Here is a 144,179-nt window from a genome sequence, read left to right as displayed (position 1 = left end):
TACAGCATTGTCAGGGTCACTCTTAAAATTCCATTTCTGCTGATCAGCAACAGCTTCTGTGACAAAGCCCAAAGCCCATATTCCCCAGCCAATGTAGTCACGAGGGCCCAATGGTTTATCTCTCTGCTCCGTGTTTAGTATCAGGGTGGGTAAAAGGGTGACAAACACCCAAACAGCTAAAACAAAAAATAAAACATACAGTGTATCACAAAAGTGAGTACACCCCTCACATTTCTGCAAATATTTTATTATATCTTTTCATGGGACAACACTATAGAAATAAAACTTGGTTGTGTTTGGGGTCGTTATCCTGTTGGAAAACTGCCATGAGTTTTCGAAGGGAGGGGATCATGCTCTGTTTCAGAATGTCACAGTACATGTTGGAATTCATGTTTCCCTCAATGAACTGCAGCTCCCCAGTGCCAGCAACACTCATGCAGCCCAAGACCATGATGCTACCACCACCATGCTTGACTAATATCAACTTCTTGATATTATTAAAGTTGGTGTTTTAGTGATACTAACTGTACAAGGAGGCTGTACCGAATAATCATAATAAAATTATCTTAAACTACAACCCCAAATCAGAAAAAGTTGGGACAGTATGGAAAATGCAAATAAAATAAAAATGCAGTGTTCTTTACATTTACTTTGACTGTTATTTGATTGCAGACAGTTTGAACCCAAAATATTTCATGTTTATCTGCTCAACTTCATTTCATTTGTTAATAAACCTCCACTCCTGCATTTCAGGCCTGCAACACATTCCAAAAAAAGTTGGAACGGGGGCAATTTAGGGCTAGGGTAATTAGGTGAAAAAACTAAATAATGATGTGATTCCAAACAGGTGATGTCAACAGGTGATTGTAATCATGGTTTGGTACAAAAGCAGCATCCAGGAAAGGCAGAGTCTTTGATGAGCAAAGATGATCAGAGGATCTCCAGTTTGTCAACAAATGTGTGAGAAAATTATTAAAATGTTTAAAAACAATGTACCTCAAAGAAAGATTGGAAGGAATTTGCATATTTCTCCCTCTACAGTGCATAATATAATTAAACGATTCAAGGAATTGGGAGGAATTTCGGTGCTAAAGGCCAAGGGTGCAAGCTTAAGCTGAACGCCCGTGATCTTCGATCCCTCAGACAACACTGCATCAAGAACCACCACTCAACAATAGCTGATATAACCACATGGGTGAGGGATTACTTTGGCAAACCTTTGTCAAGCACTATAATACAGAGTTACATGCACAAATGCTACTTATAACTTTACTGTGCAAGAAAGAAGTCTTATGTTAACCATGTCCAGAGACGGCATCACATTCTCTGGGCTCTGAGGCATCTAGGATGGACCATCACAGAGTGGAAACATGTACTGTGGTCAGATGAATCAGCATTCCAGGTCTTTTTTGGAAAAAATGGACACCGTGTGCTCCGTCCGGACCAAACACGAAAAGGACCATCCAGACTGTTATCAGTAACAAGTCCAAAAGCCAGGGTCTGTCATGGTATAGGGTTATGTCAGTGCCCTTGGCAAAGGTCATTTACACTTCTGTGATGGCAGCATTAATGCAAAAAAGTACATTGAGATCTTAGAGCAACATGTGCTGCCTTCAAGACGTCATCATTTCCAGGGACGTCCATGCATTTTTCAACAAGACAATGCAAAACCACATGCTGCACACATTACAAAGGCATGGCTGCGGAAGAAGAGGGTACGGGTACTGGACTGGCCTGCCTGCAGTCCTGACCTGTCCCCAATAGAGAATGTGTGGAGAATTTTAAAACGAAAAATGTGACAACGACGACCCCGTAAATGTCTTTTAAGTGTGGTGAAAAGGAATGGCAGCATTACAAAGTGGTAAATACTTAACTGTCCCAACTTTTTTGAAATGTGTTGCAGGTCTGAAATGCAGGAATGGATGTTTATTGATACATTCAATGAAGTTGAACAAATAAAACATGAAATATCTCAGGTTCATCCTGTCTGCAATGAAATAAAAGTCAAAGTAAATGTTTATTATTTCCATTTTCCATGTTGTCCCATATTGTATGTGTTAATAAACTAAACCATTTTCTAAAAGAATGGTTTAATGTCCCTCCACAAGCAAGACAGGACTCATGTGAAATTAAGTTTTAATGCTCTTAGGCCATTAATAATAACTGTTTGTCAAATACATTGTCCACTTTAAAATAAACAAAACACAAAGACACTTTTTGCTGACGAACTATTATTTTGTTAGCGAGATCTAATTAATTGTTGAATAATAAGCATTAAGCAATTTAGCAGTTAAATACCTTGCATGGTCCAGTACACAAAGAATACCCCTGGGCTATCTCTGACATTGTTGAACCTGCGGTCTTGTCCTTCCTTCATGATCCGGAGGAAAAGAAATATTCCAAGTCTATAAAACAAGGCCAAAACCTGTCACTCATTGACTTATTAACCATGAACTAATGGAATACATTACTGATCTAATGTGACCTTAGATTTACAATAGTGTGTATATTACAAAGGACAAAATGACTGACTACACAACTGATTTTGTGAATGTTTTTAAATAACTGAATGTATATTATGTCTTCATGAATCTCATAAAATGTTATAAAGGGAATCAGGACAAAATTCATACCTCAGTCCCCATGCAGTTACAAGACCAGTCTGTACTTTCTGCCTCAGGTGTCTTGTGCCATTCCACAAAGAACTGAGGTGGGCCAGCAATATAAATGTTCCCGTGCCTTCCACAGAAAAACAATGAATGTTAAATTGAGATGATTGTGATGACGTTTCCCATACTATATGACTTCACCAGCCATCCCATATCAGCTCGATGAGGCGTGTTCATTGAATATTTTACCTGAGAACCTACAGACAATTCGTTCCAAAGTTCAAGGGTTTTCAAGAGCACATATCTTAGAAGAGAGAACACGAAGACTTGGTTTTGAAAGACTGGACAGACTGGAGGACAGTTGTATGCCAGGCCATGCAAATTGAGCACTGACAGGTAAGCAACATCTAATTAAATGGTTATAAGGAACAAATTAGATATTTATTACAACATTTAGCAAGTTTAGTTAAATAAAGTAGTACTATTTTTTTAAATGAAGTTAAAGTTTAGCTTTTTTTAACTATGACACATTTGCTTGGAATGTTTTGAATCTGCATTACTGAAATCCTCTGTGTATGGAGCTCGGGAATGAATGTTAAACGTTGATGGAAATGTGAGATATTCTTTGGAATGGTGGAATAGTTTGATCTAAAGTGCGGAGCATGGATCTGGGAATACATTGCTATTTTTTAGTTTACGTTCAAAGATGTTTAGGAAACTAGCTATAATTTAAATTTAAATTCTGTTTGTAATTATGACAAAAAGAGATCATGAAAGTTAATATTTTCATTGGACGGTAGGCATAAACGAGCTTACAGCATTTTACATAACTACACTTTATAAAACGGATAGTTCCGGTCCTAAAATCTGATTGGCTGAGCCGCGTTCGAAGCCGTTGTAAAATCCTCGATAAACTCACACCTATGACCACCTCACATCATTCCATATTAATACGCCACTGAAAAGAAAAATTTAATGTTATTTTCGCCCTCATGTTGCCTAGCAACACTGTTAATCGAACTATTTTGCGTCGCGGAAGAATGCTTTATTGTAAGTTTATACACAATAAATACATTTATGAATTAAACATTGTTGTATTTATTATATTTTATGTTGACCGCCGTTTTATAAAAGCAATAAGCCACTCGAGACCGTGCATTACTGTTACGATTTTAGCACGGGGAAAGAAGTTTTAGGCACTCCGCTTCGCGTCGTGCCAAAACGTCATCCCCGTGCTAAAATCACAGTAATGCACGGCCTCTCGTGGCTTATTGCTTTAGTAAATCCTACCCTAAAACATTATGTAAAACTGTTTTAAAGCAGTATCAATACGTAAGCAATTCCAATTCCGATAACCGCTAAACACGCTGCATTGTCAACATTCAAGCACAATGTATGTATCACATCCGACACCGTGTTTTGTAATATTTACCTGCCAAATCGAAAAACTTTTCGGTTTTTAGAGCAGATGCAATGGCCCACCCGACCCACTGGACGCCCACATCAACAGCAGCACATTTTGCAAGTGTAGCCCCCATTGCCATTTATACTACAGTAAATTTACAACGCTGTTATTGCTGTTTGCAGATCCGCTCAAAGGTCGCTGCAATCATAACTAACTTATAAAATCAAGGCGTGACCTGTTGTCAACGTGCTAAGGCGTCTGGGAAATGTAGTTCTAACTACAAATACACTACAAATTTCTGTTCGTTTATTAGGATTTTAACGTCATGTTTTACACTGGTTACATTCATGACAGGAACGGTAGTTACTCATCACACAAGGTTCATCAGTTCACAAGGTTATATCGAACACAGTCATGGGCGATTTAGTATGTCCAATTTACCTCACTTGCATGTTTTTGGACTGTGGGAGGAAACCGGAGCACCCGGAGGAAACCCACGCGGACACACCCCACCTGAGGATCGGACCCAGAACCTTCTTGCTGTGAGGCGACAGTGCTACCCACTTAGCCACCGTGCCACCCTACAAATGTTTCTGTAAAGGATTGGAAAGGTTAATTTTTCCAGGTGGGGACAATTTTGCTTGTGAATTCTTATGCATGTATTTTTCTACTATGGAGTATTAGGGCCACTGTAAAAAAATATTTTTTAGTTTTGATTTTGAGAATAAAGTCAAAATATTATGAGAATAAAGTTGAAATTATTTCGAGATTAAAGTTGAAATGACGCTGAGGGCAGCGTTCAATGCGTGTTACTGTGGTTATCCAATAACCTTACTTTTGGGTCGTTGTTTGTACTGCACGCTTCCATCCACACGACATGACGACTAAACCCGTCAATGCAACCATTTATAGCGCTGCCATACAGCTTTAGTTTATCGTACGAGTCCATAAGGCTCTGTTGAAGTACTGGCGACGATGCAGACACCGAGCGTACCGGTGGTGCACGTTCTTCTAAATAAACACAGTTTATTGCAAAGCCAGTTCAGCGTCCTTATGCTAATAACAAACTAGTGCTGATGTGCCAGGAGATTGGGGATTTCTTTATTTGTGAAACCGATACAAAAGTATAACTTCCTGAACATCCCTCATTTTAACACGAGGAAGATGCTATGACCATATTATTTTGGCTTTAATCTTGAAATCATTTTGACTTTAATCTCTAATTCATTTCGACATTATTCTCGAAATCAAAACTTATACGACTTTATTCTCAAAATCATTTCGACTTTAATCTTAAAATCATTTCGACTTAAATCTCGACTTAATAATTTCAACTTTTTTCTCAAAATCGAAACTTACAGTATATGCCTTTATTTTCGAAATCAAAACTTTTACGACTTTATTCTCAAAATCAAAACATATACAACTTTATTCTCAGAATAATTTCGACTTTATTCTCGAAATCGAAACCTATTCGACTTTATTCTCAAAATCAAAACATATACGACTTTATTCTCAGAATTATTTCGACTTTATTCTCGAAATCAAAACTTATACGACTTTATTCTCGAAATGAAAAAATATACGACTTTATTCTCAAAATAATTTCGACTTTATTCTCGAAAGATTTTTCTTTAAAGTGGCCCTAATACACCGTCGTATTTTTCTGTAATTTGCTATGGAAGTTCTGTTATGTTTTACTACAACATTTGCTACAATCCTAAAAACAATGGAAATATTCCAGTTTTATCTGGATAGCCCCTTATGTTATAGTATGTTTTTAAATGTGTAATCCCAAATTTATTACCGAGTGACACGTACTGTACTTAAGTACCCATGCTAAGCTACCTGTCCTGACCTGGAAAGTATACCATTTACATTTTCATCATTTAGCAAGCGCCTTTATCCAAAGCAACTTACAATTGAGACTGTATACATTGCAAGCAATTGAGGGTTAGGGACCTTGCTCAAGGGCCCAACAGTGGCAACCTGGCAGATGTGGGGCTTGAACCAGTGACCTCCCAGTTACTAGTCCTGTACTTAAACCACTGTCCCAAAGCGGGGTGAATGTGAATCATTGGACAAAAGGCAGGAAACACCCAAAACAGGCATATGTTATATGCAACATATTGTTGTATGTTCGTATGAGTGTGTATATATGTGGGTAATTATGTGTCACAGTGTGTGTGTGTGTATGTATGTGTGCATTTAAGTATGTGAGTGTATATGTATGTGTGTGTAAGTTTGAGTTTGTTTATGTGTTTGTGCATACGTGTGTATGAGCATGTGTATACACCGATCAGCCATAACATTAAAACTAGGGCTGCACGATATTGGAAAAAACTGACATTGCGATTTTTTTTCTTCCTGTGATATATATTGCGATATTAAACAAATTATTAATAATATTAATAATGCATGTATCTTACTCTAAATAAGGGGCTCATCTGTGAAAAAGGGTGGTGCCTACAAGGGATACAAAAGATTATGACAAGCTACATCTTTGTACTCGGTTGAAACTGAGCATTAAACTAAGAAAGCTTCAATATCACATGAGGGAATTAACAGGATTGACAAAATGGGTCATTTAATATTTTATTTCACAAACAAAACCTCTTCAAGTAGTAAACATTATTTTAAAAAAAAACTATACAAACAAAAGAGCAGCTATACACCTGTTCGAAATCCGAGATGCCTTACTAAGCTCACTACTGAGGCATCTTAATATTTCAATGTTATTTTGACTCAAGAACGAGTGAGAATCGGAAGCGTCCTTAGTGATGAAGGCAATCCCAGAATTCATTGCGGCATCTCTTCTCTCACAGAAAAATAAACATGGCTGACGGTGCGGACAAAGTTATTTTAAAACGTAAATAAATCATTATTGATTTTTAACGAGTGTTTTATTTGCAAGTTTGGGCTTGTCAGCAAATGTACCAGTTTTCTGTACACGAATCGAGATGTTATATTGACATGTTAGCGCTGTCCCACCTCATTATATTGGTTTTAATGGCAAGATGCTAAATGCTAAACGCGAAACCCGATGGAATCGCTAAGTAGCGCGTTCGAATAACCTGCCTTATAAAAGTTAATGACTTATTAGAATCCTATCTACTGAGGCAGCTGCCTATGTAGGTAGTAAAACAGCGAGGCGGCTCCCTAGGTTTTCAAACACACTGGTGTAGATATGTCATGGAAAATGAGAACGGTGTGAATTTTTGTTTTGTGTCAAGTTGTAGCATGACGTATTTGATTTCATTTGCATTAAGTGACATCGCACGTCCTGCGATGTGACTATTGCGCATGCACACATCGCGATGACGATGCTGAACTGATATATCGTGCAGCCCTAATTAAAACCATCTCCTGGTTTCTACACACTGTCCATTTTATCAGCTCCACTTATCATATGGAAGCACTTTGTAGTTCTACGATTACTGACTGTAGTTCATCTATTTCTCTACATACTTTTTTAACCTGCTTTCACCCTGTTCTTCAATGGTCAGGACCACCACAGATCAGGTATTATTTAGGTGGTGGATCATTCTCAGCACTGCAGTGACAATGACATGGTGGTGGTGTGTTAGTGTGTGTTGTGCTGGTATGAGTGGATCAGACACAGCAGCGCTGCTGGAGTTTATAAATACCGTGTCCACTCACTGTCCACTCTATTAGACACTCCTACCTAGTTGGTCCACCTTGTAGATGTAAAGTCAGAGACGATCGCTCATCTATTGCCGCTGTTTGAGTTGGTTGTCTTCTAGACCTTCATCAGTGGTAACAGGACGCTGCCCATGGGGCGCTGTTGACAGGATATTTTTGGTTGGTGGACTATTCTCAGTCCAGCAGTGACAGTGAGTAAAAACTTCATCAGCATTGTTGTGTCTTATCCACTCATACCAGCACAACACACACTAACACAGCACCACCATGTGCTGAGAATGATCCACCACCTAAATAATACCTACTCTGTAGTGGTCCTGGGAAAGTCCTGACCATTAAAGAACAGCATGAAAGGGGGCTAACAAAGCATGCAGAGAAACAGATGGACTACAGTCAGTAATTGTAGAACTACAAAGTGCTTCTACTGTATATGGTAAGTGGAGCTGATAAAATGGACTGAGTGTAGAAACAAGGATGTGGTTTTAATGTTATGGCTGATGTATATATGTATGTGTGAGTGTAATTGTGTGTCAGTGTGTGTGTGTCCATGTCCATCAGTTCAGACTTGAGTTGAGCAGTCTGATGGCTACAAACAACTGAAAATTCCAAAGTTTTGTTGTTTGCTTGCAACACATTTGAAAAAGTTGGGACAGTGTCCTTTGCTATTGGGTACACTCTTTAATCAGCTCCACTTACCATATAGAAGCACTTTGTAGTTCTACAATTACTGACTGTAGTCCATCTGTTTCTCTGCATGCTTTTTTAAGCCTGCTTTCACCCTGTTCTTTAATGGTCAGTGTTGTTCTTCAATTGTCAGTGCTGGTGTGTTAGTGTGTTCTATTCTCAGTCCAGCAGTGACAGTGAGGTGTTTAAAAACTCCGTCAGCGCTGCTGTGTCTGATCCACTCATACCAGCACAACACACATTAACACACCACCACCATGTCAGTGTCTCTGCAGTGCTGAGAATGATCCACCACCTAAATAATACCTACTCTGTAATGGTATTGGGAGATCGAGTCGTGATGTCGGAACGCTCAATCTGGTCTGGTTTTTCCTAATGTAGGATGTCAGCTTTTTTTTTATTTTTGGGAACTTGCCCTGGTGTTGCAGATTGTTGAACTTTTCTTGGAACAGCACTTGGAGAGAAGATTGTCCCTGAGGCAGTGAGGGATTATGCCTCACGCTTTCTGTAGCTAGGCGCATCCAGCCCGTTACAGAAGGGGCTGTTTTTTCAGTTTTTATGTAGTATTAATTGGACCTTGTTTCCCTCTGCACTGCCTAGTTTGGTCATCAGATGGGGCATGGAGGCTTAGTTGTGTGTAATCTGTCAGTCTTTTTTGACTGACAATCACCTGTGCCTCAAAAGCATGAATTCGCTTCAGGTGGAAGGATTAATATTTATCATGGCTTTTCTTCATCTTCTTCGTTAGCTCAGTTGTCATTACCTGCTTTTCTCTGAAGGTGTGATACCTGATCTCTTGATCCATTTTTTCTGACATAAAATGTCAGCATTCTGTTTATTTCTGGGAACTTGCCCTGGCATCCTGGGAGAGAGGACTGCTCCATAGATGGCATAACGTCCCTGTTTCCTGAGTTGGATTAGCCTGTAAAACCACTAGTATGCACAGACAAGCAGGAGTTTGCATGGTAGGGGATCCACTTACGCATTGCCGGAACCAGCAGGTTTGGACAGTTCCTGTCTTTACTGTTTCTGAGGGCTGGCTTGTTGGAGATGACTGGAGTAGCCTTTTATATCGGGACATCCAGTTCTTATTTCTGCATAGGTTCTTGTGTAAGTGTGTTTTATTTATTACTTTGTTTCTAACTGAACTATAGCAGATGCAATAAACCCACACCTTCCAGAATGCCACAGGCTTGGTGGCTATCAAGTTTTGTCTTTCTGTAAATCCTGCAACCCTTCCATGGACAGCATGTTTGCCCAGTCCTTTTTAAAATAGTGGAACTATGTCGCTCAGGTGGCGTAGCGGTAAAATACGCTAGCACACCAGAGCTGGGACTTCGAATACATTGTATCGAGTCTCAGCTCTGCCATCCGGCTGGGCAGCCACATGTTGTGGTGGGATAAGCCAGACCAGGGTTCCTCATAACTGGTGCAATTATGACCTATGCTGGCTGATTAATGCTGTCTGCTGATCCACATATGAACTCGCCTCGTTAAGGTAAAAAGAGGGGGCGTGTGTCAGTTTCGAAGCTCCTCAGTCAGCAGTGGAGGGTTGTATCGGTAGAGGTGAAGCGTAACACAATCAGGGTAATTGGATACATCTACTGTAGATTAGGGGAGAAAATTGGGGGGGAAATTAGAGAAAAATAAAAAATAAATAGTGGAACTATGAAAGCTGACATTTTTTTTAGTCCAGCAAGGTTTGTAATTCCCTAGCTTTTTATCTTGGTTTTTGTGACCTCCTGAATAAGTTGGTGTCCTTTTGAAAGAACTTTGGAGGCCAAGCCATTTATGTTTTATTGTGGCATAGTGTGCTGCTTATAGAAACATTTTAGCCTATTTCACATGGGCTTGCAGTATTTAAGCCAGTATTAATGTAGTCTAATTGAACTCAACTATCAATTAAATGTAGATCATTGGTTGATTAATATATAAGGGGGCAAATGCTTTTAAAGGGTCAGAAGGTGTAATTTTTGTGAATATGTGTGTATGTGTGAGTTTGAGTGTTAGTTTATGTATGTGTGAGCATGTGTATGTATGTGCGTGTGTGTATATATGTGTAAGCTGTGTCAGAATCTAAGTGTGTGTGTATGTATGTGTGTGTGTTTGTAGTGTATGTATGATTTAGTGTTGGTGTGTGTGTATGTGTGAGTGTGTTTGAGTATATACACCGATCAGCCATAACATTAAAACCACCTCCTTGTTTCTACACACACTGTCCATTTTATCAGCTCCACTTACCATATAGAAGTAGATAGAAATATTAGACACTCCTACCTAGTTGGTCCACCTTGTAGATGTAAAGTCAGAGACGATCGCTCATCTATTGCTGCTGTTTGAGTTGGTCTTCTTCTAGACCTTCATCAGTGGTCACAGGACGCAGCCCACGAGGCACTGTTGGCTGGCAATTTTTGGTTGGTGGACTATTCTCAGTCCAGCAGTAACAGTGAGGTGTTTAAAAACTCCATCAGCGCTACTGTGTCTGATCCACTCATACCAGCACAACACACACTAACACACCACCACCATGTCAGTGTCACTGCAGTGCTGAGAATGATCCACCACCCAAATAATATGTGCTCTGTAGTGGTCCTGGGAGAGTCCTGACCATTGAAGAACAGCATGAAAGGGGGCTAACAAAGCATGCAGAGAAACAGATGGACTACAGTCAGTAATTGTAGAACTACAAAGTGCTTCTATATGGTAAGTGGAGCTGATAAAATGGACAGTGAGTGTAGAAACAAGGGGGTGGTTTTAATGTTATATGTGTGTGTGTGTGTGTGTGTGTGTGTGTGTGTGTGTGTGTCAGTGTAATTGTGTAATTGTGTGTCCATGTCCATCAGAAGTTTTGTTGTTTGTTTGCAACACATTTGAAAAAGTTGGGACAGAGGCATGTTTACCAATTTGTAATTCTAATAAAAATGCTGTATTTTGTGTTTAATTAGGTTGTCTTTTATTATACAACAATTTTTTAAAGATGTAAAACAATTGTGACAAATATGCAAATGCATAAAAGAACGTGAAGGAGGTACATGCTTTTTTACAGCACAGGCTAATATGCTTAAAAAGTAGACTTTACATAACAGCACCTATATGCAATCTTTAGTTGTGCAGATATGCTGTAATGTACAAAATACAGTTGATTTTGGACCTGCCAGAACAAGTTTGGATTTAGAGAAGGTAAAAGATTTTATTTGAAAGGTTGCTCAGGAGACAAACCAAGGACATTTCTAAGATGCTGACTGCAACATGTTCATATAAAAGCATATTTTTTATTGTTTGTACTACATTACTACCTTTCAAAAGTCTAATAATAAGAACATTATATTAAAACTTTATTGTAAGACCTAAACACTTTCTATGTAGTAAGTTAACCAAGGTTTGGTTTATCAGGTTTGGTTTGGTGTAGAAGGGAAAGTAATTTCAGATTCATAACATTCAGTTTTACAACAGTTCTCCTTCCTGTGCAATCAATAAAACACACCTACTGTAAGTTGTAATACCTTCTAGTTATGACTGGGAGTTTTATAGTTTATGGCTGTAACAGCAAGGGCAAAGCCACAAATGATTAGTCAAGGTGATAGAATCATTGGCAACTTTTTAAATGCAAATGCAAAAATCTTCTATAGGTACTGGCATAAATATCAACGTTTCAGGAAGAAAGAAAGAGGACATCATGGCCGAGAGAAAGAGCAGCATAAATCACAGCACACAATCAAAGGGCGGAGCTGGTGAGTTCGCCAAACAAGTCCAAAGAAAATTCAGCAGAGCGCAGGAGAAGGTATGTAATCAGATTCAGATAATGCATAAACAAGCAGTTTCTTCTGCTGATCAGAGCAGAATGCATTTAATTTAACTGTTTATTTTTAATCCAGTTGTAAAGTTCGATAAACTGTGAAACTCTGATCAGGTCAGGGTTTTGCAGAACACTAAAAGATACACACTATATTGCACCAGTGCACAAAGCAAGGTCCATAAAGACATGGATGAGCGAATTTGGTGTGGAAGAACTTGACTGGCCTGCACCTTAACCCGACAGAACACCTTTGGGGTGAATTAGAGCGGAGACTGCGAGCCAGGCCATCTCATCCAACATCAGTGTCTGACCTCACAAATGCGCTTCTGGTAGAATGGTCAATAATTCCCATAAACACACTCCTAAACCTTGTGGAAAGCCTTCCCAGAGGAGTTGAAGCTGTTATAGCTACAAAGGGTGGGACGACATCATATTAAACCCTATGGATTAAGAATGAGATGTCACTCAAGTTCATATGCGTGTGAAGGCAGACGAGCGAATACTTTTGGCAATATGATGTACATGGCTCAGTAGTAAATTCATTGGTCTAAATGTATTCAGCTGTCATGCAGGCAAAATGAGGATGCATAAAATACTAGTTTTATTCTCTATTTACTGTACTTAATAAAGGGTAGCTTTTTTATTTTAAATGGAATATTAAAATAAGGTAATAAAGTACTTAATAAAGTATTTTACAGTCCAGTGATTTTTAGGGTGCCAATATTTGTGAAATTATAATTTCATCAATAATTAATCATTTTAACAATAATTAATAATACTTTTTACTAGGGAGGTAACGATTCATCACCACACAGTTAAAATTGGTGCACATGTGCCACGATTCGAATCAATTTATTTATTTTAGATGAATCGATATTCACTTTAAACAGCAGAGGGCACTCGCCTGGTTGACGGCACTTCACAAAGTTGCCAGGTAGGGGGATTTTCCAGCCAAATTTATTTATGTGAGGATACTTTCTTTATTTGTATTATTCATTTATTTATATAATGTTGGATTTGTTTTAAAATCATTTCAGTTTTTAACACAATAAGCATTATTTAGCATTGTTTGTAAATCCTTATTTAGATAAATAAAAGATAAGCACAAATACAGTATTTTTTTTAATTTTTTTTTTAAAAGAAATAATAAAAGGAAACTTTGTCATAATGTGTCTTAAATTTCATTTTGTTTAAAAAATCGGGAAAAAAATCGTATCGTGAACCCAGCATCATGAATCGTATCGCATTGTGGGTAGAGTGTATCGTTACATCCCTACTTTTTACAGATTAATTCGGTGATTTTTTGTATTTTAGCTTTTATTTAAAAATAATAAATAATGTGTATTTTATTGGTTTGTGAAGCATGCATTTTTGTTTTAAAACTGACTGCTCAGGTGGCGCAGTGGTAAAAGTATTCTAGCGCACCAGAGTTGGGGTTTGAAATACATCGTATCGAATCTCTTCAGTCTTCCTACTGGGCTGAGCAGCTGCATTAACAACAATTGGCTGTTGTTCAGGGTAAAAAGTCGGATCATAGCTCATCATAACTGGTGCAACTGCGGCCCCTGCTGGTTGACTAACGGCACCTGCACAGGGCTGAGGAATAATGCTGATGGGGGTGTGGCCCTCCGTACACAGTGCCCGTCTGTGTATGAACTTGAAGGTGCAGGTGAAAAATGCAGTCTGTACTGACTGTACGTGCCGGAGGGGGCATCAGTGAAGGGTCGAATCAGTATAGAGGACGCAATCAGGGTAATTGCACATGACTACATTAGGGGAGAAAATTAGGGGAAAAAAGTGGGGAAAATAGAAAATAATAAAAAGAAAACTCTTTAAAATGTAAATTTTAATGTAACAATGTTAACATAATGAAACTGACATGAACATATACAAGATTTCTTCATACATGTAATTAAATTTCACAGAGCCATACACATGCAGGGTAAAAACATGTTTAAAACATTTTTTTTAATGAAATTTTATTTATTTAGTTATTATTTAGTGTTAATTGTTCCCTTGCTGATTCCCAGTTGTTGCATATTTGTTTTTAGACAATTTAACAAAACTTCCCTTACATAATTCCATGTGTGTCAATGTCACCCTGTAAAAAGTGTTGAACAGTACTTGCTTTCATTACTCAATAAGCCAGTTTAACAAAGTTAATTTGTAAACCAATTTTGCTAATTAAACTCAGCCAGGTATTATTTTAGCCATGCCTGTTAAACATAAATCATGTTTATGTTTAACCTTACAAGCCAAGGCAAGCATTTACCCTAAAGCCAGTTACAGGCAGACTGTGTCACAGTCTAAGAAATGTCAGTAGAGCTACAAAAATATATATTCTTAGTCTGGGAAAGCCATGTTTAAGGCTTTAGGGCTCCAGTAAGCCAAATAGAGAGAAAAATGAAACAATGGTGAATCTACAGATAAGTAAAGAACTGCAGGTAGCACTACACTCAGTCAAGGTAAGTATTAATCACTTTAAAGTATAAAAGAGACTTAAGCTAAACTTGGATCAATGTGATCTACTAACCAAAAAAAAAACTGGTGTTATTCTTATTTTTTATATACAGTGTATCACAAAAGTGAGTACACCCCTCACATTTCTGCAGATATTTAAGTATATCTTTTCATGGGACAACACTGACAAAATGACACTTTGACACAATGAAAAGTAGTCTGTGTGCAGCTTATATAACAGTGTAAATTTATTCTTCCCTCAAAATAACTCAATATACAGCCATTAATGTCTAAACCACCGGCAACAAAAGTGAGTACACCCCTTAGTGAAAGTTCCTGAAGTGTCAATATTTTGTGTGGCCACCATTATTTCCCAGAACTGCCTTAACTCTCCTGGGCATGGAGTTTACCAGAGCTTCACAGGTTGCCACTGGAATGCTTTTCCACTCCTCCATGACGACATCACTGAGCTGGCGGATATTCGAGACTTTGCGCTCCTCCACCTTCCACTTGAGGATGCCCCAAAGATGTTCTATTGGGTTTAGGTCTGGAGACATGCTTGGCCAGTCCATCACCTTTACCCTCAGCCTCTTCAATAAAGCAGTGGTCGTCTTAGAGGTGTGTTTGGGGTCATTATCATGCTGGAACACTGCCCTGCGACCCAGTTTCCGGAGGGAGGGGATCATGCTCTGCTTCAGTATTTCACAGTACATATTGGAGTTCATGTGTCCCTCAATGAAATGTAACTCCCCAACACCTGCTGCACTCATGCAGCCCCAGACCATGGCATTCCCACCACCATGCTTGACTGTAGGCATGACACACTTATCTTTGTACTCCTCACCTGATTGCCGCCACACATGCTTGAGACCATCTGAACCAAACAAATTAATCTTGGTCTCATCAGACCATAGGACATGGTTCCAGTAATCCATGTCCTTTGTTGACATGTCTTCAGCAAACTGTTTGCGGGCTTTCATGTGTAGAGACTTCAGAAGAGGCTTCCTTCTGGGGTGACAGCCATGCAGACCAATTTGATGTAGTGTGCGGCGTATGGTCTGAGCACTGACGGTGTTCTCCCATGAAAAGATATACTTAAATATCTGCAGAAATGTGAGGGGTGTACTCACTTTTGTGATACACTGTATATATATATATTTATTTATTTTTGTTTATGCATTTTCTCCCCTTTTTCTCCCTTTTAGCGCGTCCAGTTGCCCTATTGTGTCATGCTTCCTCCCCACCAATGCCGATCCCTGCTCTGATTGAGGAAAACGAAGCTTCCCCCACGCCCCCTCCGACACGTGGGCAGCATGTCGTATGCATCTTATCACCTACACTTTGACGAGTGCAGTGCAGCACAGCGTTGTGTATGGAGAGACACACCCTGAGAGCACTCTTTTCTCATCTCTGTGCAGGAGCCATCAATTTGCCAGCAGAGGTCGTAATTGCACCAGTCATGGAAGAAAGACCCCATCCGGCTTAGTTCTGCCCATATCTGAACAACAGGCCAATCGTTGTCCATGTGGCCGCTCAGCAGGCAGAGTTGAGATTTGATACAATGTATTTGAGATCCCAGCTCTGGTTCCAGCGTGTGTTTTTACCGCTGCCCACCTGAGCGGCTAACTGGTGTTATTCTAACATTTGCACCAGGACGGTTCCGATTCTGGGATATTATATAGACAGATGAATCAATATGCTAAATCTCTGTTCAACAATGTTCTCATTTACAATTCCTCCCCTGCGTTTCCCCTCACACCATATATTGCGTTCTCATTGGCTGTACGACATAGCACTCATTGCCAGTTGGGCGACTTATATCCAGATATTTGACATGCAGATATATTTCTTCAGTCTTTAGAGCCGCTCGGATCGAGTTGTTGATTAGTTCACACGTAGGGATTGAGAGCCGAGTTTTGATCGCCGAGCAAACGCCGAGTTGCTCCCGAGCCGGCAAATCTAGCGCCGACCAGTCAGCGAGCGAAAATCAGGGCAAAAGTCGTGTAGTGTGAACTAGGCATAAGTGTTACAAAATTAGAAGAATGATCCAAGTATACTTTTACGGAAGTAAAAAATATATGTATAAATACTGAAAGTTTTTCACAAGTAAAATTAAATGTTTGATCAAATGTTACAGGTTTTACAAAAGTTTGGTAAATCTGAAGAGACAAGAGATGAGCAGTTTGAAATATGTGCACAGAACTTCCAAGATCAGCAGGTAATCAAAATCAGTAAATCAGTAAAATCCATCACTAACTCAAGACTTAATTTACAATAAACAACTAGGAGAATCAAAAACTACAGGCAATTTTTTAATTACGCGATAACCAGGACAAAGAGAAGCTAGCGAAGTGCAACATACTGTACGTACATTTCCTGTTGGATAGTGCACTGCAAGCATGCACAGTGCAGCACTTGGCTTTTAGCTGAGTGGCTGCCATGAGGGTGGAAAAATTTGATCGCTGAGAGATTGCACTATCAAAATGCTGTAGTGCATTTTCTTTGGCCAGTTGAAATTTACCATCAGATGGTGGCTCAGAATGAACATAGCACAATAAATCACCAAAAGCTTTATGCGTGGGCAAAAAGGTTTAAAACAGGAAGAAAAGGTGTAACCAACAAAGATCATTCTGGTTGCCCATTAACATCACGCACACAAGAACACACCAACAGTGCGGATGCCTTGATTACAGAAGACCGACCGATAATGTTGTCTCAGTTGGCTGCACATTTGGATATCAGCTATGGATCCGCATTCACCATAACAAATGATGACTTGGGATACAGGAAAGTCTGTGCATGATGGGTTCCCAGATAGATTACTGATCTGCACAGGCAAGAAGGTTGCTACCCAGTTCCAGAGAAGGTATAAAGACGATTCGAGTAATTTGGAAAGAATGTGTGCATCACTACAGCTTGTTTTTGAACATCTTCCACATCCTTCTTACAGCCTGTGTTTGGCACCTGTATCACATCTTTGGTATCTTGAAGGAGGTGTGGCTCATCTGGCTTCGGGAGCTAAAAAACGTGTTCTCTGCAGGAATACAAAAGCTAGTTGCACGATTATTGCAACTTTGCCTTTACTTTTTGATTCTCCCTATATATACAGTATATACAGTATATATATTATTTAACCCTAAACCAGAATCACATTTACTTTGACTTTTATTTCATTGCAGACAGGATAATCCTGAGATATTTTATGTTTTACCTGGTCAACTTCATTTCATTTATTAATAAACATCCATTTCAGTCCTGAAACACATTCCAAAAAAGGTTGGGACAGTAAAGCATTTACCACTTTGTAATGTTGCCATTTTTTTTCACTACACTTAAAAGTCATTTTGGCACAAAGGATACCAAGTGTTTCAGCTTTTATTTTGTCTCATTCTTCCTGCAAACACGCCTTAAGATGTGCAGCAGTACGGGGTCGTCGTTGTCGCATTTTTCGTTCCAAAATTCTCTATTGGGGACAGGTCAGGACTGCAGGCAGGCCAGTCCAGTAACCGTACCCTCTTTTTCCACAGCCATACCTTTGTAATGTGTGCAGCATGTGGTTTTGCATTGTCTTGTTGAAAAATGCATGGACGTCCCTGGAAAAGATGACATCTTGAAGGCGACATATGTTGCTCTAAAATGTACTTTTCTGCATTAATGCTGCCATCACAGAAGTGTAAATGACCTTTGCCAAGGGCACTGACACGACCCCATACCATGACAGACCCTGGCTTTTGGACTTGTAAAATCCATTACACAGCATCCATTTTTTTCAAAAAAGACCTGGAATGCTGATTCATCTGACCACAATACACTATTCCACTGTGTGATGGTCCATCCTAGATGCCTCTGAGCCCAGAGGCGGCTTTTTTGCACAGTAAAGTTTTAAGTGGCATTTGTGCATGTAACTCTGTATTGTAGTGCCTGACAAAGGTTTGCCAAAGTAATCCCTCACCCATGTGGTTATATCAGCTATTGTTGAGTGGCGGTTCTTGATGCAGTGCCGTCTGAGGGATCGAAGATCACGAGCCTTCAGCTTATGCTTGCACCCTTGGCCTTCACATACTGAAATTCCTCCCGATTCCTTAAATGGTTTAATGATATTATGCACTGTAGAGGGAGAAATATGCAAATCCCTTCCAATCTTTCTTTGAGGTACATTGTTTTTAAACATTTCAATAATTTTCTCACACATTTGTTGACAAACTGGAGATCCTCTGATCATCTTTGCTCATCAAAGACTCAGCCTTTCCTGGATGCTGCTTTTGTACCAAACCATGATTACAATCACCTGTTAACATCACCTGTTTGGAATCACATCATTATTTGGTTTTTTCACCTCATTACTAGCCCTAAATTGCCCCCGTCTTTTTTTGGAATGTGTTGCAGGCCTGAATGGCTGTAATGGATGTTTATTAATAAATGAAATGAAGTTGAGCGGACAAAACCTGAAATATCTTGGGTTTAAACTGTCTGCAATCAAATAAAAGTCAAAGTAAATGTAAAGAACACTGCATTTGTATTTTATTAGCATTTTTGGGGTCGTATATATATATATATATATACAGTGGGGGAAATAAGTATTTGATCCCCTGCTGATTTTGTAAGTTTACCCCCTTACAAAGACTTGAACAGTCTATAATTTTATGGAATGTTTATTTTAACAGAGAGAGACAGAATATCAACAAAAAATCCAGAAAAAAAACATTAAATAAAAGTTATAAATTAATTTGTATTTAATTAAGGGAAATAAGTATTTGATCCCCTACCAACCAGCAAGAATTCTGACCCCCACAGACCGGTTATGTGCCCATGAGGCACACAAATTAGTCCTGTCCCTGTATAAAAGACTCCTGTCACAGAATCAGTTTCTTCCGTTCAAATCTCTCGACCACCATGGGCAAGACCAAAGAGCTATCAAAGGACGTCAGGGACAAGATTGTAGACCTGCACAAGGCTGGAATGGGCTACAAGACCATCAGCAAGAAGCTTGGTGAGAAAGAGACCACTGTTGGTGCGATAATTTCGAAAATGGAAGAAATACAAGATCACAGTCAATCACCCTCACTCTGGAGCTCCATGCAAGATCTCACCTGGTGGGGTAAGAATGATTCTGAGAAAGGTGAGGTCAGTCCAGAATTACACAGGAGGAGCTTGTCAATGATCTCAAGGGAGCTGGGAGCACAGTCGCAAGAAAACCATTAGTAACACACTTCGCCGTAATGGATTGAGATCCTGCAGTGCCCGCAAAGTCCCTTTGCTCAAGAGGGCTCATGTACAGGCCCGTCTGAAGTTTGCCAATGAACACCTGAATGATTCAGAGAAAGCTTGGGAGAATGTGATATGGTCAGATGAGACCAAAATTGAGCTCTTTGGCATCAACTCCACTCGCCGTGTTTGGAAGCAAAGAAATGCCCGGTGGGGATGGTGTTCTTGGGGTCATATCCAGCATTTCTCTGCTCCCAGCTCCCTTGAGATCATTGACAAGCTCCTCCCGTGTAATTCTGGACTGACCTCACCTTTCTCAGAATCATTCTTACCTCACCAGGTGAGATCTTGCATGCAGCTCCAGAGTGAGGGTGATTGACTGTGATCTTGTATTTCTTCCATTTTCGAATTATCGCACCAACAGTGGTCTCTTTCTCACCAAGCTTCTTGCTGATGGTCTTGTAGCCCATTCCAGCCTTGTGCAGGTCTACAATCTTGTCCCTGACGTCCTTTGATAGCTCTTTGGTCTTGCCCATGGTGGTCGAGAGATTTGAACGGAAGAAACTGATTCTGTGACAGGAGTCTTTTATACAGGGACAGGACTAATTTGTGTGCCTCATGGGCACATAACCGGTCTGTGGGGATCAGAATTCTTGCTGGTTGGTAGGGGATCAAATACTTATTTCCCTTAATTAAATACAAATTAATTTATAACTTTTATTTAATGTTTTTTTTCTGGATTTTTTGTTGATATTCTGTCTCTCTCTGTTAAAATAAACCTTCCATAAAAATTATAGACTGTTCAAGTCTTTGTAAGGGGGTAAACTTACAAAATCAGCAGGGGATCAAATACTTATTTCCCCCACTGTATATATATATATGTATATGTAAAGATACCTGTGTATTTCAGAGTGATGGACACAGAATATACAAGGACCTTAAGGCATACTTAAATGCTGTCAAAGGTTTGTCAGGCTCTTTTTCATTGTTCTTCATCATTTGTCAGGTAACAAATTTTTATCAAATGTGTAATTAATTATATACTGGATGTTGTACAGTGATGCGAGATGCCTCCAGTCGTCTATTTCAATCTCTGTTTGATGCTTATGCGCTTAACTGGGAAGGTGGAGAGGACCTTGGATCTGTGGTGGAGGTAAACCTTATGTCTTTGACACTGTATGTGCAACCTACTGTTACCCTTCCCTGCAAGTATTATGTGCACTAAAACATATTTGTCTCCATATAGGGAGAGGACCTACTGTGGAGTGATTATGATACAAAACTAAGAGATCAAGCATTCCTCACAATGAAATCTTACATGAGCCAGTTTCCAGATATGAGGGTAACAACTACCACACACAATACAATTAATGTACAACCCTAAATCAGAAAAAAAGTGGAGACAGTGTGAATGCAAACAATGCAAGTTTTTCTTACATTTACTTTGACTTTTTTTATTTTACTTTTCTCCCTTGTAGTGCGTCCAATTGCCCAATTGCATCACGCTTCCTCTCCACCAATGCCGATTTCCGCTCTGATTGAGGAGAACAAAACTAACCCACACCCCCTCCGACATGTGGGCAGCAGCCGTATGCATTTTGTCACCTACACTTTGACGAGTGCAGTGCGGATCAGCTCTGTGTACGGAGAGACACACCCTGACAACACTCTTTTCCCATCCTTGTGCAGGTGTCATAAATCAGTCAGCAAGGGTCACAATTGCATCAGTCATGAAAGAGTCCCTATCTGGCTTTAATATCCCACCCCTATCTGAACAACAGGCCAATCGTTGTTCATGTGGTTGCTCAGCCCAGCCGGCAGGTAGAGCTGAGACTCGATACAATGTATTCGAGATCCCAGCTCTGGTATTCCAGCGTGTGTTTTTACTGCTGCGCCACCTGAGCAGCTTTACTTTGACTTTTATTTCATTACAGACAGTATGGACCCAAAATATTTCATATTTTGTCTTGTCAACTTCATTTTATTCATTAATATACACCCATACCTGCAATTCAGTCCTGCAACACATTCCAAAAATTGGTACGATAAAGCACTTAACACTTTGGCACCGATGATACCAAGTGATGAAGTGTTCAAGGTGTTATTTTTTCCCATTTTGACTGCATGTCTTAAGACCTTAACATGTCTTAAGGTGTGCAACAGTATAAGATTGCCGTTTTTCATTAAAAAATTGTACACCTGGGCATTTGTTGACAAACTGGAGATCCTCTGCCCATCTTTGCTCCTCAAAGATTCAGCCTTTCGTAGATACTGTTTTTGTTTCAAATTATGATTACAATCACCCATTGACATCACTTGTTTAGAATCACATCATTATTTAGTTGCAGGCCTAAAATGCAGGAATGGATATACACCGATCAGTCATAAGATTAAAACCACCTCCTTGTTTCTACACTCACTGTCCATTTTATCAGCTCCACTTACCATATAGAAGCACTTTGTATTTCTACAATTACTGACTGTAGTCCATCTATTTCTCTACATACTTTATTATCCTCCTTTCACCCTGTTCTTCAATGGTCAGGACCCCCACAGGACTACCACAGAGCAGGTATTATTTGGGTGGTGGATCATTTTCAGCACTGCAGTGACTATGACATGGTGGTCGTGTGTTGTGCTGGTATAAGTGGATCAGACACCGTGTTCACTCACTGTCCACTCTATTAGACACTCCTACCTAGTTGGTTCACCTTGTAGATGTAAAGTCAGAGACAATCGCTCATCTATTGCTGCTGTTTGATTTGGTCATCTTCTAGACCTTCATCAGTGGTCACAGGACGCTACCCACGGGGCGTTGTTGACTGGCCTATTTTCAGTGACAGTGACGTGTTTAAAAACTCCATCAGCGCTGCTGTGTCTGATCCAGTCATACAAGTACAACACACACTAACTCACCACTACCATGTCAGTGTCACTGCAGTGCTGAGAATGATCTACCACCCAAATAATACCTACTCTGTGGCGGTCCTGGGAGAGTCCTGACCATTGAAGAACAGCATGAAAGGGGGCTAACAAAGCATGCAGATGGACTACAGTCAGTAATTGTAGAAATACAAAGTGCTTCTATATGGTAAGTGGAGCTGATGAAATAGACAGTGAGTGTAGAAACAAGGAGGTGGTTTTAATGTTATGGCTGATCAGTGTATATTGTATTAACTAATGAAAAAGTTAAGTTGACCAGACAAAATATGAAATATCTAGGGCTCATACTGTCTGCAATGAATTAAAAGTCAAAGTAAATATTAGAAACACTCAGTTTTTTAAAATGCATTTTTCATACTGTCCCAACTTTTTCTGATTTGGAGTTGAATTTTACACCAGTGTTCTACGAAATGTTTTAGCATTCATTTATATGTGCCCTAGGAAAGAGTGGCCAAGCGGAATAGAAAACTAGTGGACTATGATTCAACTTGTCACCACCTGGAGTCACTTCAAAATGCCAAAAAAAAAGATGACATCAAGATAGGAAAGGTTTGTTTAGATGCTTAATTATCATCACTGTTCATTTTTTACCAATTAGAATTATAATTAATAGGTACCCTTGTTGGGTGGCACGGTGTCTCGTTGGGTAGCACTGTCGCCTCACAGCAAGAAGGTCCTGGGTTCGATCCCCAGGCGGGGTGGGCCGGGTCCTTTCTGTGCGGAGTTTGCATGTTTTCCCCGTGTCTGTGTGGGTTTCCTCCGGGAGCTCCGGTTTTCTCCCACAGTCCAAAAACATGCAGTCAGGTTAATTGGAGACACTGAATTGCCCTATAGGTGAATGGGTGTGTGTATGTGTGTGTGTGTATATGTGTCTGCCCTGCGATGGTCCAGGGTGTTACAGGGATTGCCTATATAAGGTCCCACAGTTGACAGTGCATATCAGAGCAAACTCTAAGCCATGGGGTTAAAGGAATTATCTGCAGACCTCAGAAACAGGATTGTGTCAAGGCATAGATCTGGAGAAGGGTACAGAACAATTGCTGCAGATTTACAAGTCCCAAAGAGCACAGTGGCCACCATCATTCATAAATGGAACAAGTTTGGAACCACCAAAAATCTTCCTAGACCTGGCTGCCGGCCAAACTAAAGCGATCAGGGAAGACAGGCCTTGGCCAGGGAGGTGAGCAGGAACCCGAGGGTCACTCTGACAGAGCTCCAGTGTATCTTTGTGGAGATGGAAGAACCTATCAGAAGATTAACCATCCAGGCAGCACTCCACAAATCACGCCTTTATGGTAGGGTGGCCAGACGGAAGCCTCAGCCGGCTTGGAGTTTGCCGAAAGGCACCTAGAGGACTCTCAAACCACGAGAAACAAGATTCTCTGGTCTGATGAAACCAAAATTGAACTTTTTGGCCTGAATACCAAGCGTCACGTCAGGAGGAAACCAGGCACCGCTCATCACCTGGCTATATGCCATCCCTACAGTGAAGCATGGTGGTGGCAGCATCATGATGTGGGGATGTTTTTCAGCAGCGGAACCGGGGCGACTAGTCCTGATAGAGGGAAAGATAAATGCAGCTAAGTACACCGAGACCCTTGAAAAAAACCTGCTCCAGAGCGCTCTGGACCTCAGACTCAAGTGTGCAGACTTTCCAGCTTGACTGTATATACTTCTGTTTGGGGTCTTCGTCGAAAACTCATTGAATATGGCGGTCATCCTTATCAAAGAGCTGGACACTCTGCAAAACTGGAACTTTTGTTTCCGCAGGCTTATTTGATTCTTCGCAGACATTCTTTGATTTTCTTTCTGAAAAACTCAGCCGGTGCTGTGTCTTAACCATCACAATGTAACTGCCCTGGATGGTCGAGGTGCTTCCAATGGCAGTGAGACAGCATCTTTTTGAGCAGATCCACTCAGATGGATCTTTACTGGATACATCCTGCGTCAGTTGTGTTATCTAATATTTCCTACTTTCCTCTGTGGTCGTATGTGTCACTGGGGGCTTATCGCCAATGTCTCTGTGGAGAGAGTGCATGGCCATTTGCTGTGAACTGCATAGGCTTATTTCCATGCAAGGTGAAAGCCTTTTTGTTTTTGTAGTCAAGCCTGTGGAGTGAGATACCTCTTGTTTGTCTGGTTCTTTAGCCACAGTATTGTTCTGCCATGGTTAACCCTTGTGTGGTGTTTGGGTCTGTGGGACCCAATGATTACCAAAAGAAAAATGATGCTATTTATTATTATTTTAACCTCATGGCTCATTTTGTGTGAAGAACATATAAAATAACACTCATAATTAATGAGTTCACACTGTACACCCCACTACACACTTATATTACACATGTGGTGTTCTGGTCCACTGGACCTGCAGGTATAAAAGTGTGTCCTTTTACTCTGTTCTACTACAACCAGTCCTGCTGTGAATGTGTGTGTCTGTGTGTGTGTGAGAGAGAGACAGACAGAGTGCCAGACAGAGAGAGAGGCAGACAGACAGAAAGACAGGCAGAGACACAGAGAGAGAGACAGGCAGAGAGACAGAGAAACAGACAAACAGGCAGAGACAGACAGACAGATAGATGAAAACAGACAGACAGGCAGAGACAGACAGAGAGAGAAACAGACAGAGACAGACAGGAAGGCAGGCAGTCAGAGAGAGAGACAGATATACAGAGAGACATACTGATACAGACAGAGAGACAGACAGCATACATGCATCAAATGAATGTATGCAACACACACACAGTAAAGCTAACCCTCGTGTTGTATAGGTGAGCATGAATTGACTGTGTTCAGTGGGACTGATGTGTAGACGGATACAGATACTGGATCTGTTCAGGCTGGTGTTTCTTACACTGACAGATGTTTTAAATTTCTTAAGGTTGTTTCATTTAGATTTGTTCAAAGTAAACACGTTTTTTCCAGCCATATTTTGACAGTGATTTTTCCTTTCTTATATTTTATCACAACAAATGGATGGTACTGTTCTTTATAAATATTATCCAACGTAGGTAAATAGTAAATGTTAACCAAATATGCTGTCTTTATTGCTTGTAAACATCTTATAGTAAACATCTGATATTTTGTATGTTAAATAAGTTATGGCTGTATTGATTTAAGAACACAATAATGCGGTGGGTCCACCAGACCCGCAAACATTGGCTGAGTAACAAAACTATGAACACCACACAAGGGTTAGGCATCCTGCATATTGGGTTCATAAATTACAATCTCGCAGATGCAGTGCTTCACCTCGTAGGCCTCGTCATGACTGCACGCTTCTTTAGCATCATATAGCATCTTTTGAGTTTAGGAAGGTATTAAGTAGAAAAAATGGTGATGAATACAAATGTTAAAATATTAAGTACTGTATGTTTTAAGATCAGTTACTCTTTGCAGGCTGAGGAGGAAATGAAAACAGCCAAAAAGATATTTGAGGACATGAACAGCGAACTAAAAGAGGAGCTTGCTGTTCTCTTTGACAGGTAAGGTGTACCTAAAACAAAAGTATTATAAAAATCAGATCAGCGCCACTCAGGTGGCGCAGCGGTAAAATGCTAGCACACCAGAGTTGGAGTTTCGAATACATTGTATTGAATCTCAGCTCTGCCTTCCGACTGGGCTGGGTGGCTGCATGAACATCAATTGGCTGTTGTTCATAGGGGTAAAAAGTCAGATCATAGGTCCTCATAACTGGTGCAACTGGCTGACTGATGGCACCTGCACAGGGCTGAGGAATAATGCTGATGGGGGTGTGGCCCTCCATACACAGTGCCCGTCAGTGTATGAACTCCACTCGTGCAGGTGAAAAATGCAGTTTGTACTGACTGTACGTGCCGGAGTATGTCGGAGTATGTCAGTTGAGAGGCATGCTCAGTCAGCGGTGAAGGGTCGAATCATTATAAAAGATAATTACCCACAATCAGGGTAATTGGACACGACTAGATTGGGGGGGGGGGGGGGGGGGGGGATTGGGGGAAAAAAAGGGGGAAAATAGAAAAAAAAAAAATTCAGATCAGGGAATTTTTACATTTTTAAGACACTTGGGGGTAAATACTGTACACTGTTTCCACATGTCTTTAAAATACATTTTTCCATGTAATCCTCTTCTGACAGTCGCGTTGGATGCTATGTGGCAGTCTTCCAAGCTATTTCCAACTTGAGAGGTACCTTTTATAAGGAAATGGCCCAGGTAACCCCAAACCCACAATACACATTTTGTTTAAAATATCATTTCATCTGTAATAGTGTGACTATATCTGCCTTGAATTGTTTTCTAGAATAATCAGAGTTTAGAGACTATCTTGACGGACCTTAAAGCCCAACATCCTGGCAAGAGCTTTGTGATCAAAAATTTTAGCCGGTTAGTTGGTTTCTTATTTGATGAGTAAAGCTATATGTAAAGCTTTCTGCTGCACATATTAGATATTATATTACAACCCCAAATCAGAAAAAGTTGGGACAGTATGGAAAATGCAAATAAAATAAAAATGCAGTGTTCCTTACATTTACTTTGACTTTTATTTGATTGCAGACAGGATGAACCTTGATTTCAGGCCTGCAACACATTCCAAAAAAAGTTGGGACGGGGGCAATTTAGGGCTAGTTATGAGATGAAAAAACTAAATAATGATGTGATTTTAAACAGGTGATTGTAATCATGGTTTGGTACAAAAGCAGCATCCAGGAAAGGCTGGGTCTTTAATGAGCAAAGACGATCAGAGTTATTGAAATGTTTAAAAACAATGTACCTCAAAGTAAGATTGGAAGGGATTTGCATATTTCTCCCTCTACAGTGCATAATATCATTAAACCATTCAAAGAATCAGGAGGAATTTCAGTGAGTAAAGGCCAAAGGCGCAAACTTAAGCTGAGCGCCCCTGATCTTTGATCCCTCAGACGGCACTGCATCAAGAACCGCCACTCAACAATAGCTGATATAACCACATGGGTGAGGGATTACTTTGCCAAATCTTTGTCAAGCACTACAATACAGAGTTACATGCACAAATGCCACTTAAAACTTTACTGTGCAAAAAAGAAGCCTTATGTTAACCATGTCCAGAAGCGGCGTCGACTTCTGTGGGCTCGGAGGCATCTAGGATGGACCATCACACAGTGGAAATGTGTATTGTGGTCAGATGAATTAGCATTCCAGGTCTTTTTTGAAAAAAATGGATGCAGTGTGCTCCAGACCAAAGACGAAAAAGACCATCCAGACTGTTATCAGCAAGTCCAAAAGCCAGGGTCTGTCATGGTATGGGGCTGTGTCAGTGCCCTTGGCAAAGGTCATTTACACTTCTGTGATGGCAGCATTAATGCAGAAAAGTACATTAAGATCTTAGAGCAACATATGCTGCCTTCAAGACGTCATCTTTTCCAGGGACGTCCATGCATTTTTCAACAAGACAATGCAAAACCACATGCTGCACACATTACAAAGGCATGGCTGTGGAAGAAGAGGGTACGGGTACTGGACTGGCCTGCCTGCAGTCCTGACCCCAATCCACCCCCAGTCCCCAATAGAGAATTTTGAAAGTAAAAATGTGACAACGACGACCCTGTACTGTTGCACATCTTAAGACGTGTTTGCAGGAAGAATGAGACAAAATAAAAGCTGAAACACTAAATCACTTGGTATCCTCGGTGCCAAAATGTCTTTTAAGTGTGGTGAAAAGGAATAGCAACATTACAAAGTGGTAAATGCTTTACCGTCCCAACTTTTTTTGGAATGTGTTGCAGGCCTGAAATGCAGGAATGGATGTTTATTAATAAATGAAATGAAGTTGAGCAGATAAAACATGAAATATCTCAGGTTCATCCTGTCTGCAATCAAATAAAAGTCAAAGTAAATGTAAGAAACAGTTTTTCGTGTTTTTTATTATTTGCATTTTCCATGCCGTCCAACTTTTTTCTAATTTGGGGTTGTATATTATTTTTTTTAGAATTTTAGAATAAACTTTAGAAATGAATGTGTTAGTGTGTGTAAGATGACAATTCAAGAAATGCACAACAATTTCAATGTTGTTTTTTTGTAGTGGGACATTAACAAGGAGGTCACTGAAAGATGTGCTGTCTCCCAGATCACTGAGGTCCAGCTTTTCTGACTTCCACATGAGTTACAGTCCTCGAGGTACTCTCAGGTAAATGAATGAATGAATTATTTTTTATTAATAAAATAAAGTACATCTGAATTAGCTCTTCTTGTCCAAAATGCATATGCTTATACCATCTACTCATGAAACATTTACACATTAAAACCACCTCCTTGTTTCTACACTCACTGTCCATTTTATCAGCTCCACTTACAATATACAGTGTATCACAAAAGTGAGTACACCCCTCACATTTCTGCAAATATTTCATTATATCTTTTCATGGGACAACACTATAGACATGAAACTTGGATATAACTTAGAGTAGTCAGTGTACAGCTTGTATAGCAGTGTAGATTTACTGTCTTCTGAAAATAACTCAACACACAGCCATTAATGTCTAAATAGCTGGCAACATAAGTGAGTACACTCCACAGTGAACATGTCCAAATTGTGCCCAAATGTGTCGTTGTCCCTCCCTGGTGTCATGTGTCAAGGTCCCAGGTGTAAATAGGGAGCAGGGCTGTTAAATTTGGTGTTTTGGGTACAATTCTCTCATACTGGCCACTGGATATTCAACATGGCACCTCATGGCAAAGAACTCTCTGAGGATGTGAGAAATAGAATTGTTGCTCTCCACAAAGATGGCCTGGGCTATAAGAAGATTGCTAACACCCTGAAACTGAGCTACAGCATGGTGGCCAAGGTCATACAGCGGTTTTCCAGGACAGGTTCCACTCGGAACAGGCTTCGCCAGGGTCGACCAAAGAAGTTGAGTCCACGTGTTCGGCGTCATATCCAGAGGTTGGCTTTAAAAAATAGACACATGAGTGCTGCCAGCATTGCTGCAGAGGTTGAAGACGTGGGAGGTCAGCCTGTCAGTGCTCAGACCATACGCCGCACACTGCATCAACTCGGTCTGCATGGTCGTCATCCCAGAAGGAAGCTGACGCACAAGAAAGCCAGAAAACAGTTTGCTGAAAACAAGCAGTCCAAGAACATGGATTACTGGAATGCCCTGTGGTCTGACGAGACCAAGATAAACTTGTTTGGCTCAGATGGTGTCCAGCATGTGTGGCGGCGCCCTGGTGAGAAGTACCAAGACAACTGTATCTTGCCTACAGTCAAGCATGGTGGTGGTAGCATCATGGTCTTGGGCTGCATGAGTGTTGCTGGCACTGGGGAGCTGTGGTTCATTGAGGGAAACATTTACATTTTACATTTTCAGCATTTAGCAGACGCTTTTATCCAAAGCGACTTACACAATGAGCGGAACACGATGAGCAATTGAGGGTTAAGGGAACCTTCTGCTTACTAGTCCAGTACCTTAACCACTGAGCTATCACTGGCCCTGACATTCTGAAACAGAGCATGATCCCCTCCCTTCGAAAACTGGGCCTCATGGCAGTTTTCCAACAGGATAACGACCCCAAACACAACCTCCAAGATGACAACTGCCTTGCTGAGGAAGCTGAAGGTAAAGGTGATGGACTAAACCCAATTGAGCACCTGTGGCGCATCCTCAAGTGGAAGGTGGAGGAGTTCAAGGTGTCTAACATCCACCAGCTCCGTGATGTCATCATGGAGGAGTGGAAGAGGATTCCAGTAGCAACCTGTGCAGCTCTGGTGAATTCCATGCCCAGGAGGGTTAAGGCAGTGCTGGATAATTATGGTGGTCACACAAAATATTGACACTTTGGGCACAATTTGGACATGTTCACTGTGGAGTGTACTCACTTATGTTGCCAGCCATTTAGACATTAATGGCTGTGTGTTGAGTTATTTTCAGAAGACAGTAAATCTACACTGCTATACAAGCTGTACACTGACTACTCTAAGTTATATCCAAGTTTTATTTCTATAGTGTTGTCCCATGAAAAGATATAATAAAATATTTGCAGAAATGTGAGGGGTGTACTCACTTTTGTGATACACTGTAGAAGCACTTTGTAGTTCTACAATTATTGACTGTAGTCCATCTGTTTCTCTACATACTGTTTTAACTTGTTCTTCAATGGTCAGGGCACCCACAGGGCCACCACAGAGCAGGTATTATTTAGGTGGTGGATCATTCTCAGCACTGCAGTGACAATGACATGGTGGTGGTGTGTTAGTGTGTGTTGTGCTGGTATGAGTGGATCAGACACAGCAGCGCTGCTGGAGTTTTTAAATACCGTGTCCACTCACTGTCCACTCTATTAGACACTCCTACCTAGTTGGTCCACCTTGTAGATGTAAAGTCAGAGACGATCGCTCATCTATTGCTGCTTCTAGACCTTCACCAGTGCCCACAGGGCGCTGTTGGCTGGATATATTTTTGGTTGGTGGACTATTCTCAGCCTAGCAGGGACAGTGAGGTGAGCACTGCAGTGCTGAGAATGATCCACCACCCAAATAATACCTGCTCTGTAGTGGTCCTGTGGGGGTCCTGACCATTGAAGAACAGTCAAAAAGCAGAGTAAAAGCAGGTTAAAACAGTATGTAGAGAAACAGATGGACTATAGTCAGTAATTGTAGAACTACAAAGTGATTCTATATGGTAAGTGGAGCTGATAAAATGGACAGTGAGTGTAAAAACAAGGAGGTGGTTTTAATGTTATGGCTGATCAGTGTATGATAGCAAAATTGCTTGAATGTATCAATGAATATTCACTCTTTACTGAGACTTCTTGTTGTACTGTATATTCTTGCTGTTGAATTACAGTTCTAGTACTAAATATTAACGATTACTTTAATGAAACTGTTCATGTTTGTGCTTGTGTAGGAGAGAACACACTTCTAGTTTCAGGTCTAACAGGAGTTCATATGAGCTACACATTACAGAGAACCAGGCCAGCCCATCCAGACCAGAGCCGATAAAGGACACCAAGGACAATCATGGAGTCAGGGACAAAGATTCAAGCTTCGCAAGTGATGACAATTCTAAAGTGGAAGAATCTACCACTGTAACTGTAATAGATACCACTGAGGCCTCTGAAAGTGCACTCAATGCTACAAAGGAAGATGCAAAGCAGGATGATCAAAGAGTTGATACAAATGAAGAGGAACCGGTACCAACCTCAGAGCATGATGAAGAGGGAGATGAACCAAGTCCTAAAGGTGACATACACCGATAAGGCATAACATTATGACCACCTCTTTGTTTCTACACACACTGTCCATTTTATCAGCTCCACTTACCATATAGAAGCACTTTGTAGTTCTACAATTACTGACTGTAGTCCATCTGTTTCTCCAAATACTTTTTTAGCCTGCTTTCATCCTGTTCTTCAATGGTCAGGACCCCCACAGGACCACTACAGAGTAGGTATTATTTGGGTGGTGTGTCATTCTCAGCACTGCAGTGACACTGACATGGTGGTGGTGTGTTAGTGTGTGTTGTGCTGACATGAGTGGATCAGACACAGCAGTGCTGCTGGAGTTTTTAAACACCTCACTGTCCCTGCTGGACTGAGAATAGTCCACCAATTAAAAATATCCAGCCAACAGCACCCTGTGGGCAGCGTCCTGTGACCACTGATGAAGGTCTAGAAGATGACCAACTCAAACAGCAGCAATAGATGAGTGATCGTCTCTTACTTTACATCTATTAGGTGGACCAACTGGTTAGGAGTGTCCAATAGAGTGGACAGTGAGTGGACACGGTATTTAAAAACTCCAGCAGCGCTGCTGTGTCTGATCCACTCATACCAGCACAACACACACTAACACACCACCACCATGTCATTGTCTATATGGTAAGTGGAGCTGATAAAATGGACAGTGTGTGTAGAAACCAGGAGCTGGTTTGTATGTTATGGCTGATCAGTGTATATAATAACTGATTATGAGAATGGGCTGGATTTAGATGTAAATTACTCTGTTAATCTTAAATTTTGCTCTTGTCTTAAAGCTTCTGAAGACAATGCTGCCCATCCTAAGGAGATATACGAGGCTGGTGAAATGAAGAATGGAACAGCCGCAAACCATAAATTAGAAATAGAAGAATCTGAAACTGATTGCAAGGTGAGAATAAAGAAAGGTGTTTTTTTTTAAAAGGAATCATTCTGAAGAAATTGACAAGTATTAGCTATGTAATGTAAAAAATCTTAGTCATTGTATTTATTGTAAATCTGTTTCTTTTCTTTAAAGGAATGAACTACATCTAAACTGCAAGTTCATCCAGCTGGATCATATTACCAAATTTGAACCAACCAAAATATACAGTTTCATATGACAACACAGACTGGGACAGGATATAAATTATATTTACCATATTAATAGTTGTTTAAATTCTTTGATTTTTATCAAATTTGCATGATTAGTTCCTAACTTAATAAATTAATACTGACACTAATACTTAAATCCATAATGCAATATTTGATATAGTTATTGACTGCATCTGTTTTATTGTTTTTAAGATTTCACCTAAAGAGGTGATGGGCATGACAATGTTAACCATTATGGGTGATCTGTTGATGCATGCTCAATAATCCAGGTACACAATTCCACAAAGTTGAATCAGTTCATCTGGACACAAGTTTGTTGTAGAGATACGTTTCGTCACTCAATCCGAATGACTTCTTCAGTCTGGAGTCTGAAGAAGTCATTCTGATTGAGTGACGAAACGTATCTCTACAACAAACTTGTGTCCAGATGAACTGATTCAACTTTGTGGACATTATGGGTGATGAAATTAAGAACTTTCATGTTTAGCTTTCAATTTATTATATGGAGCATTTTACTAAAATCAAAGTGTTTGATTACAAATAAAACAAGATAAAACAGCTACACCTGTGTTTTTTATTTACTATTTCACTTTCTTGATATTATTTTATTAATCACTAGTATTTATTTTTGTATTAATCAGTTTTATTGCTGTACAGATGTCTAAATCCTATGAGATAATCCATTCACAAAGGTTACAGTGTTTGCGTTTCTTTTTTCCCATATTTGATTATTTAAAATTTATTTTTATTACAACCCCAAATCAAAAAAAGTTGGGACAGTATGGAAAATGCAAATAAAATAACAATGCAGTGTTCCTTACATTTCATTTTACTTTAATTTGATTGCAGACAGTTTTAACCCAAAATATTTTATGTTTTATCTGCTCAACTTAATTTCATTTGTTAATAAACCTTAATTCCTGCATTTCAGGCCTGCAACACATTCCAACAAAGGTTGGGACGGGGGCAATTTAGGGCTAGTAATGATGTGAAAAAATTAAATAATGATGTGATTCCAAACAGGTGATGTCAACAGGTGATTGTAATCAGGGTTTGGTACAAAAGCAGCATCCAGGAAAGGCTAAGTGAGCAAAGATGATCAGAGAATCTCCAGTTTGTCAACAAATGTGTGAGAAAATGATTGAAATGTTTAAAAACAATGTACCTCAAAGAACGATTGAAGGGGATTTGCATATTTCTCCCTCTACAGTGCATAATATCATTAAACGATTCAAGGAATCGGGAGGAATTTCAGCGCGTAAAGACCCATGATCTTCGATCTCTCAGACGGCACTGCATCAAGAACCGCCACTCAACAATAGCTGATATAACCACATGGACAAGGAATTACTTTGACAAACCTTTGTCAAGCACTACAATACAGAGTTACATGCACAAATGCCACTTAAAACTTTACTGTGCAAAAATGAAGCCTTATGTTAACCATGTCCAGAAGCGGCGTCGACATCTCGAAGCTCGGAGGTATCTAGGATGGACCATCACACAGTGGAAACATGTATTATGATCAGATGAATCAGCATTTCAGGTCTTTTTTGGAAAAAATGGACACCGTGTGCTCCGGACCAAAGATGAAAAGGATCGTCCAGACTGTTATCAGCAACAAGTCCAAAAGCCAGGGTCTGTCATGGTATGGGGCTGTGTCAGTGCCCTTGGCAAAGGTCATTTACACTTCTGTGATGCAGCATTAATGCAGAAAAGTACATTGAGATCTTAGAGCAACATATGCTGCCTTCAAGACGTCATCTTTTCTAGGGACGTCCATGCATTTTTCAACAAGACAATGCAAAACCACATGCTGCACACATTACAAAGGTACTGGACTGGCCTGCCTGCAGTCCTGACCTGTCCTCAATAGAGAATGTGTGGAGAATTTTGAAACGAATCTTAAAACGTGTTTGCAGGAAGAATGAGACAAAATAAAAGCTGAAACATTAAATCACTTGGTATCATCGGCGCCAAAACCTCTTTTAAGTGTGATGAAAAGGAATGGCAACATTACAAAGTGGTAAATGCTTTACTGTCCCAACTTTTTTTGGAATGTGTTGCAGGCCTGAAATGCAGGAATGGATGTTTATTAATAAATGAAATGTAGTTGAGCAGATAAAACATGAAATATCTCAGGTTCATCCTGTCTGCAATCAAATAAAAGTCAAAGTAAATGTAAGAAACTCAACAACCTTTTTTGATTTGGGGTTGTAAGTTGTTCCTGATAGAACTTTCTCTCTTTCTATCTTAAATCAGTTAAATTAAAGGGCTTTATTGGGTGTGCATAACAAACACTGTAAAGGTCCATCAGGACTGTAAGTGGGTGTGTGTATGCACCTGCACAACATACTTTTGGTAAAATAGGTGCCTCTTTACAAAAGGGGACAAATACTTAGATTCCCAATTGTAAAATGCCCATTTTGTCATACAAAAGGATCTAATCACTGCTTTGAATTGTGCCTGGCTCAAACACCACCTATTCTCAATTAACTGCCAGTAAGAGAAGCTCACACTCACATGGTTGTTCGATATGGAAATGGCAGCTGCCGAGCGTGACATCACTTAACACAGGGCGGTAACAGGAAGAAAAGCACCTGCATCTCTCTGAGGTAAGTTTAAAACAGGCTATAAGTTATAAAAAACCTAGAACTTAGCCTCAGTTTGTTTGTACTGGGCTCAATAATAAAACAGGGTAATGTGCGAGCGGTTGTAATAGTTGTGGCCAGGTTTAGATAGCATTTATTGTCCCAGATATACGGCAATGTAAGCCCCACTTGTCCGGCTGAAGTGGTGGCACATGTGGGAAAGTAGGGGTCATTGTGGGTCAGTGTGAGCTACACTTTTCTGTCCTGATGAGGCAGTGCATGTGGGCAGAGTGTGAAGGTTCAATTAGCAGGGTAAGAGCACAGTTTTGCTCAAAATATTGCAATGCACACAACATTATGGGTGACATACCAGAGTTTAAAAGAGGACAAATTGTTGGTGCACGTCTTGCTGGCGCATCTGTGACCAAGACAGCAAGTCTTTGTGATGTATCAAGAGCCACGGTATCCAGGGTAATGTCAGCATACCACCAAGAAGGACAAACCACATCCAACAGGATTAACTGTGGACGCAAGAGGAAGCTGTCTGAAAGGGATGTTCGGGTGCTAACCCGGATTGTATCCAAAAAACATAAAACCACGGCTGCCCAAATCACGGCAGAATTAAATGTGCACCTCAACTCTCCTGTTTCCACCAGAACTGTCCGTCGGGAGCTCCACAGGGTCAATATACACGGCCGGGCTGCTATAGCCAAACCTTTGGTCACTCGTGCCAATGCCAAACGTCGGTTTCAATGGTGCAAGGAGCGCAAATCTTGGGCTGTGGACAATGTGAAACATGTATTGTTCTCTAATGAGTCCACCTTTACTGTTTTCCCCACATCCGGGAGAGTTACGGTGTGGAGAAGCCCCAAAGAAGCGTACCACCCAGACTGTTGCATGCCCAGAGTGAAGCATGGGGGTGGATCAGTGATGGTTTGGGCTGCCATATCATGGCATTCCCTTGGCCCAATACTTGTGCTAGATGGGCGCGTCACTGCCAAGGACTATCGAACCATTCTGGAGGACCATGTGCATCCAATGGCGGTGCCGTGTATCAGGATGACAATGCACCAATACACACAGCAGACTGGTGAAAGATTGGTTTGATGAACATGAAAGTGAAGTTGAACATCTCCCATGGCCTGCACAGTCACCAGATCTAAATATTATTGAGCCACTTTGGGGTGTTTTGGAGAAGCGAGTCAGGAAACTTTTTCCTCCACCAGCATCACGTAGTGACCTGGCCACTATCCTGCAAGAAGAATGGCTTAAAATCCCTCTGACCACTGTGCAGGACTTGTATATGTCATTTCCAAGACGAATTGACGCTGTATTGGCCGCAAAAGGAGGCCCTACACCATACTAATAAATTATTGTGGTCTAAAACCAGGTGTTTCAGTTATTTTGTCCAACCCCTGTACATTTGGGCTTCGCCTGGTCGAATGAGGCTTATAGTCATGCCCCAGTTCAAATAGCATTTGTTGTACTGAATTTATGGCATTGTAAAACCCCCATTTCCCACCTGAAGTGGCGGTAAATGTGGGCTCTACCTGGGTGGGCAAGGCAAGGCAAGGCAAGGCAAGGCAAGGCAAGGCAAGTTTATTTGTATAGCACCTTTCATACACAGTGGCAATTCAAAGTGCTTTACATTAGGAAAAAAAATAAAAATTAATTAAAAGTATTAAAACATTCCTGAGATCTAAAACCTCAGAAAGACTTCTTGCAAACATTTAGTTACAATTAAGAACATGAAATTCAAACAAGAGAGATAAAAAAAAATTAAGGACATGAAAAATTAAAAGAAATTATTGTAAAGTATAACCTACAATTTAGGGAATATGAAATTAAAACAAGAGAGATAAAAAATTAAGAACATGAAAACTAAAAGAAAATATAGTAAAATATACACTACAATTTAGAAGAGCATGAAAAACTAAAAGAAATATGGTAAAATGAGGGTAATGGCAAAAATTTCGAGCTCAATCATAGGCACAAGAAAAAAGAAATGTTTTTAACCTGGATTTAAAGATTTCTACATTTGAGGAACATCTAATATCTCCTGGCAGTCTGTTCCAGTTATATGCAGCCCAACAGCTAAATGCTGCTTCACCATGTTTAGTTTGGACTCTGGGCTCAACTAGCTGACCTGAGTCCATGGATCTAAGAGATCTACTGGGTTTATATTCACTAAACATTTCTGAGATGTATTCTGGGCCGAACCCATTCAGTGATTTATAGACCAGTAGCAGCACTTTAAATTCTATTCTATAACTAACTGGAAGCCAGTGTAGAGATTTTAGAACTGGAGTGATGTGCTCAGTTCTCTTCGTCTTAGTTAAAACTCTAGCAGCAGCGTTCTGAATGAGCTGTAACTGTTTAATGGTCTTTTTGGGAAGTCCAGTTAAGAGACCATTACAATAGTCCACCCTACTGGAGATAAAAGCAGCTTCTCTAGGTCTTGTTGGCACACTAGACCCTTGATTTTGGCTATATTTCTAAGATGGTAGAAGGCTGTTTTGGTGATGGTTTTTATATGGCTGGTGAATGTGAGATCTGAGTCTATTAGAACGCCAAGATTTCGGACTTGGTCTTTGGTTTTTAGAGCCCGGGAACTGAGGTGTTCACTGACACTGGTCCTCTTTTCTTTGCTACCAAACACAACAATCTCTGTTTTGTCCTTATTTAACTGTAAAAAATTCTGGCTCATCCAGTTATTGATGTCCTCCAGACACTGACACAGTGAATCTATTGGGCTGTAATCATCTGGTGAGAGAGCCAGATATATCTGTGTGTCATCTGCATAACTATGGTAATCAATGTTGTTATCCTGTAGCATTCGGCCTAATGGCAGCATATAAAGATTGAACATAAGAGGTCCGAGAACTGATCCCTGGGGGATTCCACATGTCATAGCCACCCTGTCGGATTCACAGCTGCCAATAGTGACGAAGTAACTCCGGTCTTCTAAATAAGACCTGAACCAATTAAGGACTGTTCCGGAAAGTCCAACCCAGTTTTCCAACCTATCCAGCAATATTCTATGATCTACAGTGTCAAAGGCAGCACTAAGATCCAGTAAAACCAGAACTGATATTTTACCCGAGTCAGTATTCAGCCGTAGATCATTTAACACTTTTATGAGAGCCGTTTCAGTGCTGTGGTGAGCTCGAAAGCCTGACTGAAATTTGTCAAAATAACCACTGGAATTCAAAAAACTGCTGACTTGATTGTAAACAACTTTCTCAATGATCTTGGCTATGAAAGGAAGATTTGAGATCGGCCTGTAGTTGTTTAACACAGACGCATCCAGAGTTCTCTTTTTTAGGAATGGCTTAATGGCAGCTGTTTTCAGTGACTTTGGGAAAACGCCTGATTCTAGTGAGCCATTAACTATTTGTTGCAAATCAGTTTTTACAGAGTTAAAAATAGTTTAAAAAAATTCAGATGGCAGTATGTCGAGACAACATGTCGATGATTTAAGATGCTGAACTGTTCTCTCCAGTGTTTTTTGGTCTATTGTATTAAATTGTGACATAATAGTCATGTAGGGTGTCTGTAGGGGCGGCATGGTTTCATCGTTTGACTGAGTGGCGTTGATGGTCAGTCTAATAGTTTGGATTTTTTCACAGAAGAAATGAGCAAATTCATTACATTTCTCTGTGGACAGAAGTTCTGGTGTGATCCGTTTTGGAGGATTTGTAAGCTTGTCGACCACGTTGAATAGAGTGCGGGTGTTGTTAATGTTCCTGTTAATGATCTTAGAGAAGTGCAGCTGTCTAGCCCTGCATAACTCCGAGTTAAAACTACAAAGGCTTTGCTTATAGAGATCATAGTGGATTTGAAGTTTAGTTTTCCTCCACTTACGTTCAGCTCTCCTGCATTCTTTTTTCAGAGCTATTACCATCATTGTGTTACGCCATGGTGCTTTCTGTTTGCTCAACGTTTTCATGACTTTTACAGGGGCAACCACATCCATGACAGTCAATATTTTCATGTTAAAGTTATCCAGGAGTTCATCAACTGACTCTGCAATTAAAGTTGGTGATATAGCTATGGCCTCCATAAACTGAGAACTAGTGCTTTCATTTATGCACCTTTTCTTAACAGAAACAGAAACAGAGCTAGTTTGAGCATCTGGAGTGATCAGCATTTCAAAGAAGACACAAACGGTGAGGTGAGGTGAAGGTGGGTGAGGATTATGGTGGTGGTCTGGTTCAGAAAGCATTTGTTATCCTGCATATATGGCAATTTGAGCCCCACTTTTATGTCCTGTTGTGGAGGTTGTGGTTATGTTTTTATTAGTTACTGTAATTAGTTAATCTGCTACAGTGGACGATCAATCTTATTTTTTGCTTGGGTTTGGGTAAAATTTCCTTTTTTGAAGGTGTTATAATTTAGCTGCTTCTGGTTAATTTAAGGAGAGGCTGGTCCTGATGCAGTGGAGTGTTTTTTTAGTGTGTGTCTGTGTGTTGCTGGTGTGAGCGTGTGACATTTAAGTGTAGATTGATGATGTGTTTGTGCGTTGTCTGTGTATGTGCACTGTCTCTGTGTATATGTGTAGTGTCTCTGTGTGTTTGTAGATTGTTGATATGTATTTATGCAATGTCTGTGTTTCCGATGTACACTGATCAGCCATAACATTACAATCACCTCCTTGTTTCTACACTCACTGTCCGTTTAGAAGCACTTTGTACCATATACACATTTTGTAGCTCTACAATTACTGACTGTAGTCCATCTGTTTCTCTTCATGCTTTGTTAGCCCCCTTTCATGCTGTTCTTCAATGGTCAGGACCCCCACAGGACCACTACAGAGTAGGTATTATTTGGGTGGTGGATCATTCTCAGCACTGCACTGACACTGACATGGTGGTGGTGTGTTAGTGTGTGTTGTGCTGGTATAAGTGGATAAGACACAGCAGCGCAGATGGAGTTTTTAAACACCTCACTGTCACTGCTGGATTGAGAATAGTCCACCAACCAAAAATATCCAGCCCGCAGTGTCCTGTGACCAGGGATGAAGGTCTAGTAAATGACTAACTCAAACAGCAGCAATAGATAGTCTCTGACTTTACATCTACAAGGTGACCCAACTAGGTAGGAGTGTCTAATAGAGTGGACAGTGAGTGGAAACCTAAATAATACCTGCTCTGCAGTGGTCCTGTGGGGTCCTGACCATTGAAGAACAGGGTGAAAGCAGGCTAACAAGTATGTAGAGAAACAGATAGACTACAGTCAGTAATTGTAGAAGAACAAAGTGCTTCTATATGGTAAGTGGAGCTGATAAAATGGACAGTGAGTGTAGAAACAAGGAGGTGGTTTTAATTTTATGGCTGATCAGTGTATAGTAATATGATGAGTGATTAGTTCTAATTTTATCTACTCCATTTAAAAATCAACATTAAAACAAACACAAATTTAAGCAAATAAAACCTTCATACCTGCCTCGTTTTTGTGTTGGAATGTGAAGGGGTTAAATATAAAAAAAATTTGTCGCCCTCTGTTGTAGAAAGAACACTGTGTTCTGTAGATCTATTCAGGGCCAAGCAATAGGTATTTAATTAGACCAATTTCACTGACAGTAAAATTATCATATCCCTCTAAATGGGTGTGCTTTATTATCGTTAACTTTATGACAGATTCCGCCCACTGTTGTAGCAGCATTAATAATAAATGAGGTTGTTTTAGACACTTTTACACTGAAAATAACACAAATATGAAAAACATTTAAAAGTCAATAACAATAGCCGCTCAGGTGTCGCATCGTATTGAATCTCAGCTCTGCCATCCGGCTGGGCTGGGCGGCTATATGAACAATGTTTGGCTGTTGTTCATACAAGGTTAGGAAGCTGGATAGGGACCTCATAACTGATGCAATTACGACCTCTGCTGGCTGGTTGATGGCGTCTGCACAGAGTAGAGGAATAATGCTGATCAGGGTGTGGCTCTCCGTACACAGGGCTGATTCGCATATGAACTCGGCTGGTGCAGGTGAAAAATATGCAGTCAGCTACTGATCACGTATCAGAGGGGACGTGTGTCAGTTCACTCTCCTCAATCAGGGGCGGGGGTCAGCACCAGTAGAGAGGAAGCATAACGCAATTGGGTGAAAAATTGGACGGGTTAAAAATTGGGAGAAAAAGGAAGAAAATGCATTTAAAAAAACAATAAAACTTTACCTTTACTTCTTTATTGTTTTCTTATGATTCTTATTCTTGGAGATGCTTGATCTTGAAATACCGTATTCGTTAGCGAGCTCAGTTATTCACATGAGAAGCCGCACAATAGCTTTTGTGCTGCTGTGCCGTTATTTCCTATGGAGTGTGCCGGTGCACAAAGCTTAATGTGACTTACTGTACTAAAACAACAAGCGAGGAATTTTATTAGTGGAGAGAACTTATGAGCAGTAATAATTAAGAGAAGTTTATTGTTCCTTTCTCGTTCTTTTAATACATTAAGTCACGTTAAGCTTTTTTTAACCATAAGCGCTTTAGACTCTCGGAAAAGCTGATTCTCACAATTTCTCAGAACCCCGAGCTATAACACAAGTTTAAAAGTGAAACAGGAGAAAAAAACAGCTAAACACAGATACGTTATTCCACACAAATGCAGATTCGTCTCATATTCACACTTTGATGAGGTCTTACTGCACCTCTCAAGCCGAGCGCTAAACAAATCGGCTGTTCATTGTTAATTTAAAATTGAATAAATACGTTTTAAATACACGCTGAACATGTTGAGTTTAGGGGAAACGTTGAGTTTAGGGGTACAAAAAGGGCATCAAGTTTCAAAGATTTTGAGTTTGGGGGACGTTGAGTTACAAGGTACCACTGTATCTTTCTTTCTTGATGGCTAGCTTGTCTGTATTTTGTCAGTGTGGTTCTGTGTTTGATATTAGTCAGTGTACTCAGGTAATCTGCTACAGTGTACTGTCGATTTAGGGCCTGAATAACACTGCATTTTACTATGTGCTGGGGTTTTGGGTTCTCTAGCTGATGTACTTGATTTAAGGGGAGGCTGGTCCTGATGTTGTGCGGTGACTGTTTGTTTGGTGTTGGTCTATGATTAGGTGTTGCCAGTGTGTGTTTGTGCAGTGTCTGTGTGTGTTTGTGTGGTGTCTCTGCATGTCTGTGTATTGTCTGTGTGTGTTCAATTTTAGCCGTAGATAGTTGTATTCTGTACACCTTTCTATCTTGAGTGTCCCTGGTGTAAATAATTGTGTATGTCCCTGGTCTGGCTCTTTTTTGAAATATAAGGAATTTGGTGTTTTAAAGGTCCAGGTCTGACAGTACTGTTGCAGCCGATCCACGTTCTGTTGTAGGCCTTGTGCAGTGGGTGATAGCAGGACCAAGTCATCTACATATAGCAGGACTTTGACCTCAGTGTCATGGAGAAACCAGGTGCTAAAGACCTTTCTAAAATAGAAGCCAATTTGGTAATATATACAACCCCAGATAAGAAAAAGTTGGGACAGCATGGAAAATGCAAATAAAATAAAAAGTTTCTTACATTTACTTTGACTTTTATTTGATTGCAGACAGGATGAACCTGAGATATTTCTTGTTTTTTTCTGGTCAACTTCATTTCATTTATTAATAAACAAATGAAAAATGCATGGACGTCCCTGGAAAAGATGACGTCTTGAAGGCAGCAAATGTTGCTCTAAGATCTCAATGTACTTTTCTGCATTAATGCTGCCATCACAGAAGTGTAAATAACTTTTGCCAAGGGCACTGACACAGCCCCGTACCATGACAAGCCATGGCTTTTGGACTTCTTGCTGATAACAGTCTGGATGGTGCTTTTCATCTTTGGTCCGGAGCACAAGGCGTCCTTCTTTTTTCAAAAAAGGCCTGGAATGCTGATTCATCTGACCACAATACACATTTCCACTGTGTGATGGTCCATCCTAGATGCCTCAGAGCCCAGAGAAGTCGATGCCACTTTTGGACATGGTTAACATAAGGCTTCTTTTTTGCACAGTAAAGTTTTAAGTGGCATTTGTGCATGTAACTCTGTATTGTAGTGCTTAACAAAGGTTTGCCAAAGTAATCCCTCACCCATGTGGTTATATCAGCTATTGTTGAGTGGCAGTTCTTGATGCAGTGCCATCTGAGGGATCGAAGATCACAGACGTTCAGCTTAAGCTTGCGCCCTTGGACTTTACACACTAAAATTCTTCCCGATTCCTTGAATTGTTTAATGATATTATGCACTGTAGAGGGAGAAATATGCAAATCCCTTCCAATCTTTCTTTGAGGTACATTGTTTTTAAACATTTCAATTATTTTCTCACGTATTTGTTGACGAATTGGAGATCCTCTGGCCATCTTTGCTCATCAAAGACTCAGCCTTTACTGGATTTTGGGTGGTATATATGATGATCTTTGTTGAGGGAAATTTTTGTGCTGCAATCTGAGTCTCTCTTTACAGACTCATCTATTCTCTCTTGTGTTTTCAAATCATCTGTGTCTTTGTGGATGATAATGTGGCTCAGCTCATCCAAGATAGATTGTGTTAGTATTTTACACTCATCCATTGTCTGGTTGATGGTGCAGTTAATATTCTTTTGTTGGATGTATTGATCCTGCCTTTTGTTTCTATTTGACCTGATGGCTGGTCGTCTTGCTGATGGCCCTTCTGTTGGAATTGATAATAGCCCCTTCCTCCGCTGTTCACTTCAGACTCCAACAGTGCTTTTATTGTGTTAAAGCCCTCTTGTACAGTGCTGAGGCTAGTTTCATTCCCTTGAAACAAGATAGTGCTGTGGAGTACATTATCGATCAGAAAGCTTATGTCACTGTTCTTATCCTTCACCACAATTTTTGGTGTGGGTTAGCTGATGTATATTCCAAATGTTGTTTGCTGTTGTCCACCAACTCTTGACTTCGTTGCCCTAATATACAGTATTTATGTTTTGTTCTTCTTTATTCCATTTACACTGATCAGGCATACCATTATGACCACTGCCTTGTTACTACACTCACTGTCCATTTTATCAGCTCCACTTACCATATAGAAGCACTTTGGTGGTGGATGATTCTCAGCACTGCAGTGACACTGACATGGTGGTGGTGTGTTAGTGTGTGTTGTGCTGGTATGAGTGGATCAGACACAGCAGCACTGCTGGAATTTTTAAATACCGTGTCCACTCGCTGTCTACTCTATTAGACACTCCTACCTAGTTGGTCCACCTTGTAAATGTAAAGTCAGAGACGATCGCTCATCTATTGCTGCTGTTTGAGTTGGTCATCTTTTAGACCTTCATCAGTGGTCACAGAACGCTGCCCACAGGGCGCTGTTGGCTGGGTATTTTTGGTTGGTGGATTATTCTCAGTCCAGCAGTGACTTAGTGTGTACTGATGGAGTTTGTTAAACACCTCAAACACACAACCACCATGTCAGTGTCACTGCAGTGCTGAGAATACTGCAGGGCTCAGTGGTTAAGATACTGGACTAGTAAACAGAAGGTTGCCGGTTCAAGCCCTGCCACCACCAAGTTGTCACTGTTGGGTCCCTGAGCAAGGCCCTTAACCCTCAATTGCTCATTGTGTAAGTCGCTTTGGATAAAAGCGTCTGCTTAATGCTGAAAATGTAAATGTAATGTAAATGTAGAATGACCCACCACCCAAATAATGCCAACTCTGTAGTGGTTCTGTGGGGGTCCTGACAGGGTGAAAGCAGGCTAAAAAGCATGCAGAGAAACAGATGGACTACAGTCAGTAATTGTAGAACTACAAAGTGCTTCTATATGGTAAGTGGAGCTGATAAAATGGACAGTAAGTGTAGAAACAAGGAGGTGGTTTTAATGTTATGCCTGATCGGTGTAAATTGTAGTACAGTAGTTTTAGGAGCTCCAGTTGAGCATGCCCTCTCTCTCTCTTTCTCACACACACTTCCTTACTTACTCAGCACTACTCTGGCATGGCCACTGTCTATTTTTACCCTGTTGACTTTCATAAACTGCGCCATACACGCTTCTTGAATCCAATATGATATTATGTACAGTATATGAATGTTATGCATAACTTCTATGAAATTAATAGCAAGTTTGACATTAGAGACCGCACTGCTGTTACGACTCTACTGAAAACAGGGCGCTTCAGCATTATGAGGACGGTAAGAGCCACGCTTTCATTTTTTAGTGTAAGGAAAGGTATTTTACGTCGTGTTGTTTCATACTGTGTACTTTATAATTAAGTTAAATGTTATTACATCTTGGTCAGTCAAATAAAAAGGATCTGCAAAAGGAGTTAACACCGTTTCGGTCTTATTCAAATAAAACTCGATATAAAAAGTCACCGAGAAGCTGTGACGTACGGAACACAGTGACCTTACTTTTACTTGATTCCTTCAGTTTCAGGGCAAAATGCTCAAATATAAAGGAAGTGAGAGTTTTAAAGCTCGACAAATTAGCTACTAGGTATTGTTTTTACAGCGATATTAAAGTAAATATGTCTTAAATTAGTAAAGTATACTGTGTAAAACATTTGCCTACAGTGACTAGATCTGTTTGTGACAAATTGTAGATTGTAACAGCCGTTTGTTTAGGTGCTGGTCAAACAAAGCAGACTGTGCTGTTTGCTAGCTAGTTCATTCTTAGCCTAGGTAAATTTACCACTCCTACAGACCACGAACATTAAGCTATTTTGGCTCCAAATTGTTTAATTTAATTAATTTAATACATTGTCTTATTGTTGTTTCTTTGTATAGTTATAGACCAAGGTAACAACACGTTTTTCAACATGGCAACCACAGCAGCTTCCAACGGTAAGTAATGATTTTTGCTTTACATAGTACCAAATATGTGTGCTTGAGAGTCTGCATGTGGGAATAACTTAACTATTTACCACTTAAAATGTGCTTTTTGACTGGGTGTACATGTTGGTCATAAGGAAGATTTTGGGCAACTATTACTTATTTTGTTACACATTTACACATTTCTTACATGCATATAGGCTGAGTGGGTAGCACTGTCGCCTCACAGCAACAAGGTCCTGGGTTCTCAGGTTCATATTTCGAGGTTTTTCACTTACTAAAACATGCTTGTAGATAGTCTTGTCAACTCTAAATTGTAAGTAAAGATAAATGTTTTTTTTTATCATATATCTCAAATGTTACATGTTAACGTTTTCTTTTAAAGTTACAGAAATAGTGCCAACAACTGTGCCTCCGAACTCCACAGATTCCACTGTCATAGGAGGTAAGTTACCTTTCCAGGAATAATTTTTTTTAAATGTGGTGTTTCTGAAATGTATAACAATCTATATGAAAAAACAAACTTGCTGTATAATGTTGATGTTTATTTGTGGAATTAGATTTTCAGAGCAAACCATTTAAGCCTGTTGTCAGACAACATGCCTGAAAGTGTCTGCAGTCTTTGTGGTTTTTGCCTAGTGATAAATGTTTTGTTGTCTGTGCTTCTGTTTTAGTTGTGATCGCTCTGCTCTTATGTACACTGGCTGTTGTGGTGTTCCTGCTATACCGTTACCTGTGTCATAACAAGGGTGTCTACAGAACAGCAGGCGAGCCGGTTCCAGGAGTGGACCCAGATCAGGTCTACCAGGACACTGTTACCGAAAATAAAAAGGAGTACTTTATTTAAAGTGCTTGGTGTTAAAGGGGCACATACATAGAATGGCAGAGATAGTTGTGCTAAATAGGTATGAATGGTTAAGATTCTGTGCTAAGATTAATAGTGCCTTTGCTGTGAAAGTAGCCACTTTAAAAATGAGAAGACATTCAATGCTTTAATGTTTTGGGGATGGATTAAAGTGGTGCTGCTGTATGTTGTGGCATCATGAGCCTATGGTCATAACTCAATACAAAATACAATAGACCAGAAATACGCATTCAGTCCTATCAAGTATGTCAGCTTAACAGAAACACCTAAGGTGTGGCTGCTTCGTGTACATAAAACAAAAGGTTATGTTGCGTCCAACTGTGCTGCTAGAATTCAGTTTGCTTTTGCAGTCTTTTAGTTGTTAGTTTTATCAAATCCATGATCACTACCACTAATATGCTACATACTTGAGACACTCAAAAGGAAAATACATTAAAAAAAACAATGTTATCAGTGAAATTCTTAGTATTCTTAGTTTATTCCCCTATTGTTTTAAAAATGTATAAGAATGTTTAATCATTACCTGTCTATATGATAGAACACCATGCGTTGCAGATATTTTTACTTTATTTTTCTATATTTATAAAGCACAAGCATCATTGTGCCATGTCCATTTTTATTCTTTTTGCTTTATGGTATTTTTTGCTGCATTGAAGTAAATAAAAACATGATTGGTCATAAGTGTAACACAAAAACACTTGCTATGTTTTCAGCTACCCTTAGATCTTGGTTGGCCTCTTAGTTGTTAGTCATTTTGATTTGTCAGTTTAGACACTTCTGATCAAATGTCATCTTTTGTTATTTTACTAGGTGGAATCCTTTCTGTGTGGAGTTTGTATGTTCTCCCCGTGTCTGCGTGGGTTTACTCCGGGTTCTCCGGTTTCCTCCCACAGTCCAAAGACATGCAAGTGAGCTAAATTGGAGATACAAAATTGTCCAAGACTGTTTGATATAACCTTGCATGAACTTATGAACTTTGTGTAATGAGTTACTACCGTTCCTGTCATGAATTTAACCAAAGTGTAAAATATGATGTTAAAAATCCTAATAAACAAACAAACTAGGTGGAAATAAGCTTAAACACCCTTAACATGGGACATTTTTTGTTTATTTTAAGGCACAGTTACTGTTTATTTTACCTGTTTTTGAACATTAAAGTTTTTTAATTTGTTCCTTCTAGATGTTCAGCCTTATTTTTACTTATTTTTTAAATCAGCAAGATAAACTTGACTAGGGCTATTCAGTCTTTTGCATCAGACTGTACATATTCATTAGGAGAAGAAAATGTGTTCTATGGCCGTATAAGATGTCTGACCTGTTGGGACTATAGCGTTGAGTATACTGTTAATGCCACATTAAGAATTAAATGTAAACAGCCAAAAGTTGGTCAGTTGTTATCAACATAATGCTGGTCTCAAATCAGGATTTCTATGTTTTATGCAATTTAATAATCAGTTTTTGAAATCTGTTAACTATTCTCAACCAAATGTGCCTGTTAAATGGAATAGTTGCCATGATCTGACACATTTTTTATTGTAAGCAATGCAATGGATTTTAATAAAATCATGACACATAAAAAGTGCAGCTTGTTTACTTTAAAATTCTGCCCTTAAAAGCTTCACCACTCCCAAGTTTCTCCTATTGAATTTAAGATTGACACAATTTTTTAATAAAATGTTACTGATTGACAAAAGCATTTATGCGGAGAAAGGCCGCTCAGGTGGCGCAGCGGTAAAAACACACGCTGGAACCAGAGCTGGGATCTCGAATACATCGTATCGAATCACAGCTCTGCCTGCCGGCTAAGGCTGAGTGGCCACATGAACAACGATTGGCCTGTTGTTCAGATGGGCGGGACTAAGACGGATGGGGTCTCTCTCCCATGACTGGTGCAATTACGACTCTGCTGGCTGATTGATGGCACCTGCACAGAGATGAGAAAAGAGTGCTCTCAGGGTGTGTCTCTCCGTACACAGCGCTGAGCTGCACGGCACTCGTCAAAATGTGGGTGATAAGATGCATACGGCATGCTGCCCACGTGTCGGAGGGGGTGTGGGTTAGCTTCGTTCTCCTCAATCAGAGCGGGGATTGGCGTTGGTGGAGAGGAAGCATGATCGGGCAATTGGACGTGCTAAAAAAGAGAAAAAGGGGGAGAAAGTACATTAATAAAATAAAATGTATTAAAAAAAGCATTTATGCAGAGAAGATCAAAATCATGGGCAAAATCTGAATTACTTGTAAGCTTTACTAATCACTTGCTGCTTTGCCCAGGATTGAGCCTACTCATGAAATACATTTAAATATGTAAAAAATCTTAAATGTCAGCCTAGGGATTTGAACAGTTTTGGTCAGGTAAATGGTATAAACATCTTTGCCCTTCTGGTTGGGACTTTAAGATCTTGTGGGAAGAACAATCTGAGTCACTACTGTTCTTAAAGAGCTGACAGTGTTGGATATCCAGTGTTGCAGCTGAAAAATAGTTTTTAAAAAAATTTAATAGATTACTACATAAGAATTTGTAAGGAAAAGGAGTTGTATGTAAAGAGACTGAACAGAATTTTAAAAAATACATTCTTCTATCGGACAAGCAGAGTTTTTCATTTATTACTATCATTTTAGTTTTTACAAATGAAAATCATTATAGTGTTTGCTGTATCAGGACATTACACCGATCAGCCATAACATTAAAACCACCTCCTTGTTTTTACACTCACTGTCCATTTTATCAGCTTCACTTACCATATAGAAGCACTTTGAAGTCCATCTGTTTCCTTACATACATTTTAGCCTACTTTCACACTGTCCTTTAATGGTCAGGACCACCACAGAGCAGGTATTATTTAGGTGGTGGATCATTCTCAGCACTGCAGTGACACTGACATGGTGGTGGTGTGTTAGTGTGTGTTGTGCTGGTATGAGTGGATAAGACACAGCAGTGCTGGTGGATTTTTTAAACACCTCACTGTCACTGCTGGACTGAGAATAGTCCACCAACCAAAAATATCCAGCCAACAGCGCCCCGTGGGCAGCATCCTGTGACCACTGATGAAGCTCTCAAAGATGGCCAACTCAAACAGCAGCAATAGATGAGCGATCGTCTCTGACTTTACATCTACAAGGTGGACCAACTAGGTAGGAGTGTCTAATAGAGTGGACAGTGAGTGGACACAGAATGTAAAAACTCCAGCAGCCCTGCTGTGTCTGTGTCTCATACCAGCACACATTAACACACCACCACCATGTCATTGTCACTGCAGTGCTGAGAATGATCCACCACCTAAATGATACCTGCTCTGTGGGGGTCCTGACCATTGAAGAACAGCATGAAAGGGGGCTAACAAAGCATGCAGAGAAACAGATGGACTACAGTCAGTAATTGTAGAACTACAAAGTGCTTCTATACGGTAAGTGGAGCTGATAAAATGGACCGTGATTGTAAAAACAAGGTGGTTTTAATGTTATGGCTGATCGGTGTATAAAAGTTATTTATAACATAATATTAAGTTTTTTTACAATGAGTAAGAATTTAATTTGGATTGGACCTAATCAACTTGTGTTAAAATAAGTAAGAACCCAGAACATCATCTCAGTATTTGTTTTCTTGAAAAACAATCCATAGAATTACTCTGGTGACCCAGCACTCCTAACGCACTAGCACACCACTGCAGAGTTTTCAAACTTGTGGGTTCGAATCTCAGTAGAGCCACTGACCTGGCCAGATGTCCACATGAAAAAAACTTGGCCAGGTTTATGAGAGGAAAGTTTGTGCAGGGTCTCTTCTTGCTGCAACTTGTGATCTCTGGGACTTGGGGTGAGGCGTCATAGATTGGACAGGTTTTGGAGGGGGCAATAGCAACATTATCAAGGATGTTTCTCATCACAACCATGGACTTTTCACCTTGCTTCCGCTTTCACCTTGTAACCCTAATAAACTCTACCACACCACTTTAAAAATATCACTGCACCCTGGATCACACTAAACTTTTGTACTTTTTACAAGTGTTTCATTTCATGTGTGTACATACCATCAGTATTTGCAAATTTGCACATGGCATTACTGCACTAATCACACCAGCACAACAATAATATATACAGTGGTGTTCAAAAAAATAGCACTGATTTTAAAAAAGTGAATAAAGCACAAAATCATTATAATAACTTGTATTTCCATAAATGCAAATGCACTGAAAGTACTAAACTTTCAATTCTAAATCAAAACATTAACAAAATTTAGCCAGTTTGTGTTCATCCTTTACAGAAACTATTAGGCTATAATATTAGGCTGTTCAAAAAAATAGCAGTGCCAGCATTTTTCTTTAAGAACTCAAAAAATGTATGTATAAACTGAAAATGTTTGAGGTTTCACTTTACTTTAAATTACTGAACTAATATTTAGTGGCATAACAATTGTTTCCGAGATCTGTGTTGCATGGAGTCGACCAACTTCTGGCACCTCTGAACAGGTATCCAGTCCAGGATGATTACACTACATTCCACAGTTCTTCTGCATTTTTGGGTTTTGCCTAAAAAAAAAACACGCTTCAGATGTCAGAACACAAGTTCTCTCTGGGACTGAAGTCAGGGGATTGGGCTGGCCACTCTATTACCTCAATTTTGTTTGTCTGTAACCAAGATGTTTTGGGTCATTGTCATGTTGAAACACCCATTTTAAAGACATTTCTTCTTCGACATAGGGCAACATGATCTCCTCAAGTATTCTGATATATTTAAACTGATCCATGATCCCTCGTATGTGATAAATAGGTGTAACACCATGGTATGAAAAACATCCCCATATATCATTTTGTACCACCATGCTTTACTGTCTTCACAGTGAAGTTTGGCTTGAATTCAGTGCTCGAGGGTCGTCTGACATACTGTCTACGGCCACTAGACCCAAAAAGAACAATTTTGCTTTCACCAGTCCACAAAATGTTGAGCCATTTCTCTTTGGACCAGTCAATGTGTTCCTTGGCAAATGTTAACCCATTCAGGACTTGTCTTTTTCTTAACAACGGGACTTTGCAAGGAGTTATTGCTGGTAAATTGGCTTTACTTAATCATCTTCTGTGCTCACTGGTAACTTCAGATGTTCCTTGATCTTTCTGGAGGTGATCATTGGCTGAGCCTTTGCCATTCTGGCTATTCTTCGATCCATTCGAACAGTAGTCCCACGCTTCCTTCTGCGTCTTTCAGGTTTTGGTTGTCACTTCAAGGCATTTGAGATCATTTTAGCTGAGCAGCCTATCATTTGCTGCACTTCTCTGTATGTTTTTTTCCCTCTACAATCAACTTTTTAATCAAAGTACGCTGTTCAACAGAACAATGTCTGGAACAACCCATTTTACCCAGTATTTCAGAAGGAAATGTGCTATGACCAAGCTGTGCAACATTTGCCACCCTCCTACATTAAATAAGGGACAAAATTGACACCCGTTCTTCTGCAGAATGAATGATTTCACCAATTGACTCCTCACTGCTATTATTTTGAACAACCCCAATCAATCAATGCTTCGATTACTCAGAATGAGCGGCATGCATGTCCTAATTGTTGGGTTTGTTTTGTTTTCATTACTCTACTACACTTTCAAGTAGGGATGTCCCGATCACGTTTTTTTGTTTCCGATACCGATCCCGATTATTAATTTAGATCCCGATCCGATACCGATACTCAAACCGATACTTGTATTTTCTAGATATTGTCTAGATAAGAACTGGATAATACTGTTCACACAGTGCACACTACAAGTACATTACAGTTATTCAAATTAATTCAATGTACAGGTATATGTTTAACAACTAAAAAGCTCTGCAGTGCTGAAGGGAAAAAATGCTGCATCCAAGCTATTGGCTTAATGTTTTTGTATTTTTACAAAATCAATCAAAATAAGTGAGATAATTACAGTTTTACTTTAAACTTTACATTCGAAGAAAAAAAATCTGTTTAATGCAGTGATACACTAAAAATGAACAGAAATCTGTGTAGCAGCTTAACTTGAATATAAGAAAAAAGTTACTTAAAAGCATTACAGTAAAATGGAAAGTCTCTTTTGTTATGAAGGAAAGCCAGTTCTTAAAGTGCTTGTATTGTGACAAGGGACGTTTGTACACTAAGTGAGTGTGTTTTGACCCTTTAGGCCTTTCATAGAACATGAAATAGCGCAATTCACTCTAGCTCTCCGCTATTCGGTACGTAACAGGAGAAGTTAATAAAGTGTTCTGCTCCCGACTATTCTGAAATATACCGTGTTTTTATTTCTTTATTAAACGAGTGCATCACTAGGTTGTTTTGTAAACCGGAGTGATCCTTGACTCACACACCATATACAGTGCCTTGCAAAAGTATTCAGCCCCCTTGAACTTTTCAACCTTTTGCCACATTTCAGGCTTCAAACATAACGATATGAAATTGTAATTTTTTGTGAAGAATCAACAACAAGTGGGACACAATCGTGAAGTGGAACGAAATTTATTGGATATTTTAAACTTTTTTTAGAAATAAAAAACTAAAAAGTGGGGCGTGCAATATTATTCAGCCCCTTTACTTTCAGTGCAGCAAACTCACTCCAGAAGTTCAGTGAGGATCTCTGAATGATCAAATGTTGACCTAAATGACTGATGGTGATAAATAGAATCCACCTGTGTGTAATCAAGTCTCCGTATAAATGCACCTGCTCTGTGACAGTCTCAGAGTTCTGTTTAAAGCGCAGAGAGCATCATGAAGACCAAGGAACACACCAGGCAGGTCCGAGATACTGTTGTGGAGAAGTTTAAAGCCGGATTTGGATACAAAAAGATTTCCCAAGCTTTAAACATCTCAAGGAGCACTGTGCAAGCGATCATATTGAAATGGAAGGAGTATCAGACCACTGCAAATCTACCAAGACCCGGCCGTCCCTCTAAACTTTCAGCTCAAACAAGGAGAAGACTGATCAGAGATGCAGCCAAGAGGCCCATGATCACTCTGAATGAACTGCAGAGATCTTCAGCTGAGGTGGGAGACTCTGTCCATAGGACACAATCAGTCGTACACTGCACAAATCTGGCCTTTATAGAAGAGTGGCAAGAAGAAAGCCATTTCTCAAAGATATCTATAAAAAGTCACCTGGGAGACACACCAAACATGTGGAAGAAGGTGCTCTGGTCAGATGAAACCAAAATCGAACTTTTTGGCCACAATGCAAAACGTTATGTTTGGCGTAAAAGCAACACAGCTCATCACCCTGAACACACCATCCCCACTGTCAAACATGGTGGTGGCAGCATCATGGTTTGGGCCTGCTTTTCTTCAGCAGGGACAGGGAAGATGGTTAAAATTGATGGGAAGATGGATGGAGCCAAATACAGGACCATTCTGGAAGAAAACCTGTTGCAGTCTGCAAAAGACCTGAGACTGGGACGGAGATTTATCTTACAACAAGACAATGATCCAAAACATAAAGCAAAATCTACAATGGAATGGTTCACAAATAAACGTATCCAGGTGTTAGAATGGCCAAGTCAAAGTCCAGACCTGAATCCCATCGAGAATCTGTGGAAAGAGCTGAAAACTGCTGTTCACAAACGCTCTCCATCCAACCTCACTGAGCTCGAGCTGTTTTGCAAGGAAGAATGGGCAAAAATTTCTGTCTCTCGATGTGCAAAACTGATAGAGACATACCCCAAGCGACTTGCAGCTATAATCGCAGCAAAAGGTGGCGCTACAAAGTATTAACGCAAGGGGGCTGAATAATATTGCACGCCCCACTTTTCAGTTTTTTATTTCTAAAAAAAGTTTAAAATATCCAATAAATTTCGTTCCACTTCACGATTGTGTCCCACTTGTTGTTGATTCTTCACAAAAAATTACAATTTCATATCGTTATGTTTGAAGCCTGAAATGTGGCAAAAGGTTGAAAAGTTCAAGGGGGCTGAATACTTTTGCAAGGCACTGTAAATACTAAAATTCTACAGTAATGAACGCAGCTCTGCTCCTACCGCCTCGTGAAACGCTCACATTGAACTTGTTTTACTTTCCACTTGAAACTATTTCCACACAGCGGACATGCTGACGTAGAACAAAAGATCGGGATTCCAATCGGCATTAGTAAAGCCGATTCCGATCAATTAAAAAATGCCTTGATCGGCCCTGAACCCGATCTTTGAGATCGGATCGGGACATCCCTACTTTCAAGTAAATTTTTTGCTATGTAGAAATAGCATTTCTACTAAAAACATTGATTTATCAAGTTAATGGTGTTGGACTGCTATTTTTTTTAACACCACTGTATACTGTATATATCTGCTATACTTATATACTCTATTTATTCTCATTCATTTAGCCACTGTAGTCACCTTTCATAACTTTTTACCTATATACTAGTCTTTACACTGGACAATCATTGTCTGTTTACTGTTCTTAATATATGTCTCTTCATTTTTACTTATCTGGTCACTGCTGCACTTTAACTGTATTATACATACACTGTGTGCACAATTATTAGGCAAGTAGTATTTTTGAGGATTAATTTTTTTATTGAACAACTACAGTGCTCTCAGTCAATCCAAAATGTTAATAAACCTCAAACCTAAATATTTAAGAAAGTAAAAGTGAGGTTTTGGCTTTCTTAGGAGAATATCTATGTGTGCATAATTATTGGGCAATTATTAGTGTGCAGAATTATTATGCAACTAAATGAAAAACGACAATTTTCCCATCTCACTTGTTTATGTTTATCTGTTGAAGTAAGAATAATAAACAAACAAATCAAAATGTACAAATAAACATTTCTGACATTTCAAAATAAAAATCAGTGACCAGTATAGCCACCCTTCTTTTCAATGACTGCCATAAGCCTTCCATTCATGGAGTCTGTCAGTTTCTTAATCTGTTGACCATCAACTTTATGTGCAGCAGCAACCACAGCCTCCCAGACACTGTTTAGAGAGGTGTATTGTTTTCCTGCACCATAAATCTCCCGTTTAAGAAGGGCCCACAAGTTCTCAATAGGGTTTAGGTCAGGTGAGCAAGGGGGCCATGTCATTATTTTTTCATCTTTAAGGCCTTTACTGGCTAGCCACGCAGTGGAGTACTTTGATGCATGTGATGGAGCATTGTCCTGCATAAAAATCATGGTCTTCTTGAAAGATGCAGACCTTTTCCTGTACCACTGCTTGAAGAAAGTGTCTTCTAAAAACTGGCAGTAGGTTTGGGAGATGATTTTGAGTCCATTTTCAACACGAAAAGGTCCAACAAGCTCATCTTTAATAATACCAGCCCATAGCAGTACCCCACCTCCACCTTGTTGGCGTCTGAGTCGAAGAGGAGCTCTGTGCCCTTTACTGATCCAGCCATGGGCCCATCCATCTGGTCCGTCAAGTGTCACGCTCATCTCATCGGTCCATAAAACCTTTGAAAAATCTGTCTTCAGATATTTCTTGGCCCAGTCTTGCCGTTTCAACTTATGTGTCTTGTTCAGTGGTGGTCGGGTTTCAGCCTTCCTTACCTTGGCCATGTCTCTGAGCACTGAACACCTTGTACTTCTGGGCAGTTCTGGAAAATGACACCACTGGAAGATAATGGGTTCCTGGTAGCTTTACGTTTGATTCTTCTCAAATCTTTGGCGGTTAACCTGCGTCTTCTTTTCTCAACACGTTTCTTGCGAGCCTGTTGACTATTTGCAACAAAACGCTTGATGGTTCTGTGATCACGCCCCAATATTTTAGCAATTTCAAGAGTGCTGCATCCCTCTGAAATAATTTTTACAATTTTTGACTTTTCAGAGTCAGTTAAATCTTTTTTTAGGCCCATTTTGCCTGAGGAAAAGAAGCTGCCTAATAATTATGCACACCTTGATATAGGGTGTTGATCTCCATAGGCCACACCCTCCCTCATTACACAAATACACATCACCTGATATGCTTAAATACAACAAGCATTCAAGTTTATATAGTTTGGAGCTGGAAAATATGCATATAAATGATGATGTGGTCAAAATACTTACTTGCCTAATAATTGTGCACACAGTGTGTAGATAATCTCTATCTTGCACTTCTGGTTAGATGCTACTGCATTTCGTTGACTCTGTATGTGTACTCTGCACAATGACAAAGTTGAATCTAATCTAATCTAAAATACCTTAAATAAATCATCCACACAACACAGTTTAATGACGGATATATTTGCATGTATAAAGCATTTATACAAAAACAAGTTGCAAAAATCTAACATTTTAGAGTTGGTTGACTGCACATAAATTAATATTTGTAGTATTTCTAAAAATTGAACATTGATCATTTTTTATTAAAACAATATAGTATTGAATAAGTGCAAAAGGCATGCAGAACCATCATAATGCAGTTATGCAAGACACTTTTCTAAAAATCACACTGTACTACAAAAGACCAGTGAGGTGCTTTAACAGGCAAATCATGCCTGCAAAACAATCACTGTCTAATTTTGATATGTTTTCTTATCATGTATTAATTTATCATGTGTGCAGAATTATTGAGAGAAGACTTTCAGGTCACATCTAAAGCTTTTAGTGCATTCTAACCCAGATCTTTGGTACAACCAGCTCCTTGGTTATACATTTAAAATGACTTGTTAAAAATGCTTTATGTGCTTAGTTACATGAGAAAAGTCTTTAAGAAGCCCTGATTACTAATGAACTCTAATGTTGAGAATATGACAAGTACGAACTAATGTGGAAAGAGGAAAAAAAACAAACAAAAAACCTATGCACTGCATTATGTACAGCTCTGGGTATCTGACATGATGTGGAAAAGGCCAACCAACTTTCTGAACCAAATATGAGGGCTTACTGCATTGTTTTTTTAATGTTTAAATGTGAAATTACTGGTGCTTATATTTGGCACCCAATTAAATATATCTATTCCTACCCAAAGGGTACAGTGCTCTGTTGTAATTCAATTTGTAAAACACCTGGGGGAGGAAAGTGGTTTTTTTTTTTAAAGATTTTTCAACTAACTGAAGTAAATGCTGGAAGCTATTTTAATGAATAATAACAGAGCTACTCAACAGTAGTGTAGAACTTACTAAAAACAACATACTTATTATAGCTATTAGGTACATTAGCAAACTTGTGAAAATGTTTACTTTTTTACTAAATTCTTCTATTGCAATATGGATAAGAGCAGATCAAATGACAGTTGCATTTTTGTTCTCTATCAGGAAACGCAAAATGATCTAAAAAGTAGTAGCTTTATGGTTTATTTTAAATGTTAGAGACAACAACATAGTACTGTACCAGTGGGGACTATAAAACATTACATTCTGCTGTTTCAATATCATGGCATTGCCAAGCTGCCCCAGAGAAGGCAGGAGAGAGTATACCAGAGAAGGCTAAGGTCAAGATCCAACCAGGTCCTTCTGTTACCAAATAGTGTAACCACCGCTTGAGCCACCAAGAAAGAAGTTGCCCTTGCGTTGTGTCATCATCACGTTTGCACCCTGCATTGCTGCCAGCTGTGCTGCATTTGGGGCATGTCCAGGAGGAGGAGGCTGGACATTTCAAAAGGACGTTAGTAAGCCATCAATAATCAAAGTCATTTAAGCATTACTTACAATAATTACATTTACACATTTTACAATTGGCAGAACTTATTCAAGTTTTACACATAATACACGTTACATTATGTAGCCAGTTGCATTACATACACTATGTGTCCAAAAGTATTTGACCATGAGTTTGTTGGAAATATATATATTTAAGCAATAGAACACGAGAGGAAGTGTGTTATCGCGAATAACATCACGGCTGTGATTCGGTCGCAGGCACGAGCCGAGGGCTTCTTACAGACTTTGAAGTCAAAGTCAAAAGAGCATTTGTGTTCCAGTTCATCCCAAACTTGATCACTAGGGCCGAGATCAAAGCTTTGTGCAGACCACTAGGGTTTATTTAAGCTTTTCTTCATGTCTTTATGGACTGTTGCTCTAAAGTTCAATAATTAGTAGGGGCATCCCAATACTTTTGTCCATATAGTGTTTAATATATGTACTAAAAGAGAACAGCTGATTTATATACCAATCATCTGTTTATGACTTCATAGTGCTTTAAGGTTTTTGGGGATACTTACAGGTAAGGAAGCAGTTGTGCCATGGCCAAATCGGGCTCCAGCATCAAATCCACCCTCCACCAGAACTGTGGAGCCTGGAGGATACACAGGCCCCATGGGGTAGTAAGCCATGGGAACATTAGGGGTCATTGCTCCAACTGGCACAGTCTGTGGCATGGGCACAAACATTTGAGTGGCAGGGTATGCAGTGGTCATCTGAGATAGCTGCCCAGGGACCTGGGATGGGTGCATATACCTTGGCTGATAGATCTGCGCAAAAAAAGAGAATAAATAAATTCAGGGTTATTACAGTGTGACACTTTACCTGCCATATGTTTCTAAAACAGAAGTGATCTTTGCAGTTAGTAATGTAGACAATAATGTGTTGCTTGACTCATGCTTGGTATATTTCTAATAAAAAATAAAAAATAAAATAAAATAAATTAACAATATATAATATTAAAGGACCTAATAAGCAGTGAGCCACGATTCGAATCGGTTATTAATTTAAGATTAATCGATATGCACTTTAAACAGCAGAGGGCACTGGCGCTATTTACCTCGCCTGGTTGACGGCACTTTACAAAGTTGCCAGGTAGGGGATTTTCCAGCCAAATGTACTTATGTGAGGATACTTTTCTTTATTTGTATTATTAATTTATTTATATAATGTTGGATGTTTTAAAATTTCATTTAAGTTTTTTTATACACTAAGCATTTGGCATAATTTGTGCCTACCTCAGAAATAAAAGGGCATTCATTATTTAGATAAATAAAAGATAAGCACAAATACAGTATTTTATTTTTTATAAAGAGAAATAATACAAGGAAACTTTGTCATAATTTGTCTTCAATTTTATTTTGTTTAAAAAAAATTGTATCGTGAATCGCATCGCGGGTAGAGTGTATCATTACATCCCTACCCACCACTCTGCTTTGCTGATGCAGTTTGCCCATGAACCAACACATGCTGCCCAGACCTTTGAGACTGAACAATAAATCATTTTTCAGCCTCCATTTCTTTAAATGTGTTAATCATGTTTAAAATGGTAAATTAGTTAGTAGCTTATTCGGCCAGACATTGGTTTTGGGGCAAGCTGTAGCCTAGTGGTTAAGGTGACTAGTAATCAGAGGGTCGCCGGTATAAGCCCCACCACTGCCAGGTTGCTGCTGTTGGGCCCTTGAGCAAGGCCCTTAACCCTCAATTGCTCAGACTGTATATTGTAACTGTAATGTAAACGTTTTTCCTTACCTCAGAGTAGGCAGGTGGGGCATCTGTGTAGGGGGGTACCTGGGGTGGGGGTTGCATTTGCATAGTCGGAGGGTATATGGGTGCTGAGTTCTGCTGAGGATACACTCCCTGTTGTTGGTAAGAACCTGCATGAACACAGTAACAGTCAGAAACATACCCGTGATCATGGAGTTGATATTTGGATTTAATACCAGCGAAACACGGTGGATTAGAATCTGGACAGAACTGAAAAACAAATCGGTGCTATAATAATAATAATAATAAGGAACTGGGAGAGATCTGTGGCACACTGGTTTTGCGACTTTATAATACATATCAGCCAAAGCAGGAAATACGAGAAATGCGACTACGATATAGTAAATATTTATTTGGTAGAAATAACATTTTGCCTGATATAACATTAACAACCTAAATTACCCCTCCAAAAATATGTATAATACCAGACATTAATCGTTAGTTCTCTTGGCCAGCGTACTGAATTCACGTTAGCTAACGAGGTCATAGTTAGCTTAGCATGGTGGCCGTTTAACCAGCCGACAGTGTTAATAACGCAGCTATGCGCGTGTGTAGATTAGTAAAAATGATCTAAGTTAATACAAATACTGTTTGCTGGACGAATAGTTTATTACCTACGCAAATTACTTAGCTTGCTAGCAAACTGTTGTTCCTAGGACGCATAAAATCAGTCTTGTATCTAGCTCGTCTGTCACATTTTTAACAATATCTCACGTTTATACACTTACCTTTGTTGTTCATTGTTCTTTGTTAGAGGAGAAAATAACCTGTAACCTGTATATGAAACCACAAAAACCAATAAATTTGGAGTCGTTATAATCGCTTCCTGGCTACTTCCTTGTTTTTGTCTGACTGTCCGTCCAGCGTACTTTAGTGCGTCATTGCTTTCGGCGCTCCTCCCATTTAACCCTTGTGTAGTGTTCATAGTTCTGTTTATTGTTGTGCCATACTGCACAATTTGGTATCGATCGGATACCAAGTAAATACACGGCCAGTATCGCCGATACCGATACCAGTACCGATAATTTTAAATAATTAGGATAAATGCATGAAGTTGCTAAATCTGAATGAATTTTCATGACCTTTAAGTGCATCATTGTAATACAGTAGACCCTTGACTTACGAATTTAATTGGTTCCGAAGGGTTGTTCTTAAGTCAAAATGTTCGTTAGTTAAACCTATTTTTCCCATAAGAAATCATGTAAATAGAATTAATCCGTGCCAGACCTCCCAAACCACCCCCTTACCTAACCTTTCTAATGTCTTAAATGCTCTTTTTTGTTATAAATACAAGTATATTTTCCCTTAATCTTAAATTACAGAGTAGACATTCCTGTAATAATAATAAACAACAATACACAGTAGTACTACACTGTACATAAAACAACACACATCACATTTCCGTACAGTACATGTGCTGTACCATACACCATAATACATTTTCCGTGTTTTGGTGAATGAGAGCTCTTTTCTTTTGACTTTGTGCTTATAAATGTAAACAAAATGGCATCGATCTTTTTTTTTTTTTTTTTTAAATTAACAAGGACAAAATTTACAAATGTATTCACCCAGCAAACACAACTATGAGTTAGCCGCTTGGTGGTGATACGCCATGATGGTAATGTTGTGAGAAAGTAAAGCACCAGAAACAAGAAATCGGACCATTTTAAACAACTGAATTTATTTACAACCCTACTGAGAGCAGCTACTTTCAAAAATGTATGTAGTACAATAATACACCTAAAGGTCATGAAAATTCATTCAGATTTAGCATTTTGATGATGCGTCTACCTTAATTATTAAAAAGTATCGGTATCGGATCGATATCGGTAATACTGGCCCTGTATTTACTTGGTATCGGATCGATACCAAATTTTGCAGTATCACACACCACTAATACACAGTGACAGCGACTGGCAGGAGTAATTATACAACAACAAATGTAATAGATGTTTTCATTTTCTCACCACTACGCTTTCTCTGCACATTCTTTGAGGCCATTTTAATATAGAATTTTACAAAATATAAAGAAAACACCGAAAAAAACACTGTCCGAATGTTTGCTCACTGTAAAGTGTAAAGTGAGTACACCCCTCACATTTCTGCAGATATTTAAGTATATCTTTTCATGGGACAACACTGACAAAATGACACTTTGACACAATGAAAAGTAGTCTGTGTGCAGCTTATATAACAGTGTAAATGTATTCTTCCCTCAAAATAACTCAATATACAGCCATTAATGTCTAAACCACTGGCAACAAAAGTGAGTACACCCCTTAGTGAAAGTTCCTGAAGTGTCAATATTTTGTGTGGCCACCATTATTTCCCAGAACTGCCTTAACTCTCCTGGGCATGGAGTTTACCAGAGCTTCACAGGTTGTCACTGGAATGCTTTTCCACTCCTCCATGACGACATCACGGAGCTGGCGGATATTCGAGACTTTGCGCTCCTCCACCTTCCGCTTGAGGATGCCCCAAAGATGTTCTATTGGGTTTAGGTCTGGAGACATGCTTGGCCAGTCCATCACCTTTACCCTCAGCCTCTTCAATAAAGCAGTGGTCGTCTTAGAGGTGTGTTTGGGGTCATGTTGGAACACTGCCCTGCGACCCAGTTTCTAGAGGGAGGGGATCATGCTCTGCTTCAGTATTTCACAGTACATATTGGAGTTCATGTGTCCCTCAATGAAATGTAACTCCCCAACACCTGCTGCACTCATGCAGCCCCAGACCATGGCATTCCCACCACCATGCTTGACTGTAGGCATGACACACTTATCTTTGTACTCCTCACCTGATTGCCGCCACACATGCTTGAGACCATCTGAACCAAACAAATTAATCTTGGTCTCATCAGACCATAGGACATGGTTCCAGTAATCCATGTCCTTTGTTGACATGTCTTCAGCAAACTGTTTGCGGGCTTTCTTGTGTAGAGACTTCAGAAGAGGCTTCCTTCTGGGGTGACAGCCATGCAGACCAATTTGATGTAGTGTGCGGCGTATGGTCTGAGCACTGACAGGCTGACCCCCCACCTTTTCAATCTCTGCAGCAATGCTGACAGCATTCCTGCGCCTATCTTTCAAAGACAGCAGTTGGATGTGACGCTGAGCACGTGCACTCAGCTTCTTTGGACGACCAACGCGAGGTCTGTTCTGAGTGGACCCTGCTCTTTTAAAACACTGGATGATCTTGGCCACTGTGCTGCAGCTCAGTTTCAGGGTGTTGGCAATCTTCTTGTAGCCTTGGCCATCTTCATGTAGCGCAACAATTCGTCTTTTAAGATCCTCAGAGAGTTCTTTGCCATGAAGTGCCATGTTGGAACTTTCAGTGACCAGTATGAGAGAGTGTGAGAGCTGTACTACTAAATTGAACACACCTGCTCCCTATGCACACCTGAGACCTAGTAACACTAACGAGTCACATGACATTTTGGAGGGAAAATGACAAGCAGTGCTCAATTTGGACATTTAGGGGTGTAGTCTCATAGGGGTGTACTCACTTTTGTTGCCGGTGGTTTAGACATTAATGGCTGTATATTGAGTTATTTTGAGGGAAGAATACATTTACACTGTTATATAAGCTGCACACAGACTACTTTTCATTGTGTCAAAGTGTCATTTTGTCAGTGTTGTCCCATGAAAAGATATACTTAAATATCTGCAGAAATGTGAGGGGTGTACTCACTTTTGTGATACACTGTATATATATACAGTGAGCAAACATTCGGACAGTGTTTTTTTCGGTGTTTTCTTTATATTTTGTAAAATTCTATATTAAAATGGCCTCAAAGAATGTGCAGAGAAAGCGTAGTGGTGAGAAAATGAAAACATCTATTACATTTGTTGTTGTATAATTACTCCTGCCAGTAGCTGTCACTGTGTATTAGTGGTGTGTGATACTGCAAAATTTGGTATCGATCCGATACCAAGTAAATACAGGGCCAGTATTACCGATATCGATCCGATACCGATACTTTTTAATAATTAAGGTAGACGCATCATCAAAATGGAAGAATAAATGTACACTGTTATATAAGCTGCACACAGACTACTTTTCATTGTGTCAAAGTGTCATTTTGTCAGTGTTGTCCCATGAAAAGATATACTTAAATATCTGCAGAAATGTGAGGGGTGTACTCACTTTTGTGATACACTGTATATATATATATATATATATACAGTGTATCACAAAAGTGAGTACACCCCTCACATTTCTGCAAATATTTCATTATATTTTTTCATGGGACAACACTATAGACATGAAACTTGGATATAACTTAGAGTAGTCAGTGTACAGCTTGTATAGCAGTGTAGATTTACTGTCTTCTGAAAATAACTCAACACACAGCCATTAATGTCTAAATAGCTGGCAACATAAGTGAGTACACCCCACAGTGAACATGTCCAAATTGTGCCCAAATGTGTCGTTGTCCCTCCCTGGTGTCATGTGTCAAGGTCCCAGGTGTAAATGGGGAGCAGGGCTGTTAAATTTGGTGTTTTGGGTACAATTCTCTCATACTGGCCACTGGATATTCAACATGGCACCTCATGGCAAAGAACTCTCTGAGGATGTGAGAAATAGAATTGTTGCTCTCCACAAAGATGACCTGGGCTATAAGAAGATTGCTAACACCCTGAAACTGAGCTACAGCATGGTGGCCAAGGTCATACAGCGGTTTTCCAGGACAGGTTCCACTCGGAACAGGCTTCGCCAGGGTCGACCAAAGAAGTTGAGTCCATGTGTTCGGCGTCATATCCAGAGGTTGGCTTTAAAAAATAGACACATGAGTGCTGCCAGCATTGCTGCAGAGGTTGAAGACGTGGGAGGTCAGCCTGTCAGTACTCAGACCATACGCCGCACACTGCATCAACTCGGTCTGCATGGTCGTCATCCCAGAAGGAAGCTGACGCACAAGAAAGCCCGCAAACAGTTTGCTGAAGACAAGCAGTCCAAGAACATGGATTACTGGAATGCCCTGTGGTCTGACGAGACCAAGATAAACTTGTTTGGCTCAGATGGTGTCCAGCATGTGTGGCAGCGCCCTGGTGAGAAGTACCAAGACAACTGTATCTTGCCTACAGTCAAGCATGGTGGTGGTAGCATCATGGTCTTGGGCTGCATGAGTGCTGCTGGCACTGGGGAGCTGCAGTTCATTGAGGGAAACATGAATTCCAACATGTACTGTGACATTCTGAAACAGAGCATGATCCCCTCCCTTCGAAAACTGGGCCTCATTACAGTTTTCCAACAGGATAACGACCCCAAACACAACCTCCAAGATGACAACTGCCTTGCTGAGGAAGCTGAAGGTAAAGGTGATGGACTAAACCCAATTGAGCACCTGTGGCACATCCTCAAGTGGAAGGTGGAGGAGTTCAAGGTGTCTAACATCCACCAGCTCCGTGATGTCATCATGGAGGAGTGGAAGAGGATTCCAGTAGCAACCTGTGCAGCTCTGGTGAATTCCATGCCCAGGAGGGTTAAGGCAGTGCTGGATAATAATGGTGGTCACACAAAATATTGACACTTTGGGCACAATTTGGACATGTTCACTGTGGGGTGTACTCACTTATGTTGCCAGCCATTTAGACATTAATGGCTGTGTGTTGAGTTATTTTCAGAAGACAGTAAATCTACACTGCTATACAAGTTGTACACTGACTACTCTAAGTTATATCCAAGTTTTATTTCTATAGTGTTGTCCCATGAAAAGATATAATGAAATATTTGCAGAAATGTGAGGGGTGTACTCACTTTTGTGATACACTGTATATATATATATATAGAGAGAGAGAGAGAGAGAGAGAGCGAGAGAGAGAGACGGACAGAGAGACGGACGGACGGAGTTAACTTGTTCGTGATGTCACGTGTTTCGCGAATTTCGGTTCATAATCCGAAATTTGTTCGTACGTTAAGTTGAAAAAGATCATTCGTAACCCAAAATGTTTGTATGGTAAACCGTTCGTAACTCAAGGGTCTACTGTACATACTTTTTTGTAAGTAGCTGCTCTCAGTAGGGTTGTAAATAAATTCAGTTTAAAGCGGTCCGCTTTCTTGTTTCTGGTGCTTTACTTTCTCACAACGTTACCATCATGGCGTATCACCACAAAGCGGCTAACTCACACCTAGTTGTGTTTGCTGGGTGAATACATTGGTAAATCTTTAATAGTGACCGAATATATGTGTCCCTGTTAATTTAAAATGAAAAATAGATTACATTTATAAGCACAAAGTCAAAAGAAATGAGCTCTCATTCACCAAAACACAAACACACGGAATAACAGCCTCAATACGCATGCTCCGATTCATTTGCGTAGAATGCGCAAAGTGCATAAGGTGCGTCCGTACTTTACGTACGTATATACTTGACGGTACCACAACAAAACACAGCAGAGCAGGATGGGAGGAGCAAGGTGTGCACGTAAGATGTGAGAGGAGCGGTGTCTGTACAGACATGGTCTTTACTTTTGACGAAACAGGAGAAACGTACCGAATATGGCGGAGAAAAAGTAAAACTAAAGTATCTATCCCATCCCACTAGTATCGATCCGATATCAATACCAACGTTTGGATCGATCCGCCCACCACTAGTGTTCATAGTTTTGTTACTCAGCCAGTGTTCAGCCATAACTTATTTAACCTTAAAAATATCAGATGTTTACTTTAAGATGTTTATAAATAACAGTGCCATCCGTTTGTTGTGATAAAATATTTTTTTTTAAAAATCGAAATGAAACAACCTTAAGAAATGTAAAACATCTGTCAGTGTAAGAAACATCAGCCTGAACAGATACAATATCTGTATTAGTCTACACATCAGTCCCACTGAAAACTTTCTCTCTCTTTGTGTCTGTCTGTTTCTCTCTGTCTGTCTGTCTGTCTGTCTGTCTGTCTGTCTGTCTTTCTCTCTCTCTCTTTGTGTCTGTCTGTTTCTCTGTCTGTCTTTCTGTCTGTCTGCCTCTCTCTGTATCTGGCACTCTGTCTCTTTCTCTCTCTCACACACAGAGACACAGACACTCATAGCAGGACTGTTGTAGTAGAACAGAGTAAAGGGACACACTTTTATACCTGCGGGTCCAGTGGACCAGAACACCACATGTGTAATATAAGTGTGTAGGGGGATGTACAGTGTGAACTCATTAATTATGAGTGTTGTTTTATACGTTCTTCACACAAAATAAGCCAAAGACAAAGAGTCTGAGGTTAAAATAATAATAAATAGCATCATTTTTCTTTTGGTAAACATTGAAAACGAGTCCCATAGACCCAAACACCACACAAGGGTTAAAGAGAACTTTGTCTATCAGAAAAATACTAAAACAATAATAATTAATTGTACTCTTATTGTAGATTTTCTATTGGCTTTAAGTTACAGAAAAGATTAATAACCACTTTGTATTACAGGATTTATGGTCTATTGAGAAACAACTGGAGGACCACTCTAACCATTTGTTCAAATTCAGTAATCTTTTAAAATAGCAACACAAACACACAGTATACACTGATGAGCCATAACATTAAAACCACCTCCTTGTTTCTACACTCACTGTCCATTTTATCAGCTCCACTTACCATATAGAAGCACTTTTTAGTTCTACAATTACTGACTGTAGTCAATCTATTTCTCTACATATATTTTTAGCCTGCTTTCAAAAAATGTATGTAGAGAAACAGATGGACTACAGTCAGTAATTGTAGAACTACAAAGTGCTTCTATATGGTAAGTGGAGCTGATAAAATGGACAGTGAGTGTAGAAACAAGGAGGTGGTCATAATGTTATGTCTGATTGGTGTATATACTTTGAAAAGTATTCAAACCCCTTACAGTTTTTGCACACTCTGTTGGGGATTTGATTTTGACTGTCATTTTATTCACTGTTCTACACTTAATCACCCATAATGATAAAGATTTTGTTGGAAAAACATAATATTGAGGTTTCAAACATAATATTAAAACCTTATTCACAAAAGTATTCAGATACCCAATCCAAACTAAGGTCAGGTGCATGCAGGTTGCTGTACATACAGTATGTTTAAGGAGTCCACCTGTGTTCATGCAAAGCCCATTTCTGGAAAAAATGGCATATATTACAATAGGAATCTTTCAATTGTTAATTTTCTTGAACCTTTTTATCAAATAAAATATTTCGACTGTCAACTTTGTAATTTTGTAAATATAAACCAATTTTAAATTTGATGCCTGCAATACACTCAAAAGTTGAGAAAGGGCAATATAAGAGTTAATATTCAGGTTACACAATTTTAAAACATTTTAAAATAAGCAGGTGAATTGGTAACTGGTGAGAGTTTCATGATTGGGTATAAAAGGAGTATCCACCAAAGTCTTTGTCAATAAGATTTACAAGAATTGTCAATCAGTTCAAGTAAGATAGGTCTGTTACCATCTACCACACACCAATCAGCCGTTTCTACACAAACTGTCCATTTTATCATCTTTACTTATCATATAAGAGCACTTCGTAGTTTTACATTTACTGACTGTAGTTTCTTTGCATGCTTTATTAGCCCCCTTTCATGCTGTTCGTCAGTGGTCAGGACTCTCCCAGTCCTATACAGAGTATTATTTGGGTGGTGGGTCATTCTCAGCACTGCAGTGACACTGACATGGTGGTGGTGTGTTAGTGTGTGTTGTGCTGGTATGAGTGGATCAGACACAGCAGCGCTGATGGAGTTTTTAAACACCTCACTTTCACTGCTGGACTGAGAATAGTCCACCAACCAAAAATATCCAGCCAACAGCACCCTGTGGGCAGCGTCCAGTGACCACTGATGAAGGTCTAAAAGATGACCAACTCAAACAGCAGCAATAGATGAGCGATCGTCTCTGACTTTACATCTACAAGGTGGACCAACTAGGTAGGAGTGTCTATTAGAGTGGACAGTGAGTGGACACGATATTTAAAAACTCCAGCAGCGCTGCTGTGTCTGATCCACTCATACCAGCACAACACACACTAACACACCACCACCATGTCAGTGTCACTGCAGTGCTGAGATCATCCACCACCCAAATAATACCTACTCTGTGGTGGTCCTGTGGTGATCCTGACCATTAAAGAACAGGGTGAAAGCAGGCTAAAACAGTATGCAGAGAAATAGATGAACTACAGTCAGTAATTGTAGAACCACAAAGTGCTTCTGTATGGTAAGTGGAGCTGATAAAATGAGGACAGTGAGTGTAGAAACAAGGAGGTAGTTTAAAGGTTATGGCTGATCAGTGTATATTGTGAAAGGATTTCAGAAATCAGAGTACATATAGGGCAAGGCCAGAAACCACTGTGCATGATGTTCGAGCCCTCAGATCGACACTGCATGAGAAACCCTCATGCCACTGTGATAAAAAAGCCACATGGAATTAGGAGTACTTCAAAAAACTGTTGTCATTTAACACAGTCTTCCGCTACATCAAGAAATTCAACCTGAAACTCTTATTATACAAAAAAGTGACATACATCAGAAGCAGAAACACAGTGGAAAAGTGTCTTTTAGAACATCTGAGATGAGCTTGGGCCCAAAGTACTTGGTGGTGATTCTGTGTAGAATGTAAGGCTTTCTCTTTGTGTTTTAAAGTTTAAAGTTCCATTTCTTGATGCAGCAGTAGTGACAATTGTTTTCTAAAACACTCCTAAGCTCATGTGGCTATATTTATCACAGTAGCATAACTGTTTCTCATGCAATGCTGTCTGAGAGCTCAAAAGTCATGCACAAACTGAGATCTCTGCAGATTCCCTGAAGCTTTTCACAATATTATGAACAGAAGATGGCCAAAGACTCATTATATAGCAAATTTTGATTTCCTCACCTGTTACAAATTTACCTGCTTGTTGTGTAATGCTGTAACTTCTTTTCACTCTTATTTTGCCACTGTCCCAACTCTTTTGGATTGTGTTGGTAACATCAAATTCTAATATTTTTTATACTGTTAACAATAAATAAAGATTCAAGAGAATTAACAAATCACAAATTTATAATTTTACTGCATTTTACAAAATGTCTTCACACAAGTGTCACAACCAGTAATTTATGTTAAATGAATTTTTTAAATCAGTAACTTCTCTGAATGACCACACCAAATAAATAACATATTTTATGTTACTATGTGAATACATGGTGGTGTGTCATGTCCACATGACTTCATATGCAGTTGCAATTATAAATATTCAACCACCCTAAGAAAATAAGGATTTAAACCTTTCTGATTTGCTTTAAAAAGTGTTTAGGCCACTCAGGTGGTGCAGTGGTAAAACACACTAGCACACCACAGCTGACATTTCGAACTTGTCAGTTCGAAACTTAGCTCTGCCATCTGGCTGGGCTGGGTGGCTACATGAACAACGATTGGCTGTTGTTCATACAGGGACCATATAACTGATGCAATTATGACCTCTGCTGGCTGATTGATGGAATCTGCACAGAGTCGAGGGATAATGTGATCAGGGTGTGGCTCCCCGTACACAAAGCTGATCCACATATGAGCTTGCCTTGTGCAGGTGAAAAGATGCATTTGGATACTGCACGTGTCGGAGGGGGCGTGTGTCAGTCTCGCTCTCCTCGATCAGCAGTGGGGATCGGCATCAGTAGAGAGGAAGCGTAATGCAATTGGGTAATTGGATACAACTAGATTGGGAGGAAAATTGGGAAAATTAAATGTTTAAAAGTTGAATGATAAATTAACAAAGAAAATGATTAATATAGTGTTTTAGAGTGACAGGATATTTAGCTAAAAACACTTAGTCACAATTATTTGCATGTATACTTGCATGTTTTTGGACTGTGGGAGGAAACCGAAGCACCCCGAGGAAACCCACACAGACACAAGGAGAACATGCAAACTCCACACTGAAAGGACCCGGACCACTCCACCTGGAAATCAAAACCAGGACCGTCTTGCTCTGAGGCAACAGTGCTACCCACTGAGCTACCGTGCCACCAAGGAGCTGTCATAAAAGATGAAAGAGGAGATCATTTCATTGCACTAAAAGGGTACTGGGTATTAGAAAGTTTTCCAGACCCTGAACATTACTAGACATACCATTGGCAGTTTTGGCCTTAGCCTTATAGGAAAACTGGCATGTAACTGTAAAAGACTTACAGGATGACCAGGATGAAGGCTGGGGCAAATGTGGCAACTATAAGATCACTTAAAACCAAGAAATTCACAGCCGAACTCCACGATGCACACCACACAGGGAATTTGGATAGGCCTGCAGAGTTCTGGGACACAATTCTCTGGAGTGACACATTAAAACTTGAACTGTTTTGCTTTATGGATCAGTGATTTGTCTGGTTTATGAATACTATGTCTGGGTTATGAATACTATCACCTCAGTGGGTCATTGATTGCACCACCAAACCGGTAATGCTGGACAATGTTGCAGGCAGCATAACGTTCACCACATCGTCTCCAGACTCTTTTCTCCTAGTGTAACGGCCTGTGTCCTGGTATCTCCTCCATGCTCTTGAGACTGTGCTGGAGCTACGGCAAACCTTCTTGCAACAGTACGTATGGATGTGCCATCCTGAAGGAGCTGGACTACCTGTGCAACCTGAAAGGCCTCATGCTACCAATAGTGACAAGAACACACTGTTATACTGTGATGATTAAGTGTTCCCTTCATTTTTTTTAAACATTTTGCAACAGTGGACTGGGGGGACACTATGAGCATTATGAAATTTATGTAGTTACAACGCTCCAACCACCAGATGACACCAAACACCTGCTGGAATAGCTGTCATTCATTCGTTCATTGTTTTAGCAACGCTTTATCCTGGTCAGGGTCGCGGTGGGTGCGATTCACTGGGTGAATCTAAAAAGTTCACCATTCAATTTGTGTGCAGCCCACCACTTGCAATCCTTTAAATAATAAAAAGTATTTTTACATAAACGTTTGTATTGTCCTGACCCACAAGCAACTGCTAGAGGAAAGATCATGATTTATTATAGAAACCTGTAAGGGGCTTTTTTTTATCTCTTCATTTGCTTGCTGGAGCAAACTTCCTAAGTTTATGATAGCTTAAAATAAGTTATTTATTTATATATGAATTTATTAAATAGCTTCATTTATTCATTTCTTGTCTTTTTACCACCCTTTATCCTGGCCTGGGTCTGATTAGTTGGACGAAACTCCCCGGACAGTCCATCACAGGGCACACACACACATTTGGGCAAATTTAGTAGCTCCAGTTGGCATGACTGCATGTCTTTGGATTTGTGGAAGGAAACAAGGGCACCTTGAGGAAACCCATGCAGCGCACATGCAAACTCCACACAGAAAGGACTCTGGCTGCCCGGCCAGGGAATCAACCCAGGTCATTGTTGCTGTAAGGCGACACAGGAAGAACAAACAAAGGTAAAATATTCCTGGTTTACTTTATTACAGTTTTTCAGAATTGCTAAAACACTTTTCTTCTCCTTTTCTCAAAGAAAGTAAACACAAACCCCAAAATTCAAGCGACACTCACAAAACATTTGACTTGCAAAAACAAATAGCTGATTTAAAACTATTTTGTCTTTACTCAAAACTAAACACTGGCATCAGATAGCAGACAAAGTCAGTCAATGCACAAACACTCTGCAGCAATCATTATACACTACATAAATAAATGCAAAACACTACACTCTGGGCAGAAGAGGAGAAAAAGCACTGTATGATTACAGTAAGCATTATGTTAATCATTCATTCTGCCCTATCATCATGCCTTGAGGCCAGGACTTTATCTACATCACAGGCAATTCTCTCCCTTGCTGGTACGAGTGGATCAGACACAGCAGCGCTGCTGAAGTTTTTAAATACCGTGTCCACTCACTGTCCACTCTATTAGACACTCCTACCTAGTTGGTCCACCTTGTAGATGTAAAGTCAGAGACGATTGCTCATCTATTGCTGCTGTTTGAGTGGGTCATCTTCTAAAGCTTCATCAGTGGTCACAGGACGCTGCCCATGGGGTGCTGTTGGGTGGATATTTTTGGTTGGTGGACTATTTTCAGTCCAGAAGTGACAGTGAGGTGTTTAAAAACTCCATCTGCATCGCTGTGTCTTATCCACTCATACCAGCACAACACACACTAACATACCACCACCATGTCAGTGTCACTGCAGTGTTCAGAATGACCCACCACCCAAATAATACCTACTCTGTAGTGGTCCTGGGAGAGTCCTGACCATTGAAGAACAGCATGAAAGTGGGGCTAACAAAGCATGCAGAGAAACATATGGACTACAGTCCGTAACTGTAGAACTACAAAGTGCTTCTATATGGTCAGTGGAGCTGATAAAATGGACAGTGAGTGGAGAAACAAGGAGGTGGTTTTAATGTTATGGCTGATCAGTGTACACAGAATGCGTATTTATTATGACTGATCATGTCCTCTCTGAGCAACGCATCCCACATACCATCAACAAATGTTATGACCAAAACTGCAGCTCTTGGGGGGTGTTCCCAGTCTGCAGTGGTCCGTATCTATCAAAAGTGATGGGTCAGTGCTGTTTTGACAGCAAAAGGGGGACCAACACAATATTAGGAAGGTGGTCATAGTGTTATGCTTGATCGGTGTAGACTGTGTTTAACTTTTGGGCCTGTGTGAGTCATTCTGGGTTAAAGTGCACCTCACTGCTAATGCCAAGTTCAAAGTACACGACTTTCCAAGTCATCAGGTTGCTGTACAGTTCACACTACACAACTGGATCTCTTGTAATCGGGAGTCTTTCAAGTCGGTGTGTATTTCACACTACACGACTGATTGGCGATAGGGGGATTCACACAGCTTCGGTCTCCCAAACTACATTTTGTCATGAAAACACACGCGAGAAGTGACGAGGGGTTTAATGATACCACATCCAAAAATGCACGTCAACAAGTAGCGAGCGATCAAACTTTGTGCGCTGATGTGCAGCATAAAATCAAGGAGAAAATTTTTTTTTCTTTATTTGGCTACGTGAACAGTATGGATTGTTCTATAGTGAGTTGGAGGTTAATAAATATTTTTGCAATGCAACGTTGGTGTTTTGTAGAGAACGATAAGGTCAGAAATACTGTTAAACTTGTGTGTGTGCGAATGCTGATGTATTCTGATATAAACTATATTATGCCTCTGTCCCACCTTTTTACAACTCCTCCTCTGCGTTTCCCTCAACCGTATCTTGCGTTCTCATTGGCTGTTCGAAATAGCACTAATTGCCAGTTGGGCGACTCAGATCCAGATATTTGACATGCCAGATGTCTCTGTTTAGCCGCTTGGATCGAGTTGTTGAGTAGTTCACACATAGTGATTGAGAGCCGAGTTTCGATCGTCGAGCCGGCAAATCTAGCGGCGACCAGTCGGTGAGCGAAAATCAGGGCAAAAATCGTGTAGTTACAGAAGTTAGGCATTAGGCATTACAGAAGTTAAAGGATCTGCTGCTAACATCTTGGTGCCAGATACCACAGCACACCTTCAGGGGTCTAGTGGAGTCCATGCCTTGACGGGTCAGGGGTGTTTTGGCAGCAAAAGGGGGACCAACATAATACACTATATTGCCAAAAGTATTCACTCACCCATCCAAATCATTGAAGTCAGGTGTTCCAATCACTTCCATGGCCACTGGTGTATAAAACCAAGGACCTAGGCATGCAAACTGCTTCTACAAACATTAGTGAAAGAATGGGTCGCTCTCAGGAGCTCAGTGAATTCCATCGTGGTACTGTGATAGGATGCCACCTGTGCAACAAGTCCTCCAAACCTCCAAACTTCATGTGGCCTTTAGATTAGCTTAAGAACAGTGCGTAGAGAGCTTCATGGAATGGGTTTCCATGGCCGAGTGGCTGCATCCAAGCCTTACATCGCCAAGCGCAATGCAAAGCGTCGGATGCAGTGGTGTTAAGCACACCGCCACTGGACTCACGCTTCTCCCTCTGGAAATCTGATGGATGAGTCTGGGTTTGGCGGTTGCCAGGAGAACGGTACTTGTCTGACTGCATTGTGCCAAGTGTAAAGTTTGGTGGAGGGGGGATTATGGTGTGGGGTTGTTTTTCAGGAGTTGGGCTCGTCCCCTTACTTCCAGTGAAAGGAACTCTTAATGCTTTAGCATACCAAGAGATTTTGGACAATTTCATGCTCCTAACTTTGTGTGAACAGTTTGGGGATGGCCCCTTCCTGTTCCAACATGACTGCACACCAGTGCACAAAGCAAGGTCCATAAAGACATGGATGAGCGAGTTTAGTGTGGAAGAACTTGACTGACCTGCACAGAGTCCTGACCTCAACCTGATCGAACACCTTTGGGATGAATTATGTCTGACCTCACAAATGCTCTTCTGGAACCTTGGAACCACACTCCTAAACCTTGTGGAAAGCCTTCCCAGAAGAGTTGAAGCTGTTATAGCTGCAAAGGGTGGGTCGACATCATATTAAACCCTGTGGATTAAGAATGGGACGTCACTCAAATTCAAATGCGTGTGAAGGCAGACGAGCGAATACTTTTGACAATATAGTGTATGTTTTGTGAATCAGAATTTGTAGAGTTTTGCCAACTGTGTGATTGGTATGATAAAGTTGTTTTAACAGTTGACATTTTTGTTTAGAAAATGGGGTTCAGTCTTTTAGCAATTCAGAAAAGCTAACAATATGGTTTGTAAATTGAGGTACTGTCTCTTTAAGGCAGCCATGGCATTTGCTATGTCAAGCCAGCGATATTTTTCAATGCAGGACTCGGCCTGCATAAATTATGTTCATGACGTAGTGCAAAAAGACCACACTTTTGCTAACGTTTTGAGATTTTTCTTCAAATAACGCTTTTATTTTCGTCCTCGGTGCAATAAGTTTATCTTCGCGACAGTTGGCAAAGAATTTTATCATTAAATATTTATTACAGGGGTTTCGTTGGGCTGCCGAGCCTCCTTATCAATGCAAATGGCTCTTTTGTGTGCAGCCATAGTGTCAGTTTGGAAGCTGTGAGATGAATTTTTAATTATGTACGTATAAAACATAGTGTTGGAAAACGCACTGAAGGAGCCGAAAGACATTAGCCGTAATTTCACGGGTAAGTTGTGAACATAATTTCCTCTGAAGGTGGCTTTCATTTCCCTCAGAGTGATAAACTGGTGATTGGAAAAGAGTTTGAGGTTAATATGCAATAGTCTTAATTAGCATAATTTATATATTTATGATAAAGAGAAGGGAAATGCACAGAATGCAGTCCCGACGCGTGGCGTGATCTTAACATGCGTGTTATTTAAACAGGGGGTGTTGAAAAGGGTCGGAGAGTTATTGGAAACGTGATGGGGGGGTAGGGAGGCTTGAAGAACCCCAACACCTGCTCAACTTTTGATAGTGAAAGGATTTTGGCACGGTTGACGGTTCGTGCGAGTGGAAGTTGTACACGAATTTAAATACAAGCTAAACAAATCAAAACGACTATCCTCAATAGGCCACCTAATATAAAATCGTGGTTCCGCAGTGCTTGTGTAATTCTCCATTGTTTTTAAGCTAATGACAAACATTAAAACCACCTCCTTGTTTCTACACCCTGTCTATTTTATCAGCTCCACTTACCACATAAAAGCACTTTGTAGTTCTACAATTACTCACTGTAGTCCATCTGTTTCTCTGCATGCTTCGTTAGCCCCCTTTCATGCTGTTCTTTAATGGTCAGGACCCCCACAGAGCAGATATTATTTAGGTGGTGGATGATTCTCAGCACTGCAGTGACACTGACATGGTGGTGGTGTGTTAGTGTGTGTTGTGCTGGTATGAATGGATCAGACACAGCAGCGCTGCTGGAGTTTTTAAACACCTCACTGTCCCTGCTGGTCTGAGAATAGTCCACCACCCAAAATTATCCAGCCAACAGCGCCCCGTGGGCAGCGTCGTGTAACCACTGATGACGGTCTAGAAAATGACCAAATCAAACAGCAGCAATAGATGAGCGATCGTCTCTGACTTTACATCTACAAGGTGGACCAACTAGGTAGGAGTGTCTAATAGAGTGGACAGTGAGTGGACACGGTATTTTAAAACTCCAGCAGCACTGCTGTGTCTGATCCAATTATGACAGCACAACACACACTAACACATCACCAACATGTCAGTGTCACTGCAGTGCTGAGAATGATCCACCACCCATATAATACCTACTCTGTAGTGGTCCTGGGAGAGTCCTGACCGTTGAAGAACAGCATGAAAGGGGGCTAACAAAGCATGCAGAGAAACAGATGGACTACAGTCAGTAATTGTAGAACTACAAAGTGGAGCTGATAAAATGGACAGTGAGTGCAGAAACAAGGAGGTGGTTTTAATGTTGTGGTTGATCGGTGTATAACGTACACTTAATGCTAAGACAATTCTACACTGCGGCCATCGAATCAGTTCTGTGCACTTCCATCACAGTCTGGTTTGGTGCAGCCACAACACAACAAAGGAACAGACTGCAGCGACAGGTGAAGTCAGCTGAAAAAATCATTGGTGCTCCTCTGCCCTCTATCCAGGACTTGTATACTTCAAGAACCAAGAAACGGGCAGAGAAAATTATCACTGACTCCTCACACCCTGGACATTACTTTATCCAACCCCTCCCCTCCGGCAGGCGCTATAGATCCATCCACATTAAAACCACCAGATTTAAAAGCAGTTTCTTCCCACAGGCGATCTCCCTACTAAATAAATAAATGACTGATAATACATAACACGTAAGCGTAAAAATATTCATCTGCTGCCAAATTGACTACACTGTAGTACTCATCCTACATGTTGTGCACTTTACTGTTTTGTAAATATTTCAGATGCTGCTAAATTACATATCTGTATATTGTGTGTATATAATCTTATAGTTTGGATAATTTTGTGATTTTGTGTTTAATGTTTAATGTATACGTTGCTTGTACACTGTATCGTACCATTACTAGAGAGATACCATCAGCCGGAAACAAATTCCTTGTGTGTATCCACATACCTGGCCAATAAATCTGATTCTGATTCTGATTCTGATTAAACTGCATAATGGCAGGTAGTCTACCTTATATTGCACTCTAGATTTTTTTGTTCTTTGTATAAGGTTTTCTTTACCGTAATTTTTTTTTGCTGAATATAGCTGACATCCAGGCCCCTGGTGCCTCTGGTTATTCATAACCAGTCTAATAATCTACGAAGTGTTATTAAAATGGAAAAGGTGGTAGAGTAATGAAGAAAATTGTTGTGCTCCAGCATTTAAACAAATCACACAGAATTGGAAAATGGTGTAGGATATGTGTACTTTAACTTGTGTTGTGTTGTGCGTTAACATTTTGTGGGAACTTTTTTGAACTCTTGACCTGGTTGAGCTCTGGAAATACTGATTTATTTATTTTTTTGCCCTAGGTGGTGCTGGCAAAAGTTGTCATGTCAAACCCGATTTATGGTTAAACGATGGATTCAGAGGACCATCCTGCAAATGATGCATCACTCACTATTAATGAGCAGGTATCACTTTCAGCTTTGATGAATTCTGTACAAGAACAACAACAGATGAACACCATCAGTACAAAATTACACAGTACAAACAGCTACAAGGAAATCTACACCTCAGTACCCTCTCAAAACTCCTTAAATTTATGGAGCACTTACACTTAAAAACGCCATATAAGGAAAGATAAAGAAAAAATAATTCAAACTCTACACCCTCATTGTTACATAATCACTCTAACCACCATTCGGACTTGTTATGAAAGTAAGTCAACCCACCACTTTGACTTTTAATGACCATTAGCTAGCCATGATAATAGCAGCTGACATGGCGTTAAGAATTAAGCAGTTTCAGACGCTGCTAGCCTACATTATCTGTATATTACTGTATATTGCCATTGGTATGTTAACATATATTGTGTACCTCTGCTTATATGTACATACTATGGCTGGCTCGATACCACTTTTTTTTATGTCCGATACCGATACCAGTCCGATACGTCATTTCTCCTCTCAAACAACTAAGCAGTAATAATACATGTGTCAATGCACCATGGTTAAACTAGCTATCTAAATAACAATGCTCAGACTGTGAAACAAATATTCTAAAGGAATAAATACAGAACCTACAACATCACAGCAAAACTGCTGTTTTTATTTTCACTTTTACACACAACATTTAGCAGCATTTTTGTCTTGTTTAACAGCACTGTACAAACATTTAAAATAAAATTTGAAGTGCAACTTTATCTGTATTTAACAAATAAATTATAATTTCAATATAAAATTCTAGATCTCTCAAGTCTACACCTTAAAGAGGCAGCGAAAAAATAATAAAATAAATAATACAAAATATTATTTATAAACAATAAAAGTAAAACAATTAAATAATAAAAGATAAACAAATGTATCTATCTTGTCCCAGCTTGGAGATCTCTCACATCCTCAATGACATTTAATCCATTAGTGTTATGAAATAAAATAAACTGCACTGTTTCCCGTTTAGCCACAGATGTCCTCTTCAAAATCCAGCAGGGTTTTTTAATAAGCGCGCTTTGGTTTTTAATAATCTAAAAACGTGACAGAAATTTAACGGAAAATCTCAATCAAACTCTGCGTCAATTCTAATCGGTCCATCGCATTTGATTGACGTCCACGTCTTTCAGTTGTAGACATGTAAAACACGCCGTGTTTTTAGATGTGGCAGTAGTAGATGGTTTTTTTTAAGATGCTAAAAGTTTAAGTAGATCAGTGTGTTTTTATTTCTGAATGGCCATATTTACATTAAGTGTTATTTACATTAAGTGTTATTTACATTAAGCAACAGTATCAGGATTACACTTTTTTTTTCTTCCGATATCCGATCCAGTGATTTGGGCCAATATCGGACCGATACAGAGTATCGGATCGGTGCCAGCCCTAGTATACAGGTGCTGGTCATAAAATTAGAATATCATGAAAAAGTTGATTTATTTCAGTAATTCCATTCAAACAGTGATACTTGTATATTATATTCATTCATTACACACAGACTGATATATTTCAAATGTTTATTTCTTTTAATGTTGATGATTATGACTGACAACTAATGAAAATTCAGTATCTCAGAAAATTAGAATATTGTGACAAGGTACAATATTGAAGACACCTGGTGCCACACGCTAATTAGCTAATTAACTCAAAACACCTGCAAAGGCCTTTAAATGGTCTCTCAGTCTAGTTCTGTAGGCTACACAATCATAGGGAAGACTGCTGACTTGACAGTTGTCCAAAAGACGACCATTGACACCTTGCACAAGGAGGGCAAGACACAAAAGGTCATTGCTAAAGAGGCTGGCTGTTCACAGAGCTCTGTGTCCAAGCACATTAATAGAGAGGCGAAGGGAAGGAAAAGATGTGGTAGAAAAAAGTGTACAAGCAATAGGGATAACCGCACCCTGGAGAGGATTGTGAAACAAAACCCATTCAAAAATGTGGGGGAGATTCACAAAGAGTGGACTGCAGCTGGAGTCAGTGCTTCAAGAACCACCACACACAGACGTATGCAAGACATGGGTTTCAGCTGTCGCATTCCTTGTGTCAAGCCACTCTTGAACAAGAGACAGCGTCAGAAGCGTCTCGCCTGGGCTAAAGACAAAAAGGCTGCTGAGTGGTCCTAAGTTATGTTCTCTGATGAAAGTAAATTTTGCATTACCTTTGAAAATCAAGGTCCCAGAGTCTGGAGGAAGAGAGGAGAGGCACAGAATCCACGTTGCTTGAGGTCCAGTGTAAAGTTTCCACAGTCAGTGATGGTTTGAAGTGCCATGTCATCTGCTGGTGTTGGTCCACTGTGTTTTCTGAGGTCCAAGGTCAACGCAGCCGTCTACCAGGAAGTTTTAGAACACTTCATGCTTCCTGCTGCTGACCAACTTTATGGAAATGCAGATTTCATTTTCCAACAGGACTTGGCACCTGCACACAGTGCCAAAGCTACCAGTACCTGGTTTAAGGACCATGGTATCCCTGTTCTTAATTGGCCAGCAAACTCGCCTGACCTTAACCCCATAGAAAATCTATGGGGTATTGTGAAGAGGAAGATACGATACGCCAGACCCAACAATTCAGAAGAGCTGAAGGCCACTATCAGAGCAACCTGGGCTCTCATAACACCTGAGCAGTGCCACAGACTGATGGACTCCATGCCACGCCGCATTGCTGCAGTAATCCGGGCAAAAGGAGCCCCAACTAAGTATTGAGTGCTGTACATGCTCATACTTTTCATCTTCATACTTTTCAGTTGGCCAACATTTCTAAAAATCCTTTTTTTGTATTGGTCTCAAGTAATATTCTAATTTTCTGAGATACTGAATTTGGGGTTTTCATTAGTTGTCAGTTATAATCATCAACATTAAGAGAAATAAACATTTGAAATATATCAGTCTGTGTGTAATGAATGAATATAATATACAAGTTTCACTTTTTGAATGGAATTACTGAAATAAATCAACTTTTTCATGATATTCTAATTTTATGACCAGCACCTGTATACATACATTGGTCACTGAATACTGTACATACATACATGCACACGTCCATACATTTTCTATATATTGTATATAGTCTTATATTTTTATGTTTAATGTTCTTGTGCATTGTCTGCAACGTGTACATTGCTTGTATACTGGATTTATACTAGAGAGCAGTGGCGATTTCTCCAAGACTGCAAGGGAAGCTCAGCACAATGCAGTGAATGGGGTGAATGGGGCTGTGGGCGGGTCTGGACGCTGAGCTTCTGCAAGATGATTGGAGGATCAGTGGAAAGGCTGAATCCCGTTTTGATTGACGGCTAGTTTGAGCGCTACACCGTCACTTCTCAAACTCAAACTCAAAAGAAGCTTTATTGGCATGACAAATAGGGACATTCGTATTGCCAAAGCAATACACTTCATTAGTCACTTAATCACTGGGAGCTTCAGTCCCATCGTGGATTTTGCGAGTGAAGTCGAAAGACAAACTGCAACCCATTTCAGGCCATTTTCTTGTAAAAGGAACAGAGGGCAGAATTTATGTGTAAATAAATTGACAAATTTTATGATGTAAGCCGACAATGAGCTTCCCCTCTTTGAAAGACCAGCAGCCGCCACTGCTAGAGAGATACCATCAGCCGGAACCAAATTCCTTGTGTGTATCCACGTACTTGGCCAATAAATCTGATTCTGATTAAACAACAACCACAGTTCTGTTTAACTGAAAAGGTACAAATATCATTTATGGGTACTTTCCATAGCTTTTTTTTCTAGTCACTTTTTTAGTCTCTGACTAATAAAGTTTGACACACTTTTCCCCTTTTTTTACTAGTGTTCTCATGTTGAAAATCAAGATAATTTGACCTTTTTGTCACCTCATACTTTTAATATCTCAATGAAAAAGTAATTCGTGGATTATTGCTTGAAAGTCCCTATTATAATCATAATATTGTTGAATGCATTTTTGGTTCAGAAATGTGCTAAAATTGTTGTATTTTACACTTTTAGGCTATTGTTTTAAAGTACAGCAGTTTTGAATAACTATACAGACCTTCTGACTGGATGTAGAGGTATGTTTGTGCTGCCTCTAGTGTTGTGGCAAGGCAGTCGACATACCAGCACAGGACACATCAGCTTAACTGAGGTTGGCCAATCAAATTGCTAAATCAGGTAGATTTGGTTTGGGTGTAGCAGCCATGCTGCTCACTGAAAACCAGTGCCTAGCCTACTTTAGACAGATGCAGAACATGTACAAAAAAAGAATGTACATTGAAGAGTTTATGGAATCTGTAATCTTAGCTCAGTTACATGAATAGGCATGATTACTAAAATACCCAAGTACTTGAACAGGTCATCAATGAATGATGATATTTACCCCCAACTTTATCAAAATTGTTTTGATAATGTAGGAGAAGCATTAAGCAAAAAATTTTACCATTTCATAATGGGTCAGGAAATGCAGCTGTCTGTACTGATGTCTGTGGAACTTAGTGGACACTCTGCTTGCCAAATTTCAGTGATTTCTCACTGTATGTGATAATGTGCATTAGTGTTCATTTTTTTTTCACCATTCACCTGCCCAGCTGCCCCCTGTAGTCACTCATGCATGGTGGGAAAACATTTTATGGCAGTTATTAAATACAACCCCAAATCAGAAAAAGTTAGTACAGTATGGAAAATGCAAATAGAATACAAATGCAGTGTTCCTTACATTTACTTTGACTTTTATTTGATTGCAGACAGGATGAAGCTGAGATATTTCATGTTTTATCTGCTCAACTTCATTTCATTTATTAATATACCTCCATTCCTGCATTTCAGGCCTGCAACACATTCCAAATAAAGTTGGGACAGGGGCAAATTAGGGCTAGTAATGAGGTGAAAAAGCTAAATAATGATGTGATTCAAACAGGTGATGTCAACAGGTGATTGTAATCATGGTTTGATACAAAAGCAGCATCCAGGAAAGCCTTTGATGAGCAAAGATGATCAGAGGATCTCCAGTTTGTCAACAAAGGCATCAGAAAATGATTGAAATGTTTGAAAACAATGTACCTCAAAGAAAGATTAGAAGGGATTTGCATACTTTTCCCTCTGCAGTGCATAATATCATTAAACGCTTCAAGGAATTAGGAGGAATTTCAGTGCATCACACAGACAGCACTGCATCAAGAACTGCCACTCAACAATAGCTCAATAATTTGCGAAACCTTTGTCAAGCACTATAATACAGTTACATGCACAAATGCCACTTAAAACTTTACTGTGCAAAAAATAAGCCTTATGTTAACCATGTCCAGAAGCAGCGTTGACTTCTCTGGGCTCGGAGGCATCTAGGATGGACCATCACACAGTGGAAACGTGTATTATGGTCAGATGAATCAGGACGTGTGCTCCGGACCAAAAACGAAAAGCACCATCCAGACTGTTATCAGCAACAAGTCCAAAAGCCAGGGTCTGCCATGGTATGGGGCTGTGTCAGTGCCTTTGGCAAAGGTCATTAACACTTCTGTGATGGCAGCATTAATGCAGAAAAGTACATTGAGATCTTAGAGCAACATATGCTGCCTTCAAGGCGTCATCTTTTCCAGGGACGTCCATGCATTTTTCAACAAGACAATGCAAAACCACATGCTGCACACATTACAAAAGCATGGCTGCAGAAGACGAGGGTACGGGTACTGGACTGGCCTGCCTGCAGTCCTGACCTGTCCCCAATAGAGAATGTGTGGAGAATTTTGAAACGAAAAATGTGACAACGACGACCCCGTACTGTTGCACATTTTGTTTGTTTGTTTATTAGTATTTTAGCTGAAACACAAAATCACTTGGTATCCTTGGTGCCAAAACGTCTTTTAAGTGTGGTGAAAAGGAATAGCAACATTACAAAGTGGTAAATTTGTTGCATGTGTCTGCAATGAAATAAAAGTAAATGTTAGAAACTCTGTGTTTTTTTTATTATTTGCATTTTCCATGCTGTCCCAACTTTTTCTGATTTAGGGTTGTAGAGTAAATAGAATAAATTGAACCTACAATACACCCACCGGCCTACCTTAACGGTTGAATGTAAACCTAAAACATCCAGCGACAGTGCAAGGCTTCCTGCTCCATCTCAAATACAAAAACTCTCTGCATCCACAGAATTGGTTGGGAGTTTTCCAAGTAGTGTTTTTAGCTGCTTTAAACTTCAACATCTTGGACATTTCGACTAACTGTTTGTTAACTGAATTTCAGTAGGTTTGCTAGGACCACCTATATTATATAGTATTTGTATATGTGAACTGCTTTTTGTTTGTGGATCTAACACATTTCATTGTTGTATTTAATACTAAAACATGAAAAAACAGCAATGCTTTCTTGTTTTAGGTGATTGTCATGTCAGGTCAGGAGACCATTAGAGTTTTGGAGGTAGAAGTGGACTCACCTTTCTCTGGGGCTTGTGTAAAGGCTGAAGCAGGGGCAGAGGAAGGAAAAGGGCAAATTCTCGAGCCAACTAAAGTCAGCAGTCAGAACAGTCCAGCAGCAACCAGTACCATGTCTACAGGTAAAGAACCACTAAAGATGTGCCTAACTTAAGTGGAAGTGTCAAACACGGGCACATTTTGGTTATATATTTAGTAGGTTTACTGTTCCAGTTTGTACTGGTATTCCTATTCACTGGTGTGAAAAATACACTATAATGCCAAAAGTATTCACTCACCCATCCAAATCATTGAATTCAGGTGTTCCAATCCTTTCCATGGCCACAGGTGTATAAAACCAAGCACTTAGGCATGCAGACTTTGTGAAAGAATGGGTCGCTCTCAGGAGCTCAGTGAATTCCAGTGTGGTACCGTGATAGAATGCGACCTGTGCAACAAGTTCAGTCATGAAATTTCCTCGCTACTAAATATTCCACAGTCAACTGTCAGTGGTATTATAACAAAATGGAAGCGATTGGGAACGACAGCAACTCAGCCACAAAGTGGTAGGCCACGTAAAATGACAAAGCGGGGTCAGCGGTTGCTGAGGCACATAGTGCGCAGAGGTCGATTGCTACAGACCTCCAAACTTCATGTTGTCTTCAGATTAGCTTAAGAACAGTGCGCAGAGAGCTTCATGGAATGGGTTTCCATGGCCGAGCAGCTGCATCCAAGCCTTACATCACCAAGTGCAACGCAAAGTGTCGGATGCAGTGGTGTAAAACACGCCGCCACTGGACTGAATCACGCTTCTCCGTCTGGCAATCTGATGGATGAGTCTGGGTTTGGCGGTTGCCAGGAGAACGGTACTTGTCTGACTGCATTGTGCCAAGTGTAAAGTTTGGTGGAGGGGGGGATTATGGTGTGGGGTTGAAAGGAACTCTTCATGCTTCAGCATACCAAGATATTTTGGACAATTTCATGCTCCCAACTTTGTGGGAACAGTTTGGGGATGGCCCTTCCTGTTCCAACATGATTGCACACCAGTGCACAAAGCAAGGTCCATAAAGACATGGATGAGTGAGTTTGGTGTGGAAGAACTTGACTGGCCTGCACAGAGTCCTGACCTCAACCCGACAGAACACCTTTGGGATGAATTTGAGCGGAGACTGCGAGCCAGGCCTTCTCGTCCAACATCAGTGTCTGACCTCACAAATGCGCTTCTGGAAGAATGGTCAAAAATTCCCATAAACACACTCCTAAACCTTGTTGAAAGCCTTCCCAGAAGAGTTGAAGCTGTTATAGCTGCAAAGGGTGGGTCGACATCATATTAAACCCTATGGATTAAGAATGGGACGTCACTCAAATTCACAATTGTGTGAAGGCAGACGAGCGAATACTTTTGGCAATATAGTGTATGTACTTATGCTTGTTCATATCATTGTTATTTGTACACAGGTGGCACCAATTTACACAGATACAATAGGACCACACTCCCTATGGACATAATAAATTAATCCATTTTATCCTGGTCGGGGTAATGGTGGGTCATATTCATTGGGCGAAGGCAATAAATACCCTGGACAGGTTGCCAGCCCATCACAGGGTTCATCAAACACACACAGACACACACGTACATTCTCACACTTAAGGCAATTTTAGCTCCAATTAGTCTTACATCATTTCTTTAAAGTTGTGGGAAGAAACCAGAGCACTCGGGGAAAACACATGCAGACACAGGGAGAACATGCATACCCAGGCCCTTCTTGCTGTGAGGCAACAGTGCTACCCACTGCGCCACCATGCCAGCCCCCGTGGACATGTGGACACTGTTTGAATAGTTTTTAAAAAATTAAAAAAGAGAATAAAAATGTCTATTGCAGTTGAAAATACTCCTGGTCAGTTAAAGTAATAAAACTAAATTTAAATCAGTTATAATTAATGTATTATGTTTTGTGTTTCCATGCGCTATTATATAGAATTTAGAATTAAAAAAATAATAATAATGATAGTAAAACAAAGTAAGCAGATGTTTAGGAGGAGTATTTACAAAGGCAGATGCACTTGTCTCTGTGCCTGTAAGTGTAAATGTGCACGTATGAGAGTAAATGTGTGTTTTTGTGTGTGCAGGTGTCGAGAACAAAGAAAGTGCGTGCTTGTGTGAGAATGAATGGGTGAGTGTGAGCTAGGGCATGCATGCTAGTATATCACACCATTGTCTAGCTACACTGATCAGCCATAACATTACAACCTCTTCCTTGTTTCTACACTCACTGTCCATTTTATCAGCTCCACTTACCGTATAGAAGCACTTTGTAGTTCTACAATTACTAAATGTAGTCCATCTGTTTCATCACATGCTTTTTTTTTGCCTGATTTCACCCTGTTCTTCAATGGTCAGGACCACCACAGGACCACCACAGAGCAGGTATTATTTAGGTGGTGGATCATTCTCGGAGCTGATAAAATGGAGTGTAGAAACAAGGAGGTGGTTTTACTGTTATGGCTGATCGTGTATTAGTGCTTTTGTAATCTTCTCCGGCATCATGCATCTCTGTAACACCTCTTCTGAGGTATTCTGTAAGTTGTCTCAAGACATGGTTCACACCCACCGGTCTTTCTTGAGAAGAACAGATGTGTCAGGTGCCAGGCCTTGTTCTTTTATTTATTTAGCAAAGCATCTGTCAACCCCACACTAAATATCTCATCTTCTTAATTAAACAGTTTTAGCCATTTAACTTTTGGAGAGGTCATTAACACACAGGTTTACTTGGGTGGCATGGTGGCTTAGCAAATAGCATTGTCACCTCACAGCAGTCTGGGTCCTTTCTGTGTGGAGTTTTTATGTTCTCCCTGTGTCTGCATGGGTTTCCCTCTTGAGCTCTGTTTTCCTCCCACAATTAAGTACATTAGGTGAATTGGAGATACAGAATTACCTTTAACAGTGTTTGACATTGAACTTAAACTGATGAATCTATGAATGCGTAACCTAACTATTTGTCCTGTCATGAATGTAAGCATAACGTTAAAATCCTAATGAACAAACACAGGTTAACTTAATTTTTCTTACCGCACTAGGGATGTTTACTCACTGTGCTCAATTAAAGAATGTTTGTGTTATACAGTCAAGCCGGAAAGTCTGCACACCCCTTTCACCTTCTCCACGTATAATTACATTACAGACTCATTCTATAATAATTTGAGATATTTTTTGTCACAAAATTCTAAACAAAATAGCTCACAATGACAAAGTGAAAGCAGGTTTTTACACATTTGTGCTAATTTATTAAAAATCAAAATGTAAAATATCATATGTACACAAGTGTTCACACCCTTTGATATGACACCCAAAAGTGAGCTGAGGTGCATTTTGTTTTCACTGATACTGCTTGAGATGTTTCTACAATTTAATTGGAGTCCACCTGTGGTAAATTCAATTGATTGAACATGATTGTGGAATGCCAGCACCTGCCTATATACGGTCCCACAGTTGATAGTGCATATCAGAGCAAACTCCAAGCCATGGGGTGAAAGAAATTATCTGCAGACCTCAGAAACAGGATTGTGTCGAGGCATAGATCTGGAGAAGGGTGCAGAAAAATTGCTGCAGCTTTACAGGTCCCAAAGAGCACAGTGGCCACCATCATTCGTAAACGGAAGAAGTTTGGAACCACCAAAAATCTTCCTAGACCTGGCCGCCGGCCAAACTGAGCGATCAGGGAAGACGGACCTTGGCCAGGGAGGTGAGCAGGAACCCAAGGGTCACTCTGACAGAGCTCCTGTGTATCCTTGTGGAGATGATCGACCATCCAGGCACCACTCCACAAATCACGCGTTTATGGTGGAGTGGCCAGACGGAAGCCACTCCTTAGTAAAAGGCACATGACAACCCGCTTGGAGTTTGCCAAAAGACACCTAGAGGACTTTTTGTCCTGAATACCAAGCATCATGTCTGGAGAAAACGAGATACCGCTCATCACCTGGCTAACGCCATCCCTACAGTAAAGCATGGTGGTGGCAGCATCATGATGTTGGGATGTTTTTCAGCAGCGGGACCGGGGCGACTAGTCCTGATAGAGGGAAAGATTAATGCAGCTAAGTACACAAGAAAACCTGCTCCAGAGCGCTCTGGACCTCAGACTGGGGCGAAGGTTTACCTTCCAACATGACGAAGACCCGAAGCACACAGCCAAGAGAACAAAGGAGTGGCTTCAGAGAAAGTGTGTGAATGTCCTTGAGTGGCCCAGCCAGAGCCCAGACCTGAATCCAATCCAACATTTGTGTTAGGAGTTGAATATGGCTGTGTTCCGACGCTCCCCATCCAACCTGATAGAGCTTGCAAGGATTTGCCAAGAGTAACGGGCAAAAATGTCCAGAGACAAGTGTGCCAAGCTCGTAGCTTCTTTCCCAAGATGCCTCGAAGCTGTAATTGCTGCCAAAGGTGCATTGACCAAGTGTTAGGCTAAGGGTGTGCCCAGATATGTAACCCCTAAATAAACCATTTTTGTCAGTAAAATAAAATTGCATATTTTCTAAATCCTGTTTTCACTTTGTAATTATTGGTGATTGTGTGTAGATGTTTGAGGCAAAAAAAAAGAACTCAATCTATTATAGAATGAGTCTGTAACGTAATAAAACGTGGAGAAGGTAAAAGAGGTGTGCAGACTGTATTAATTCAGTTACATTGTGTCTGTCTGTAATTGTGACATGGATAAAAATCAGACCACATTTTACTAGTTATCAGCATAGAAATCCAGGTTATTACTAAGGGTTTACTACTTCTTGCAAACTGAGACCTTTCTGTTTTAATTACAGTTTAGAACTTTCAACTACCCTTATGTTCATGTCCACAGTTTCAACCCAGGCTGTATCCTCTTCTGCCCAGACTGTTACAGCCCCCATCAATGTCTCCTTGGCCCAGCCACAGACCAGAATGCCTATTACTATTCAGACTTCTCCACAGGTAAGATAGAAGTAACTGTACAGCTTAAAGCTAATGGTGTGGATAGGGCTGGGCGATATGGCTAAAAAACCTCGATATGCTTTTGAGAAGTGGTGAGATACGATATGATACGATATAATGTAAACTTAAAGTACAATGGCAGGCCACTGCCTGTATTTTTACCTTCTATTGTTTATGGTATCTTAAAAACACAAAACACTGTAGTTCTGATAAATTCTGACTAATTACAGTGTTTATATTTTGTATAATTACAAGGCTGTATTTGTATTCATATTATTTATATTAAACAAACCAGCAGAATCTTACAATCACATTTATGTTGTCTATTTTACTTCAAATAAATAAGCATCGAAAAAATCCCGAAAACGTTTAATATTTGATAATGCTTTGGTATCATTACAAAATGAAAGCACACGGTGAACAGCAGCACCGTGACCCAGATCAACCACACAGCAGTATAAAACCAGAACTACAGCTTACCTTGGAGGTCATCCAATTAATAATTAGTCTAAAAAGAGTCGTTTCTGACTCATTGACCCAGTGATTCAGTTTCCATGCTCATATGCGAAGAAAAGCGTTCCGCTTAGCGCTTTTGTGTTTTAAACGTTCTCAAATGGTAACCTGTGTATTCTATGCATACTCAATATATCGAATATGGTCATTTTCAACTTCGTGTAAAAAGTAATATCGAATATATCCATATTTACAATATACCACCTAGCCCTAGGTGTGGATCATTTTAACGACTGAAGGACAATTACATATGCTACCGTTTGGGGGAAAAAGACAGTAGAATTTACACTTGTATAAACGTGCAGTGTAACTATAGCTTAAGTGCTCAGTTCTGTTTCTGCTTACCTTTGTCAATATTTTGTACAGATGCTTGTGTCTCTAGTCTGGTCCTTTAACTTTTTTTCAATTCAGGTTTTAACCCAGGATGGCCTGGCCACTCTGATGACTGGTATGATGGCCCAGCCGAGCCCTTTGAGTCAGCCCCTGCTTATTCCACTTAGTATGGCTGGCTCTGTGACTGGACAGGGTGGACTAGCCATTCTGACCTTACCGGCAGCTACAATAGCCACTCTAACTGGACTTGACACTGGTGGTGCAGCTGGAGGACTCATCAACCTGCCTTTTGCTGGACTTCAGGGTAAGTTACTAATTGGTTAACCCAGTGTTTTATAAATTAGGGGTTAATACATTCATTGTTTATTACAAAGTTTAATCTTATTAAATATAAATTACTTACTTCTATGATGTTATTTGCCACATTGGTATTTTTTACAGGGTTGTGTAGACTTTTTATAACCACATATTCATATCTGAACACAGAAATTATATTTTATTAATTATTGTATAATACACCGATCAGGCATAACATTAAAACCACCTCCTTGTTTCTACACTCACTGTTCATTTTATCAGCTCCACTTACCATATAGAAGCACTTTGTAGTTCTACAATTACTGACTGTAGTCTATCTGTTTTTTCTACATACTTTTTTAGCCTGCTTTCACCCTGTTCTTCAATGGTCAGGACCCCCACAGGACCACTACAGAGTAGGTATTATTTGGGTGTTGGATTATTCTCAGCACTGCAGTGACACTGACAATGGTGGTGGTGTGTTAGTGTGTGTTGTGCTGGTATGAGTGGATAAGACACAGCAATGCTGATGGAGTTTTTAAACACCTCACTGTCACTGCTGGACTGAAAATAGTCCACCAACCAAAAATATCCAGCCGACAGCTCCCCGTGGGCAGCGTCCTGTGACCACTGATGAAGGTCTAGAAGATGACCAACTCAAACAGCAGCAATAGATGAGCGATCGTCTCTGACTTTACATCTACAAGGTGGACCAACTAGGTAGGAGTGTCTAATAGAGTGGACAATGAGTGGACACGGTATTTAAAAACTCCAGCAGCGCTGCTGTGTCTGATCCACTCATACCAGCACAACACACACTAACACACACCACCACCATGTCATTGTCACTGCAGTGCTGAGAATGGCCCACCACCCAAATAATACCTGTAGTATGTAGTATGTAGAGTATGTAGTATGTAAAGTATGTAGAGTAACAGATGGACTACAGTCAGTAATTGCAGAACTTCAGCATGCTTCTTTGGATTGAAGACTTGCACAAACAATTTATACCCAAAACGTTTTTGTCTTTTAGTTTTTTGTCTTTTGTAATATGTGCTTGCTAGAGATTTTGTTTGTAATCGACAACCAACCATCAGTATTCTTTGTTTTACTCAACAAACGATCAACATAAAGCTAAGTTATGTGTTTTGTATACAAAAGGTTACGGTTCTGTTAACCGTAATTTTCCAGATGTTAGTAATTGCTAGTGATATGGCCTGGAACTGGTTGGAAACTAGTCTGACCTTTTTGCTGGTTCTTTTTTTTCTCCTTGTAGCTGCCGCTGTTCTAAACTCAGTTCAGCCTGGGCTTCCGTCATCTGCACAGATGCTCCTGCAGCCACAGGCAGCTGCACTGCAGTCGTTTCAGCAGACACAGGCTGCTCCAGCCAGCAATGCCACAGCAGTTCCAGCCTTGGACAAGGTCACCGAGTCCATTCCATCAGTTGCCACACTCCAGACTGCAAACCTCACCATCAACCCTGCAATTGTGAGTTAGTGGAAAAAGTTAACACTGTGCATCAGTGGACTTACAGCTTTAATGTTCAGTCTGAGGTTGCATAATAATGGCAAATTCATAATGATTATTAAATTTGTAGTAAAATAATTATTTAATTATTCTACCCAATTGGAAAAAATATTTATCATTCGGTTGGTCCACACCAGATGGCATAAAAAATCTTGGCCACCTGACAACCTGTCAGCGGTTTAAGTTTTGTCCCTTCTCTGACGTCTGTCAGTGGGTACTCAACACAACTGTCTATGAGCACAACATGCTGATCAGAGAAACTTTAACTCAGTTGTCTGGCTATTGCGTTTGCCCCCCAAACGCAACGCAAGCAAAGGCTTTTTTTTTATTTTTTTTTTATGCATTTTCTCCCCATTTTCCTCCCGATTTAGCGCACTCAATTTTTTGTCTTCCGCTGCTGGGAGATACCAGATTGCATCCGAGGAGAGCACGTCGCTGTACACGCCTCTTTCAACACAGCCCTCCTCTTTTCGCCCCTGCTTTCTGCACAGGCGTCTCTTCCGTCAATCAGGGTCCTTACACAGCGTATGAAGACCCACCCACCCACACATAGTCCGGCCCCCACCCTGCAGATACGGTGGCCAATTTGTATCTGCTGCAGGCACTGCCAATTATGCCCGCTAGATGGCGCCCAGCCGACCGGAGGCAACACAGAGTTTAGAACCGAGGAGTTCAGAAACTCTATGCTGGTGTGCAAGCGGAATATCCTGCTGCGCCACCTGGGCGCCAGACATTTTTTTAAAATGAGCTCTGAACCTATGGGGCCGCTGGGGTGGACATTGCCCCTTCCCCCAGATTTTCTTACTGCCCCACTCCAAGCAAAGCAGCCCAGAACCGGGACTGCTGGCTGTAATGATACTGCCCTTATTATCTGTGGGCATTCAACATGTGTACTACAACCCTACCATCAGCCCAACACATCAGGGTTTGTGTGGCAAACTGATAGTATTCATGTTGTTTGCAAGAGTACTCTTGTTTGGTTATCAATAGGTATGAATGTTTTGATAATACAAAAAATGCAAACTTATTAAAATGTGGAGGCTTTCAGTTGTGTTTTATTCATTTTAGAAAAACCTAATTTATGTTGCAGATCAGTGCTGCTTCTTTGGCTGCTCAGCCACAGTTCATTAGCTCACTTACTACAACTCCCATTATCACCAGCGCCAATGTTGCAGGACTCACCAGCCAGATCATCACAAATACACAGGGTCAGGTGAGAAAACAGCATTATTTATTAATCAATGTATTTTTATTTAATGTGCTACCTGTCTGTATATTTATTTGACATTTATACAAGTGCATATAATCGTCCTTGATGTCCCAATGATGTTTTATCAGGATAATTTATTGTTGCCATGTTTATGGATCGGACAAGCAATGTTAAATTGTTAAACATTAAAACCACCTCCTTGTTTCTACACTCACTGTCCATTTTATCAGCTCCACTTACCATGTAGGAGCACTTTGTAGTTCTACAATTACTGACTGTAGTCCATCTCTTTCTCTGCATACTTTGTTAGCCCCCTTTCATGCTGTTCTTCAATGGTCAGGACTCTCCCAGGACTGCTACAGAGCAGGTATTATTTAGGTGGTGGATCATTCTCAGCACTGCAGTGACACTGACATGGTGGTGGTGTGTTAGTGTGTGTTGTGCTGGTATGAGTGGATAAGACACAGCGATGCTGATGGAGTTTTTTAACACCTCACTGTCACTGCTGGACTGAGAATAGTCCACCAACCAAAAATATCCAGCCAACAGCTGTCCATGGGCAGCGTCCTGTGACCACTGATGAAGGTCTAGAAGATGACCAACTCAGACAGCAGCAATAGATGAGTGATCGTCTCTGACTTTACATCTACAAGGTGGACCAACTAGGTAGGAGTGTCTAATAGAGTGGACAGTGAGTGGACACGGTATTTAAAAACTCCAGCAGCGCTGCTTTTTCTGATCCACTCATACCAGCACAACACACACTAACACACCACCACCATGTCATTGTCACTGCAGTGCTGAGAATGGCCACCACCCAAATAATACCTGCTTTATAGTGGTCCGTCCTGACCATTGAAGAACAGGGTGAAAGCAGGTTAAAACAGCATGTAGAGAAACAGATGGAGTACAGTCAGTAATTGTAGAACTACAAAGTGCTTCTATATGGTAAATGGAGCTGAAGAAATGGACAGTGAGTGTAGAAACAAGGAGGTGGTTTTAATGTTATGGCTGATCGGTGTATAATGTAAAGTATATACTTTATATATTGTACCACTGGTGTAACTGGTGTGTTTGTGAGTGGGTGTTTTTTTATTTAAATGTCAATTAAAAGGAAAGAAAACACATGACACATTCATGTTTGCTTTAGAAATTCATGTCCAGTCTTTTGGCACCAGCTGCCTTTCTTTGCACCCCTGTATTTTTATATACATCTAATTCAATTTTCAACTGTCTCCAGGTGATTGGCACTCTGCCTTTGCTGGTGAACCCTGCATCTTTGGCTGGAGCATCCTTAACACCTTCCTTGTCTGCTCAGGGTTTTCAGGTGCACACTGTGGCTCCTCAGCTGCTGCTAAATCCCCAGGGCCAGGTCATAGCCACCATTGGGAATAACCCTAGTGCTGTTGCTGCAACCACCAACTCCACAGTCCTGCCGAAAAATACTCTCTTACACAGCATGAACAACACTCAGGTGTGGTGCAGTATTTTTTTTTCCAAATGCTGCTTTTTTTTTTGGCATTTTATGTTTTTAAATGTAGATGCATGTAGAAATGGATTGTGTTATGTGGTTAAGTTTGCTGTTCTCATTGACACTACAGGCTCCTGTTGTATCCATAGCACAGTCTCCAGTTATGATTGCCCCACAGCCATCCCATGGAAAATCAGCCCCCTCAGTTGCCTCATCTATTCCTGTTGCCTGTGGAGAGATGCCCACTGTGGGTCAGCTCAGTATGTAAACTTGAAACTTTGTTTTTAATTAGGAAATTTAGAATGGATGATATCCATGATAAAGTATACAACATATTATTGTTTATTATAGAATTAAATTAATTCAGTGTTTTAGAAGGACCTTCTTTTTCTTCTGCTGTTCCTGTTAAGGGTTGTCACAGTGGATCATTCGTCTCCATCTTGCTCTGTCCTGAGAATCCTTCTCTGTCAGCCTAACCTGTCCTAGCATGTCCTCCCTCACCACATTCATAAACATTCTCTTTGGCCTTTCTCTCCTCCTCCTGCCTGGTGACTTCATCCTCACCACCCTTCTTCTGATATAATGCTTACCTCTCCTGTGCACATGCCCAAACCATCTCAATCTCTCCTCCCTAACGTTATCTCCAAAACATTCTCATCTCTGCCATCTCCAGTCTTGTATACTTTTCCGATCACTTCTCTCCAATGCATACCTCCATATGTCAAGGCTCTTCACAACCTACACCCTACTCTGGCGACTAATAACAATGTCATCCGCCAACATAATACAGCGTCAATTGGTTCTGGAAGTGGCTTTGAGTTTTAAAGGCATTGAGTTTCAGGGTATTTCTTCCCCTAAGGATGTATGGGAAACCTGTTAATGTGTTCCATGGTCCTGTGGAACTGCATATATTTTAGGTTTATGTAAAATAATGGGGTTGTTTTTGACACTTATACACTGAAAATAACACAAATGTAATATCAAAACACTAAAATACAATTGAAAACAATAAAAAAAATCAATAACTGCCGCTCAGGTGGCGCAGCAGTAAAAAACGCTAGCACACCAGAGCTGGGATATCGAATACATTCTATTGAGTCTCAGCTGTGCCATCCGGTTGGGCTGGGCGGCTACATGAACAACGTTTGGCTGTTGTTCATACAGGGTTAGGGAGTCGGAGAGAGACCTCATAACTAATGCAATTACGAGCTCTGCTAGCTGGTTGATGGTGTCTGCACAGAGTAGAGGAATAATGCTGATCAGGGTGTGGCTCTCCGTACACAGGGCTGATTTGCATATGAACTCGCCTCGTGCAGGTGAAAAAAATGCAGTCGACTACTGGGTCAGCACCAGTAGAGAGGAAGCATAACACAATCGGGTAAAAATTGGACAAGAAAATCAAAAGACAAAGGAGAAAATGCATTTAAAAAATAAATAAATACAAAATAAATAAATAACTGTTGCACAAAGTTTAACGTGACTTATTGTACTAAAACGATGAGCAAGGAATTTTATTAGTGGAGAGAACTCATGAGCAGTAATAATTAAAAAAGGTTTAGTGTTTCTATGTCGTTCTTTTAATACATTAAGTCACGTTAAGTTGTTTTTTTTACGATAAGCGTTTTAGACCCTCTCGAAAAAAAGCTCTTATAATTTCTCAGAACCCTGAGCTATAACACAAGTTTAAAAGTGAAACAGGAGGAAAATCCAGCTAAACACAGATACATGGGGATGCTTTAAGAGTGGATTTGACGGTTATTCCACACAAATGCAGATTCGTCTTATGTGCGCACTTCGATGGCGTCTTACTGTACCTCTCAAGCGAAGCGCTGAACAAAACGGCTGTTCATTGTTACGTTTTTTTTTAAAGGTAAACACACTGAGTTAAAGGGTAATGTTGAGTCTAAGGGTACAAATTTCTCAACAAAGAATTTTGAGTTAAGGGGACGTTGAGTTACAAGGTACCACTGTATTCCCAATGAGAGCCTAACCTTGTCTGTCAGTCTGTCCATGATCGTCAAAATCACAAAAGGAATCGGAACTGACCCCTAAAGTGGTCACACATCCACTTTAAACCCCTTCTGTCGTTCCTACTGCACATCTTACTGCTGTCGCTCTTTCCTCATACATATCTTGCACCACCCTCACATGCTTCTCTCTTGATTTCTTCACACAGTAACACAGCTCCTTTCATGGCACCATATCATAAGCTTTCTGTAGCTGTACAAAAACACAGTGCAATTGTTTCTGGTCTTCCTTGTACTTCTCCATCAAAAATCAAGAAATAATTTACTGAGTTTATTGTCCTTTTGTATACCCAGAGCCTCTGTCTGGGGTGACTGAAGAAGAAGGCATTAACCTGGAAGAAATACGCGAGTTTGCCAAGAACTTCAAGATCCGCCGGCTCTCATTGGGACTAACCCAAACACAAGTGGGTCAGGCTCTTACAGCCACGGAAGGACCAGCCTACAGCCAGTCTGCTATCTGCAGGTTAGGTTTTTTCTCTTCCTTTACCTTTTTGTACAATGATATTAGATTTCATACTTGCACCTTAATTACAGGTTTGAGAAGCTTGATATCACACCTAAGAGTGCCCAAAAGCTAAAACCTGTCCTGGAGCGATGGCTTGCTGAGGCTGAGCTATGGAATCAGAAGGGACAGCAGAATTTAATGGAATTTGTAGGAGGAGAGCCTTCCAAAAAACGAAAACGGCGTACCAGCTTCACACCACAGGCCATTGAGGTTCTGAACAGCTATTTTGAGAAAAATGCTCTTCCAACTGGCCAAGAAATTACAGAAATTGCCAAGCAACTAAATTATGACAGGGAAGTGGTGCGGGTTTGGTTCTGCAACCGCCGACAGACGCTGAAGAATACCAGTAAGATCAATGTCTTTCAAGTACAGTAGAAAGACAGTAAGGTGTAAAATCCGAAAATGGAAAAAAATAGAAAACTATGGAAGTAATTTTATACTATAATGTGAATCAGTAAAGATTTTTCTGAAGTTGCAGGAGTTTAACTTGCTCACGTTTTATGTACTTTGGTTAAAAGGAAAATAATTGGCACTGCAGGAGTAGTTTGTGATACAATAGTATTAAATATCGATCTTTAATGTGTATTTTTTTTAACTACTCAGCATGTGGGACTTGTTGGGCACCTAAAAAACTATTGAACTGCCCTTCTGCTTAACTATATTGTGAATCTAATTTTTTAAAAGGTTGGATCATTTTGATGTTGCTGTTTAAAGCAGTTAATAAATAATGAAGTTTTTTAATATTGAACTTAACTGAATTTTTTAAAGATGAACAATTATACTCTCTCTTCATTGCATGGTACCCCACAGTGTGTTATGGTACACATCCAAATTCAGAAAAATCTCTATTGTACCTACTGTGCTATTGTCTGTTTACTAGACAAGGGCACTTGTGGAAAGTAGGAGTTCACTTAGAAGTAATAAGCAAAATCAATTTCTTTGCTTTTTACGCTGTCAATGCTAAAAGTGCATTAGTGATGACAGCTCATGTTTGAGTTAAACACCGATCAGCCATAACATAAAACCACCTCCTTGTTTTTACACACACTGTCCATTTTATCAGCTCCACTTACCATATAGAAGCACTTTGTAGTTGGTGGACTATTCTCAGTCCAGCAGTAACAGTGAGGTTTTTAAAAACTCCATCAGCATTTCTGTGTCTTATCCACTCATACCAGCACAACACACACTAACACACCACCACCATGTCAGTGTCACTGCAGTGCTGAAAATGATCCACCACCCAAATAATACCTACTCTGTAGTGGCCCTGTGGGGGTCCTGACCATTGAAGAACAGATTGAAAGGGGGCTAACAACGCATTCAGAGAAACGGATGGACTACAGTCAGTAATTGTAGAACCACAAAGTGCTTCTATATGGTCAGTGGAGCAGATAAAATGGATGATCGGTGTATGTTCAATCACTTTGTCCCTGTTCAAGAAGGGTAATCAACTTTAGCACAGGAACGTAGATACAGTATGGGTCCTTTGGCAATGGAAACAACCACTAAATGTGGAATCATGGATTTAAAACATACCTTACCATAGGGTACCATCCAGTGGAAAGGGGGCAAGTACTAGTATTGTTGGTAAAATATTTCCTAATGTACCTGTGTGTGTGTGAACCTTTTTTCTTTTAATGCCCAGTGCAATAGAATACGCTTAAACGTCTGATATAAACTAACTCGTTTAAAAGGCCTGGTTCACACTAATAAAAGTGAATCTATTTGTTTAACTGAAAGTTTGACTGAAAGTATGATAAACTTAACCTAGTCACTTAAATGGTTTAACTGTAAAAAGATGAGAACTCCCTTTTAGGCCTGTTGGGTAACTGAACTGGTGCCTGGATGAGGCAAATCTCTGACATGCAATATAAGCAGCCATCATTTTTGTAGTAGCTGCTCTGTTTATAGAAAGAAAGACTGAAGGAACCTTCTATTTGAAACATTAAAACACGGTGTCATGTCATAGTTTTATCTCATTTTATACAACCCCAAATCAGATAAAGTTGGGACAGCATGGAAAATGCAAATAATAATTAAAAAAAAAACACAGTTTCTTACATTTACTTTGACTTTTAAATTCGTTGCAGACAGGATGAACCTGAGATATTTCATGTTTTATCTGCTCTACTTCATTTCATTCATTAATAAACATCCATTCCTACATTTCAGGTGTGCAACACATTCCAAAAAAGTTGGGACAGTAAAACATTTACCACTTTGTAATGTTGCCCTTCCTTTTCACCACACTTAAAAGATTTAAAAGCCAGACCCTGGCTTTTGGACTTGTTGCTGATAACAATCTGGATGATCCTTTTGGTCTTTGGTCCGGAGCACACGGCATCCATTTTTTCCAAAAAAAGAACTGGAATGCTGATTCATCTGACCACAATACATGTTTCCACTGTGTGATGGTCCATCCTAGATGCCTCCGATCCCCAAGAAGTCGACGCCGCTTCTGGAGATGGTTAACATAAAACTTTACTGTGCAAAAAAGAAGCCTTAAGTGGCATTTGTGCATGTAACTCTGTATTGTAGTGCTTGACAAAGGTCCAAAGTAATCCCTCACCCATGTGGTTATATCAGCTATTGTTGAGTGGCGGTTCTTGATGCAGTGCCGTCTGAGGGATCTAAGATCACGAGCGTTCAGCTTAAGCTTGCGTCCTTGGCCTTTACACACTGAAATTCCTCCCGATTTCTTGAATGGTTTAATGATATTATGCACTGTGGAGGGAGAAATATGCAAATCCCTTCCAATCTTTCTTTGAGGTACATTGTTTTTAAATATTTCAATCATTTTCTCACGCATTTGACGACAAACTGGAGATCCTCTGATCGTCTTTGCTCATCAAAGACTCAGCCTCTCCTGGATGCTGCTTTTGTACCAAACCATGATTACAATCACCTGTTGACATCACCTGTTTGGAATCACATCATTATTTAGTTTTTCACCTCATTACTAGCCCTAAATTTATCCCGTCCCAACTTTTTTTTGGAATGTGTTTCAGGCCTGAAATGCAGGAATGGAGGTATATTTACAAATGAAATGAAGTTGAGCAGACGAAAAATGAAATATCTCAGGTTCAAACTGTCTGCAATCAAATAAAAGTCAAAGTAAATGTAAGGAACACTGCATTTTTATTTTATTTGCATTTTCCATACTGTCCCAACTTTTTCTGATTTGGGGTTGTATTATACTACTATAAAATGATTATATTAAAGCTATAAATTAATTGCAGTTTGTGGAGCAAATTATACGAAGTCGGGTATCTGCAACAGATGACTGGATATACAGCTTGTTAAAGACAAAGAAAGACAAATGTTAGTGTGGATTTGAAGCTGCAGTCATGTAAAGTAGACTGTATCCTCAAATGCTTTCTTATTCTCTACATCTGTGCTCTGTGTGGGGTGTAAACATGATTTGCAACACCCTATGTAGGCCTTTATTTAGCCTACACCCATTTTTGTGCGGGTGGGAGGTCCGTAAAGAAGATTAAAGTGTTTTCTGTGTTTGTTTGAGCTAGGCCTGAACATGTTCTTTTTTTCTTTCACTTTTTAAATAGCCAGTCTCTTGTTTTTTTACAGTAGAGAAAATTGGACAATCAAGTACACGTGATAGAGAGAGTACTGTGCAAAAGTCCACCAATAGATTTCTTGTTTTAGCAATGGTAGAGTGACCATATATAAATATATTTCTCTCTGTTAGACAAGAAAATACAGCCAATTTTTATGCAGTATTAAAAACAGAACAAAACAGCTTCTATATGGCAAGTATTTAACTTGTATTTGTCCTGCTGTGAAGAGTCTATTACACCATATCTGTGCAAGATATGTTTGAGCATTACATACATACGCTGATCAGCCATAACATTAAAACCACCTCCTTGTTTCTACACTCACTGTCCATTTTATCAGCTCCACTTACCATATAGAAGCACTTTGTACTACAATTACTGACTGTAGTCCATCTGTTTCTCTACATACTGTTTTAGCCTGCTTTCACCCTGTTCTTCAATGGTCAGGACCCCCACAGGACCACCACAGAGTAGGTGTTATTTAGGTGGTGGGCCATTCTCAGCCCTGCAGTCACACTGACATGGTGGTGGTCTGTTAGTGTGTGTTGTGCTGGTATGAGTGGATCAGACACAGCAGCGCTGCTGGAGTTTTTAAATACCGTGTCCACTCACTGTCCACTCTATTAGACACTCCTACCTAGTTGGTCCACCTTGCAGATGTAAAGTCAGAGATCGCTCATCTATTGCTGCTGTTTGAGTTGGTCATCTTCTAGACCTTCATCAGTGGTCACAGGACGCTGCCTATGAGGCGATGTTGGCTGGATATTTTTGGTTGGTGGACTATTCTCAGTCCAGCAGTGACAGTGAGGTGTTTAAAAACTCCATCAGCATTGCTGTGTCTTATCCACTCATACCAGCACAACACACACTAACACACCACCATGTCAGTGTCACTGCAATGCTTAGAATGACCCACCACCCAAAGAATACCTACTCTGTGGTGGACCTGTGGGGGTCCTGACCATTGAAGAACAGCATGAAAGGGGGCTAACAAAGCATGCAGAGAAACTACAAAGTGCTCCTATATGGTACGTGGAGCTGATAAAATGGACAGTAAGTGTAGAAACAAGAGATGGTTTTAATGTTATGGCTGATCGGTGTATATTGTATGAGTTTAAATCATTTGAAGCTTGTTAATAAGACCAATTTTTATTCAGGCGTAAACAATATGTGAGAAGAGTTAAAGATAGATAATAGAATAAGAATTTGTGATTTTCAGTGAAACGTGGTGGAGGATCTGTCCGCATTTGGGGCTGTATTTCTGCCAGTGGTGGTGTTGATATTGTCTGAATTGATTAGATCATTTATGCTGCAAAATACAGACACATTTTGATTCACTCTGCTGCTCACATACAACAAAAAATCTGCCCACATCAGCCCTATTCTTAACAAGCTGCACTTGCTTTTGGTAATGTCACATATCAAATACAAAACATTGCTCATTTAAAGCCCCTCATGGTCTGGCCCTGGCATAGCTTGGGGAGCTCCTGCATCCCTACATACCTACTGTCTTACTTAGGTCTGCTGGTGGCAGGTTTCTCACCATTCCTCATACTAGACTCTACTCGGTGGGAGGCAGATATTTTAGTGCTATAGCCCCTAAGCTCTGTTTTCTCTTTTAAGTCTGTCCACCTTCTGTCATAAACTTTTTTCCTTTGAACTTCTCTTGTAAAGCAACCTTAAGATTGTAAAAGGCACTATATAAATAGAACTTATTATTATTGTCATATCGTTCCTTCTGGAAAGTTTGATTGGAAAGAATCCTGGTTTAATATGCCAGAAGATAACTTTAGAAAACTTCATGACAATTCATGCCAAAGGAGGGCAAACAAAACACTGACTCTTGCTTGTAGAAACTGTTTTGTTCTGAAATAGTGGCCGTTTTATTTTATTTAACATATTTCCTGTATTATTTTCCACTTTGTTTATTAATAAATAGTCTGATAAATATTCAACAACAAAGCTGACTGACTTTTGCATAGTACCGTGTGAATGAATGTATGTATGTATACAGTCATGTGAAAAAGTTAGGACACCCCATGAGAACCTTTGTCTTTTTGAACGTATTTAAACATATGGACATTTGAGCTTCATTTGAACAGTACTGAGAGATGAAGCTTATATAGCTAAACAAATACAACTGAAAAAATTACTTTTAAACTCAAGCTGTAAAATGTAATGAACAAAAATGGAAATTTATTGTGAGGAATAAGTAAGGACAGCCTATGCCCTAATAGCTGGTATTTCCCCCTTAGGCTAAAATAACCTCAATTAGACATTTCCTGTAACCATCTACCAGTCTCTGATATCAACTGGAAGAACGTTTTTCCCCACTCCTCCATGCAGAATTTTCAGCTGTGTGAGGTTTGAGGGGTTTCTTGCATGCACAGCCCGTTTCAAATCACCCCACAGCATCTCAATAGGATTAAGATCCGGGCTTTGACTTGGCCATTCCAGAACTCTCCATTTCTTTCTTTTGAGCCATTCCTTGGTGGATTTACTGGAATGTTTTGGGTCGTTGTCATGTTGCATGGTCCATCTCCGCTTCAGCTTCAGTTTTTGGACAGATGTTCTTACATTTCCCTCAAGCACCCTCTGATACAGCGAAGAATTCATCGTGGATTCTATAATGGAGAGCTTGCCAGGCCCTGTTTTCCACAATTTCCCTTCGGGGATCAATAAAGTAAATCAATCAATCAAAGCAGCCCCAAACCATGACATTTCCACCTCCAAGCTTCACAGTTGGTATGAACTAGCCCAAATAATTCAGCTTTGGATTCATCTGTCCAAAGCACATTGTTCCAGAAGTCCTGGTCTTTGTCTAGGTGTTCTCTGGTAAACTTTAGTCTTGCCCTGATGTTTTTTTTAAAGCAAGGGTTTCCTCCCTGCACACCTCCCATGAAAATCAAACTTGTGCAGTCTCTTCCTGATGGTAGATGCATGTACCTTGCTATCAACTGTGGCAAGAACTACCCGTAGGTCCCAGGATGACATTGTAGGATTATTGGAGACTTCTTTACACATCTTGCGGTCTGCTCTGGGACTTAACTTGCTAGGATGGCCTGACCTGACCATGTTGGCAGTTAAATGTTCTCCACTTGTAAATTATTTTCCTGACAGTGAAATGGCTGATTTCTAATTGTTTTGAGATCTTTTTAAATCCCTTCCCAGACTCATATGCATCTACAACCTTCTTTCCGAAGGCCTCAGAGAGCTCTTTAGATCTCACCATGGTGATACCACTCACTTCAACAATCAAGAGCAAACCAAACTAATGTCTGAGGTTTAAATAAAACTCCAATGTCCTCTAACGATGCTCTAATCATTACAGCTGATGTGGTGCACCTAATTAAAATTGTAGACATTCTAAGTAGTAATAAATGTGGGGGTGTCCTAACTTTTTCCTCACAGTCAATTTCCATTTTTGTTCATTACATTTTACAACTTGTGTAATATTTAACATTTATTTGTTTAGTTATATAAGCTCCATCTCTCAGTACTGTTCAAATGAAACTCAAATGTTCATATGTTTAAATATGTTTAAATATGTTTAAAGGTTTTCATGGGGTGTCCTAACTTTTTCACATGACTATATACTGTATATTAGATTGTGATGTACATTATGTCTTTTATTTTAAGTCTTAAAAAATGTTGTTTCTAACATAATAAGACCCACAGAAATTGTGGGTTAATTTATTGTAACATTCATACTTGTTCTTTCAGTAAATCATTGTTTAAATTTAGTATGTTATCATTTTTGTTGTATCTAGTAAATTTAGAAAATATTCAGACCCCTTGACATTTTTGCACACTTTGTATTGTGGATTTTATTCGTAATTAATATAATTGCCATTCTGCCTTTTAATCTTTATGTAATTGTGTATAATAAAGTGAAAGCGTTAATGTTCAGAGTTTTTTTTGTTAGACTGAACTGAAATGTCTAAAACAAAAAAATATTCAGACCTTTCTGACACTCCAAATTATGGTCAGGGACATCTTGATTGATTTATGTAAGATAATGGAGTTTAAAACTCAGTTGAATTTTACTTGTTGCAATTTGAATTGCAATTGAAAAACTAAAATCTGTAAGTTGCTAATACACCTGACCCTTCATTTAAAGACCATTGCACAAGGAAATGATTTTCAGTGTCTTCAGGGGCATGTTTACCACTGGGTCACATCACCTTTTTTTTTTTATTTACTTTAATTACACTTTTCAATTGCTTGGGAATATACACTGACTAGACATAACATTATGACCACTGACAGGTAAAGTGAATAACACTGATTATCTCTTCATCACGGCACCTGTTAGTGGGTGGAATATATTAGGCAGCAAGTGAACATTTTATCCTTAAAGTTGATGTGCTAGAAGCAGGAAAATGGACAAGCGTAAGGATTTGACCAAGTTTGATAAGGGCCAAATTGTGATGGCTAGACGACTGGGTCAGAGCATCTCCAAAACTGCAGCTCTTGTGGGGTGTTCTTGGTCTGCAGTGGTCAGTATCTATCAAAAGTGGTCTAAGGAAGGAACAGTGGTAAACCAGCGACAGAGTCATAGCCAAGGCTCATTGATGCACGTGGGGGGCGAAGGCTGGAGAAGTTAATGCTGGTTTTGATAGAAAGGTGTCAGAATACACTGTGTGCCACAGTTGCAGGGCTGTTTTGGCAGCAAAAGGGGGACCAACACAATATTAGTAAGGTGGTCATAATGTTATGCCTATTCTGTGTGATGACTAATTGTTGCAGTTTTACACATGGAATTTTGCCCTTTCTTGCTGTATACAAGACTTACAGCTGTTTAACAGTCCATTGTCACTGTTGTCTGATTCTCCTCTTCACGATGCACCATACATTTTCAATAGGAGACAGATTTGAACTGCAGGCAGGCCTGTCAAGCACAAGCACTCCATGTCTGTAAAGTCACATTGTTGTCATTCATGCATAATGAGGTATTTTATTGTTTTGCTGTAAAAGTAATGGAGTTTTTAGAAAAAGACATATGCTTCTATGAAATACCATGTTGAGCCTCCACATCAGTGGTACCTTGCCTTACAACAGAACATGCTTTCACTGTCTTTTGGTCCATCTCAGAGAACTCTGGGCCAATAGAACTTGTAAGTATGGCTTCCTCATGGCATAATACATTTTCAGGTTTCTTTGTGCAGCGGTGGACTGTTTTTCAAAGTACTTCTAAGCCCACATCAAGCTAGCATGAGGTTGCTCCAACAATCCTGCCTATATGGTCTGAAATATTTTATACTCAATATTGATTACCTCATATGTTATTGGTTAAACTTCTAATCGTGGAACTCAAAACAGAGTCCGAGAGTATTTTTGATCATGATCATGTGTGTGTGCAACCACATATTTGATGGGAGTGCACATACTTTTGCTCAGCCAGGAAATTGTGTGGTGGGCAAGTACATATTTGGTCGGGGTGTAAGTTCCTTTTCTAAGACAAGTTACTGAACCTGGGTCCTTTCTAAATGGAGTTTGCATGCTCTCCGTGTCTGAGTGGGTTTCCTCCGGGAGCTCTGGTTACCTCCCACAGTCCAAAGACATGCAGTCAAGTTCATTGTAGCTACTAACATCGCCCTAGGTGTAAGTGTGTGTGTTTGCCTTTTGATGGCCTGGTGTTGCACAATGGCTAAGTGGCTAGCACTGTCGCCTCACAGCAGGGAGGTCCTGGTCCTGGGTTCGATCCCCAGGTGGGGCGGTGTGGGTCCTTTCTGTGTGGAGTTTGCATGTTCTTCACATGTCTGCGTGGGTTTCCTCCGGATGCTCTGGTTTTCTCCCACAGTCCAAAGAAATGCAAGTGAGGTGAATTGGAGATACAAAATTGTCCATGACTGTTCGATATAACCTTGTGTGAACTAATGAACCTTGTGTAACTACCGTGTCTGTCATGAATGTAACCAAAGAGTGTAAAACATGACGTTAAAAAATCCTAATAAATTAATACATTTGATGTACTGGCGACCTGTCCCGGGTGTTTCCTACTTTTCGCTCAGTGAATTGTACTCTCCGCGACCTTGAACAGGATAAAGTGGTGGTAAAACAGTGAATACACGATCAGCCATAACATTAAAACCACCTCCTTGTTTTTACACACACTGTCCATTTCATCAGCTCCACTTACCATATAGAAGCACTTTGTAGCTCTACAATTACTGACTGTAGTCCATCTGTTTCTCTGCATGCTTTGTTAGCCCCATTTCATGCTGTCCTTTAAAATGCTGTGTCCACCCACTGTCCACTCTATTAGACACTCCTACCTAGCTGGTCCACCTTGTAGATGTAAAGTCAGAGACGATCGCTCATCTATTGCTGCCGTTTGAGTTAGTCATCTTCTAGACCTTCATCGGTGGTCACAGGACGCTGCCCACGGGATGCTGTTGGCTGGATATTTTTGGTTGGTGGACTATTCTCAGTCCAGCAGTGACTGCTGTGTCTTACCCACTCATACCAGCACAACACACACTAACACACCACCACCATGTCAGTGTCACTGCAGTGCCGAGAATGATCCACCACCTAAATAAAACCTGCTCTGTAGTGGTCCTGTGGGAGTTCTGACCATTGAAGAACAGCATGAAAGGGGGCTAACAAAGCATGCAAAGACATAAATGGACTACAGTCAGTAATTGTAGAAGTACAAAGTGCTTCTATATGGTAAGTGGAGCTGATAAAATGGACAGTGTGTGTAGAAACCAGGAGTTATGGAGTACACAATCCCGTTTTTAGCACTGATGCTATAGGGGGCAGTGATGTACTACAGCCTATGCAACCAGCGAAGAAGGTGACTGCGGATATTACGGCAATCTCTAGTGAATAGAATCGATAAACAGATATGTTTTTGGTGTAAAATGTTTAGTTTCGTGTTCAGTGTGCGTTTATTTTAATGATTTGTGTTAGAGTTAATGGTTTTATTGCCATTTTTAGCCAACAGGACGTTTTTAAAACATCTTGAGCTAACTGTTCTCTGCGTTCCCTCTTGACTCGAGTTGGTTTAGTTGTTTGTTTCATAGCGAAAACAGCGGATTAAAATATGGCGTGAATCAGTGGGTGAAGATAACTTCTATAGTGGAAGCTCAGGGTAAGTGCACAAACTTCAGGTAACTTCTGATTCATAATCTTTCACTAATAATTAATTTTATTCCGGACGAAGACTAGACTAGACCAGAGATACATGAAGGCAGTTGCAGTGTTATGACTGCTCATATGTTTGCATGGCGCTGCCACTTACTGAAGTTGGGGGATCAGGCTGATGTGTGTGTGTAGGACTATAATTGTTACTATTATCAGGTTGCATTCCGACTTCTTTCTTTTTTTAATATTTTAACTTTCTGAAGCAAGATTTTCCCTTTTTTTTTTCTCTTCCAACTAATCTTTGGAACGTAAAACAGAAAGGCCGTCTTTCAGCATTACACGAATCTCCGAATTACAACCCCAAATCAGAAAAAGTTGGGACGGCATGGAAAAAGCAAAAAAAAAAAAAAAAAACACAGAGTTTCTTACATTTACTTTGACTTTTATTTCATTGTAGACATGATGAACCTGAGATATTTCATGTTTTATCTGCTTCATTTCATTTATTGGGACGTTAAAACATTTACCACCTAATGTACATAATGTTGCAATTCTTTTTCAGCAAGTGATTTAGTGTTTCAGCTTTTATTTTGTCCCATTCTTCCTGCAAACACGTCTTAAGATGTACAACAGTACGGGGTCGTCGTCGCATTTTCTGTTTCAAAATTCTCCACACATTCTCTATTGGGGACAGGTCAGGACTGCAGGCAGGCCAGTCCAGTACCCGTACCCTCTTCTTCCACAGCCATGCCTTTGTAATGTGTGCAGCATGTGCTTTTGCATTGTCTTGTTGAAAAATACATGGACGTCCCTGGAAAAGATGACGTCTTGAAGGCAGCATATGTTGCTTTAAGATCTCAATGTACTTTTCTGCATTAATGCTGCCATCACAGAAGTGTAAATTACCCTTGCCACACATTTGTTGACAAACTGGAGATCCTCTGATCATCTTTGCTCATCAAAGACTTAGTCTGTCCTGGATGCTGCTTTTGTACCAAATCATGATTACAATCACCTGTTGACATCACCTGTTTGGAACCACATCATTATTTAGTTTTTTTACCTCATTACTAGCCCCCATCCCAACTTTTTTGGAATGTGTTGCAGGCCTGAAATGCAGGAATGTAGGTATATTAATAAATGAAATGAATATCTTGGGTTCAAACTGTCTGCAATCAAATAAAAGTCAAAGTAAATGTAAGGAACACTGCATTTTTATTTTATTTGCATTTTCCATACTGTCCCAACTTTTTCTGATTTGGGGTTGTAGGAACTAGCAGTTTTAAGTCAGTCTTGTCATAACTAACCGATTTAACACCAACCACAGCCAAATTGGATGAACATTTGTACCAGATGATAAATGGAAATGTATTTCGGATTAGACTTGCACTGTATGGACAAAAGTATTGGGACACACCTCTTCGGGTAGCACTGTCGCCTCACAACAAGAAGGTCCTGGGTTCGATTGATTGCTCCACACAGCCCTGACCCTATCTCCACTGAACATCTTTGGGATGAACTAGAACAGAGAATGTAAGCCAGACACTTTTGTCTAACATCAGTGCCTGACCTCACAAATACCCTGGAAGAATGGGTAAAAATTCCCACAGACACACTCCAAAAATCACACCAGAAATGTGGAAGCAGTTGTAGCTGCAAATGGGTGACCAACTTCATATTAATATACACCGATCAACCATAACATTAAAACCACCTCCTTGTTTCCACACTCACTGTCCATTTTATCAGCTCCACTTACCATATAAGAGCACTTTGTAGTTCTACAATTACTGACTGTAGACCATCTATATATCTACATACTTATTTAACCTGCTTTCACCCTGTTCTTCAATGGCCAGGACTCTCACAGAGCAGGTATTATTTAGGTGGTGGATGATTCTCAGCACTGCAGTAACACTGACATGGTGGTGGTGTGTTAGTGTGTGTTGTGCTGGTATGAGTGGATCAGACACAGCAGTGCTGCTGGAGTTTTTAAATACCGTGTCCACTCACTGTCCACTCTATTAGAAACTCCTACCTAGTTGGTCCACCTTGTAGACATAAAGTCAGAGACGATCACTCATCTATTGCTGCTGTTTGAGTTGATCATCTTCTAGACCTTCATCAGTGGTCACAGGACGCTGCCCACGGGGCGCTGTTGGCTGGATATATTTGGTTGGTGGACTATTTTCAGTCCAGCAGTGACGGTGAGGTGTTTAAAAACTCCAGCAGCACTGCTATGTCTTATCCTTTCATATCAGCACAACACACACTAACACACCACCACCACCATGTCAGTGTCACTGCAGTGCTGAGAATGATCCACCACCCAAATAATATCTGCTCTGTGGTGGTCCTGAGCATTGAAGAACAGGGTGAAACCGGGTTAAAAAATATAGAGAGAAACAGATGGACTACAGTCAGTAATTGTAGAACTACAAAGTGCTCATACATGGTAAGTGGAGCTGATGAAATGGACAGTGAGTGTAGAAACAAGGTGGTGGTTTTAATGTTATGGCTGATCAGTGTATGACACAGCTTTATCTGCTAAGTTAAAAACAAAATAAGCTACCCACAATGTGTTCTTTGCTGTGATGTTCTGCCAAAATGAAGAGGCATTTTGAGACATCCCGATCAAGATAAAAATCCTGTTTCAATAAAAGGAAACTAAACTTCTTACTCAAAAGACACAAAAGTGTGTGGGGGTGCACGTTTTTTTCCCATTGAACCAGTGACAAAGGGTTTACAAAATAGTGTTATTTGTTAATTCTCTTAAATCTCTAACTGATAAAAGTCGTCTAATAAAAGATTTCATGTCTTCAAAAACAAAGATTGCTTATATCACCTTTCCTAGTAATTATGTGTTTTTATTGTTTAAGAAGTGGAATTTTTGCCCATTCTTGTTTGTGGTTGCTGTTGCTCGAGTCGCTTATTCTCAGTGTGCCATACATTTTCAAAAGCAGACAGATCTGGACTGCGGTCAGAACAGATACACGCACTCCTGGTCTCTAAAGCTGTTGCTGATGTAGCATGTGCAAAGATATCTTGCATGGTCTTGCTGAATCATTCGTGGATTTTGGAGGGAACAGATGTTGCTTTTTTTGGCACCATATGTCTGTACACCATATGTAAAATCCCAATATACACTGATCAGCCATAACATTAAAACCACCTCCTTGTTTCTACACACTGTCCATTTTATCAGCTCCACTTACCATATAGAAGCACTTTGTAGTTCTACATTTACTGACTGTAGTCCATCTGTTTCTCCACATACTTTTTAAGCCTGCTTTCATTCTGTTCTTCAATGCTCAGGACCACCACAGAGCAGGTATTATTTGGGTGGTGGATCATTCTTAGCACTCCAGTGACACTGACATGGTGGTGGTGTTAGTGTGTGTTGTGCTGGTATGAGTGGATCAGACACAGCAGCGCTGCTGAAGTTTTTGAATACTGTGTCCACTCGCTGTCCACTTTATTAGACACACCTATTTAGTTGGTCCACCTTGTAGATGTAAAGTCAGAGACATCTATTGCTGCTGTTTGAGTTGGTCATCTTCCAGACCCCTGCCCATGGGGTGCTGTTGGCTGGGTTTTTTTGGTTGGTGACCTATTCTTAGTCCAGAAATGACACTGAGGTGTTTAAAAACTCCATCAGCGATGCTGTGTCTTATCCACTCATACCAGCACAACACATACTAACACACCACCACCATGTCGGTGTCACTGCAGTGGTCTGAATGTTCCACCACCCAAGTAATACCTAGTCTGTAGTGGTCCTGGTAGAGTCCTGACCATTGAAGAACAGCATTAAAGGGGGGTAACAAAGCATGCAGAGAAACAGATTCTTCTATATGGTAAGTGGAGCTGATAAAATGGACAGTGAGTGTAGAAACAAGGAGGTGGTTTTAATGTTATGGCTGATCAGTGTATATGTAATTCTAGATGCTAAGTGTGTATTTTAACTGATGTTAATCCTTTTTCGCTTATTTTCACCTGACAGGTGTGTTATCCTGCCCAGAACTCAAAAGTGTTCAGGCCAGCTTTTGTTGATTGTGGTCAGTACAAGCCAAATTATCTCCTCATCACGATGGCCTGGGCTTTGAAGCTACCACTCGCAGATGAAGTGATCGAGTCTGGACTGGCGCAGGATTTTGATGCCAGTCTGTCTGGAATTGGTCAGGAGCTTGGCGCAGGAGCCTATAGTATGAGGTGCGTGGTACAACATTTCATCTGGGTTCGAATCTCAGCAGTGTTATCTGCCAGCCAGGTGTCTACACAGGCATGGTTGGCTATGTCTGAGGGAGTGGCTGAAGCCATGCTATAGATTATTGCCACTGGAACCAGATTGTTTTATATTTTAATGAAATGTTGGAGCTTTTTCTTTAACAATACAATTCACTGGAGAAAATTGTCTTACTATTTAAAAAGAGCACGTTAAGAAAAAATCACACTTCTAATCACCTGCCAGCATTGGGCTCACACACAGAGCCATATCGCATATGGACAGCCATGCTTTATTTGACAACACTGTGTGAATGCCCGGTCAGGTCGGTGGCTCTGCTGAGATTCACAAGACTTTGAACATGCCTCAGTGGTGTGCTAGGGCGTTAGACTGCTGCACCACTAGAGTGACCGCAGCGGAAACTGCACACCCGCTAAAGCTGCTCTTAAGTTTAATACTTGCCTGCAATATAAGGTTTTAGTACTCTATCTTTAGTAGCTATCTTGTTAGCTATTGCATTTTCGAATGTTTCTGGTCAGGTGTCCATGTTCTTTTGACCTTCTAGTTTACTCTGACCAGCCATAACATTAAAACCACCTCCTTGTTTCTACACTTACTGTTTATTTTATCAGCTCCACTTATCATATAGGAGCACTTTGTAGTTGTACAATTACTGACAGTAGTCCATATGTTTCTCTACATACCTTTTTAGCCTGATTTCACCCTGTTCTTCAATAGTCAGGACCCCCAAAAGACCACCACAGAGCAGGTATTATTTAGGTGGTGGATTATTCTCAGCACTGCAGTGACAATGACCATGGTGGTGGTGTGTTAGTGTGTGTTGTGCTGGTATGAGTGAATCAGACACAGCAGCGCTGCCGGAGATTTTAAATACCGTGTCCATTCACTGTCCACTCTATTAGACACTCCTTCCTAGTTGGTCCACCTTGTAGATGTAAAGTCAGAGACGATCACTTATCTATTGCTGCTGTTTGAGTTGGTCATTTTCTAGACCTTCATCATTGCTCACAGGATGTTGCCCACGGGGCACCGCTAACGCTGGATATTTTTGGTTGGTGGACTATTCTCAGTCCAGCAGTGACAGTGAGGTGTTTAAAAACTCCATCAGCATTGCTGTGTCTTATCCACTCATACCAGCACAACACACACTAACACACCACCACCATGTCAGTGTCACTGCAGTGCTGAGAATAACCCACCACCCAAATAATATCTTCTGTGGTGGTCCTGTGGGGGTCCTGACCATTGAAGAACAGCAGGAAAGGGGGCTAACAAAGCATGCAGAGAAACAGATGGACTACAGTCAGTAATTGTAGAACTACAAAGTGCTTTTATATGGTAAGTGGAGCTGATAAATGGACAATTTGTGTAGAAACAAGGAGGTGGTTTTAATGTTATGGCTGATCAGTATACAGTGGGGCCAAAAAGTATTTAGTCAGCCACTGATTGTGCAGGTTCTCCTACTTAGAAAGATGAGAGTGGTCTGTAATTTTCATCATAGGTACACTTCAACTATGAGAGACAAAATGAGAAAAAAAAATCCAGGAAATCACATTGTAGGATTTTTAAAGAATTTATTTGTAAATTATGCTGGAAAATAAGTATTTGGTCAATAACAAAAGTTTAACTCAATACTTTGTAACATAACCTTTGTTGGCAATGACAGAGGTCAAACATTTCCTGTAAGTCTTCACCATGTTTGCACACACTGTAGCTGGTATTTTGTCCCATTCCTCCATGCAGATCTCCTCTAGAGCAGTGATGTTTTGGGGATGTCGCTGGGCAACACGGACTCCACGAATTTTCTATGGGGTTGAGGTCTGGAGACTGGCTAGGCCACTCCAGGACCTTAAAATGCTTTTTACGGAGCCACTCCTTCGTTGCCCGAGCGGTGTGTTTGGGATCATCGTCATGCTGGAAGACCCAGCCACGTTCCATCTTCAATGCTCTCACTGATGGAAGGAGGTTTTGGCTTAAAATCTCACGATACATGGCCCCGTTCATTCTTCCCTTAACACGGATCAGTCGTCCTGTCCCCTTTGCAGAAAAACAGCCCCAAAGCATGATGTTTCCACCCCCATGCTTCACAGTAGGTATGGTGTTCTTGGGTTTTTCTTCTTCCTCCAAACACGACGAGTTGAGTTTTTACCAAAAAGTTCCATTTTGGTTTCATCTGACCACATGATATTCTTCCAATCCTCTTCTGGATCAACCATATGCTCTCTGGCAAACATCAGACGGGCCTGGACATGTACTGGCTTAAGCAGGGGGACACGCCTGGCACTGCAGGATTTGAGTCCCTCTCGGCGTAGTGTGTTACTGATGGTAGCCTTTGTTACTTTGGTCCCAGCTCTCTGCAGGTCATTCATCAGGTCCCTCCGTGTAGTTCTGGGATTTTTGCTCACCGTTCTCATGATCATTTTGACCCCACTGGATGATATCTTGACCCCAAGGGAGATTATCAATGGTCTTGTATGTCTTACATTTTCTTACAATTGTTCCCACAGTTGATTTATTCACACCAACCTGCTTGCCTATTGTAGATTCACTCTTCCCAGCCTGGTGCAGGTCTACAATTTTCTTCCTGGTGTCCTTCGACAGCTCTTTGGTCTTGGCCATGGTTGAGTTTGGAGTCTGACTGTTTGAGGCTGTGGACAGGTGTCTTTTATACAGATAACGAGGTCAAACAGGTGCCATTAATACAGGTAACGAGTGGAGGACAGAAGAGCTTCTTAAAGAAGAAGTTACAGGTCTGTGAGAGCCAGAAATCTTGCTTGTTTGTTATTGACCAAATACTTATTTTCCACCATAATTTACGAATAAATTCTTTAAAAATCCTACAATGTGATTTCCTGGATTTTTTTTTCTCATTTTGTCTCTCATAGTTGAAGTGTACCTATGATGAAAATTACAGACCTCTCTCATCTTTCTAAGTAGGAGAACCTGCACAATCAGTGGCTGACTAAATACTTTTTGACCCCACTGTATATACATGCTTTTGGATCCTATTGTGTAACCCTGTGTAATACATGACAGCTGATCTCTCTGTGTCTTTATACTTTTCTCTTCCACAGTGATGTGCTGGCTCTTCCCATCTTTAAACAGGAAGAGTCCAACTTGCCACCTGACAGTGAAAATAAGATTCTTCCCTTTCAGTATGTTCTTTGTGCTGCTACATCACCTGCTGTCAAATTACACGACGAGACGCTCACCTACCTCAACCAAGGTTTGCTTATAAAACAACGATTAAAGAGATACTCATTTTATTAGTGACCTAGCAAATATATCAATGCAATGTTATAAGTTCCAATTACTTTTATTTTTGCAAATTCATCACATGTTTCATATCATCAGAGTCATTTTGATATTAAATAAAACTGAAGTAAAGACAGAAGCCCTACCTGGCCCTGTGTGAAAAGATATTTACCCCCTTAGCTACTAAATCAACCAGTTACCCAAATTCAGTTTTATTAGCCACACCCAGGCATGATTAATGCCACACCTGGTGAACCTAAGGCTAAGTTCACACTACACGACTTTTAAAGTGGTCAGATTGCTGTACAGTTCACACTACACAACTGGATCTCTTGCAGTCGGGTGTCTTTTAAGTCCTTGTGGTTTTAACACTACACGATTGATCGGCGATAGGGAGTCACACACCACACAATCTATCACCAGGAGGGATCGCAGAGGAGTCTGCATGGCATTCCAAACTAAAGCTTGTGTGCATACCAATGTATTCTGATAGAAACTATATTTGCTGTAGTTGACATTTGTTTGATGTTGACATTTACAGCTCCTTCCCCTGGGTTTCCCCTCACATCATGGGTGTGTTCAAAAACCTAGTGAGCTGCCTTGCTGTCTTACTGCCTACATAGGCAGCTGCCTAAGTAGAGAGGATTCTAATAAGTCATTGACTTATAAGGCAGGTTATTCGAACGCACTACGTAGACAGCGATTCCATCAGTTTTCGCTTACTAAGCTAACACAGTTAGCATCATGCCATTCAAACCAATGGGGTGGGGTGGCACAACGCACTAGCATGTCAACTAACATCTCCCTCTGTGTACCGAAAACGGTTAAATTCGCTGACTAGCCCGAATTTCAAATGAATACACTTGTGCACGTTTATACAAATTAAAAATCAATAATAATTTATTTACGTTTAAAAACAACTCCGTTCGGTTCTCCGCACCGTCCACCGTTTGTAATTTTTCTGTGAGAAAAGTTGTGCCGCACTGAATGCTGGGATTGCCTTGGCCGCTAAGGCAGCATCGGATGCTCACTCGTTCTTGAGTCAAAATAGCGCTGAAATTTTAAGATACCTTAGTAGTGAGCATATTAAGGCATCTAGGATTTCGAACAGTCTACTTCTCGGGAGCGTGCGTAGGATGAAGAAAAATGCCGTCTATGTAGAGAGCTCCCTTGGTTTTCGAACACACCCGATATCTTGCATTCTCATTGGCTGTAGGTTGACACCACAAGAGATTCAAGATTCAAGAGTTTTATTGTCATGTGCACAGAAGAACCAGCAGTTACACTGTACAATGAAATTCACCACACTCACTGCCAGTTACAAGTTGATCACAATACTTTTCACTCCACAGAATTTTTAGTCCCCGACAGGTCCATATACAGTGTATCACAAAAGTGAGTACACCCCTCACATTTCTGCAGATATTTAAGTATATCTTTTCATGGGACAACACTGACAAAATGACACTTTGACACAATGAAAAGTAGTCTGTGTGCAGCTTATATAACAGTGTAAATTTATTCTTCCCTCAAAATAACTCAATATACAGCCATTAATGTCTAAACCACCGGCAACAAAAGTGAGTACACCCCTTAGTAAAAGTTCCTGAAGTGTCAATATTTTGTGTGGCCACCATTATTTCCCAGAACTGCCTTAACTCTCCTGGGCATGGAGTTTACCAGAGCTTCACAGGTTGCCACTGGAATGCTTTTCCACTCCTCCATGACGACATCACGGAGCTGGCGGATATTCGAGACTTTGCGCTCCTCCACCTTCCGCTTGAGGATGCCCCAAAGATGTTCTATTGGGTTTAGGTCTGGAGACATGCTTGGCCAGTCCATCACCTTTACCCTCAGCCTCTTCAATAAAGCAGTGGTCGTCTTAGAGGTGTGTTCGGAGTCATTATCATGCTGGAACACTGCCCTGCGACCCAGTTTCCGGAGGGAGGGGATCATGCTCTGCTTCAGTATTTCACAGTACATATTGGAGTTCATGTGTCCCTCAATGAAATGTAACTCCCCAACACCTGCTGCACTCATGCAGCCCCAGACCATGGCATTCCCACCACCATGCTTGACTGTAGGCATGACACACTTATCTTTGTACTCCTCACCTGATTGCCGCCACACATGCTTGAGACCATCTGAACCAAACAAATTAATCTTGGTCTCATCAGACCATAGGACATGGTTCCAGTAATCCATGTCCTTTGTTGACATGTCTTCAGCAAACTGTTTGCGGGCTTTCTTGTGTAGAGACTTCAGAAGAAGCTTCCTTCTGGGGTGACAGCCATGCAGACAAATTTGATGTAGTGTGCGGCGTATGGTCTGAGCACTGACAGGCTGACCCCCCACCTTTTCAATCTCTGCAGCAATGCTGACAGCACTCCTGCGCCTATCTTTCAAAGACAGCAGTTGGATGTGACGCTGAGCACGTGCACTCAGCTTCTTTGGACGACCAACGCGAGGTCTGTTCTGAGTGGACCCTGCTCTTTTAAAACGCTGGATGATCTTGGCCACTGTGCTGCAGCTCAGTTTCAGAGTGTTGGCAATCTTCTTGTAGCCTTGGCCATCTTCATGTAGCGCAACAATTCGTCTTTTAAGATCCTCAGAGAGTTCTTTGCCATGAGGTGCCATGTTGGAACTTTCAGTGACCAGTATGAGAGAGTGTGAGAGCTGTACTACTAAATTGAACACACCTGCTCCCTATGCACACCTGAGACCTAGTAACACTAACAAATCACATGACATTTTGGAGGGAAAATGACAAGCAGTGCTCAATTTGGACATTTAGGGGTGTAGTCTCTTAGGGGTGTACTCACTTTTGTTGCCGGTGGTTTAGACATTAATGGCTGTATATTGAGTTATTTTGAGGGAAGAATAAATTTACACTGTTATATAAGCTGCACACAGACTACTTTTCATTGTGTCAAAGTGTCATTTTGTCAGTGTTGTCCCATGAAAAGATATACTTAAATATCTGCAGAAATGTGAGGGGTGTACTCACTTTTGTGATACACTGTACATGGGTTCTTCAAAAAGTTTCCACACTTTGGTTGAGCGTGTAGCCACTGATGCACCGCTGCTTTCATATCATCACCACATGAAAATCTTCTTCCCCTTTAAGCTTTTTTGAGTGGTCCAAAAAGGTAAAAATCAGATAATGCTAAATCCGGACTATAAACTCTCTCATACACAACCAATTACTACTCCCACCCTCACAGTTTCCAACGAAAATATACAAGTGCAGAAACTCGTATTTAACATGCTAGATATTTTTCTTGAGTCTGCGAACGATCGGTAAGCCGCTGAGATCCAGTCATTGAACAGTTTACACACAGTGCTCGAGAGTCAATTTTTGATCCCAGAGCAAACACAAATTTACCTCTGAGCTGGCGCATCTGTTTACTACCTTTCGGCGAGCATAAATCAGAGCAAAAATTGTGTAGTGTTGTAGGCGTAAACATTACTTTAATGAGTCAGCTACATGATACCACTACAAGAAAAACACTGGGCAAAAATGACATCCATGAGCTGCTAGGTTCCAACCCCTGCTGACTTCTGCTTTTCTAGCATTTGCCAAAAACATTTAGATGACCCCCAAGACCTTTGGGATAGTTTACTGTAGACCGATTAGTCAAAGGAACTCAAATTAATAAAGCTAATACCGCATTCCACTATAAGAACATCATACCAACAGTCAAACACAGTCGTGGTAGTGTGATGTCTAGGTTTCTGCAGGACCTGCCCTTGTCATAATTGATGGAATCATGAAGTAGAATGTCCACCAGTTTGTTACCTAAAGCTCACACGCAGTTAGGTTATGCAGCAAAACAATGATACATAGCACACAAGCAAGTCCACCTCTGCTCAAAGATAAAATGAGGGTTTGGGAGTGCCAAGTCAAAGTCCTGACCTGAATCCTATTGAGATGCTGTGGCAGGACCTTTATTGGCACAAGAGTGGGTCACAAATTCTTCCACAATGATGTAAAACACTTCTTTACTGCAAACGTTTGGTTGCAGTTATTTTTAAATAAATCTTCGTCTTCAGTAAATGGCATGGACATTTAAAAGCTGCATTTTGTGTTTAGTTGTGTTATCTTTATCTTATATACACTGATCAGCCATACCATTAAAACCACCTCCTTGTTTCTACACTCACTGTCCATTTTATCAGCTCCACTTACCATATAGAAGCACTTTATACTTCTACAATTACTGACTGTAGTCCATCTGTTTCTCTACATACTGTTTTAGCCTGCTTTCACCCTATTCTTAAATGGTCAGGACCACTACAGAGCAGGTATTATTTAGGTGGTGGATCATTCTCAGCACTGCAGTGACACTGTGGTGGTGTGTTAATGTGTGCTGTGCTGGTATGAGTAGATGAGACACCGCAGCGCTGCTGGAGTTTTTAAATACCGTGTCCACTCACTGCCCACACTATTGGACACTCCTACCTAGTTTGTCCACCTTGTAGATGTAAAGTCTGAGACGATCACTCATCTATTGCTGCCGTTTGAGTTGGTCATCTTCTAGACCTTCATCAGTGGTCACAGGACGCTGCCCACGGGGCGCTGTTGGCTGGATATATTTTTGGTTGGTGGACTATTCTCAGTCTAGCAGTGACAGTGAAGTGTTTAAAAACTTCAGCAGCATTGCTGTGTCTTATTCACTCATACCAGCACAACACCAGACATCAACACAATTTCTATCCGCTCCTCACGTGTTAACCTCTGCGACATGTCAATGGCTGTAAACAAAGAGAAGCTTGTAAATAACTCATGAAAGAATAAAGTTACGTTAAATTACGTTAAACGTTTTCTTGTGAAATTCTCAATAAGTTTGATGTGTCACATGACCCTCTTCCCATTGAAAAAACTAAAGTTGGATCCAAAATGTCCGACTTCAAAATGGCCGCCATGGTCACCACCCATCTTGAAAAGTTTTCCCCCTCCCATATACTAATGTGCCACAAACGGGAAGTTAATATCACCAACCATTCCCATTTTATTTAGGTGTATCCATATAAATGGCCCACCCTGTATATATATATACAGTGTATCACAAAAGTGAGTACACCCCTCACATTTCTGCAAATATTTTATTATATCTTTTCATGGGACAACACTATAGAAATAAAACTTGGATATAACTTAGAGTAGTCAGTGTACAACTTGTATAGCAGTGTAGATTCACTGTCTTCTGAAAATAACTCAACACACAGCCATTAATGTCTAAATGGCTGGCAACATAAGTGAGTACACCCCACAGTGAACATGTCCAAATTGTGCCCAAAGTGTCAATATTTTGTGTGACCACCATTATTATCCAGCACTGCCTTAACCCTCCTGGGCATGGAATTCACCAGAGCTGCACAGGTTGCTACTGGAATCCTCTTCCATGAAAAGATATAATGAAATATTTGCAGAAATGTGAGGGGTGTACTCACTTTTTTTTATATGTGTGTTTTATGTTTCAACATGTACAGCACTTTGGTTGTAAATGTGCTTTATAAATAAATTACTTACTTACTTATATCTTTTCATGGGACAACATGTCCCTCCCTGGTGTCATGTGTCAAGGTCCCAGGTGTAAATGGGGAGCAGGGCTGTTAAATTTGGTGTTTTGGGTACAATTCTCTTCATACTGGCCACTGGATATTCAACATGGCACCTCATGGCAAAGAACTCTCTGAGGATGTGAGAAATAGATTTGTTGCTCTCCACAAAGATGGCCTAGGCTATAAGAAGATTGCTAACACCCTGAAACTGAGCTACAGCATGGTGGCCAAGGTCATACAGTGGTTTTCCAGGACAGGTTCCACTCGGAACAGGCTTCGCCAGGGTCGACCAAAGAAGTTGAGTCCACGTGTTCGGCGTCATATCCAGAGGTTGGCTTTAAAAAATAGACACATGAGTGCTGCCAGCATTGCTGCAGAGGTTGAAGACGTGGGAGGTCAGCCTGTCGGTGCTCAGACCATACACCGCACACTGCATCAACTCGGTCTGCATGGTCGTCATCCCAGAAGGAAGCTGACGCACAAGAAAGCCCGCAAACAGTTTGCTGAAGACAAGCAGTCCAAGAACATGGATTACTGGAATGCCCTAATAAACTTGTTTGGCTCAGATGGTGTCCAGCATGTGTGGCGGCGCCCTGGTGAGAAGTACCAAGACAACTGTATCTTGCCTACAGTCAAGCATGGTGGTGGTAGCATCATGGTCTTGGGCTGCATGAGTGTTGCTGGCACTGGGGAGCTGCAGTTCATTGAGGGAAACATGAATTCCAACATGTACTGTGACATTCTGAAACAGAGCATGATCCCCTCCCTTCGAAAACTGGGCCTCATGGCAATTTTCCAACAGGATAACGACCCCAAACACAACCTCCAAGATGACAACTGCCTTGCTGAGGAAGCTGAAGGTAAAGGTGATGGACTAAACCCAATTGAGCACCTGTGGCGCATCCTCAAGTGGAAGGTGGAGGAGTTCAAGGTGTCTAACATCCACCAGCTCCGTGATGTCATCATGGAGGAGTGGAAGAGGATTCCAGTAGCAACCTGTGCAGCTCTGGTGAATTCCATGCCCAGGAGGGTTAAGGCAGTGCTGGATAATAATGGTGGTCACACAAAATATTGACACTTTGGGCACAATTTGGACATGTTCACTGTGGGGTGTACTCACTTATGTTGCCAGCCATTTAGACATTAATGGCTGTGTGTTGAGTTATTTTCAGAAGACAGTGAATCTACACTGCTATACAAGTTGTACACTGACTACTCTAAGTTATATCCAAGTTTTATTTCTATAGTGTTGTCCCATGAAAAGATATAATAAAATATTTGCAGAAATGTGAGGGGTGTACTCACTTTTGTGATACACTGTATGTATATATATATATATATATATACAGTGTATCACAAAAGTGAGTACACCCCTCACATTTCTGCAGATATTTAAGTATATCTTTTCATGGGACAACACTGACAAAATGACACTGACACAATGAAAAGTAGTCTGTGTGCAGCTTATATAACAGTGTAAATTTATTCTTCCCTCAAAATAACTCAAAATACAGCCATTAATGTCTAAACCACCGGCAACAAAAGTGAGTACACCCCTAAGAGACTACACCCCTAAATGTCCAAATTGAGCACTGCTTGTCATTTTCCCTCCAAAATGTCATGTGATTTGTTAGTGTTACTAGGTCTCAGGTGTGCATAGGGAGCAGGTAAGTTCAATTTAGTAGTACAGCTCTCACACTCTCTCATACTGGTCACTGAAAGTTCCAACATGGCACCTCATGGCAAAGAACTCTCTGAGGATCTTAAAGGACGAATTGTTGCACTACATGAAGATGGCCAAGGCTACAAGAAGATTGCCAACACCCTGAAACTGAGCTGCAGCACAGTGGCCAAGATCATCCAGCGTTTTAAAAGAGCAGGGTCCACTCAGAACAGACCTCGCGTTGGTCGTCCAAAGAAGCTGAGTGCACGTGCTCAGCGTCACATCCAACTGCTGTCTTTGAAAGCTAGGCGCAGGAGTGCTGTCAGCATTGCTGCAGAGATTGAAAAGGTGGGGGGTCAGCCTGTCAGTGCTCAGACCATACGCCGCACACTACATCAAATTGGTCTGCATGGCTGTCACCCCAGAAGGAAGCCTCTTCTGAAGTCTCTACACAAGAAAGCCCGCAAACAGTTTGCTGAAGACATGTCAACAAAGGACATGGATTACTGGAACCATGTCCTATGGTCTGATGAGACCAAGATTAATTTGTTTGGTTCAGATGGTCTCAAGCATGTGTGGCGGCAATCAGGTGAGGAGTACAAAGATAAGTGTGTCATGCCTACAGTCAAGCATGGTGGTGGGAATGCCATGGTCTGGGGCTGCATGAGTGCAGCAGGTGTTGGGGAGTTACATTTCATTGAGGGACACATGAACTCCAATATGTACTGTGAAATACTGAAGCAGAGCATGATCCCCTCCCTCCGGAAACTGGGTCGCAGGGCAGTGTTCCAGCATGATAATGACCCCAAACACACCTCTAAGACGACCACTGCTTTATTGAAGAGGCTGAGGGTAAAGGTGATGGACTGGCCAAGCATGTCTCCAGACCTAAACCCAATAGAACATCTTTGGGGCATCCTCAAGCGGAAGGTGGAGGAGCGCAAAGTCTCGAATATCCGCCAGCTCCGTGATGACGTCATGGAGGAGTGGAAAAGCATTCCAGTGGCAACCTGTGAAGCTCTGGTAAACTCCATGCCCAGGAGAGTTAAGGCAGTTCTGGGAAATAATGGTGGCCACACAAAATATTGACACTTCAGGAACTTTCACTAAGGGGTGTACTCACTTTTGTTGCCGGTGGTTTAGACATTAATGGCTGTATATTGAGTTATTTTGAGGGAAGAATAAATTTACACTGTTATATAAGCTGCACACAGACTACTTTTCATTGTGTCAAAGTGTCATTTTGTCAGTGTTGTCCCATGAAAAGATATACTTAAATATCTGCAGAAATGTGAGGGGTGTACTCACTTTTGTGATACACTGTATATATATATATATATATATATATATATATATATATATATATATATATATATATATATATATATATATATATATATATATATATTTATTTATATATACAGTGTATCACAAAAGTGAGTACACCCCTCACATTTCTGCAAATATTTCATTATATCTTTTCATGGGACAACACTATAGACATGAAACTTGGATATAACTTCGAGTAGTCAGTGTACAGCTTGTATTGCAGTGTAGATTTACTGTCTTCTGAAAATAACTCAACACACAGCCATTAATGTCTAAATAGCTGGCAACATAAGTGAGTACACCCCACAGTGAACATGTCCAAATTGTGCCCAAATGTGTCGTTGTCCCTCCCTGGTGTCATGTGTCAAGGTCCCAGGTGTAAATGGGGAGCAGGGCTGTTAAATTTGGTGTTTTGGGTACAATTCTCTCATACTGGCCACTGGATATTCAACATGGCACCTCATGGCAAAGAACTCTCTGAGGATGTGAGAAATAGAATTGTTGCTCTCCACAAAGATGGCCTGGGCTATAAGAAGATTGCTAACACCCTGAAACTGAGCTACAGCATGGTGGCCAAGGTCATACAGCGGTTTTCCAGGACAGGTTCCACTCAGAACAGGCTTCGCCAGGGTCGACCAAAGAAGTTGAGTCCACGTGTTCGGCGTCATATCCAGAGGTTGGCTTTAAAAAATAGACACATGAGTGCTGCCAGCATTGCTGCAGAGGTTGAAGACGTGGGAGGTCAGCCTGTCAGTGCTCAGACCATACGCCGCACACTGCATCGACTCAGTCTGCATGGTCGTCATCCCAGAAGGAAGCTGACGCACAAGAAAGCCCGCAAACAGTTTGCTGAAGACAAGCGGTCCAAGAACATGGATTACTGGAATGCCTTGTGGTCTGACGAGACCAAGATAAACTTGTTTGGCTCAGATGGTGTCCAGCATGTGTGGCGGCACCCTGGTGAGAAGTACCAAGACAACTGTATCTTGCCTACAGTCAAGCATGGTGGTGGTAGCATCATGGTCTTGGGCTGCATGAGTGTTGCTGGCACTGGGGAGCTGCAGTTCATTGAGGGAAACATGAATTCCAACATGTACTGTGACATTCTGAAACAGAGCATGATCCCCTCCCTTCGAAAACTGGGCCTCATGGCAGTTTTCCAACAGGATAACGACCCCAAACACAACCTCCAAGATGACAACTGCCTTGCTGAGGAAGCTGAAGGTAAAGGTGATGGACTAAACCCAATTGAGCACCTGTGGCGCATCCTCAAGTGGAAGGTGGAGGAGTTCAAGGTGTCTAACATCCACCAGCTCCGTGATGTCATCATGGAGGAGTGGAAGAGGATTCCAGTAGCAACCTGTGCAGCTCTGGTGAATTCCATGCCCAGAAGGGTTAAGGCAGTGCTGGATAATAATGGTGGTCACACAAAATATTGACACTTTGGGCACAATTTGGACATGTTCACTGTGGGGTGTACTCACTTATGTTGCCAGCTATTTAGACATTAATGGCTGTGTGTTGAGTTATTTTCAGAAGACAGTAAATCTACACTGCTATACAAGTTGTACACTGACTACTCTAAGTTATATCCAAGTTTTATTTCTATAGTGTTGTCCCATGAAAAGATATAATAAAATATTTGCAGAAATGTGAGGGGTGTACTCACTTTTGTGATACACTGTATATATACACAGTATAAAGATCTGAAGTATTTAAATGTGACTAACAAAAATAAAAGAAATCGGTTTGGAGCAGATACTTCTTTACGGCACTGTATGTTAAAAGCATTTACAGACGGCTTGCTAATGGGATAGGCTGTGTTAAACACATTAGATTGGCTATTAAAAAATGTGTTTTGTTTGTAGGGCAGTCTTATGAAATTAGAATGCTAGACAATCGGAAAATGGGGGAACTTCCAGAAATCACAGACAAAATGGTGAAGGTGAGTAGCTGCTTTTGTTGTTGAGCTCTAGTGATCAGAGCTGTTACTTGCTCTCTTATAGGCTTCCTTTTTGCTACTTGTGCACTTGGCTTTCTGTGTGCAGAGCATCATCCGTGTAGTTTTTCATGACCGACGACTGCAGTATACGGAGCACCAGCAGTTGGAGGGTTGGCGCTGGAACAGACCTGGTGACAGGATCCTTGATCTGGGTTGGTACTGTAGAGTGGCAATATAGTGCATGCTGTTTCTCAAATTAGAAAAGCAAAAATACTGTAAAGGTTTGTGTACACCAATTAGCCAAAACATTAAAACCACCTCCTTGTTTCTACACTCACTGTCCATTTTATCAGCTCCACTTATCATATAGGAGCACTTTATAGTTCTACAATTACTGACTGTAGTCCACCGTTTTTCTGCATGCTTTGTTAGCCCCCTTTCCTGCTGTTCTTCAATGGTCAGGACCCCCACATGACCACCACAGAGCAGGCATTATTTGGGTGGTGGATCATTCTCAGCACTGCAGTGACACTGACATGGTGGTGGTGTGTTAGTGTGTGTTGTGCTAGTATGAGTGGATAAGACACAGCAATGCTGCTGGAGTTTTTTAACACCTCTCTGTCACTGCTGGACTGAGAATAGTAAGCCAACCAAAAATATCCAGCCAACAGCCCCCATGGGCAGCATCCTGTGACCACTGATGAAGGTCTAGAAGATGACCAACTCAAACGGCAGCAATAGATGAGCGATCGTCTCTGACTTTACATCTACAAGGTGGACCAACTAGGTAGGAGTGTCTAATAGCGTGGACAGTGAGTGGACACGGTATTTAAAAACTCCAGTCTGATCCACTCATACCAGCACAACACACACTAACACACCACCACCATGTCATAGTCACTGCAGTGCTAAGAATAAATCACTTCCTAAATAATACCTGCTCTGTAGTGGTCCTGTGGGGGTCCTGACCATTGAAGAACAGGGTAAAAGCAGGCTAAAAAGATATGTAGAGAAACAGATGGACTACAGTCAGTAATTGTAGAACTACAAAGCGCTTCTATATGGTAAGTGGAGCTGATAAATGGACAGTGAGTGTAGAAACAGGGAGGTGGTTTTAATGTTATGGCTGATCGGTGTATGTTAGGAGCCAAAGCACAAACATCAAATGAAATTAACAGTCTTACAACAATAAAAAAAAGACAGAAGAATTTTGAAATAGGGGATTTTGCTGCTATGCCAAAAGAGTGGGCTTATGCTGAATATCTTAAATGAGCTTTCTTTATTTATGTCAACGTATTTACGTTTATCTAAACAGATTCTGCTTCATTTTCACTTTACATTTCTTTTTAATTGTTTAAATTCTTTACAGATATCCCCATGTCTGTTGGAATTGTGGATCCTAGAGCAAACCCTACACAGCTCAACACAGTGGAGTTTCTTTGGGACCCATCAAAAAGAACTTCAGTGTTCATTCAGGTACTTCTTTCTATTAAAAAAAGAATAAATGTAGAAATCTATTCAGTTGCTTTTATCTTGATTATATATGTTTAATATGAATGTGTTTGGCTTTTTTAAAGGTTCATTGCATCAGCACAGAGTTCACAATGCGCAAGCATGGTGGTGAAAAAGGGGTGCCCTTTCGCGTCCAAATTGACACTTTTAAGGAGAATGAAGCAGGAGAATACACGGAACACCAGCACTCTGCTAGCTGTCAAATCAAAGTCTTTAAAGTATGAATACAATTTTTGTGTTTAGATTCCTAGCTAGCTGAGCCACCTGTACACATTATTCATTTTAACTGAATGGAAAGAACTAAACAACACGACCTGTTTGTAGCCCAAAGGTGCTGACAGAAAACAAAAGACTGACCGAGAAAAGATGGAGAAAAGAGCGCCGCAAGAAAAAGAGAAATACCAGGCATCGTATGAAACCACCATTCTTACCGAGGTGCGTATCTGGAAACTGTGTAATACTGAGCATTATTTGGGCTGTGATATTTAACATGTAAACAAGCACTAAGATAAGCTAATTTCCACTTCACCTGACCAAAGACCATAACTGGATACCATTACTCTGATGCAGCACCATGTTTCACTTAGGGATGTGGGGTTGGGGCATGGTGGCTCAGTGGGTGGCACTGTCGCCTCACAGCAAGAAGGTCCGAGTCCTTTTTTTTTGTGTCTGTGTGGGTTTCGTCCGGGAGCTTTGGTTTCCTCCCACAGTCCAAAGACGTGCAAGTGAGGTGAATTGGAGATACAAAATTGTCCATGACTGTGTTCGATATAACCTTGTGAACTGATGAATCTTGTGTAACGAGTGGCTACCGTGTCTGTCATGAGTGTAAAAAATGACGTTAAAATCCAAATAAACAAACTTAGGGATGGTATAAGCCCGTTACTGTGCAGTGCCTGTTTTTTGACAGATATGGTACCTGCTATTCTACTCAAAGAGTTGAGTTTTCATCTGTGGTTTTCATTTTGCCAGAGTCCATGCCAGAGCACCTACTGTTTGGCAAAGTTCAAGTGGGCTGTCATGCCGTCTACTTAACAGTGGCTTCAATCCTGCCTTAAAGACCTGATTTATGTAGTGCTGCAGAGATGGTGGTCTTGTTCAAGGTAGTGCCAAGCGTCTTAGATATGGTTTTATATCAATGCTCTGATCTATGCCTTGCTTAAGTTTGATCACATAGATCCACAGACAGTTCATTATACTTTATGGTTTGGTTTTTGTGCTTGCAATGCAGTGTAAATGTCCAGTTATGTTCAGTTGGACTCCAGTTGTATATATTTATATTTTATGATTATATATGATTATATTTTATTTCTTGTTAATGGGCACTCAGTTGAGCACTCAGGTCACTACCGCTGTCAGCTGGTTGGGCCTTTACATACAGACTTGATTGGTAATGTCTAAATCCAAGCCCTATTTTCTTCTCTCATCCCAACCTTCTCTCCTGCCCAAGGTACTTTGACAGAAATTTAAGCTTACTTGTTCAGTACTGTATGGCTGATTTTATAACTTAACGTGTTTATTTAGTCATTGTTGTATCTGGTTGGATAGACACACACAAAGCTTTTATTTTTGTACAATAACCTTCCCAGTTATTAACAAAACCAATAACAACAGAGCAGAGATGGGGACTCTAGTAAGTCGCACACACAGCGACTTCAGACTCGACTCGGACTCGTTTCAATTGACTCAGACTCAACTCATGACTCTCAAAAAAATGACTCGTGAACAAGAAGAGTCGCTAGCATCACATTGTGTTAACATTAGTTACGTGTGACAATTATTATTATTATTATAAATATTCTGCTCTCTAATAACGCTCCGGCCGTCTTAACCCGCAATGCACACAATGGGTAAATGTTACAGCCAGCTTCCAGCGTAGTGATGAAGCGTCGCTCCCTACTCCCTACACAGTTTGAAGTTCACTTCATTTGAACATTTTCGTTACCTTTGGATTGGAATCTCACTTAAAATGGTGGAATACCCTACGTAGTGCACTTCACAACTGGGGTGAATGGAATGTTTACAGAATTGGCGGTAATGGTTGAAAGATCTCTTTTCGAACCAATCAGACCTTCTGATTTAAATTTTTAGTAAGAAAAAGCTGTTATTTGCATTTATTCAGTTTGCATCACACAGATTATGTGTCAATGAAACGCTTGATTGGCTTTCTAACGAGTTAGTGTTTTACTTCACAACCAGGAAACGTTTGGAGGTTTTTAATTATAAGCACACATTTAGAAAATAACGGATTATATTCCTAATGGGACACACGGTTATAAATTGAATAGCATCTGGAAGAACATAAGCTAAGGTAATCTGACGTTTTGAAAAACAAAACGTATCAGTTTAAGCTTTTAACTGGTACCTTCCTGTTATGGAAATTACATTTGCACAATGACTAGGAAAGTAAAGGCACTAAGTAAAAAGGCAAAATACAGTTGCTAATCTGTTGTTGTTTTTTATCTGAACTTACATATTATTTGTTTATTTCTACACTACATTTCCAATATATGTTTTGTGTATATTATATTGACTCATGACTTGACTCGGACTCGTATTTTGTGACTTGTTAACATCTCTGCAACAGTGTTACTACACGTGCACAATTTTGTGGCTCCCTCTTTTGTGGTAGGCTAAATGCCAGATGGGTTGGACTGCCTGTAATGCAATCACTGTGTTTAGCATTATGATACACAATTAACTCATGACTCTTAATTAAACTATAATTTAATCTGTCTCTATCAGTCCACCTTTTGCTTTGCACACTGTTGATTTATGAAACGGGTTTCATATGCCCCTGCTTCCTGTTAAAAAGATTACTTGGTACTATAATTAAGCTGTAAATGTTAATCTCTTTGTAAATTTGTTGAATGCAATGTATCCCTGTAGTGCTCACCTTGGCCTGAGGCTACTTGTGTCAACAACTCTGCTTCACCGGGCTTTAGCAGTACGCACAACACCTTTCCTGTTATTGAAGGGTAAGGTCACATACTCTTTATTAGTATGTTTATGGTAGACCTGTAGAAGATGCTATTTGTAATGCATTATTACTAGGGCTGTCAAACGATTAAAAAATTTCATCGCGATTAATCTCAGAATTTCATATAGTTAATTGCGATTAATCGCATTAAAAAAAATAAATCTGTGTAACTGTTATAGAAAATAAGGATTTTTAAGTGAAATGTTACAATTAAAATGGTGAACACATTTTATGCTAAATGTACTTATGTTAAAAACTCCTGGGACAAGAGAAAACTGTAAGGGAGTTTTATTCACTCACATACTAGGCAGTAATACTGAACCTACACAACACAATTGGATTTGTAATAGATTAGGGAGCTGTAGTCTCAAATATAAGACATGTAGTCACATACTACTGTGTCTCAGTTCAGATATGTGTAACAAAAGAAAATAAAAACTAAATAAAACTTCAATTGTGCTGGAGTTGTATTCAGTCACGGCCTATAGGACTTCACAGTACTGCGCAAACAAAAATAAATTATGCAAAGTTGGACTTCATTAAAGACATTTTGAAATCTCATGTAATGCAAAGTGCATACAAAAAGCCATCTGGCAAACTTTTGAAATGAAACTTCCCGTTTAACAGACCTTTCTCCATCACTCACTTACTCCTCTACTCTTAATGAGAGATGCCGTGCACGGTCAAGTCTCAACATGAACTACAGATGACTCGCAGGGCCAAATAGAATTTGCGTTAACGGCACACTTTTTTTTAATCGCGTTAAATTGAGATCGCATTAATGCGTTATTATCGCGTTAACTTCGACAGCCCCAATTATTACTCATTAACTTCTTATTATTTAAATCATGCTGTAATTCACCCTGCCCTACTTGTCTTTTTTCATAAACACTTGTGTTTGCAATTTTAATATTTAGGAATGGATCACCAGATCATCAGCCAGAGCCGGTGTTACCGTTAGCAGATGTAAGTGGCATTGTGTATGTGTGCACTTTCTGTCCTCAGTCTATTCTGAAAATCCACATCAAAGTCAAGCAGACTCGGCCAGTTGGGCGATGTCTAATAGGGTGGTTGTACAAAGCCCTGCACTGAATTGAAGTCCTGTCACGGGTGTGATACTACCCTGCGCTAATTGATTTCTTGGTAAACCAGACCCACTGTGATCCTGACCAGGATAAAGCGTTGTTAAAATAAAATACAACCCCAAATCAAAAAAAGTTTTGATAGTATGAAAAATGCAGTGTTCCTTACATTAACTTTGCCTTTTATTGGATTGCAGACGGTTTGAACCCAAGATATGTCTGCTCAACTTCATTTCATTTGTTAATATACCTCCATTCCTGCATTTCAGGCCCGCAACACATTGCAAAAAAAAGTTGGGACGGGGACAATTTAGGGCTTGTAATGAGGTGAAAAAACTAAATAATGATGTGATTTCAAACAGGTGATGTCAACAGGTAATTGTAATCATGGTTTGGTACAAAAGCAGCATCCAGGAAAGGTTGAGTCTTTGATGAGCAAAGATGATCAGAGGATCTCCAGTTTATCAACAAATGTGTGAGAAAATTGTTGAAATGTTTAAAAACAATGTACCTCAAAGAAAGAGTGGAAGGGATTTGCATATTTCTCCCTCTACAGTGCATAATATCATTAAACCATTCAAGGAATCAGGAGGAATTTCAGTGCCAAGGTCAAGGCCAAGTGCGCAAGCTTAAGCTGAACGCCCATGATCTTAGTTCCCTCGGACGGCACTGCATCAAGAACCGCCACTCAACAATAGCTGATATAACCACATGGGTGAGGAATTACTTTAGCGAACCTTTGTCAAGCACTACAATACAGAGTTACATGCACAAATGCCACTTAAAACTTTACTGTGCAAAAAAGAAGCCTTATGTTAACCATGTCCAGAAGCGGCGTCGACTTCTCTGTGCTCTGAGGCATCTAGGATGGACCATCACATTTACATTTACATTTTCAGCATTTAGCAGACGCTTTTATCCAAAGCGACTTACACAATGAGTGGAACATGATGAGCAATTGAGGGTTAAGGGCCTTGCTCAGGGACCCAACAGTGGCAACTTGGTGGTGGCGGGGCTTGAACCGGCAACCTTCTGTTTACTAGTCCAGTACCTTAACCACTGAGCTATCACTGGCCCTCACACAGTGGAAATGTGTATTGTGGTCAGATGAATCAGCATTCCAGGTCTTTTTTGGAAAAAATGGACACCGTGTGCTCCGGACCAAAGACGACAAAGCACCATCCACACTGTGATCAGCAACAAGTCCAAAAGCCAGGGTCTGTCATGGTATGGGGCTGTGTCAGTGCCCTTGGTAAAGGTCATTTAAACTTCTGTGATGGCAGCATTAATGCAGAAAAGTACATTGAGATCTTAGAGCAACATATGCTGCCTTCAAGATGTCGTCTTTTCCAGGGACGTCCATGCATTTTTCAACAAGACAATGCAAAAGCACATGCTGCACACATTACAAAAGCATGGCTGTGGAAGAAGAGGGTACGGGTACTGGACTGGCCTGCCTGCAGTCCTGACCTGTCCCCAATAGAGAATGTGTGGAGAATTTTGAAACGAAAAATGCAACAACGACGATCCCGTACTGTTGCACATCTTAAGACGTGTTTGCTGGAAGAATGGGACAAAATAAAAGCTGAAACACTAAGTGTGGTGAAAAGGAATGGCAACATTACAAAGTGGTAAATGCTTTACTGTCCCAACTTTTTGTGTTGCAGGCCTGAAATGCAGGAATGGATGTTTATTAATAAATTAAATGAAGTTGAGCAGATAAAAAAAAGGTTTCATATGCCCCTGCTAAATGTAAAAAAAAAAAAAAAAAAAAAAAAAAAAAAAAAATGACTTAATGATTCTTTTTCTCTAATCTAAATGAACAGAATCTGTTACCCACTGCAACACCACAGGAAGCACAGCAGTGGCTTCATACAAACCGTTTTTCATCATTCTGTCGTCTGTTTACAAACTTCTCAGGTAATTTGATATTCCAGCTACTTGAGTGCATAACATGATACGCATGTTTCTTATCTGTGGTTTACTTAATAAACATATGGTCTTGGACATTAATATCTAAAGTGAATCACAGGGAAAGGTACATAGTACTGCTAACTACTACTATTGTTCTTAGCTGAAAATATTGTTTTGATATTTTTCCCCTTTTTGCTGTGCTGTTTTTTGAGACTTATTGCCTGAAATGTGTGTTTGCACATTCTCTTGCTGGGATGGTCATCAGGGTCAGACATGCTGAAGCTGACTAGAGAGGACGTCATTCAGATCTGCGGCCCAGCTGATGGTATACGATTGTTCAATGCGCTCAAAGGAAGGTGGGCCGTGGTTTTTTACTAATACAAAGCCGTTTATTGTGTGTCGGTGTGCATGTGTGCGCCCATGGGTCCGTGTCATGTGTGGCCGTTGTCCATGTTTTATGCCCATATAAATAGGAGTTTGGCTGCACTGCATGTGCTTGCATAGTTAACAAAAGTAAATTGTAGCTTTTGGTAGTAAGGCTTACAGTCATTTCTAAGCAATTGCACGCTCAAAGATAACCAGATGCCAAGAGGAAATTTGTCCGGATGGCAGATGTAATCCAAGAATGACATAAAGAAATAAAATAAGAAATAAAACATACCAAATATGCTATTAAGGGCGCCCAGGTGGCGCAGCGGGATATTCCGCTGACGCACCAGCACCGAGTTTCTGAACCTCCCGGTTCGAGGCTCGGTGTTGCCACCGGTCGGCTGGGCGCCATCTAGCGGGCATAATTGGCAGTGCCTGCAGGGTGGGGGACCGGACTATATTTGGGTGGGTGGGTCTTCATGCGCTGTGTAAGGACCCTGATTTGCAGAAGAGACGCCCGTGCAGAATGCACGGACGAGAAGAGGAGGGCTGTACACGTGTAAAGAAGGCATGGGGCAGCGGCGTGCTCTCCTTGGATGCAGGTCTGGTGTGCCTGTTAGCAGCGGAAGACAGATTGGAAGCGCTAAAAAATTGGGAGAAAAATTGGGAGAAAAATTATATTATATATTATATGATGCCACAATAGGTCAACTCTCTGGAATACAATTGATACCTTACCTTATGTCTCAAAAGGTTATGTTGCTAGTTGCCTTACTGTCTAAGTAGGTGGATCGCTTCTGTTCGACCAGTTCATTCAGGATTGAGATGGACAGTGCAGTTAAATGGTTAACTATTAGCATAACATTCATCTTCTTGTTCTTGATCTGAAGCCCAGTTTTGCAGTGTTTGTTGCTAACTGACTGGTCACACGTTGGAGAGTAATTCTGTTTTTAGACAGCATTAATTACTGAGTAGTTTAAGTAAACTCGGAGGTTTCCCATTATCGGAATACTGAAGTGCGTGCAAACCCAATAATCAGATTATTTTCAGTTATCTGACTATATTGTGCAGTCTGACTTTTTTATGTTATGCTATTGGTGTAATATTGGTAGAAACCCCACTCTCTAAGATTAGTAACACTAATAAGCATGACACTTTTCTGGCCGAAAAACACACGTTCTTTTACATGTGTGAGCCAATGTCCACGTCTTTACAACTGAGGTTAGTGCTAGTGCCCCAACAGTAGGAGTCCCTGTTGTAGTGGCAAGGAGGTTTTGCCCCGTCAGCCTCCCTCCCCTTAAATATTGCCATTTGCGTTCGTTAAGCCTAGACTGTCAAGACCTGAGAGTGGAGAGTCTGTGGAGGTGGGTTAGTTTATTGGATCTCTGTGACACCAGAGAGTCACAGTTTCTTTTTCTCTGGACAATTTGTGGATTGATGAATACTAGATAGATAGTATTTAGAGACGCTTTCTGGAAGAAGCCATTTCTAATGTCATGGATCACAAATAATTCCATTTATTTTATTTTTTTTGGTTTATTTGTTTTTATATATTTTGTTTATGCATTTTCTCCCCTTTTTCTCCTTTTTAGCGTGTCCAATTATTGCATCATGCTTCCTCTCTACCAGTGCCGATCCCTCCTCTGATTGAGGAGAACTAAGCTAACCCACTCCCCCTCCGACACGTGGGCAGCATGCCGTATGCATCTTATCACCTACACTTTGACGAGTGCAGTGCAGCGCAGCGTTGTGTACAGAGAGACACACCCTGAGAGCACTCTTTTCTCATCTCTGTGCAGGCTCCATCAATCAGCCAGCAGAGGTCATTATTGCACAAGTCATGGGAGAGAGACCCCTTTCGGCTTAGTCCCGCCCATATCTGAACAACAGGCCAATCGTTGTTCATGTGGTCGCTCAGCCTAGCCGGCAGGCAGAGCTGAGATTCGATACGATGTATTCGAGATCCCAGCTCTGGTTCCAGCGTGTGGTTTATTGCTGCACCACCTGAGTGGCTTATTGTATTGTTTTAAATTTAATCCCAATATTTACTTTTTTGTTTGACTTTGTCTGTCAACATGCAGATGTTTGGCTGATTCTATTATCTGTTGTCATTATGACCTGTCAGACCTTACTTCATGAGTAATAAATGGTTCAGATTAGAATTCATAAAGATTAAGAAACCTTTCATGCAATTGCAGTTAAGCAATGTTTTTAACCAATGTTGTTTGTACTAATCATATAGTTATGATTTTATACAGTGTATTTTTGCCATAATGTTGAGTTTAAGAGAATCTAATGCTGTTATGATATTCACGGTGTGATTATGTAGCTGATTATGCTGTCCATACTGATGGTAACTTTTGTGTGTTCATGCATGTTCAGGGTGGTTCGGCCAAGACTCACTATTTATGTGTGCCAGGAATCTCAGCATGCCAGAGAGCAGCAACAAAAGCAAGAGAACGGAGATGGTGCCAATAACACCCTTTTCGGTATGTCTTTGAATGTTGAAAAGACTGATGATTACTTAAAATCATTGTTAAATGCAGCATGTTTCTATTAGCTAAATTCTTGTTACGTCTTGTTTGTCCTCTGCAGTGTACCATGCTGTTTACCTAGAGGAGTTGACGGCTATTGAGCTAACAGAGAAGTTAGCCCAGCTTTTTAATATATCTCCTTGCCAGATCAGTCAGATCTATAAGCAGGGACCTACTGGCATTCATGTTCTGGTCAGCGATGAGGTGACGTTTCACATTGTGTTAATATTGAACATCACTCAGATCTAAAATGTGTATCATTAGGGTGCATGAGTATTTGTATTTAATTGCTTATAATGCTTGATTCAAATTTACTTTTACTGAATTTATACTGGGCGGCACAGTGGCTAAGTGGGTAGCACTGTCGCCTCACAGCAAGAAGGTCCTGGGTTCAGTCCCCAGGTGGGGCGGTCCGGGTCCTTTCTGTGCAGTGTTTGCATGTTCTCCCCGTGTCCATGTGGGTTTCCTCAGGGAGCTCTGGTTTCCTCCCACAAAAACCATATAGAAGCACTTTGTAGTTCTACAGTACAATTACTGACTGTAGTCCATCTGTTTCTCTACATACCTTTTTAGCCTGCTTTCACCCTGTTCTTCAATGGTCAGGACCCCCACAGAGCAGGTATTATTTAGGTGGTGGATCATTCTCAGCACTGCAGTGACAATGACATGGTGGTGGTGTGTTAGTGTGTGTTGTGCTGGTATGAGTGGATCAGACACAGCAGCGCTGCTGGAGTTTTTAAATACCGTGTCCACTCACTGTCCACTCTGTTAGACACTCCTACCTAGTAGATGTAAAGTCAGAGACGATCGCACATCTATTGCTGCTGTTTGAGTTGGTCATCTTCTAGACCTTCATCAGTGGTCACAGGATATCTTTGGTTGGTGGAGTATTCTCAATCTAGCAGTGACAGTGAGGTGTTTAAAAACTCCATCAGCATTGCTGTGTCTTATCCACTCATACCAGTACAACACACACTAACACACCACCACCATGTCAGTATCATTGCAGTGCTGAGAATGATCCACCACCTAAATAAAACCTGCTCTGTGGTGGTCCTGTGGGGGTCCTGATCATTGAAGAACAGGGTGAAAGCAGGCTAAAAAAGTATGTGGAGAAACAGATGGACTAGAGTCAGTAATTGTAGAACTACAAAGTGCTTCTATATATGGTAGGTGGCGCATAATTAAAAACACATAATTAATATCTTTAATTATTTATAAAATTCTTTGGAAATAATATGTAAAATCCAACTCTTCTGTAATATGACCTCATTTAATTTTTTTTCCAACACAGATGATTCAGAACTTTCAGGATGAGGTGTGTTTTTTGTTGGACACAATGAAAGGTATTAAAAACCTAAAATTTAATCCAAAATTCTTATGCAAGTCTATGTGTTAACTACATTCTAACCTTACTGTCTTCTACATTTGCAGCTGAAACAAACGATGGCTATCACATCATTCTTAAGTGAAAATGGAAACTGAGGGAAGAAATTGCCACTTTGCCAGTACACCTCCCCACAGTCTCTACTGGATATTTACGATTATTCAAGTTCTTACATTTGTATTACTTGGGACAGGCATGGAGGCTGCTGTGATAAAGGGAAGACGTGTCTGACCCATTCTGAAACCATCCTGTCTTACTCCTTTCAAAGTGTTTGTATTGCCAGTACCTGCCCATACGCTTCATCAACAGCTGCTTTTCTTATATGTCTTTTTGGTTTATAACTGTCATTTTTTTTCTTTATTTGTTAGCTGAAACATCTGGTGTGCCAAAGCCTGTTGCCTAACAATGACCAAGTAGGTTGTGGAATTAACATAGATTACTGGACTGCTATGCATCATAGGCACATACAGTATGTCATCATATGTGAACCAAAGACTTTGCATGTGGTACTTTGTAGCCTGCCTTACATGCTCACAGTACGCTGGTCCAAAATAATTGAGCATTTTTAACATTTTTAGGATTTCAATGACCCTGCTTTCTTGCTGGAATTTTTAAGTCATTTTATAATTTATCTTTAACTGACAGTGCATTTTTAAGCCTGATTATCAACTTTAGGTAATTGTTTCTATATTTTCCCCTAGTTTACCCAAAGCAAAAAGAGCAGCACTGCTGCATTGAGTCACTTTTACGTAGCTTATTGATTTACCAGTGTTATTAAGATTACAGCAGTCTTTGTTTTCAAAACTGTATTACCTCCTAATTAGCCTAAATTACAATGGTATAATGTGAATTGAGTGAGTCCAGTGGCTGATTTGTTGCACCAAATGCACACTACAGTTTGCATTATTCAACAATAAAATATCATACACTATAGTATACATCACATACACTGATCAGCCATAACATTAAAACCACCTCCTTGTTTCTACACTCACTGTCCATTTTATCAGCTCCACTTACCATATAGAAGCACTTTGTAGTTCTACAATTACTGACAAGCCATCTGTTTCTCTGCATGCTTTTTTAGCCTGCTTTCACCCTGTTCTTCAATGGTCAGGACCCCCACAGAGCAGGTATTATTTAGGTGGTGGATCATTCTCAGCACTGCAGTGACAATGACATGGTGGTGGTGTGTTAGTGTGTGTTGTGCTGGTATGAGTGGATCCACTCCTACCACTGTCCACTCCTACCTAGTTGTTCCACCTTAAAGGTGCAAAGTCCAAGACCATCGCTCATCTATTGCTGCTGTTTGAGTTGGTCATCTTCTAGACCTTCATCAGTGGTCACAGGATGCTGCCCACGGGGCGCTGTTGGCTGGATATTTTTGTTTGGTGGACTATTCTCAGTCCAGCAGTGACAGTGATGTGTTTAAAAACTCCAGCAGCACTGCGGTGTCTTATCTACTCCTACCAGCACAACACACACTAACACACCACAATCATGTCAGTGTCACTGCAGTGCTGAGAATGATCAACCACCCAAATAATACCTGCTCTGTAGTGGTCCTGGGAGAGTCCTGACCATTGAAGAACAGCATGAAAGGGGCCTAACGAAGCATGCAGAGAAACAGATGGACCACAGTCAGTAATTGTAGAACTTCAAAGTGCTTCTTTTTGGTAAGTGGAGCTGATAAAATGGACAGTGAGTGTAGAAACAAGGAGGTGGTTTTAATGGTATGATCAGTGTATAATGCTCGGGCAGTGGGCTCAAGTGGCAACACCAGGCAATACCTCCTTTAGCTTTCCTACCTTACCTATGCTTAATATGTTTGTTACATTGTTTTGGTTTTAGATGTAGGGGACCTTTTTAAAAAAAAAAAGTAATCAAGTATCAAAACAAATTTATTTCTACTGTCCTATTGTTTAAATGTTTTGTTCATCCACCTCAATGCAAATCTCCTTGGAGTGAAAATTTTATTTTTTGTGAAGGTTAAAGGTGTTGGCTATGCTGTGTTACAAAGACTGATTGAAAATTCACATATGCATTGTTCGTCTTTTTCCCATTATTTTTCATGTCAGTGCAGCAATTAAAACGTCCTGAAACCGCCTTAATTATGTGCCTGCCCTCCTCTTAATCTGCCAGTATCATGTTTTTTAACCAGCTTTAATCAGGTACCTTTTTAAACTGAACATATTTACTTTTTACGCTGGTTAAAGATGACATGTTTTTGCCATGAAGCTGAATTTTATCAAGAAGCTGATTATTATTGTGTATTTGTGTAGTATGTAAACAGAACCATGGAAAGCTTAAATTAGCAAGGTACCTGATACTGTCAACCTTATATGCAGAACATCATGATTTACTTTGGTATGAATTCCCAAACGTATGTAAATATCATGTTTTCCAGAAAATATAAAATAAAAACACACTGGCTGCACACATTGTTCATTAACATGCATCTTTTCTCTGATGCCCAAATATAGCAGTTATAACCACATAATATACACTGATCAGCCATAACATTAAAACCACCTCCTTGTTTCTACACTCACTGTCCATTTTATCAGCTCCACTTACCATATAGGTGCACTTTGTATTTCTACAATTACTGACTGTAGTCTATCTGTTTCTCTACATACTGTTTTAGCCTGCTTTTACACTGTTCTTCAATGGTCAGGACCTTCACAGAGCAGGTATTATTTAGGTGGTGGATCATTCTCAGCACTGCAGTGACGCTGACTGTGATGGTGGTGTGTTAGTGTGTGTTGTGCTGGTATGAGTGGATCAGACACAGCAGCGCTGCTGGAGTTTTTAAATACCGTGTCCACTCACAGTCCACTCTATTAGACACTCCTACCTAATTGGTCTACCTTGTAGATGTAAAGTCAGAGACGATCGCTCATCTATTGCTGCTGTTTGAGTTGGTCATCTTCTAGACCTTCATCAGTGGTCACAGGATGCTGCCTTGGGGCACTGTTGGCTGGATATTTTTGGTTGGTGTACTATTCTCAGTCCAGCAGTGACAGTGAGGTGTTTAAAAACTCCAGCAGCGCTGCTGTGTCTGATCCACTCATACCAGCACAACACGCACTAACACACCACCACCATGTCAGTGTCACTGCAGTGCTGAGAATTATTTACCACCCAAATAATACCTACTCTGTAGTGGTCCTGGGACAGTCCTGACCATTGAAGAACAACATGAAAGGGGGCTAACAAAGCATGCAGAGAAACAGATGGACTAGAGTCAGTAATTGTAGAACTACAAAGCGCTTCTATATGCTAAGTGGAGCTGATAAAATGGACAGTGAGTGTAGAAACAAGGAGGTGGTTTTAATGTTATGGCTGATCAGTGTGTACACTGCCTAAAAAAATACACAAAAAAAAACTTAAATCACACAGCAGATCTTGAGGATCGAGAGATTCAGGTTTAAATCATTACTGATAAATGATGTGATTTGTTGGGGAAAAAATAACTGTCATTGGAAACTAAAATCGAGTCTGTGAGGTCAGGATTCAAAATCACACTGAAAATCAGTGATCAGTAAACTCCTAGACAGTAGTGCTACTTGGGGACATCAGATGCACTGATACAGAATGTCCCAGATGTTCTCAACTGGAATAAAGTCTGGGGAATTTGAGGGCCAATTAATGGCATCAATGCTTTCTTTATTCAGAAACTGACTACACACTCTGGTCACATAAGACCAGGCGTTGTTCTGCACCAGTTTGAGGTCTGACTCTGGCTCTAAGGATTTCATTCCTGTACCTAACAGTAGTCGGGGTACAGTTGGCTATAATGTGGAGGTTTGTGCAACCCTTCAGGGATATACCTCCCAGACCAGCACTGACCCACCAGCAAACAGTTCATGCTGGATGATGGTGCAGGCAGCACAACATTTACCACGGCATCTCTTCAGATTCTTTCACTTTTGTTACGTGTGCTCAGTGTCAATGGCGGACCTGCCAATTGTGGTGTTCTTGGTATTCTGGTGAGCTGCATGGTGCTGTGTAAGCACGGGTCCCACTAGAGAACATTCAACTTTATTTGAATTTTTATTTAAACTATACTCCAGCCTACCCAAGAAGAATGGGTCTATGTTGAATCTGGTTCGTCTCAAGGTCTCTGTTATCTAATTTAAGGGAGTATTTTTGCCACTGTTGCCAGTAGTTTGCTTAACAAAGGGACTTCTGTAAAGGTTCTGTAAATGTCTATTGTAAATTTGACCAGACACCCACTGACCAGATGTTATTTAAGTGGTAGACCATTGGGAGGTAGTATTGAAAAGTTGGGATACGCCTGTTTAAAATCCAGTTTTTAGCAGGAAACACATATTGCATTTGTCTAAATGTTAGTGCTTCTCTATTTGCTGAAATTAAGCATTGTTGTGAAAATGTGGGAATGATACACTATATTGCCAAAGGTATTCACTCATCCATCCAAATAATTGAATTCAGGTGTTCCAATCACTTCCATGGCCACAGGTGTATAAAACCAAGCACCTAGGCATGCAGATTGCTTCTACAAACATTTGTGAAAGAATGGGTCACTCTCAGGAGCTCAGTAAATTCCAGCATGGTACCGTGATAGGATGCTACCTGTGCAACAAGTCCAGTCGTGAAATTTCCTCACTACTAAATATTCCACAGTCAACTGTCAGTGGTATTATAACAAAGTGGAAGCGATTGGGAATGACAGCAACTCAGCCACAAAGTGTTAGCCACGTAAAATGACAGAGCGGATGCTGAGGCGCATAGTGCGCAGAGGTCGCCAACTTTCTGCAAAGTCAATCGCTACAGACCTCCAAACTTCATGTGGCCTTCAGATTAGCTCAAGAACAGTGTGTAGAGAGCTTCATGGAATGGGTTTCCATGGCCGAGCAGCTGCATCCAAGCCTTACATCACCAAGCGCAATGCAAAGCGTCGGGTGCGGTGGTGTAAAGCATGCCGCCACTGGACTCTAGAGCAGTGGAGACGTGTTCTCTGGAGTGACGAATCACGCTTCTTCGTCTGGCAATCCGATGGACGAGTCTGGGTTTGGCGGTTGCCAGGAGAACAGTACTTGTCTGACTGCATTGTGCCAAGTGTAAAGTTTGGTGGAGGGGGATTATAGTGTGGGGTTGTTTTTCAGGAGTTGGGCTCGGCCCCTTAGTTCCAGTGAAAGGAACTCTTAATGCTTCAGCATACCAAGAGATTTTGGACAATTTCATGCTCCCAACTTTGTGGGAACAATTTGGGGATGGCCCCTTCCTGTTCCAACATGACTGCACACCAGTGCACAAAGGAAGGTCCATAAAGACATGGATGAGCGAGTTTGGTGTGGAAGAACTTGACTGGCCTGCACAAGGACGGATTAAGGATAGTCTGGGCCCCTGGGCAAATAGCAGGGGCCCTCGTGATCAAGGGCCCTCTAATGGTATGCCCTGCTCTTCTCTA

At 40.5% G+C, this 144,179-nt stretch overlaps 5 protein-coding genes across 5 annotated transcripts in view; 3 read left to right on the top strand and 2 right to left on the bottom strand.

Moving 5' to 3' along the window:
* Window positions 1-4,216, bottom strand: part of si:ch211-210c8.6 (uncharacterized) — a 5,894-nt gene extending 1,678 nt beyond the window's left edge. The window contains exons 1-4 of the mRNA XM_063015750.1: window positions 4,042-4,216; window positions 2,634-2,739; window positions 2,299-2,405; window positions 4-176 (exon numbers count right to left, since the gene is read on the bottom strand). Of these exons, the coding sequence (XP_062871820.1) occupies window positions 4-176; window positions 2,299-2,405; window positions 2,634-2,739; window positions 4,042-4,153 (498 nt within the window). The 5' untranslated portion in view covers window positions 4,154-4,216. The remainder of the gene's footprint in view (window positions 1-3; window positions 177-2,298; window positions 2,406-2,633; window positions 2,740-4,041) is intronic.
* Window positions 4,217-12,037: 7,821 nt separating this feature from the next.
* Window positions 12,038-33,083, top strand: bin2a (bridging integrator 2a). Its single transcript, XM_063015983.1, has 13 exons — window positions 12,038-12,142; window positions 16,755-16,835; window positions 20,733-20,787; window positions 20,881-20,975; window positions 21,069-21,164; window positions 23,207-23,314; window positions 26,162-26,247; window positions 26,879-26,954; window positions 27,043-27,125; window positions 28,801-28,905; window positions 31,622-31,956; window positions 32,750-32,862; window positions 32,989-33,083. Exons 1-13 carry the CDS (start codon window positions 12,038-12,040, stop codon window positions 32,992-32,994), a joined length of 1,344 nt encoding a protein of 447 aa, XP_062872053.1. The 3' UTR covers window positions 32,995-33,083.
* Window positions 33,084-57,423: 24,340 nt separating this feature from the next.
* On the bottom strand, window positions 57,424-61,456 carry dazap2 (DAZ associated protein 2). The gene is made up of 4 exons (XM_063015941.1): window positions 61,332-61,456; window positions 60,589-60,713; window positions 59,358-59,606; window positions 57,424-58,782 (listed from the first exon to the last, which is right to left on the bottom strand). Exons 1-4 carry the CDS (start codon window positions 61,342-61,344, stop codon window positions 58,654-58,656), a joined length of 516 nt encoding a protein of 171 aa, XP_062872011.1. The 5' UTR covers window positions 61,345-61,456; the 3' UTR covers window positions 57,424-58,653.
* Window positions 61,457-78,977: 17,521 nt separating this feature from the next.
* Window positions 78,978-98,996, top strand: pou6f1 (POU class 6 homeobox 1). Its single transcript, XM_063015806.1, has 10 exons — window positions 78,978-79,060; window positions 85,414-85,591; window positions 90,302-90,411; window positions 91,336-91,561; window positions 92,831-93,042; window positions 94,172-94,294; window positions 95,532-95,765; window positions 95,893-96,022; window positions 98,084-98,252; window positions 98,324-98,996. The coding sequence occupies exons 1-10, from the start codon at window positions 79,007-79,009 to the stop codon at window positions 98,667-98,669; spliced, it is 1,782 nt and encodes a 593-aa protein (XP_062871876.1). The 5' UTR covers window positions 78,978-79,006; the 3' UTR covers window positions 98,670-98,996.
* Window positions 98,997-108,711: 9,715 nt separating this feature from the next.
* On the top strand, window positions 108,712-139,735 carry tfcp2 (transcription factor CP2). Its single transcript, XM_063014948.1, has 16 exons — window positions 108,712-108,971; window positions 112,968-113,176; window positions 116,285-116,436; window positions 126,891-126,967; window positions 127,071-127,176; window positions 128,334-128,440; window positions 128,542-128,694; window positions 128,801-128,911; window positions 131,366-131,454; window positions 132,374-132,422; window positions 134,365-134,458; window positions 134,718-134,808; window positions 137,204-137,310; window positions 137,417-137,559; window positions 138,650-138,701; window positions 138,790-139,735. The coding sequence occupies exons 2-16, from the start codon at window positions 113,055-113,057 to the stop codon at window positions 138,825-138,827; spliced, it is 1,491 nt and encodes a 496-aa protein (XP_062871018.1). The 5' UTR covers window positions 108,712-108,971; window positions 112,968-113,054; the 3' UTR covers window positions 138,828-139,735.
* Window positions 139,736-144,179: the final 4,444 nt, after the last annotated feature.

This window comes from Trichomycterus rosablanca, chromosome 19, assembly GCF_030014385.1.
Source record: "Trichomycterus rosablanca isolate fTriRos1 chromosome 19, fTriRos1.hap1, whole genome shotgun sequence".
Taxonomy (NCBI): domain Eukaryota; kingdom Metazoa; phylum Chordata; class Actinopteri; order Siluriformes; family Trichomycteridae; genus Trichomycterus; species Trichomycterus rosablanca.
The sequence above is the reverse complement of the archived record's forward strand: the minus strand, read 5'-3'. Positions and strand labels throughout refer to the sequence as shown.

Coding starts and splice junctions, on each gene's coding strand:
- bin2a (XM_063015983.1), top strand. CDS start 12,038: ATGGCCGAGAGAAAGAGCAGCATAAATCACAGCACACAATCAAAGGGC. Junction 20,976..21,068: donor ACCTTGGATCTGTGGTGGAG/GTAAACCTTATG, acceptor GTCTCCATATAG/GGAGAGGACCTACTGTGGAG. Junction 23,315..26,161: donor ATGACATCAAGATAGGAAAG/GTTTGTTTAGAT, acceptor TACTCTTTGCAG/GCTGAGGAGGAAATGAAAAC.
- dazap2 (XM_063015941.1), bottom strand. Junction 59,607..60,588: donor CCCCACCTGCCTACTCTGAG/GTAAGGAAAAAC, acceptor TTTTTTGCGCAG/ATCTATCAGCCAAGGTATAT. Junction 58,783..59,357: donor GCACAACTGCTTCCTTACCT/GTAAGTATCCCC, acceptor TGAAATGTCCAG/CCTCCTCCTCCTGGACATGC.
- pou6f1 (XM_063015806.1), top strand. CDS start 79,007: ATGGATTCAGAGGACCATCCTGCAAATGATGCATCACTCACTATTAAT. Junction 85,592..90,301: donor AACCAGTACCATGTCTACAG/GTAAAGAACCAC, acceptor TCATGTCCACAG/TTTCAACCCAGGCTGTATCC. Junction 90,412..91,335: donor CTATTCAGACTTCTCCACAG/GTAAGATAGAAG, acceptor TTTTCAATTCAG/GTTTTAACCCAGGATGGCCT.
- tfcp2 (XM_063014948.1), top strand. CDS start 113,055: ATGGCCTGGGCTTTGAAGCTACCACTCGCAGATGAAGTGATCGAGTCT. Junction 134,459..134,717: donor TCTGTTTACAAACTTCTCAG/GTAATTTGATAT, acceptor GATGGTCATCAG/GGTCAGACATGCTGAAGCTG. Junction 137,311..137,416: donor TGCCAATAACACCCTTTTCG/GTATGTCTTTGA, acceptor TGTCCTCTGCAG/TGTACCATGCTGTTTACCTA.